Raw genomic sequence first — 143,484 nt, 5'->3', positions numbered from 1 at the left:
TCATCGAGATCTCATTGTTACTCCAGCACGACTCCCCTGTTATTTTTCACGGAGTCGATACAAATCAAACCACATCCATTGGGAGCGGATACTCTATAATACTTTTTTGAGTCATGCTGGGGTGACATTAGGATTTACTACGGTTCTTACATTTTGAACTTGGGGTTTGCGCATAATCATCGATGTATTTTCTCAAGATACGAGTAAAAAGCGTCTACATTTATATGTGCACCTCCACATAAAAAATGTGAGAATTGCAGTTAATCCAATGTCACCCCAGCATTAGTATACTCTTTTTTGTGTAGTTAATCACTACGGTTGATATATTGTCACGCCGACAAAAAACACTTAATTCACACTCCTTAAATTTAGGAATTCAGTGCCACTTCATTTTCAAAACTTTTCATCATTAGTTTTAGAAAAAAATGGGTTTTTTTTTTTTCTTTCCCCCCAAATATGATCTAAGTATCGAAAACTAGAGGATTTGGGTGTAATTTATTTTCAAGTGATCATCCACTAACAATCACATAAAAGAAGATCCTACGGTCCAAAAGTAGTCAAATCCTTTTTGTATCAGTACAAGACAATTATCTCTAAAGTCCACAGAATGGTCTCCTGATCCACTAAGTGGGACCCAAATGCACTCAATTAAGCCTCCAACTGGTTTATAGGTTAAACCTAAAACCGGATCCGGACCCGGACCCTGACCTCAAGTGCTCTCTCAACTCAAGTCTCACCGAATTTACAAACCAGAAGAGCAAAACCAGAGGCAAGTGGTGGTGGTGGTGGTTTTGTTCAAATCCAGGTGTGCCTTCTTATCCTACGCACCCCCCCATCTCTTTTCCTGCGCACCATCTTCTTGTTTTCGTTGTCTTCATGTTTATTTCTACTACTCCACATTCTTTGAGACTCAGAACAACAACATCTCATCATCCATTAATGAAACATCCCATCCGTAAACTACTTAACGAGTATGCATCGCGAAACACCATATCACCGTCTCCTCTACCATCAACCTGCTTAGAAAACCCATTACAAGCTTCGACACTCCCATGATCTTAACCATTCTTTTCATCGTCACAGCTCTCTTGTTCTTGGGTTTCTTCTCCGTTTTCATCGGCCGGTTCTCAGGTCAGAATTCCATCGAGAGCTCTCGCCGTCGGCGCCTGCAACGAAGTTCTCCGCCTAGGCCCCCACAACAGGTTCTAGAACCACAAACGACAACCGTTGGATCTCTTCCAGTATTCGCTTACGATGGGCTTAACGCGAAGAAGCACACAGATTGCCCTGTTTGTCTTGGAGAATTCCAAGAGAGGGAACTTGTTAAACTAATTCCTTATTGTGGGCATGTGTTCCATTCACAGTGTATCGACACGTGGCTTTCTTCTCACGTATCTTGTCCTCTGTGTCGCACGACTCAGTTCTTCCGTTCGCCTTCTACGAAGAAGAAGGACAATGCTTGTTTGAGTGTATTGGAGGTACTTGAGAGTGAATCTCGAGAGGTATAAACGGTTGGAATTGGAGACACGTCGCTGATCAGATGTAAGATGGACCAGTAGTGTAGCTGTTTGAGCTTATAAGGTGCTCAAGCTTGTAACTTTGTGGTCAGGGGTGGGGGTGGGGGTGGGGGTGGGGGAAGCACGTATGAGTTGATACGTGTACAACATGAAATGCATCGCTTCACGTGTGAACAAAACGTGTGAAATGTGAATGTAATTTGTAAGAATCGTATTGCTGGGTTAACATTCAAATCGACATCGTTTCACGCATTGGTTTGCAGATAACCATAAATGCTTCTCACTCAATCGTATCTCGATGAAAAACATCCATGGTTTTACATCCACGTCCTGTCTGGCTGACACTCAGCAGCACATGTTTTCCACATGGTGTCCGCTAGACATAAACTCCAATTTAATTAACAGTTACCCCCATGTTTTCCACGTTTATTCCCCCAATCCCCCCTAATTAATCAAACAAAGAGTTTCCCTTGTTTTTCACTTGAGCCGCCTCGCTGAAGTCTTATCTCCAAGAGTCGTGATACACTGCCTGATTTGGACACCGCACTGACGTGGCACACACATATGATATAATCAGACTAACCTTACTAACTTAGTGAGCATCTTGAGGTCGTTTTCGACGATGGATGAGGCTTAGTAAAGCCTTTTTCCTAGCTAAATTAGTTAGAAAAGTGGTGGTGTTGATTTTTTATTTTCTCGATCAAATATATCTTAATTGACTTTCCTTTAGTTAGTTCATGTTATCAAAGAGACAAAGGTGAAAGAAATCGAAATTCTATCTAAAGGCAAACCCAAAGTAAAGTAAGGATAAGAGGTTTTTGCAATAATCGCTTTTATTAAAACATGAACAATGGATCGAAATTACCTATTGGTATTCCTATTACACATTTACACGTGTGTTCCCGGGAGTAGTCACCGCTGCAACAATCCATAGACAAGAACAGGGGGAGAGAGAGAGAGACCTGGATAGAAAGAAGACAAGAACTGAAAGCAGCCCGAAGTATTTTCATTCTCTTTTTTTTATCCTCTTTATAGTATGGAATAAGCTCGGATCACCTCGATGATCGGTGCACGACACAATGGACACTTTCCTCCCCCTTGAACCAACTCATTTGCACATTTCGAACAAGTGCACATGTGCCCGCATCTGCAAATTATTAAGGGAAAAATGCTCAGTTTAAAAAACAAGAGAAACCACTAAATTTCCTCTTTAGGGTAAAACCAACTCCCCCCCGTTGGACGACTTTGGTCTTCCTCAAGAGACTAACAAAAATGATGGAACTGCCCTAATCTTCAACCTCCAGCTAAAGACCCATCTGATTCAACCTTTAGGGTTAAATAATTTACCTCATCTTCAACCATGGCTAGGTTAAAAACAATTACCTTAGAGGTTGAAGACAACAGGTTTCGGGCAAAAGAATCAAGGATTTTTAGCAAGAAGTTGAATACAAGGGCATTTCAGCCATTTGAGATAGTCTCTCAAGGAATACCCAAGTCAAGGGATCCCATCAGTTTAAACTCCCCAGGAGGGACATCTCTGATTTTCACCAAAACCTGGAGGGTACCTCAAAATTACCCCCATTCATACTGCACTTGGTCTACGGTCTACACAAGCCTTGATACAGACCAAGCCACAGAAATGTACAGAGGTTTACCTGTACAGCAGAGCATCAATATGACTATCGCAACAGACGAGGCAAGTCCCCTTCTTAACATGAGCCCACTTTGATCCATCCTCTGATGATTCAGCTCCCACCCCTGCAACACAAGCAACTTTAGAAGTAGTCCACTCTTGTGAAAGAATTAACACTAAAGTAGTAACCCAATCATAATTAGCTTTCCTTTCTTCACAAAAATCACTTGAGCCGATTATTAGTGCAAAATACATACCTTGTCCACCAACTGAGCGATTTAAAGCTGCAGAAACTTCCTGTCGAACTGAGCGCTGCAACTCCAGTTGCATATCCATGCAGGCTTCTAACATCCTCTGCATGTGACTCATCCCTTGTTGAAGCCTAGCCATGTCAGCCCTCAAATCATTTACCATCTCCCACTCCTGCTCCAAATCAACACCCACATTCACTCCAAAATGAAGAAAAGAAATGGTCGCGTGATGCAGAAATAGGTTTCCAAAATTGACAGGTTGGGTATTGATTTAAGAGAGATTGATAGAGTCGGAGGATCAAAATGTAGTGATTCACTGGACAGTTATAGATGTGAATGGGAATCCAAAACTGATTATGCAAATCAAGTATGGCATCACAGACATTTTTTTTTTCTATGAAAAACAAAATACCTAGTGTGACAAATTGCAAGGAACAGTATTAACTTTGTACAAGCCCTCCATTAAAAATTCTTTTGGATAGCGAAAATCCAAAAGAAAACAAGTTTGTTCAGAAATCATCGACTTCCAGGAAAAAAAATCAATTAAATAAGGTCAAATATTCTGAGCTAACTTGAATCATATGTCCATCAGTAAGCATGTTACAATCAATTGAACGGCCTGTATCAGCAAACCCGCCATCAATTAGATGTCCCGGATTACTAGCCCACATCCCCTATATGAGTAGAGATAGTTGCTCTAATTCATGATATAAGTTTTGTTATTTATGGCCCTAGCCTCAGGTTAATTCTGTGGAGGTATGCAAGATTTGGGTTCATCACAAAGTGCTGGGGGGCATTTTCGGTATTATAAAATATGCCAGGAAGCCCTAAGACACCATATATATGTTCTCTGAAAAATCCTAAATTGTATTGTATTTTTTGTGACTTCATCAATAAAAAAATTTCATCGCCACCCGTGGACATAGGCAATTTTGCCGAACCACATAAATCCAGTCTCTTGTGTGATATGTTCTTTATTTCTCTTTTGCATACTTCTTGGTGTGTTAATCATCTGGATCATAAGTTGTTTGCATGCTTCCACGTAACAAGATAAACATGGTTACACCCTAGATCTCTCCATAGAAAAAACGCATGAGTTATTCTTGTTCCGGAATCATATTTGGTGTATGCCTAAGATACATCTTAATAAATCATAAATACCACCTTAATTCATGTAATAGAAGTATTGGGAAAAAAAAGGTCAATCGTGCCTAACATTAGCATGCAACTCAGTAAGGAAAAATGAAAGATCTCACTTCAAGTCAAATATTTAAGTATGTATCACAAGAGTTTATAGATCCAAATATTATGGAGAGAGAGACAGAGAGAAGGACGAACAATTTCCGAACGGTGTATGCTGTGCCGAGGCCAATTGGCATGATGCAATTCCTGGTGCCAATTAGGTTGTGGAGGCACTGGTGGAGAAGGCATCGCAACTGGACGTCTGGCAACATTTTCAGGCTGATCATCTCTCTGTGGCTCCTGATCTTGCTGTGGTGAAGCGGGCATAGGCAAGTTTCTATACAAATCCCAGTCAGTGGGAGCACGACCTTGCCTTTCCACATATGACTGTATCAATTGATTTAGACTTTCACGAAACCCACTCTGAAGAAGATTAGAGACACTTCTTCTGCAATAAGATACAAATTTCAATTCAATATACTAACTGAGATAGTTCAATTAAGGAAACAGAAAGTAAATATTAGGGCTTAAAAGGGCCGCTTAGTAGATTTGATGAACAGGTTGCTCCCATAACCCGTAGTACAAAGTTTATAACAAGGGGAGCGTCCTTTCTGTAACTGTTTCACATACTTGAATAGAACACTTTTTCTGTGTGTGCCTTTATGTTTGTACCTGAGTTTCTCTTTTTTATAACAGTACACTATTTGTGTTGTGCTTCCTTCGATTTATTTAGACCGAATCTGAGTATATCCATGTCAAAATCAGATCCGGATCCGAACCAATTGAATTACTTGATTTGGGTCCAGGTCGGTTGGGTTGGATAATTTTTTACCGATCAACATTTTTGCTATATTTATTTTCCAATTGCTATACTATTCTATTTTACCATTATAATTCTTTTATTTCATAAGAATTCATGTTATATTAGAGTAGTATAAGAAAGATATTTTGAAAAACATTAAAAAATAAATAATAAAAATAAATAATAAAAAATAAAAAAAATTCAAAGTAATATATCATTCGGATCTAAGCATCCATATCATTCTATTTTACCATTATAATTCTTCTATTTCATAAGAATTCATATTATATTAAAGTAGTATAAGAAAGATATTTTGAAAAACATAAAAAAAAATTAATTTTCAAAGTAATATATCATTCGGATCTAGGCAGATATAGGGATGGACCCGTATCAGACCTGGATCCGACTTAGATCAAGTTACATCAACCCATTTTTTATTCGGATCTACTCCAAGGGTCCAAACCCGCTAAATTCGGATTTGGATCACTCGGATTTCAGATAAAATCCGACCCATTTTATTCCCTAGCAGTATAGAGTGAAAAGTAAAATAGTATACCTACTAAGAAGTTCTCTAAGTTCCATACTATATACATTATCATCATCTGGTGGATGGAATCTATTGACCCTTCTCATGGGAACAGTATGCTGAGTTCTTGGAGGACCAGAAGGCCTAGCATGCCAATTATTCACAGCCTCCTGAGAGCCATCTTCATGCCACTCATCTCGTGCTTCTTGAAGATGATTGTTTTCCTCACTTTCATTTCCCGGAATTTCCCGGGGCCAATCAGAAGCTGTATTGTCTTGCCAGTTTCCATCCATCTCTTCTCCATTGTTACTATCTTGCCATTCATTGAACTCCACTCCAGTAGAATGCCGCCAATCTCTTCTCTCATCTTCTGTAACTTGTCCCTCCCAATGTCCTCCTTCAGTACTAGATTCTGGCAAACTTAAACGTTCAACAGCTGTGCCGGTTTCCAAGCCCAATGTGTTCTCTGATAAGCGCTGAACGTCAATTTCTTCACCCCTAGGTTGAAATTGTACATGGTTTTCACTAGGGACCTCAGTTGGAGGGCTTGATTCAGTTTGTCCATTTCTAGAACTATTGATGTTATTGTTGGATAACGTTTCGGAATGGCTGCTAACTTGCCCACGAACAATATTTTCCAATCTAGAGCGAAATCCCTCCCTGATTGCAAAGAGTATTGTTATTGTGCCATTCACAAATCATGAGTACAACTCTGATCCAGAAATGAATGGAAAAGAGATATACCAACTACAAAAGAAGTACAGCACTTCCATGCAAAAAAAAAAAAAACAATCTGCCAAAATAGACAAATTTAATATTAAGAATGTTCAGAACATGATGGTTAGGTAAAGAAAAGACCAGTACAGCAGTAGCTATGGCAGGATTTCCATTAGTAAATATGTTTACTGATCAAAAAATAACAACATGTAACAAAAGAAAGTATGGTTGGATAAGCCAATCCTTACTCGATGAACAGTAGCAAAAACTACATTTAGGTGTATTAAGTAATTTTTCCCAAATTTAATGAACATAAATTTTGGTCTGCAGCAGGCCATCGAAAGTTAAAAAGCATTGCCAAGCAACCCACTATAGGAAAACAACCTTGAACTCCTTACATAATCAATGACATTTGGTCAACCTTTCTTGAGGAGGCATTGGGATACCTAGAGAGCTTTCAAATGAAAGGATATTCACTAGTCTAAAGGGGGAAAAAATAAACAAAATAATAAAAAGTCCAAAATAGTTGAAAGTCCTTATAAACTGTGGAAGGTTGATTTCAATGAGAAACCAAATGGGAAATTGAGAATTGGCACTAGGGGGCGCTATGGGCAGTAAAAACACATCCATCAGTAATTTTGCTCACAAATGTGATGATATAAGAAATGTCTCAATAGTGAAAGTTGAACTCTGCAAGTGGGCTGAAATGTCTCACTGTACTAAATGGTTCCATAAAATAATGAAGGATAAGTCTCAGTGATAAAGTAGGCATAGAACTTATAACGATAAAGGACCTTAGTATGTTAGGATTGTTATTTTTTTGTTGCAAATTGTTCTTTGAGTTTAAAGGTATATTTTTTTTTAAGATTTTGAGTTTAGGTGGAAGTCCTTGTGCTCTTCCCAGTTTTATTTTCTCTTTCACTCTCGCTGTAAGTTAGTCACCTCAACTACCTTTGTATGTTCTTCCCCTTTCTCCCGAATAAAATTATACTCATGAAAAAAAAGACCTTAGTGAAATTGTAGAAACATTTGCAAATGCACTCACATTTTCAGTGTCATCTCTGCAATAAATTGACTATAATTGATAAAGAAAGTAACACATAACGGTAATACTATATTCTTTAAAAAAGATGCCAAAGCCATAATACGTGGAAATGAACTTGGGATTCTTGCCTCAGATCGTCTTTTTTCCCTTGAACAGTACTCATGCATCATATTATTTCCATCGACTTCACTAGAGTAGAGCATCACATCCATTTCCTAAAAATAAAAGATTGATTATAACTACCATTTAGATTATAATTTAGCTGTCTCAAGTTCTTGACCCACTCCATTCAGTTTTCTACTGGAGATACATCAGACATAAGTAGAACAAATCAGACGTGGATCACACTGCTTTAATCAAAGTAGAATAAATGCAATAGAATGAGATCTTCCCTAGTTATCTCTAGACCATGTAGCTGCCACTTCATATTTTTTTTTCTGTCAGAACTATCATACAGTCCCTAGATTATACAAGTTGCTAAAATGAGAAAAGCTTGAACTAAATAATGAGAACAGAACAAAATGCAAGTGTGCGCAAACAGAGTAGATGTGGTACAAAAAAGAATACATACCTTAAACCAGATACAGTATGTCGTTGTCTTAACTGACCTAATTCTCTAGCCGCCATTGAAGGCGGTCTCTCATCTTCTGTAGATCTTTCATTTCGTAAGAATCTGCCTCTGAGTAATGACTGGAAAATGATACAGTATCAGATTACAAAGCAAAAAATCATGAATCCAAGTGAAAATTTTTGAATGCTACATAGGCAGATTCTATAATGGTTAGACACCAAAATATATAGGACATAACTAATCAAATATATTTTTTCCGTTAAGGTGCATAGAAATGTTTCCTTATTCCTTTCATATATTTCTTTCCTTGTGAATATTTATTAGTAAAACTTTTAGTTAAATAATACTAAATTTTATATTATAATAAAAGCATACAAACATACGGCATAAAGGCATCTGAAACGAACCTTGTTAAAAACTGAACTAGTCCCTATGCCAGACCTATGTAAATGGTTCTGATTCCGATGGTACTCTATTTTTCATATAATAACAATAAACACGACATTTAAGTTGTACAATAAAAACTTAAGTAAGAACCAGTTTCATTGGCAACAGACCTGAATGCGGTTGCGATGAGCAAAGTCAGAAACAGCCCGATGCTCCGACAAACCCTGCAGTTCGTTCTGTCTTTCCCCCTCAATTCTCACAAGCAAATCAAGAAGAGCCTGTCTGCCTCGTAACCTCCGAATATCCCTCTGAATATGCTCCGGTTGACCTTCCTCGTGGTCAACAACCAACTCATCACGCCCATGATCGATCTGAGCATCGGGTCCCACAGCTTGCTCTTCCCTTCTTCCACCACGTGTCCCCCTCTGCTGACTCGTCATTTGGACCCATTCCCTCACTAGTCTTACTCTCTCACGTTCAGTTTCACCGAGCCATTCCGCCCTCGGACGGTTCCTCTGAGAAATACTAGATGTTTGGTCACTTATACCACTATCCATCCATCCCCGAACAATTTGTCTCACTCTCTCCCTTTCAACTTCTCCAATGTCAGGAGACTGTTCTCGGCTATGGTCTCCGCGGTACTCATTCTCACTCTCACTCAAATCCTCCGAACTACCAATTTGTTCATCGTTCCCCCGACTCCCAGACATGTTAATGCTCGAGATGTCGGTGTTTGACTCGTTACTCCTTCGTTGTCTAGCCCTTTCTCTTGCATGGTTGATAACATGTTCGTCCTCCAATTCCCGCCACATTTGCAGGAGAGAAGATGCTTGGGTGCTTGGCCTGTCAACGCCTCCTTGTCTTCTCGAAGTCGGAGACTGAGATTCTCTTAAGAAAGAAGAATCAAGCATAGACACTGTATGCAAACCGGCGAGTGCCATCAGTTCAGTCTCTCGATTTCGTCTCTCAATTGTGGTGATCATCTGCTCGGCCTGCCGAGCTGCCCACCTACTCAAAATACGAGAGTGGCGTCTCTGTGCAGCGGACGACTCTGCCAAGTCATCTCCTTCAAGATCAGACCGTCGCCTCCTGCGCACAAGTTGATCAGTTTCATCATCTTCTTCATCTTGATCTCGAATGGAGCTACATGAGGTCAATGAGATACAATCATCCAAATGACCTCGCATCATCAACTCCTCCAGTCCCCGCTGGAACTCGGCTCTAACATCACTGCTCTCTTGTTTTTGTTGAATTGGTCGGAAATCGGTCATGTTATCCAATCCCTACTCACCAACACCTCATGAATCAATCGGTCTCAAAGGCAAACCCAAACCCAACATTTAACATATAATCCACCATTTTTTACGCCCAAAAAGGATCAATTCGTTCATCACGATGCCAATTGCCAACCATAAACCTAACCAATTTGTTGAACAAATCGAATGGAATCCTAAATCCGCATTGAAAAAATTAGTCTAAAAGATTGGTTTTTAAACAGAGCGACATCGAAAAAAAAATCGCATTTTGTAAAAATAAAAATAAAATTAATTTTGATTGTTTGACCGACAAATCTAGATAGAGAGAAAGAGAGAGAGAGAGATCGAACTCTAACAATCCTTTTCACTCAAATCGAGATTAAAAACCAGAACAAATCGAATTGAAACTTTGATTTCTATAAACAACAACATCAATGGAAGCGAAATCGAACATACCTCTGAAATTTTGTTCTTCCTTCGTAATTCGAAATTGAAGAAATAAAACCCTAAATTTACAATAGGAGAGAGAGAGAGTGAGAGAGAGAGGAAATACGGAGTTTTTTTTGCTTTGAGATAGAGTGATAAAGACAGACGCTTTGCGCATATAAACAGGCGCGAGCGAATGCGCAACACGTCCACGTCAAGTATTCTGTAAGAAATCATTATCACACATTTAGACAAACATAAGTATAATTAATCATTCTAATTATTGATTATGGTTTAGCAGTCAAAAGTTTAATTGATAATTTTAATTACTTGTTATGGTTTTTAGGTGTCTTTAATATATCCCTGGAGATATTGATGGATTTTGTGATACTTATGTATTTAAAATTATAATAAAATGGATATTTTAAAAATACCCCTTTTTTAAATTGGTGATACTAGGTTTATCCCTCGCAAAATGCAAGTTTATGCTTACCCACCCCTTGACCATAAGTCAACGTTTCTTTTTCTCAATGATTTAACAATGAAATTTTGATTTTTTTTTTTTAATTTAAGTATTTCAGAGCATTTTGAAAATACAAATCATCAAGAAAATGCAATGTTGACTTATGATCATGGGATAAATAAAATCTTGCATTTTGCAAGGAGGTAAATCTAATATCACCAATTTAATAAGAGTGTTTCTAAAATACCTTAAAATATTCCTTGACCTCAATCCTTTTCTAAGAAATAAATTATTAACTTTAAATAACCTCGTACCCTCTTCGTCAATGTCTAACATAAAAAAGACTCAAGGCTGGAGTGACCTCCGTGGGAACACCTTGACGTGGTGGCACACACATGACCATAGATGAGTTTTACTCTTATCTTGGAGAAAACGTATCTACAGACATGACCGTCACCAAGTCAAAATGTCCCCTATGTATCCCCCATTGAGATCACTTCAGTATTAATCTATAAATAATAAAAAAAATCTTAATTTTTCTTCTCAAAAATTATCTTTAAATTTTTTTTATTTTTCTGTAAAAAAATGTAATACTTTTCATTATTCTCAAAAATCCTAAATAATCGGTAAGATTCGACAAGGGTAGAATTTAAAGAAAGCAATTTCATTATTTTTCACTTTTAACATAAAACATTCCCCTCCGTGTTTTTGTGGGTATTTGAGATACCTTTGTGTTTTCAAACTAATAACATCCCCCTTTGACCCCATTATTAACCAAAATGCCCTTGTAAAAATCAAAAGACCTTTGATTTTTCTTCTATTATTGGACATCTTCATACTTTAATCTTCTTCAATTTATCTGGTAAAGTATTTTTAATTTGTTGAACCTCGCATTAATTCCTTATAAAAATCTCTTAATTTTTCATCCAACATTTCTTTGTACTCTACTTCAAAAAAGAAAAAAATATTTTCACTCTAGTTTGAAGTTTTCAACTTTCCTCAAATTCAAAATCCAATTCAAATTATTTTTCTTTGGAGGAAAAATAGATTCCAACCCCACCTCCAAAGAAAATGACTTTCCCACCTCCCAATGCCATTTTTAAAACCAAAACACAAAAAGCCAAAAGAAGATGAGAATCATAAAAGAGAAATTTGATGATTTGAAAATCATAATTTTAACACTCAAAAACTCAAATAGAATTTTTATCCTAACTTGGCACACTTTTTGAGTGATTCAAGAAGTTAATTCGATTGAATTTTTGGCGGAAGTCACCTTGAAATCCAATTGAGTATACTTGTTCGAGTTTTAAGTTGACTCAACAAACTTTAAAACCATGCAACTCTCTTTTTGATATTTAACCACCGCAATCAAATGGTAGGAAATCAATTATCGTGATGTTCATTTTCCTAGACCAGTTTAAGGAATCCAATATTTATTTTTTTTTTTCCCCTCGATCAAACATATCCTAAAAGATTGAACCGTATGAGGCCTAGAGATGACCACACGAACTTCGGTGGTAATTGTTTTGAGTTTTGCCTAATCAAACTCAAAAGTAATCGTGAATCTTGAGTAGAATCCAACATAGATAATGAACGAAAGGATTGGTCCCAACAATATAACCTCTTCGATGCTTAAACACGAAAGTAGTTGTAAGAGATCTTAGTGGTGGGAATCAATGCGTACCTTGTTTATATAGAGCTTCTCTTCCACATGTGATCGTCGATTTTCCCTTTCTCTCATGATCACCTTGATTAGTTTGTTGCCACATGGTGATTCTCAAACTCTTATCTTTTTTAAATCGGAATTGTCGATCAACATGAATCATTCTTATTGGTTGATATTTTCTTGTACGTCAAAGAGGACAATAAAAATAAAATAGAGACTGTAAGTTAAATCTCTATGTTAAAGAGAATTGAAAAATTATTTACCCAAGAGATTGAAGATGATTAGTTTAAAAAATATCAAAAATTTTAATTATGATTTTCAAATGAGTGTATTTAAGTTATTTTTCATTAATCCATAAGAGAAGACTGTGGCCAACGGGGGCCATCAGATTGAAACGGGGGTCAGAATATCTCAAGTATTCATTAAAAGTATCGTTACTTATATTACTAGTCGAATTTCACTTAGAGTCGTGCATACTCAATTGACGTGGCATGTAAATGGAATCATAGATCTTTTTCCTCGTGAAAAAAGATCTATGATCCCGAGCACATGCCATGTCAATTGAGTATGTTTGATTTTTTTTTTTTTTTTGCTTAGTTTATCTGTACGAGAGATTTATCGGGCAGACCTATCTATTACAAAAAGTTCCTTGCTTTATCAACTTTGTCACTCAACAAATTTACTTTATAAATCAGGCTAGCATGTCTAACTTGGTAAGATTTAAAACATTACTAAGTGTTGTTGGGCCATATGAATTATCAAATTGGCAATCCACGATTAGAGACTTCTAGATTTCATAGAAAAACTCATATTTAAATTTAAAAACTTAAAAAAGAAATTCTTTTTAAGCTTGATTAAATGTGTTGAAAATTGATAATTATTGAACTCCTAAATTTTAAATTAAAATTCAACGGTGAAAACAAGTTTTTTTTTTTTTTTTTAATTCTTAAAATATTATCATTTATGAATGTGTGACTGCGTGGCATCAGATCATGTTTTTTGACGACACAAATTGATGTGATTAGGATTCATTCTAGGTATATCAAGCAACAAATTAAAAGTATCAATTTGAATTTGGGTGATTTAGACATACCCCTGTGTTTTATTGAATATTAGAGATATCCCCCTATATTTTGAAATTGATGACATGCATTCGTTAACTTCATTCTTCTGAATAGACTAAGGAAAAAAGACTCAAATGCCCTCATCTTTAATCTCTAGTTAAAATTAAGATTTTTTTTTTTCAAAAACCAATCATCTTCAAGCCCTTTCACCCTCCAAGATAACTTTAATCTATTCAACCTTATTTTCATCTATCATTTTCTATCTTCCTTTTGTAAAACATCCTAGATTTTTTTCTTCAAAATTTTATCATCTTATACTTCCTAAGAAATTGTATCTTATTTGGAGATTTGAATGTAGATACAATCTTAAAATAGATGATGACAGTCAAATTTTGCATCCAAAGTGGTCGAAGACGACAAATTTGGAGAAGAAAAATCTGGATTTTTAATTTGAGATTAAAGATGAGGGCATTTGAGTATTTTTCCCTTACTCTATTTAGAAGACTGAGGTCAAGAGATAATGTCATCAGTTTCAAAATATAGGGGTATCTCTAATATTCAGTAAAATATAAGGGTATCTCTAAATCACCTTTTGAATTTTATGACGCTGGTACTTGATTCCTACTCCAAGATTTGCTGAGTAACAAACTTTGTAAAATAAGATTCTTTGGAATTGTCAGAACTATCAAGGAGTTTTTTTAAAATAAAAATGCAACAGTTTGGTCTGCCAAGTAAATCTCTCTATGGTTGTTTTATTTCTTTAATTTTTGTCTTATTTACAGAAAGACCAGTGATGTAATAGGCCGTTTCTTTTGAGAAATAGATGGAGGCCTTAGTGGCAAAAATCCAAATTCAAATCTAGCTAGACAATCTTACGTACAGCTAACCAATAAAAATAAGACACGACGCTGCTTATCAGTTGACTTCGTAACCCATTCCAATGCAAGTCTGGCGAGGAAGAAAATATGGACCTAACCACACTTATCCTAAACCTAAGTATTATTAAAGTTTAATGATGGAGTGACCTCAGTTAGACACACAGGAGACATCTTGACATGGTGGTGCGCTTATACCCTCAGATGTGTTTTCTCCGAAACATGAATAAAATGTATCTACAGACATTCGCGTGCCACCACGTCAAGGTGTCTCCCCGTTAAGGTCACTTCAGCACAACTCATTATTAAAAATGAAATAACTTTCTTTGAACCCTACTTTTCAATTTCATGAAAAAATTTCTCACTCCACAAAATTATTTTTTTACATTTGAATTTCAATATTATTATTCTTATTTTATAACTCAGTTGAATAAAAAGAAAAAATATCATATCTATATTAACAACAAAACCATTAAAATATTGAAGATTAATTGATTAAGATATCCATTACATTTGATGATATTCACGATCGTCAAAACTTTATTTGAAAGATAATTACAATGCCCGATTAGATACAAGAAATATCTATTACAGAAATTATTGTGATTCCCATTGATTTGTACAGCTCGCGATTCACAACTGCATTTCCCTATAAAAAGTGTATCCTGAGGGAACCATGTATCCCAAGACATACAGATCTAAGATTCTCGAACTTGTCATGTCAAGAGAGTCGATTGAGTATGCCACGAGGGTAGTTAGATTATCACGACTCCACTTTTTATGTCCAACCATATACTTATCATTTGGTATTTTTGTCTACAAGAAGAGTGAACCTACCTCCATTGCACATGAGAGTATTTTCATTTTTGAAATATTAGTTTTAATAATATTAAGTGTTGTCAAATTTCTCTAGAACCCATGGAAGACGTCGAATGTCAATTGCTTTCTTTATGGTTGAGTGAGCGTTTGAATTTAATCATATTTTCAAATTATAAATCTCAATTCATTGGTCAATATTTTTGAAAGAATAATGCTAAGGTGACCTCAAGATTGAACCTCACATCGGACTCCTTGACGTAAAAGTGTATAGGAACCATAGATGTTTTTCAGCAAGATTCGAAGGAAAAAATATCTATGATTCCTATACACTTTCACGTCAAGATGTGCGACATGAGATATAATCCTGAGGTCACTCCGACTCTTTTTGAAATCCTGGATGAGTCAATGTGATGGATGATTCATATCGTGCCTCTGAGACAAGAAAAGTTTGCTCGAGTCATCTTAGTGTCGGCCGAATTTTTAAACCTTGGAATCAATAGGGTCCAATTCTCACACAAAACTAAGGACCACTTCTTGTTGGGACAAATCAAGGGAAGCAGCAACTTGCAAGCTTTTGTCTTGCTCCAACTCTATCTTAAAGTGTGTTGAGTTGGCTCTTTCAGTCCTCTAGGATAGGAGAATGAATTATAAGGTGGCAATCAGCTGGTCAGGGACTTGTCCAGCCAACTTTTCTTGATTGCCACATGTACTATAAATGAATATCTTCGTCGAGGGTGACGATCTAATCACTACTTTTTTCATGGGTAATTTAAGGGCCGTTCTATTTGCACACACCTTTTGGCTAATTGCATACACTTCATTCTATACATTCCAATCGAAAATGTGCTCGAGTTAGGTGCAATTAGTCATCTCAATCTGTGCAAATAGAGTGATCCGTAATTTAAACATAGGGATATTTACGAAAAAATGTTCAACTTTTGACCAATTTACGATTCCAACTCACTGTTCATTTTAATTATTAAAACGTGAACGACAACGAATTCAGAGATTTCTAAAATGACTATTTTGCAAGTTTAAACCTGCGAAATTGTCACGTTTAAATGTCGATTTCGTCAGCATTCTGAACTTTTTTTAAACAAAAACATGATCATTCACATTTTGGTATTTTAAATGAATAGTTAGCCAAAATCATAAATAACTTATATTTATTTATTTATTTAGAGATCCTCAATTTTATTTTTCCTTTCAAAACTCTAGATTTAAAAAAAAAAAAAAAAAAACAATTGTCTTCAACTCTAAATTTATTTGGTGAAATCATATAGGATAAAGTTTTTTTTTTACTTATTTTGTTCTCATTTATATAAAGAATAAAAAGGAAAGATCTATCCTCAGATTGGAAAAAGCAAAATGCTAAAGGAACTTCCTACAATACTGCATTCAATATTGCACTGATGTGGAGGTGTGCATAGAATTATAAATGCTTTTCCTCGAGATACAAGTGAAAATCATATATGGTTCTGTGCATACCATGACGTTAGCTCAGTGTCGAACACAATGTCTTGCGAAGTCACTCTAGCATCATTCATCGAAAGATGGTCATAGAAAACAAATTCTGTTACGTGTAAAAAGAGAGTTAATCTCTACCTTTGAAAGTGTGGGTAAGCATGAGATAATCATCTGGAGGTGTAAAATAATTTTCTTAGGCATTGTGTGGGAAACTATTTTCATGTTCAAGAAAGAAAATCACTTTGAGAGAGAAAATGATTGTCCCTGAAAAATACTTAATAATTGCATTTTTCAAGGAAAGTCATTTTCCGTCCATTTTTCACGAGCACTTATAAAATTAAGCTATATCTCTTAGGGGTCATAACAATAGCTCATCGAATGATCGATGAAGTAACTATTTATTATTTTTATCAAAATATGAAATTAATCTTTAAGCCTTGACGCTTGACTCTTGAATTCTAAATGTTATCTTTATTCTTTTAAAACTAATGGCATATTCGGTCAAACCACTCTTCACAATCAAAAGGGACCAAAGTTCAATTAAAACAGATATAAATATAGAAAGATCTAACATGTAATAAAAGAAAGATATTGGTTGAGTCACAGGTCGGTATTCTCCCTCCAATAATCGTTCTTTTTAGTTAGAGAGCATATCCGGTACTTACAGGAGTTGGATTGTTGGCCTCCTCCAGTGTGATGTGACACATTCTTTTGGTACCTAAGCAACTAACCCTAACAGGATATAATATTGTAAATTTATATATATTTTAGATGAGTCATGATTTTCTACTCCCCCCTTTCACATATTCCCCCTCTATTCTCATGGCGTGGCATGTGATAGGAACGTGGGATGTGCGTCCTGAGGAAAGAAGATCTACGATTCTGTTACATGTCACGTCGGGACTGTAGAGGGAGAGTATGTCAGAGAGGTAAGAGCTAGAAAATCATTAATCATTTTAGATATGAGTCGTGATAATCTGACTCTCCCTTTTGGCAAACTCGTTTGTGACTTGGCATGTATATAGAATCATAGATTTTTTTCTTGAGATACACAAGTGCACATCCCCATAAATATGTGCAATTGTGTGTCCCGTGATAAAAATCTATAATTCTATGCACAGGCCACGTCATAAGTATAGAGGGAGAGTCAGAAAATCATTATTTTCTCTCTCTCTCTCTCTCTCAATATATATAATTTTATCAAATTGAATTGAGTCTAAATTAGGATCAATCCAAAAAATTGTATCCGAAACGACTAATATCATATTGAACCGGGACCAGAACTAAAAATGACCGATCCCATCACCACTCATGGGCTCGGCCACGGTGAGCATAGGGGCTAGGATTGGGATTATATGTTCTTCAATATTTTAGGTAAGTACATCAAAGTTTTTATTTTAAACTAAGTTTATTAAAGAAAATATAGGAAAAGGTGGAGGAAGTTGTCAGCAATGTGGAGGAGTGGAGGTGATGATAGTCGCATATCCCATGGAAGATGCTATTTTGCAACTCCTTTTTCACTCTTTCAAACTTTTTCTTTAACTTAAGGCAATCACTCACTCTCCCTTATATAAACACACACATACAACCGTATAACCTCTAAACCAAACTCGTTCATTCCCTTCCCATTGTGTGATGAGGCCTCGCGCTGCGTGACCAATGGCCTCCTCGACAATGTGTCACGGTCAGTTTAATGTGCTCGAGACACTAGTAGAACGTTTTCAAGTGATGGAGAGAGTCACGTATATGTGTCTAATGGTTGATGGTGTTGGTTTCATGGTTTTATATGCTGTTTCCATGTCTCTTGTTTTGGGAGATTTTGAAGGAATTGGGTTCATGAGAAATGGATTGTTATCTTGAGTGGGTTTTTTCATTCAGGGCAACTAAAAAACTTTGGCATTTATGTTTCCTCGCGATCTCTCGTTTCCATTGTGATCGATGATTCGAGAAAACTTCTAAGAATTCTATTTACGAAAAAAAAAAGGAGATCTATCCTATATCCGAAGGCACCAATTTAACACCATGGGAAGATTGGTCTAATTTTCTATAAGCTGACGCATATCTACTATTTGAAGGACTTGGATTTCGTATGTTCTTGTTTAGTTTTCTTCTTTTTAGTATTTATAGAACAGTCAAGCTTGGTTGGAATTAAGAATATTAGTTTGTAAATTTCTTTCCTCTTCCTTTACATATCGCATTGAATGTGTTTAAGACTTGGCGCGGCGGATATTAATCTGTATGGAACAATTAATCTTGGTTGGGGGCCAATACATACATAGTTACACACAATATATTAGTTTGTATGATTGCACATAAAAAATGGGCAGAAATGATTTTCCTTGGAAAATATGATTTTTAGATGTTCGATCATTTATTTTACATAGTATTCTATTTTTTAAAAAAGTGGATGTTTGTCCATTTATTTCCCCATTCCATACTCTGAGGAAATGATTTTCCCATCTCCTAATTTTTTCAGCATACCATGGGGAGGGAAAACTGGTTACAATTTACAACCAATTAACTATAACCGATTTTCCCTCCACATGTCTCTAAGAAACCTTAGTAAGTGTAGAAGTTTGATTATGTTAGTAGGCTAACCCGATATCCCCACGCCCAAATAGGACTGGCAATGGGTCGGGTGTGTGGATCAGATGAAGCTTATATCCAAATCTATATCCGATTTGTTACCCACTTTTGCGAAGGATATCCATATCCAGTTATTTATCCAAATTTCAAAGTGAATATATTTGTCTATGATGATGGAAGAATCTTAATTTTGGGTTTCATATATATATTAAACTTGGATTAACAGGTATTTGGATTGGATAGGATGCATATCTATATCTGATCAAAAATTCGAATAAAATAATTACGGATAATTTTACCATTTTTCTTAGTTGGAAAAAAATTGTACCAATACCCAAACCCAAATAACTTGGTTGGACGATCGAGCAAATAGATATTATCCAACCCCAAAAACTAAAAACCATAGTTTTTAAACTCAAAAACTTGACCCGGGTGTTCGTTTCATCAAGTCAACTCAAGTCGAAACTTGTGAATTAGATGGGTCGAATGAAATTATATTAAATTTTAATATTTAAAATATTTTTTACTACTTTATTTGTTTCTCGTTCTCTCCGTGATATTATATTGGTGAATAACTTGGTTGAGCCTAAGCTGAATTGATTCATTTTCAAGTTGATTCGGCCAAAATGACAAAGCTGGTTCAATGATTTGCCAAGTTGGTTCGTCAAGTTTTAGGGCCAAGTTAATTACCTCGAAATCCAATCTAATCGAGTTCACTCAAAGAATTTTAGAACTATGCTAAGAATCAACTCCCTTTTTGATGAAGTTAATTTTTCCACAAAATTCTCTTCTCATGGCCATTTTTCCAAAAGGAATTCATATCTCATACAATCATAGTAATGTTGAGCATTTTATTCTATTTGAATGCTTGACTTGGAATCTATAATAAGCATTCTTTATTATTCACACCCATGATCCAAGTGGTAAGTTTGGATATTGTGGATGTCATATAACATCAAAGGTACAAATCTCGATGCGGATACTACCTATTGAAAAATCTAAGAGAATCAAACTTGCACTTATCTCGAGATATAAATCGAATGCATCTACAGTACTAATACGTATGACATTGTTAGAATCAGATCTTATCCAATTACAGAAAGAATCCCAATATGAAAGAATTTTTCTCCTACGAAGTAATTAAGTTATTTAGAAAATATTAATTGGGTAGTTGAAATTCATAAATGAATAATTTTTTTATGATTAAATGTTTCGGGGGGATGATACATTGTAAAAGGGGTAGAAATAAAGAATGCTTAGGTGCTATGATGTAACATGAAAGTTTGTGTAATAATAGTTGTTTTTTTTTTTTTTTTTTTCATTATGGCATGTAGTCATTGGTTTCCCAATAAACCTTGCAAAAGTATCTCGTGTCCACTCTTTTGTCTGATTTTTCATATTTATGTTATTGATTGGTAGGGGAATCTAGAGTATTTTTTCGATAGATACGATAAATTTTGTGACAAAAAAAAAGTAAGTTCGATCATAATTTGTGATTGTCTAAGGATTCAAGAAAACTTTAAAAATAAATATATATTTAAAAAGTATCATGCTAGAGAGACCTCAAGCTGGAATCTCATATCGCACTTCTTGACATGTAAGTGAATGTGAACCATAGATGCTTTTTCACTCATATCTCAATGAGAAGCATCTATGATACCCATACAATTTCAAGTCAAGAAATATGATATGAGGTTCTAGCCTGAGGTCACTTCAGCATTATTCATTTAAAACATGTAGTATATGAGATGTCACATAACACTGTGGGGATGTAGAGGGCAACACATCGGCCCAAATTTCATAAGGTTATGAAAAGGGTAATCGTGTAATATATATATATATATATATATTTTGAGGATTTCCTTCTTCTCTTTTTTTTTTTTCTTTTTTTGGAGGGGGAGAAGGTGTTATATTTTTGGGAGAAAAATTCATAATGTGTCACGATGAGAAAAATATAAGCAAAATTAATTCTTTTAAATTTTGGAGTTCAATGGCCATCCATTTTCAAAGCATTTGATGAGGCAAAAAAAATTATGCTTTTTATTTCTTAATATGATCTAGGCTATGAATCATGTAGAATTACCCTTAAGGGGTTGACTTAGTGGTAAAACTAGTGTCAGGGTTTGTTCATTCTGATCGTGTCTTCGAAATTTGTGGCTTATTGACTTATCCTGTTGCATGATGGGAAACATTGATGAGTTCAGAGTGTGAGGTCCTGAGACTACTCCCAATCTCAAGAGGGGTGTGGGATATGTAAAGTTCTTTTTTTTTTTTAAACACACACACACACACATCGTCCCAACCCTTGAAGCACAAAATCAAATGGTTGAGATTTACGAGTATCTTGATAACACAAATCTCAGAAAGACTTATCTTGAGGATAAATTTCAATCATTGGATTTTGCATTTAAAGAGTTGGGATCAAGTGTTTTTTCGTGAGTCATTTTTAGGAGTCAATGGCTCCAAACCCAAAATAAAAGAGTTGGGATTTTTAAAAATAAAATAATAATAATAAATAAAATTTCAAGGACATCATGCTCTTTCAATCATTCAAGAAAATCCCCACGGAGAGACATGAAAAAAGTGCTACAAAGGATTTGCTTCCCTTGATGAGATGGTTAGGATGCTTTTTCTACTTTTGTGGGGGTACTTAAGTAAATTTTTAATGTACCCTCACGTAGTCACATTTTGGAAGATTCCAAGAAAGAATGTGTCCTCTCTTTAGTTACTTTGTTTCAAGTACATTTGGCTTTTCTTTATATTTATTCCAACAGTTTATGTGATTGACTCTCAAGTCCCATTGGACCAGTGATCTAATAAAGAAATATTTTTGTCTCTAAAAAGTATGAGGCACTATGACCAACTTATTGCTGAGATGGGAATATAATTCCTAGGGATTCCCAAGGAAAACTGATCCTAAAGCGGAGAAGTCGAGAAGAAGTAGTTTCCACACGAAAATTTGGATTTCAAAAATGCCCCACTTTAACATTTAATCTTAACTTAATCAGGGTCATTTTGATCAAAATAAAGAAAATTACAATCTCACGGTCTTAAAGTCATTTTGAAAATTACAAAAAATCATTTTTACTATATAATCTTCATAACTTACAAAATAAACACTTCAGATACATGTGCGTTTGCAAATTCCACCTTCTAGTCAACAAATAATGTGATTAACTCCCAAGTCCCAATTGACCAGTGACCCAATAAATAAATAATTTTTAAAATTTTAGTTTCCAAAGAGTGTGTGACACTATGTCCAACTTACGACTGAGATGGAAATAGAATTCTAGGATTTCCAAGGCAAATTGATCCCATAAAATATTTCTATATTTTTATCAGAGTAAATGAGACATTTGATGCTAGTTTAGCAATCCCTCGATTCGTATTGGGTATTTGGGTTTTATATATATATATATATAAATAAAATAAATAAATAATGTCGTATCAAATGGATTCCTCACGCTTCGTGTACTTCATTCCGATTTTCAAGTACATTTGGATTTGCATGCAAAAAAGTGCATCTGAATTTTTTTTTTGAAAAAAAAAATATACATTTCGATCTCTCATTACATTATTGTTGAAAGAATTAATGTGAGTAATTGCAAGTGAATTTGTGTTCTCTTCGCTCTTCATATAATTTCCCAACCATTTGGCCTCAAATGAAGTGATGTGCAATGACCAACTTACGATAAAGATGGGAAGAGAATTCATGTGGATACCAAAGGGAAACTAATGCTAACCAAATAACTACTTCAAAAGATTGATTTATTGGAAATAGAAAGAACTATGAATTTAAGATGGTCTCGAGGCTTAGTTGGGGTATAACACACTTGAGAGTAGAAAAAAACATGCACCTAACACTCACCCTCACTCATAAGAATAGAAAGAATCGAACCTGTGACCTATACGAGCCCAACGCTTTGATACCATGTTAACCAACCAACTGATCCAAAAGACCGATTTGTTGGAGAGGGGGAGAACCATGAATATAAGAGGCTTACAGGGCTTAACTGGGATATGATATACTCGAGAGTAGAGGAAAATATACACTCGACAACTAACCCTAGGAAAATCTATGTTTAATTTTGAATTCCTAAGGGTACTTACAAATGCATGGAAAATAGTTTTAGAAACTATTTTCCTTTAAAAATCCAAATTTCAAGTGCATGATTGTGTATGTTACCTTGGGAGGGAGAATGATTTCTCATCTCGTAATGTTATTCTCACGCATTTTCCCCACCCCATGTCCCCACTGCAAAACTGAAAATCAATAACTTTTTGACATTTTCTTCAATGCAATTAAACAATACCGTTTTTTCCAAGGTCATTTTTAAGGAATTTATATTTATTTGAAAATGAATTTTCTATCATCATATATGACCTCTTTAAATTGTTACCTTATTTTCAAAAAATATAATAGACAAAATAAAGATAAATATAAGTTTATTGATAGATCTTGGATAATTATTACAAGAACTCATTTGCGATTTAAATAGAAAATAAATATCAAATCTTAACTAAAGATAAACTCTATCTTACACAAATCTGATTCATGTCTTCAAGATTATAATTTTATTTAACGAGATCTAATCTTAATTAAAGATAAATTCTATTATGCACAAATCTGATCCATATCTTCAAGATTATTTAATGAGATTTAATCATAAGTTGGATAAACTCTATCATGCACAAATTTAATTCATATCTTCTAGATTACAATCTATTTAATGAGATCTAATCCTAAGTTAGTTAAACTCTATTTAATAAGATCTAATCCTAAGCTTCTTCTGATTATTTGATCTAATCCTAATCTTCCTAAGATGATTTGGTGTATCACAATATACCTTATTACACTACTTCCTATTTAATACTCTAACTAAATACACATTTCCTAAATATATCAATGGGTAGGGTTTTGAGCTTGCCCTGCCTAACCTATTATGGATTTGAGTTTGGAATGTGTCATGCAAATGAAATATTCGATAAAGAACAACTGAAACATCATTTAAATTGGGTGTTGTAAGAGGCTTGGACACCTCAATTAAAAAAAAAAAGGCGGGGGGGGGGGGAATTCGATCATGTTTAGATGGATTTTGTTACGCTCGTAACTTCAAAGTCAAATATAACAAAATAAAAAGATTTATCAGATTTGAATTGATAAGTTATGCCTAACTATGACTTGATTCTACTACATAGACTTATATAAAAAAAGATTGAATTTTTGGCATAGTAATTTATTTTCAATTAGTCTTGTTTTAAAAACGGATTTATCCTTGGGGCACTTGCCCACAAGAATTTTCAAAGTCAATAAGATTTATGAGATATGATGATAGATAATAATGACATATTTTTTCTCACAAAAAAATTTCCATTCTCAGTTACCCCCACAAACTTTTTTTTTTTCCTACGTGAACAAAATTCTAGCTTTGCCTCAGTCTCGATTCATGTTTAGGGTCCGACAATAATTGTGAGTTGAGTTTGACCTTTTCCAATCGACCTGATCTTTAGCTAGACAACGAATATTAGGCTAGGGTTTTAAGGCCCAATTGGACTAACTATTAGATGGGCAAGGACTTGGTTAGGATTTTTGGTCCAATTAACATTGGGCCGTTTGCAGCTCAACCCAAACCCGACCTGCCCAGCGTCCTCGTTTAGTTCCACGCGGCGTCATGTCTTAGTTTCCCGCCTTCTTCAATTATCTAATAATAAGTAAACTTAAACTATAGTAGAAGTCGAAAATTCGAAGGCATATATAAGGTCATCGAGATTTACTATTATACCTTACTATCCATTGGCCAATACGTGGCCAATACTCGATCATGCCTATAACAAGCATCCACGTCATCTTAACACGAATCCCGATATTTGTTCTTCCCGCTCATTGGTTCTCTCTCTCTCCTCTCATAATTGCGAAAGCGGTTTCACTCTTAATATCATTAAGGGACAACAATACCCTTAAAACTGATCCCAATCACAAGAAATTCTGTCCTTATTTTGAAGGGTATTTTAGGAATCCTGAAAATTAGATGGCATTCGTTCCAGAGGTTATGAGTTAAAATTTACGTTTTTCTGGCATTCGCTTCTCTCGTTTCTGTCGCTCGCCTTCAAGGAAACTGTGGGCACCTCTACGAGTTCATCCTTCTTGTTCGGGAGATCGTAAAAAACCCTAATTTCCCTCTCCATCAGGTCTGTTGCGGAAGATATCTAATCATTCGTCTCGATTGAATCTTTAGATCGAGTACTCGAAGTAGCAGATGATCCTTTTTTGATGTTTCCGAATTCGTTTCGAGTTTCCAATCTGTAAAATTAGGGGTTTTTTTTTCTTGTTTTCCAGGGATTTATGGACTCAAAGACTTCGATTCTCGTATTCTGATGCTTTGGTTCTAAGTTCTAACAGATCTATTGGGCGAATTGTGGTTGATGGCGAAAGGAGCCGATTCCGAGGAGTTCGAGTTGTTATCGGGGCCTCGATCCGGTCTGAAACGTGAGTTTGCTTTCGCTTTGGAGGCTCAATCCCAGGTTTCTGGTTCGCTTGGTCGGACTCGAGGAAGACAGTCTCAGAAAAGTCCGTCTAGTAATGGAATTTCAGAGGGTTCGAGCATTAAGAGGTTTAAGAGTTCTGATACTGAGGAGAAATCGAAGAATGATCTTGAGAAACATTCTACTAAGGAAGAACCCCAGAATGATTCAGTGAAATCGCCAAGAAAGGATGAATCGAAGAACGACCAAGTGAAAACTAGGAGTGATGAAAAGCCCGAGAGCGGTTCGTTGAAATCTCCAAGTGTGGAGGCGCAGAAGATCGATCAAGCAGTACCAACTGATGGGGATTCTGATAATGGTTTGTTAAAATTTCCATGCAAGGGCGAGCTCCAGAGTAATTTGGTAAAATACCAAAACGAAGAGGAATCCGAGAAAGATTTGGCAAAATTGATGGCAAAGGAGGAACCTTTGAGGCGGTTTACTCGCCCAGCTTTGGAAAGAAAGGCAGAACCTTTGGCGATGGAACAAATTGCTCATCAAGGTGAGGAGAAGCCTGAGAAAAATGGGTCGAAATCTCTGAGAGAAGATGGAACTAGCGCAGATACCCCAATTGTGATTGATGACAAAAGCGAAGTCCTAAATGCTTCGACAGAGAAACCTCCTAGGCGGTTTACTCGATCAGCTTTGAAACAGAAAGCTAAGGCAGATTCCTCTGTGATTGAAGACAAGAGCAAGGTACATGTTTCTTCACCAGAGAAACCCTTGATTCCGCTTGGTCAATCAAAATTGAAACTTATGGTAGAGCCTGTGGCGCTTGATGCCAATAGAGGGGTTTGTTCAAATTTGGAACTTAGGACCGAATCCTTAGTGATAGATGGCAATCGTGAGGTACAAAATGGTCCTATCGAGCAGCCCAAAAATAACAAGGCTGAATTTTGCGAAAAAGAGGGAGCTGGCTTGGAAACCTCAATTCTGATTTGTGACAATGGTGAGTTTGGGAATGGGTTGAAGGAGAAACCTCAGAGACGGTTTACTCGTTCGGCTTTGAAACACAAGGAAGAGTTGATGGTGATAGATGACAATAATGAGGTACAAAATGCTTTACTAGAGAAATCCCCAAGACGGTTTACTCGATCAACTTTGGAATCCAAGGTAGAGCCTTTGGAACCAAAGGCAGAATCATTGGTGATGGATATCGATTGTGAGGGAAATAATGCTTTATCAGAGAAACCCTTGAGGCGGTTTACTCGTTCAGCTTTGAAACGTAAAGCAGAGCGAATGGAGGTCTTAGTGCCGGACACACCGAACGAAGAAACTGAGAAAGGTGATAGGAGTATAAATGATATGGTAAGTCCTTTGGGAACACCTCAAAAGAAGAATCTCGAAATGAAAATGTCGAAAAAGATTACCTTAACCAAGTTTCCCTCCAAAGTCAAGGAGCTTCTTGAGACTGGCTTGCTCGAAGGATTGTCCGTTAAGTATGTCTTTCAGGGAAAAAAGGTAGAATTTTAGATCCGCCCTTGTTCTCTTGAGGTTTGTAGAGACGAGATTTTATTTCTGATTGAGATGGGTTTGCATTTTTGGTTAGAATGGAGAACTTCGAGGAACGATAAAAGACCATGGGATTATGTGTTTTTGTACTGATTGCAAAGGGTGCAATGTGAGTATTGTTATATTATGATGCAGCTTTTATTGTGGTGTGCTAATGTCACTGGAAAATAAAAGGCCCGACCACTTTTGACAATGCAGGTCATTACATCTATGCAGTTTGAGCGGCATGCAGGTAGCACAAATAAACATCCGGCCTATTATATTTACTTGGAGAATGGATACAGTCTAGCCCAAGTGTTGAAGGCATGCAAACGTGCTCCTTTGGACATGCTTGAAGCAACAATTCAAAATGCAATTGGTCCTTCACCTATAGAAATTGGTTCTGCCTGTTTGAATTGCAAATGTGAGCTCTACACTTTTAATTGTACATTTGTTGAAGTGTTAGTTGTTTTTCTTGTTATTGTTATGTTATGAGTTTTTAATGATCTATAGGTCCACTTCCTGAATCGTGCACAAGGAGGAGCATTCGAATGTGCAATTCATGCCGGAAATTGAAGAAATCCCTTGAAAGTCCAGTTCATTCAGCTGGTACTGATGCTAGGTATGCTCTAATTCAAGTTTTATCTTCTGAAACTGAGGTGCTTCCTTTGTTTATGCTCTGGAGATTGAGTTTTGTTTGGGCTGCTATAGTTGTGATCCTCCTCATTTCTACAAAGATTAAATTGTATGATAGGTATACATCTTGGCTATTTTTGGAATATTTTTGTTTGCTTTGACTAGAAAAAACATTTGTACTAAATCATGCCATATACTATTTACTTGCATGCATTTATCAGTTAAGGACTAGATAAACTCATTTATCATGAATTGACGAGACAGCAAGAGAGAAAAAAAAAAAAAACAGGCCTGTTTGGGTTTGCTGTGGGCTTCTGCTTTCAAGAATCACAGAAGTAGAAGCGCTGGAAGCAGAAATTATAGAAGCTTGGTTGCAAAAATTACGTTTGATAAGAGAGGCGCTTTTTGGGAAATAACTTCTTTGGTCATATTGGTGATTATATTAGAAGTTTTATTCTTTAAATTGATTTCTTGGAAGCATTGTGGGAGGTATTCTATTCATCACCTTGAAAGTAAGGGAATTTGGGGGAGAAACATTGAATGGATAGCTCTCCCGGCCATAGGGTCGGCAGGTGGGATTCTTATGATGTGTAACAAAGACTGGATCCAAGTCACTGACAACCTAGTAGGGGCCTTCTCAATTTCTATTTTATGCAGGAAAAGAGACGAGGAGTTTCAATGGGTGTTCTCAGGGATTTATGGGCCAACCATCAATAGGGAAAGATTGCAATTATGGGAGGAGTTGGAAGATGTTGCAGGTTACTGGGAGAAACCTTGGATCTTGGGTGGGGATTTTAATGTTATTAGATTTACCCATGAGAAGAGTAGGCATTCTAAGATATCTAAGAGCATGAGAAATTTCAATGAATTCATAGGTAGACATTGTCTTATGGACTTCCCTCTCCTAGGTAGACGATTCACGTGGTCCAACAATCAAAGTAATCCGAGGATGTCCAGATTGGACAAGTTTCTGATTGATAATGAGTGGGAGGAAGAGTTCCAAAATGTGATTCAATCAGCATGCCCTAGTCCGATTTCAGATCATACCCCCATCTTGGTGGAAGCAGGACACCCTAGACATTACCCTCTTCCATTCAGGTTTGAGTACATGTGGCTAGTCCAACCCAACTTCCTAGATCTTGTCAGAAAGTGGTGGGATGAGTGCCCTTTTATAGGTAATCCGGGATGTGTGTTTAAGAAGAAGCTTAAATTTTTGAAAGAAAAGTTGAAGGTGTGGAATAAAGAGGTTTTGGGGAGAATCGATGTGAATAAGAAGGAGATATTGATGGACATTGAATCACTGGATAAAAGGGAGGAAGAAAGAAATTTGTCTATGGATGAAAGAAGTAAAAGAATGGAGTTGAAATCGGAATTCCAAAGAGTAGCGCTCATGGAGGAGATTAGCTGGAGACAAAAATCGAGGATCAAATGGTTGAAAGAAGGGGACATTAACACAAATTTTTTTTACAAGATGGCAAATTTCCATAGAAGAAGTAATCAATTGGACGAACTCTATATCAAAGACACCATGGCGGTAGGAGAGGAGGAAGTCAGGAAAGGAGTGGTGGAATTTTATAAGGATCTGTATAAGGAAAAGGAACCCTTAGGACCGCGACCGGATAACCTAGAGTTCAAGTCTTTGAACCCAAAGGAGAGGGTGTGGTTGGAAAGACAGATAAGGGAGGAGGAAGTTAAATCAGTTATTTTTTCGATGAGTGGGGATGAGGCGCCAGGGCCGGATGATTTTACTATGGAATTCTTCAAACATTGTTGGGAGATAGTGTCGAGAGATTTCATGAAAATTATCAAAGAGTTGCAAGATAAGAAGTGTCTGGATTATAGTCTTAACAGCACATTTGTGGCCTTGATCCATAAGAAAAATGGGGCGGATAAGCTAGGAGATTTCAGACCCATTAGCCTGGTGAGCTCGGTGTATAAAATTATATCCAAAGTGCTGGCTTCGAGGTTGAAAAAAGTTCTCCCTAGTCTTATTGATGACGAGCAAAGTGCGTTCATTAGGGGAAGACAAATCCTTGATGGTGTGTTGATAGCAAATGAATGCCTTGACTCCAGGATTAAGGACAAAAAGAAAGGGATGATAGGAAAAATAGATTTACAAAAGGCGTACGATCATGTGAGTTGGGATTTTTTAAAATATATGATGGGGAGGATGGGTTTTGGTACTAGGTGGATTGGTTGGATTATGAAGTGTGTTACAACGGTTTCTTACTCGATTCTTGTCAATGGGAGCTCGACAGGTTTTTTTAGGGGTTCGAGAGGGTTGAGACAAGGGGATCCTCTATCCCCCTTTTTGTTTCTTATTATAGCAGAAGCTCTGGGCAGATTGTTTAGTAGAGCGGTCGAGTTAGGTAAGCTCTCGGGGTTTAGGGTGAAAGAAGGACCTTTAATCTCTCATCTTTAGTTTGCGGATGACACATTAGTTTTTCTGGAGCATTCGAGGACCAAGTGAGGGTTCTTCGTATTTTATTGTGCTGCTTTGAGGTTATGTCGGATTTACATATTAACTTGCAAAAAAACAAACTTTTCGGAGTTGGAGAGGTGGATGATATTCAGGTGATGGCCGCAATTTTGGGGTGTGGGCACGATACCTTACCCACGTCATATTTGGGTTTACCGTTGGGAGCGCCCTACAACAACACCAATATTTGGGACGGTGTGATTGAGAGATTGGAAAAAAGGTTGAGCACATGGAAGTCCATGTATCTGTCAAAGGGAGGGAAAGTAACTTTGATTAAAAGCGCACTGTCGAGTATCCCGGTTTACTTTCTCTCGTTGTTCACGCTTCCGAGGTCCATAGAAACTAGATTGGAAAGGCTAATGAGGAACTTTTTGTGGAACGATAAGAGTGGTAAGAGGAAGTACCACCTGGTCAAGTGGAAGGTGCTTTGTATGCCCATGAAGAATGGGGGGTTGGGAATTAGGGGGCTTAGATTAACAAACAGAGCGCTTTTAGGAAAATGGCTTTGGAGATTCGGGGAGGAGAGGGGGACTTTGGAGAAAGGCCATTAAGGTTAAGTACGGGGAGAGGAAGTTAGGGTGGTATAGTGGCGAGGCGAAAGGCTTTTATGGGTGTAGTATTTGGAAAGGGGTTCTTAAGTTAAGCGAGGACTTTGAGAGTGGAATTAGGTTCAAAGCGGGGATGGGGGATAAAATCAGATTCTGGGAGGATTGTTGGTGTGGCACATCTTCTCTGGCAACTCAATTCCCGTCATTGTACGCCTGTTCTATCAAGAAGAAATGTTCTATCCAACATTGTTTGATACGCAATGATTCTAGTCCCACGTGGGATTTGGGGTTCAGGAGAAATTTTAATGATTGGGAGCTAAACGATTTGATATCTTTCCTTGGTCTTCTGCATTCAGTTCATCTCAACCAGGGCGAACATGATAGGTGGGAATGGAAGAGGGCAAAGGATTCGAGATTCTCTGTCAGATCCTTCTATGAGAGCCTCAACCCAAGTGTGGAGCGATCTCTCTTGAGGTCCATCATTTGGTGTAAGCCTATTCCCTCTAGAATCTCTTTTTTTATTTGGTTGGCCTCCCCTGGTAGGATACTCACGATGGATAATTTGATTGTTCGGGGTTAGATCACCCCTAATTATTGTCCACTTTGTTTGAGGGACGAGGAATCTGTGGATCATATTTTAATTCATTGCTCATTCTTTTACAATATTTGGTCATATTTTCTTGGTCTGTTTCGCGTTTATTGGGTCCTTCCTTGTCACGCCCCGAAATCCCAACACGAATCCCTATGATTCATCGGTTAGAATCTCGAGGTGTGAGGTAATCAATCACACAATCTGACAGAACATTCATAAATAATAATACTTATGAAAAGAAAATATACGCAGCGGAATAAACATTTAACTAACATCTATACGAGAGTCTAGAGTAAGCAGAAGAAATCGACAAACACTGATATAAGTCAAGATCTTTAATCTCATAATTCATCAGATTACAAAAATTTCTAAACTAACATGTTTCTTATCTACAACCAAAAACCGCTAGGATTCTCTACTAGTCCTCAAAGACATGGCGGCGGCAAGACATCAATCTGATCCTCCTCAAGGACCTCCTCAAAAGACTCCTCAAAGAACGGTTCTTCAAAAGTTGAATAATCTGAAAGGGGAAGGATAGGGTGAGTAACAGGGGAATGTTACTCAGCAGGATGAACGCCGTTCTAACAACGAGTCATACATGCACGAGTAATCAGTTGAACAGTTAAATAATGTAAGTTTTTCATAATGTAACATACGATAAATGTCTAAGCATATTCAATAAACAGTTAAATAATTTCAACCTATCATTTCTATCCTTTAAAGTAACCTATGCATCATTCAAATAAAAACATCTATCAAACATCACAAAATAAGAAAAGATACATAATAAGAACACGGCGGTGTAATCGATAAGAGAGCAGAGGAACACGCCGATATAACCGCCTCGGCTATGGCAATACGATATTCCAAACTTAACCTCCGATGTGGAATCCCATCGTTATAATCTGATTTTGTGGCCGGTCTAGCATATCACGGTTGGATGACCATTTATCCGGCTCAGACTGGCTGTTGACCAAGAACCCAATACTGAGTTCAACTAACGGTGAGGTCGACCGTTTGACGACTACAGACTAATAGTGATCACTAACTAGCCCAGGAGACCCCTCGCGTCGAAGCCTATCTAGAGGCAATGCATGTGAACCCCGCCTAGCTCTACACTATACAGAGACCGCCTTTACACACAACGTTCCCCAGAAAATAAGTAGGAGAAATTTCCGGATTTCATAAGCTGTAATATGCTCTAAGGTATCCCATACTACCGAAGAACATATGACATCTAGTGTTATCCTAGATTGACTCGCCGCTTCCGGATACAGAGCAACGCGTCACTCTTTATGGGTTTTCTGCAAACCTTTACTGGTAAACAAAATATTTTATTTTGTATATAATATATCATTTCTTTTAATCGAAAATACAAACAAAATCTGGTAGTGCCCTCCAGTGACAGTTATCTGTCATATCCATCCATCAACCATCTCATCCCTCTATCTATCTATCACGTTTTACGTGGCATGGCCACTACGTAGAACTGGAGGCACTGTCCCATCAATCAGTCGAGAACTTACGTTCTCTCTATCCATCCATCAATTAAATCGATCAATCTATCATCTAATTTCCTACATATCTATTAAAGTAATTTTACTTTTAAAGTAATTCGAAATGCATAAAGCATCAACCAATTCCATTCGATGGTTTTGGTTGAGTCGAGAGACTCGAAAACAAAGATAAAACCATAAGACATAAAAGCTGAAAATCTATGCAAATTTAACTAAGTGTTGAAAAATAATTTTTCAAAGTCGAAATTGAAAACAAACTATTTATTTATTTATTAAAGAACTTAAAGTAATACTTAATTGTTTTTAATGAAATAAATGTAGGAAATGGGTATACATACTATATGGAAGCAACACAAAACAAATTAGAACCAAACTCAACATTCAGATACTTTTCCGAATTGCTGATTTTTCGTCGAAACTCGACCAAAATCGATCCAAATATCATATTAACTATAAAATGATTATATTACATCAAATGAACTAAAACCAATCATAAATAAGCATGCAAACATGATTCAAATCGTTCAAATATGTATAAACTTAATGAAACGATCGATTTATCAACAATCATATGGATTTTCTATGAAATTATTGCATAACTAGAAGGTAGAAGGGAAGGCAACCTACTTCAAGCTATTTTCAACGGTTGAACGGACTTTAAAATCGCCTCCGGCCAATCTCCAAAATTTTCTTCCGGCGAAAATCGGATTTTTTTGCGTCCACGCGTAACCCTCGGCGAGAGGAACAACTTTCCTTCTTGCACCTAAGCTCGGATCGTTCTCGTTTGGCGTAGATCTGAGTTTCAAATATTGAAGGAAAATGGTTGAGATTTGTTTAGAGAGGAGAATAAGAAAAATCTGATTTTTCTAATAGAATTTAGATATTTATATCACTTAAGTTGGGACATACTTGTCATTTTGGGAATTGTTTTTCCTGAATGCCGAATTGGACAAACTTATACTCTATTTTGGGTGATTTTTCGACACGAATCTAATGGAATGATCGGTTTCCTCAAATTACGTCTCTAAGGTGTCGTTTACCTATTGGGAAAATATCTAATGCGAAACTCGAGGATTTGATAACTTTTAAATCAATGCACGGATCTAAAATTCTTTCCTCGAGATACATTTTAGGATTTCAGGTCATTACATTCCTTATAAATTTTCATCCCTGTTAGTTGAATGGACTAATAATGACTTCCATTCCAGAAAAAGACTCCTGTGGGCTATGCTTCCCTCGGCTATTGCTTGGGGGGTTTGGAACGAGAGAAACAACAGGGTGTTCAATAGCAAGATTAGAAGCTCGCATACAGGTTTTTTGGAGATCTTGGACTCTCTGTATCTTTGGTCAAAACAGTACAAAGATTTAGTGGGATTTTCCTTTGATGATTTTGTTTTTAGATGGAACGATCTATGTAATCATTGATGCTTTATTTTCCTTCTTGTTCTTTGTGAGGCTTTCTCAGCCTCCTTGTATTTGGTTTTTCCTTTATCAATATATTATACTTTTCAAAAAAAAAAAAGTTTTGTTAGATTCTCACAAATGTTGGAATAATCCGAGTTGCTACTTGCTATTTTGCCATAATCAACTTCCTGCAGAAGCTGGAAGTGCTTCTCAAGTGTTTACCAAACAATAATTTGGACACGAAAAGTACTTCTGAGATTTAAAGCACTTCCAAAACGGAAACGGATATGACCTTAGCAATCAGTGTGTGGTGTGGGAAAGGGAGTGAGAGTGGGAACGTCATATTGCAAGGTTCAAAAATATTTTGGGATGGGAAGCATAACTCACCTATATTTTTATTTATCCCATGCCCCATAGCTTCGTTGCATTTCTTCTTGCCATTTCTATGGATTAACTAGCATCTCTAGCGTTGCTACTCCACTCACAACCTCCAATTACCTATAAACAAGTAATTCTTGGTCAGTATCATTAAATATTATTAATCTATATGTAATGTGTTATTAAACATCATACTGTATCAGATCACTTCATCAATTATTATCCTTAATTTGTGGGTCAATCAAATCCAGGAGTCCCAATTCGAATAGGGTAAAAAATAAGTCTAAACGGGGGTATAAGGGTGATGTGGTGTGCTGTCAGGTTTATATATGTTTATACACACACACACACACACACACACTAGAGTTTTCCCGTGCCTATGGCACGAGCATCCTATTTGGGTCAAAGAGGAGAGGAGGAAAAGCAATATAAAAAGTTGTAGGGGGTGGGTAGAAGTGAAAAGACAATAAAGTTGGGGGTATTCTTGGGAAGAGAGAAGACGAAGGAGGAAGGACAACCGTCCTCGATATACATTGTTTATGGGGTAAAATCTTGATAGTGGGTTCTAGAGAGAGATAGAGAGTTGTATGGTTCGAAGGATCACCTATCTATATGGACTGAATGTCCATGTGGCACTTAAAAACATGATCAAGTGCTACATGAATGTAGAGAATATAATATTGTGATCTCAAAAAATAGAAAGACATTTTTTCACCGTTGGAGATGAATTTCAAATTTGGGAGCTCAATTTGTATACTTTAACTTGGTTGTAAAACTCATTTTTATACGTGTCATTATTGTAAAATATTTAGAACACATTTCATTATTTGTTTTTTATTTTTGTCATTTAATAATTATTTAATAATTTTGTTGTGGTTTGATTTAGTTAGGCGTGTGCTTTGCCTTGTGCCTCGGACACCAAGAGGCCGTTGCGTCTTTCACCCCTAACTACAATTATGCAAGAATTGATTCTCTTGGTCTGAGTTTGTTTGAAATCCGATTTTCAATCTAAGATAAAGCATCTATTCTTATCCTATTTATAAAATCAGATTGACAAAAGATAGGTGAAATTGTAATGATTTGGTTTTTTAAAATTATATAGGCAAACAAATTAGTGAATAATTGCATAATAGTGCTTTTAGCACCATATAGGTAGAAATATTACCAAAATTGTTGGCTTGAATTTATTGAACTATGGTTAGTCTTACTTTTCACTTACTCCCCTTTTGTAAACCTGGAAACTTGGGGAACTTGAATTGAATAATTTGGAGGTGTCCATATGACGGTATGAACCGTATGATAATAATGGACTAACTAGTACTTTCTTGTATTTTTTCCAAATAAGATTAAAAAATGGCTTTTTAATATAACAATTCTCAATTAATAAAGTTTCATTCTTTTTCATAAAAGAAATGACTCACGTCTTTTAATAATTTTGGCCTATATTCTAATATCTTGGTTTTTTTTTTATAACTTTTTTCCTGGAGTTTCTTAGTTTATAAAGTGCTTATTTTATATAATAGTTCTCAATTAACAGGGTTTCCTAGTCAATAAAATACTTTTTATTTTTCAAAATTGGATAAAGATATGTAATATTTTTTAAAAATCTGTTATATATATTTTTGATCAGTAAAAGAAAATTTGTATTAATGAGAAAAAACGGGAAACAAAGAAAGGGAGGCCAAGGTGGCCACCCAACAACAAGGATACAACAACCCTAGCAAAGGGTGAAGAAAGAAAATAAAAGCAATACTAAGTAGCTCATGATAAGTCCCATCTAAAAATGAAATCCTCGAAGAATGAACCCTTGAACTCCTCAAAAGCTTTACTCCATGAGAAAATCAGCCCCAAAATTTTCAAAAGGACTGTATGCAGGTTACGCCCTCTTCCTTCAAAGACCCTACTATTTCGCTCCTTCCAAATGCCCCAACAAACTGACAAAAGGAGTCAAAGATCACAGGATTTTAAATTTGGAAGAGCCACCAATTAGGACCGAATTTCGAAAAAGAGAAGAGATTGAAAACGGAAAAAAATTCAAGACAACTTGAATAACGTTAGAAAATAGGCCCAAATCTTTCAGACAAAAGAGCAATGGATAAGAAGGTGGTTTAACCAATTCCTTACTGATTTGCACACATGACGTTGTCCAAAGTGAGAATTTTCTTAAGAGCTGTTGACCAAATGAGGAAGAAATTTTGGAAGGAACCTTAGGACCCCTGATGGCTTTGGCAGGAAAAGAGTGTTCGGAGGTGGAGAAAGAGTAGAGGATGATATAATAATAACGACTAAAATGGTCTCTTTTTTGAAGAAGGAATAAAAAAGGGACCCTTTTATTTTTACATAATACAATATTCTAAATATTCAAATTCTTAGTTGATAAAATTGATTTTATATAATAATTCTTAATTAACAGAATTACAGAATTTCTATATTTAGAAAATTTTATAATAATGTATTAAAAATATTTCTTTTATAATGAAAGATGATTTAATAATATTCTAAAAACAATTTTTTTTATTTTTTTCCCAAAAAGGATTTGGAAAAGGACTATTTTCTTTCTTTCTTAGATAGCATATATGTAAGGTAGCATTCGACAGCCAACGTTTGGAGCCAAAATTTGTCCTACATGGGTTAAAAGTTTCGGATCGGGCTGACTTTTTGTGAGGATGATCTCTATGGTGAGAGATCATCCTCACAAAAAATCATCCGAATATGAAACTTCTAACACCATCAAAAGTGGTTTGCAAATTAACGGTAAAAAAATCGACGTTCCACAATTTTAAATCACTTTTGATGGAGTTAGAAGTTTCAGATTGGGTTGATTTTTTGTGAGGATGATCTTCCCACCATAGAGATCATTCTCACAAAAATTCAGCCCAAATCCGAAACTTCTAACCCTCATAGGGCAAACGCGTTGGCTCATGTTGGCTGCCGAACGGGATATATATATATATATATATATATATTTTGAGAGTTTTTAGTTATTAAATACTTTGTTGATATAATAATTCTTAATAAATATATCTCCTATCAATAGAATAAAGTTTTAATTTCTTGAAGGATAAGAGAGATTTTTGTTTTAATAAAACACTTCTCTATTAACATCAAAGGGTTGGCTTAATGGCAATTTCGGACCGATAAGCGGTTAATGCCCGTAGGTCGTGGGTTCGATACCCAATATGAGCATTAATTCCTCAGGGGCCACTTGTGAGGGTGCACCCTCACTTACTTGGTGCGTGTGATGAGCGGGCATTGCACGTACTCTGGGACTAGTCCTTGGACAAGACCATGGTCTATGGACTGGGCAAAGCCCAGATACGAGCTCAGCCCGCTGTCTATAGTTATACTTGGTTATTAAAAAAAGCACTTCTCTATTTTTTGGTATTTTTATTAATATATAGATTCTTGGTTAATAAATACTTGTATAATATAACCATTCTCAATTAATAGATATTTTTGTCATTAAATTACCTTATTTTTTTCAAAGTGAGAAAGTTGCGTCTTTTCATAAATTATTTTCTTATTTTTTGGAAAAAAAATATTATATTAATGTATTTAGAATATGAAGATCACATGGGTAGTGATAGTTGCTTAGCCACAAAACCTACGTCTTCGTTTCCCCTTCACGTTGAATGTGCTTTGCCACCTCCCCCATGGTGGTTTACACGTGGATCGACTAATTGTGCACCATCTACACCAATTATCTCATATATATTTTGATACCTTGGGTATCTAAGCCTATTAGAGCACCTGACTAATCCCACAGAGCACCCTTATTTCATATAATACATATTCAACAAGATAAATAATATTGATTTTCTTGGTAGAGAGAATGTAGTTTTTCATTCATTTATTTATTATAATACTGTTACCCCTAAGGGCCTAACATAATTATCCTCGCCTTTTCTTTGTTGAAGTTCCACTATTTAGCCTTTTATGTGTCCCTTCCTTTTGTGTCATGCCGAAGGAAAAGAGGTCCATCGAATTTGAAACACCACTACTATGTAAACCATGACATGCAGTGTTTGAATGAAAACGACCTTAGATATTTAAATGGTTATTGATTATCTTATAGAATGCATTATTCAGTTAGAATGTTTTTTGGAGTCTGATTTGTTGGCGATATCATAAAAAGCATTCGGAATCCTCAAGGAGTGGCGCCTAGTGCAATTTTTTAATTAGATTATTGGAGTTGCACATAAGAAATTTCTTGACACATCATTTTGAGGTTTAAATTCTCTTATTGTTCCGTTTCAATTTTATCAAAAACCTAACGGAACAAAACAGAACCAAAACATTCTCTTTAAATCATTAAATTTTAGATTTTACTCATAAATAAATATGAGGAACAGTATTTAAGTGTTTACAATGAAAGTTAGAATTAAAAATCACATTTTTCACATTGATACACATAAAAAAGGCTTCAAAACATTCCAAAACCAGCATACGAACATTGAAAGATTGCATAGTTAATGATGTAAACGTCTTTTATTTAATTAAATGAATCTTAGAAGTTGTAAAGTTAGTTTAATGCTTAATTTAGTACCAAAACATTGTATCTTGTTAACCAAAAGGTCGACCTGTTAGGAAAGGGGTGCGCAATGAATATAAGAGGGTCACAGGATAAACAGGGGTATGATAATATGTAACACTCGGGAGCAGGAGAATCCCGCACTCAACACTCCCCCTCACCCTAGGGGTGGAAAGAATCGATCCCATGACTTATACGAACCTCCCCCTCTCATACCATGTAAACCAACCATCTGTCTCGAAAGGTCGACTTGTTAGGAAAGGGACGCACATGGAATATAAGAGGGTCACAGGATAAACTGGGGTACGATAATATACTTAATACCCAGGAGCTGGCGATTTTTTGAAAAACAAATTCTTGAATGCCTACCTGGAACATGTCATGATGCAAGAATGAATTGGTGAGGACTAACAGGTGATTGGAACATCACCCTTTCCTAATGCTTTTCTTGCATATATTTTCTTCCATAATGACATGGTTTCTGACATGCTCATCTAGGATTTCACTCTGGGAAGCTAAAGGGGTCTTCTCTTTGGAAAATGTAGTAATAGTTTGACCATAATATGTTTGATTTGTTGCTAAATAGAAACAAATTTGCAGTAGAGCTTTAATACTCCCAAAGATCTTAATGTAATTCTGAATCTTGGTTGGCTTTAGTTGAATGGTTATTGTAGTTATCCATGTCCTTCTGTGTGTTGCACACTTCCTACCGAATACAACTAATTTTCTCTAATAGAAAAGATAATGTTAAGTTAGGTCTTAAACAAATTGATAAACATGTTCTTACTTCTGGTATGCTCAATTCATCATTAATACCTGATATGCTTATATGCATGGGTTACTTCAGGTTGTCAAAGCCAACTTTAACTCCAAAGTCCTTGAAAAGTGCTCCAAAGTCTATTTCACCACAAAATAAGCATAGTCAAGGAAGGCTGACAAGAAAGTTGGTATTCTTTCTTTGTTTAAATTTATTTACTGATGCAATCCATTTACTGTGTATATGGTCCTCCTTAGGCTCACACAGGAATAATTTCTGCTAAATCATTAGGCAACATAATACCGAACCTAAATTCATATAGTATTTGATATAATTAAAATACTGTTGTCCTATTACTTATGACTTGGTAATTTCAACAGTGAGACTCAAGTAAGAGTCTCTTCTGTCATATAATGCGAAAAGGTTAGGTCTTTACAAACTGAAATACTATTTATAACTTCTGATCTGCTCAATTGCTTTTTTGATGCCTGATATACCTCTATGCATGGGTTGCTTCAGGTTGTCAAAGACAATTTTGACTCCAAAGTCCTTGGACTGTGCTTCAAAGTGTATCTTACCACGAAATAACAGTCAAGGAAAGCTGACAAGAAAGTTGATTTTCCTTGTTTACTGAAATAATCCAATTTGTTGAATATGGTCCTTATGCTCACACAGGAATAATTTCTGCTAAATCATTAACAACATGACGCCAAATCTAAATTCATCTAGATATAATTAAAATACTGTTGTCCTATTACTTTTGACTTGGTAATTTCAACAGTGAGACCCAATTTAGAGTCTCCTGTTGTATAATGCCTAAATTTAGGTCTTTACAAAATTGATATACAATTTCTAACTTGTGATATGCTTAATTGCTTCATACATGCCTGATATACTTCCATGTATGGGTTACTTCAGGTTGTCGAAGCCAATTTTGACTCAAAAATCATTGGATGGTGCTTCAAAGAGTGTCTCGCCACAAAATAAGAGTAGTCGAGGAAAGCTGACAAGAAAGTTGGTGTTCTTTCTTTGTTTGAATTTATTTACTGAAATAATCCATTTGTGGCATATAGTCGTCCTTACGCTCACATAGGAATAGTTTCTGCTAAATCATTAAGCAACATGTTAGCAAACCTAAATTCATATATAGATGTATTCAAGCATAGTATTAAATTTCGACATATTTCCACGAAATATACTGAAATATTTCTATTTCCACAAGGTCTGACACGAAATTTAGATATAGAAATCCAAGATTTCGGTAGAAATATTTTGACAAATAGTAAACTTCGATCGAAATCGTTCATGTTCTAATTAGTTAGATATATTAGTAACTTATTCGTACATATTAAAAAAAACGTATGATAATTTATATTTTTTTATAGATTGTAATAATATGATAAATTAGTACATAATACTTTATTTGTTTAAGAAGGTGATTTACATTAAATTATTTTTAGTTATGAGATAATATTATTCTCATTTCCCTTAAGCACATAGTTGTTTAGGTGTCGGGCTCTTAGATACTCATGCCAATGTGCAATGAAATTTTACTAATCTTCATTTCTATAATTCATATGGCTGTTTATTATATTTTTTTTGATAGTTAGTGAAAACTTCCTTAACATTTCTATTATTTCACAATATTTCCATCATTTCCTTGAAAATTGTATTGATTTCCACATTGGTCGAAATATTTCCATTTCAAGATGACTGAAATAGACATTGAAATCGAAATTTAATACCTTATTCAAGTACTATTGTCTTATTACTTTTGACTTAGTAATTTCAACAGTGAGACTCATGTTAGAGTCTCTTCTGTCACATAATGCCTGTCTGAGCTATGTCTTTACTAATTTATACACTTTCTAACTTCTAATATACCCAATTCCTTCATTAATGCCTGATATTCTTCTATGCATGGTTACTCCAGGTCGTCAAAGCCAGTTTTGACTCCAGACTCCTTGAACATTTCCTCTAAGTTTCTCTCTCCACAAAATAAGAGTAGTCAAGGAAAGCTGACAAAAAAGTTGGTGTTCTTCTTCATCCTTATTTTCTTTTTGGAAGTTATTTACTGAAATAATTCAGTTGCTGCATATGGTCCTCTCAGCTTCTTTTTTTTGGACAAGTTAATTACTCTTATTAGTTTTCGTGTCTCTTTTCATTAGGGATTTGCGATTGCATAAGTTGGTTTTTGAGAAAGACAGCCTACCAGACGGAACTGAACTAGCATACTATGCTCGTGGACAGGTTGTTGCAATCTTGATGATGCAGGATAATCTCCTTTTTTTTTCATTGGTTTTTTTTTTTTTTTTTTCCAAATTTCTTTTTGTAGTAATTACCTTTTATTGAACAGAAATTGCTGGAAGGTTATAAAAAGGGATCTGGAATATTCTGCCGTTGCTGCAAAACTGAGGTACTTTGTTTTCTTCCCAAACTACTGATGTTCTGAACATTCTACTAAACATACTCATTTTCTTTATATTTAACAATCAGATCAGCCCTTCACTGTTTGAAGCTCATGCTGGTTGGGCTTCACGCCGTAAACCGTGAGTTACTTTTTGACAATTCAGCATTCACTCCTTAATTACAAACTTTTTATTTTATTATATTTTGACGTGTTTTTGTGTTTTCCAGCTACCTACACATTTACACATCGAATGGAGTATCTCTTCATGAATTGGCAGTATCTCTATCTAAAGGGCGGAGATTTTCTGTAAATGACAATGATGACCTCTGCGGCATCTGTGCAGACTTTGGGGATCTTTTGCTCTGTGATGGATGTCCTAGAGCCTTCCACAAAGGTGAGTTTAACTGCTAAATTTTTGGAAAAACACAAATTTTGGTAGATCCAGTGTCATACCCACTTTTTATTAGTGAGAGAATTATTGGAAAAGAGATTAAGTGAATAAATTTTTTGTATCTACCCTTGTCTCTTTGTTCACTGCTCCATCTAAGAAGTCTGAGCAGTTTTCTTATGGTCCTTCAGCATCTATTGGGTGATGCCTTGTAGTATCCTCAAGCTTTTGGTTCGGTGGACTCCAACTCATTCACCGGAGTGATTCTTGCTTATGGAAGTTGACCTCATTATGCATCTGCTAGTGCCTTTGGAAAGAGTATAATCCCCTCTTTTTCCATGATTGACATTCAAGTTTAGAAGTTCTTATTGATGATCTAGGGTTAATTTATGGCATTGGAGATCCGTTGATCGAGTTATGAGGGGTATTTTCTTTAAGGGCTTGGTCTTCAAGTGGAGAGAGATTGTATCCACTGTGCTTCAGATTTGTTTGTGTTCTTTTTTACCCTCTCTTTGTTAGATTGTCTCTCACTATTCTTTTGTTAAGTTACTCTTCTTTTAATAAAATTGATTTCATCGATAATAAAAAGTTCTAGGTAATTGTAGTTTGTGAATTTGTTATTCACACCTGTCCTTTCCTTTCTGGCCACCTCTTTTCTTTGAATTTTCCTTGTTTTGATGCTTTTGAAGTATTGCAGCCTAGATTTCTGTTCAAAAATCTTGGCTTGCATACCTCCAAACTGGGATGGGACAAGTAATTGTGGCCTAAAAGAACTAGCTAACTGTGATTTTGTAATTTTTTATTTGCACCTCTGCAGAACTTACTAGTCCATGCGTATGGGCTTTTCTATGTTATCTATTCCTACGATTACTCCTCTATTTGGTTATCGGTTTTGTTTTTGGTTTCTTTGCGACCCCCATTTTCTTTTTTGTCATTTCCCTGCCAATTTAACCAAATCTATTTTCAACAATTCCTTTATAATTGGGTTGCTTCTTCAACCTAACCTGCTCTATTCCTTTCCTTCTCAGTTATATTTTCCCACATGAAATCACAATTCATTCTATTTGTTTCATTAAATGACATTTTAGATAAACATTTTTTGCTTCTCCAAGTTGTTCATTTGTAACATCTCTGAATGATAATATTTGTTGCTACCTTGTCCTGATTGATTGTATGATGGTCGGTTTGTTGTATTAGTTTTGATGTACATTCTCGCTTACCTATTGCAGATTGTGTGGGTCAATCAAGCATCCCGCGTGGCGATTGGTACTGTCCATATTGCCAAAATATGTTTGAAAGAGAGAAATTTTTGGCCCATAATGCCAATGCAAAAGCAGCAGGGAGGGTTTCAGGAGTTGATCCTATGGAAGAGATATCCAAACGATGTATTCGAATAGTTAAAACATCTGAGACTGAAATTGGCGGATGCACATTATGCAGGTGGGCGACAATAAGCTTATTATTGCGCACATATTTAGTTCTTATTCTTTCAAAATATTTAGTTCAAAGAGTAGTTGCTTTTTTTAGTTTTCATTTTGTGTGTTTTTTTAATACTTATATATATATATATATATATATTATCATCACATAAGCCACTATTCTATTTATGATTTTGTTTTTGGCATTACTTTGGGTGACCCCCCCTCCCCCTGTTGCCTGATTCCCATCCCTTGTCTTTTGTTTTGGCTTTTTTTGTTCAAACTTGGGCTTAAACTTCTTATTTAGTTATTTATTTAAATTTTGTTGACATGTAGATGTCCTAGTTTTAGCAAATCAGGATTTGGTGCGCGCACGGTTATACTTTGTGATCAGGTATTCTTTCTTTTTTATTTTTTTATTTAGCCTTTTCTGTGGTGTCTGTTCTACTCTCTTCATGTAATAATTTGTGGTGCATGATATTACTGTGGTTCAAATATGTGATAATGTATGAATGTGAAATTGCTCATACTTTTCGTCTAATTGGTATTGGTTTTTTCTCAGTGTGAGAAGGAATATCATGTTGGCTGTCTGAAGGATCACAAAATGAGTGACCTGAAGGTGTGCACTAAGTAATCTGTTAGCTTATTTGCATTCACGTTTTTCTTTTTATTTATGTTTTATTTGGTTCTCTGGTATATCTGCAACTATGTTTCTGGGCTTAAAATGTGGAATACTACCTGCATAACAGGAATTGCCGAAAGGGAAGTGGTTTTGTAGCACCGATTGCAGTAGGATTCATTCTGTTTTGCAAAAGTTGATTGTTCGTGGGTCAGAGAAGCTTCCAGATTCTCTTACAAATGTTATAAAAAAGAAGCTTCAGGAAAAATGTGCAAATAGCAATGCAGATTTTGATATAAGATGGAGACTTCTCAGTGGGAAGACTACTTCTCCGGAGAGTAGATCATTGCTTTCCAAGGCTGTTGCTATTTTCCATGTAAGTACTTCTATACTTCGGTCATCAGCAGTTGGGTCTGGGTCACTTTAATTATACCCTTAGAAACAAGCAAGTTTTTTGCACACTTCCCTTGAAAAGTATAAATAAATTGCATCCTAAAGTGATCTATTCAACAATAACAAGTTATCCCAAAGATTTCGGGTGGCCAAACGAATCCTGTCCTGCATCAGTACCTCCATTCCTTTCTGTCCAAATACAAGTCTTATGTTATTTAGAGAGTTCATATCTGCTTTCACTGTTTCCATTCAAGTTTTTTTGGGTTTTCCTCTCTCTTTTAAGACTTTTAACTTGAATATTTCTTCAAAAGGGCTGTAATTGGCCTTCATTGAACATGTCCAGACTGCCTCAGCTGACTTTTTCTTACTTTATCACCTATTGGAGTTACTCCTACATTTTCCTGACTCAACATCCTCATCTTTCCTATGCATAATTTATCACAAAGATGAGTAATTGCTTTCATGACCAAAATTGCTTTCATCTTGGCATCTGTGTTTCATGCAAGTGCTAGCTTGGTTGAATGCTTTTAGACCTTTTTGGGTTATTATCATTTCTATTTTTTTAATATGTTTTACTTTCCTTAGTTGCAGTATTTTTTTATTTTTTAGGATTGGCCTTTATTGCACTTGTTGATTATATTTCTTCCACATCTTTGTACCTCAGGACCGTTTTGATCCAATAGTTGATTCAATAACAGGCCGTGACCTTATCCCATCGATGGTTTATGGGTGAGCAGAGATCTTTCTTCTGTATCATTTCCGGTTAATTTGTTGATTGCTTTCTTTTTGCTCATTTTTGTGTAGTGTTCTCCATGATTAACTTGTTTCTTCTATGTAATATGTTTTGCAGAAGGAATATAAGGGACCAAGAATTTGGAGGGATGCATTGTGCAGTGTTGACAGTAGAGTAAGTATAATTTTTTCAAGCGTGATTTATACTCAATTTCACTGTAATGTTTCTTATCATGGGATCTCATCAATTATGCAGCTCATCTGTTGTGTCTGCTGGAATTCTTCGAATTTTTGGGAAGGAAGCTGCAGAGCTTCCTTTAGTAGCAACGAGCAGTGATTACCAAGGACAGGTGAGATTACTATGCTGGGTTGATACACCATTTCATTTACTTGGTTTTTATTCATTTTGTCCGGTGCACCCTTCATCCTCGTTAGCTCCATATCCTCTATATTAATGAGAACCATATTTTAATTATTTAAATAAAGAGAACATGAAAAAGGAGTCCTGAGTCCTCGTAGGAAGTCTCTTGGTTGAATTGTGCTCATCGAGTGAGAGAGTTGGCAGACAGTTGGATCACTTTGTCCATGTTACTGAACTTCTCATCACATGATGGTGTCCTCATCCACGTTAGCTCGATATCCTCTTTATTAATGAGAGCCAAGTTATAATTATTTAAATAGAAAGAAGATTAAAAGGAGTCCCCATCTTGAGATCACTTCATCACTTCGTTTTTTCTAGTTAAGTCATTGCATGCTTCAAAGCCTGCAGTGACAGTCTAGAAAAATATGTTTCGTTTTTATCACTCTTATAGTTATTTTTCCACTATGGTTGCTTGTATTCTTCTACATTTTTCATTATAATTTGTGTCTTATATTGCAAGTTTCTAGGTTTTGAGACCACATATTAATCTGAAGTATGTACCTAAGACCAACTTGTCTTGCTAAATTTTAATCTGAAGTATGTATCTGAAGTATTTCCTTTTTACAGGGCTGTTTTCAGGCATTGTTCTCTTGCATCGAGAGATTGTTGGGATTCTTGACTGTGAAGAACTTTGTCCTCCCTGCAGCTGATGAAGCTAAAGCTATATGGACAGAAAAATTTGGTTTCAAGAAGATGAGCGATGACCAGGTGAGAATTTGATTGTGCACGATCGCATGTTTCTATATGTTAGTTGGACAAAACATTTAATTTGCACAATTTGTTGCAGCTGAGCATGTACAGAAAGGACTGCCAGATGACCATCTTTCAAGGGACGTCTATGCTCGAGAAGCCCGTCCCCAAGTGTCGGATCATTAATAAACAAGTCAAGGAAAGTTGACATGTTTTTCTGGAATGCAATTGAGAAAGCCATTTTTGCCGTGAAATGTACAGGGAATGATCTTTATTTTGGTGTACTCTCTCTCTCCTCCTCACACCTTGAAGAAGCTGTGATGTTTTTTTAGGATCAGAATTTAAGAACAAAGAGAATCAAGTCTTTTATGGCATGGGAGGCCCGAGATTTTAAAATTCTCATTATCCCATTAGTGTAGGGAGTCCTTTTGTCAGTTTTTCGTTTTTTTTTATAAATTTACCGACCTTTAGCATATTTAACTTCAGATATTAAGTTGTTTCTCAGTTCTTATTTAAAGCAATTTCCATCTCTTAGGTGGAAACTGCTATGAACTCTGCAGATTTTTACATGTTCATATTAATTTTTATTTTCGTATGTTCTGTGCTGGTCAGTCTCTACAGGCTGTTCATCAGTTGTGACGGTATACTTATGGGTTGGATCTGTTATCCAAATGGTTCCAGCTAAAGAAAGTTCAAGCTGTAAATTCTTTAAATTTGTAAACCATTTAACCTAATTTAGTTCCCATGTTTTTTTTTTCCTTTTTTCATATTTTTCTTTAGTTAACAGGGATCCCTGTCGATGATGATGATTAAATGTTCTTAAGAATCTGTATTGCGGGTCCTCTGTACCAACCGGGTTATCGAGTAACCTCCACAGCCCATAAATCCCATTTAGTTGACACACCCTACCCTAAGAAAAGTCAAGAAAAACCAGATAAAACTCAAACACCACACCTCACCATTATCACAGCTTTCATCATGACCAAAATCTTCTCTATTTGTTGCTTAAACATCAATCTCCACTATTGACTCTCTCCACCGCCCTCACACTTTTTTAAACAGAAGTTTCAATCATTTACTGGGCATCACACACATGTGCACCACACATTTCTTACATCTCAAGCCAATGCACCACCTCTCTCCTCACACATAAAGCAATACAAACCCACCCCAGACTAGATCACACCAACACAACTTACACAAAATAACCTCAACATGGACAACAACCTCAGCACCTCAACCAAAAGTAGCAATACCAACATCTGCTTTTGGCTTTCAGCCATTCTCATTGCTCTACTTTCCATTCTCGTTGCTCTTACTAAAATTCCTTCTTCCTCTACAACTACTGCTATTAATCTTCAAGTAGGTATAGATGAATTTTTTTTTCCTCTCCTAAGTCTCATCATGCCAAGAGCATCGAGAGGTCATCACCATCATCATCATCATAGGAGGAGGCGTAAGATTACATGTGACACAGCAAAGTGGACATCTAGGATTATCGCTGACTACAATGTGTCGCTTGTCTTGACGGTTGATTTGAAGGACGGATGTGCAAATTTCAGTAGTGTGCAGAAAGCAGTGGATGTTGTTCCTGATTGTAGTCCGACACGAACTCTTATCTTGATCAATTCTGGTGTTTACAGGTCATTAAATTTGAACCTTGTTATGTTCTTTATCATTTTTGAAGATATTCGTCTCTTATTGGGATTCGTCTAAAGGAACCATTAGTATGGTGAAGCAAGTGAGATCATAGAGAAATAGATTAGTAAATCAGATAAAGAGACCGTTGCCACTGACAATTGAAGCTCATTTGGGTCATGAATTGATCTTGAACCTAATCAGCGTATCGATGTGAAAATGCATTTTAAATTATGATAGGAAGTAAGATCACATATGATGATAAACAGTTAGTAAATTAAATATGATTGCAGGGAGAAGGTATTTGTTCACGTTAACAAGACAAATTTGATAATCCAAGGTCAAGGTTATCTCAACACATTCATAGCTTGGAATGACACTGCAAACTCCACAGGTGGTACTGTTTATAGCCCTTCAGTTGCAATCTTTGCACCTAACTTCATAGCTTACAACATTAGCTTTCAGGTATTTGTTGATTAATTACATGGTTTCTAAGGCATATTAATTGAATTTGTTTTGTGAATCTTAACTAATTTGGGTTTTCGAATATTTGGTGTGGTGGATTTCGTTCTTGATATTGGAAAAAAGAATACAGCTCCCCCTCCATCTCCTGGTGACGTTGGGGCTCAAGCGGTGGCACTAAGGATTGCGGGTGACCAGGCAGCATTTTATGGTTGCGGGTTCTATGGTGCTCAAGATACGCTTCATGACGATCGAGGGAAGCATTATTTCAAACAATGTTTCATACAAGGATCCATCGATTTCATCTTTGGGAGTGCTAGATCTCTCTACGAGGTATTCATAACGGGAGATCCTCCCAAATCATACATGCCTGATAGAAAGCCCACATTTTGGTTGTTCATCAAACATCTAATGAAGGGAAAACATCCAAGCTTCTATCATCGACTCTGGATTCATCTCTTACAATAAACATAAATCACATATTTTTACGACGTCCATCACCTAAATTAGTGATTACATCCTCATGTGCCCCTTCGAGTTAATCCACTAGTAATGTTTGTCTTTATATTGTACAAACATTAGCCCCCCATTAGACCAAAATCCTTCAAAAACCATCTTTTATACTGAGCTCTATAAAGTTGGTTTGACGTCACCTCCATGTAATATTCTTGGATGCTTAATCCACACATCTTCGAGGTGTCATGTGTACTAATACGTATGAAGCATAATTTAGAAAGATTCTATTTTCACACCAACTTTTGCTAATGCTACCCCAATTCATATATAACCAAAGAATTGGCACACATCTCATCTTGGGGTGGCGTGAACAAAAGTTGGTGTGGAAATAGAAGCTCTCATAATTTATTGCACTGACAACTAACTATGATAAAGATAGCCCATTTAGCAAACACTCATGCATGCATGCATGTTACACCATAATCAGTTAAGCAAGGTTTAGATTGATTACTCTACTATGGGCAGGAGTGCACGATTAATTCGATAGCAAAACAAGTTTCAATGGGGATTACTGGTGCGATCACAGCTCATGGAAGGAATTCGATGAATGAGAAAACTGGTTTTTCATTTGTGAATTGTGTTATTGGAGGATCAGGAAAGGTGTGGCTTGGAAGAGCTTGGGGTGCTTATGCTTCCGTCGTCTTTGCTAAAACGTCGATGTCCGAAATTATAGCTTTGGATGGATGGAATGATTGGAATGATCCCTCTAGAGATCAGTCTGTGGTTGATCCTAAATGCTATCTACCCTTTCTTTTCTAGAGATTTTATTACCACACCAATTTTTTATAACACACAAAACATGGGCTCGGGTGCCGACAATCCTTTTATTTTTTAATGATCACACTCACTTTCCATTTCTTCTTTCTTTAGAGTAGATCTTATTTTGGATTTTTACTTGGGAGAGATAAAGCTATTTGAGCTTCTAAAGTGGCTTTTTTTTTAGGGCCCATACAATTATAATAGAGAGCTTCTATTAACACACCAACTTTTACTTAGAACACACCAATATATAAGTAAACATATACTTAATTTCAAGAGATTTTTCCCAAAACGTGCCAACTTATGTCCGAATTTCGGTTTCAGTACACTGTTCATTTTAATTCCAAAACATGACTTTCAAGTGAAGTCGTCACTTTTATAATCAATGAATTCGTAGATATTAAAAATGATGAACTCACAAGTTTGTAGGTTATAAAAATGATGAATGCATGTTTTGGGAATTAAAATGAACAGTGTACCGAATTTAGAATTTCATCATATTTAACGCACGAAATGGAGATTCACCCTAATTTCAAAAGGATTGGTGTGTAGTAAGTGAAGTTTGGTGTGGTAATATAATTTATCGTATAATGTTCTTCTACTTCTTTTTTTCCCTCCTGTTTTAGAGCCTTTTTCTTTGTGCCTAAATCCTTATGTGGTGTGCCATATATAATTCATTAATTGGCGTGTTATAAAAAGGTTGGGGTGTGGCAATATAAGATTTCATTATTTAGTTATTTTTTTATGATCAAATTATTTTAAGATTTGTAATTGTTTTTTTGTTTTAATGTTTTACAGGACTGTATTCTTCGGGGAATACAAGTGTGTAGGGCCAGGGGCGAATTATACGTTTCGAGCCTCTTATAGTAAACAATTAAGTCAATCTGAAGTGACCCCATTCTTGGATGTTTCTTACATAGAAGGAGACCAGTGGTTACTTCTTCCGTCCGATCCTTCGGATCACCATCGACGCAGAGAATTCACTCAGACATACTGATTAAATGTAGCAATTTCAAGCAATTTTAAGCCCAAATGATACAATATGGTGTATTATTTGGGTATATATAGAGAGAGAGCATTGCAAGAGGAGTACAAAAGAAGCTAATTAGATCAAGTTTTTGATGACTAGAGATGCAATAATAAACTAGAAGGGATAGCTCCACCTTGATTTAATTTTTTTGTTGAGGCCACTAGTTGTGCTTTAGATATTGAGTTTATAGTCTATTTCTATTTATTTTTTTCTTAAAAGGTTTGTGGGGCCTTTATATCATATTTGAGTGACCATTATTACATCTAATAATAAGAAGTTTCTTAAAGGTTTGTGGGCACTTTTATATCATATTTGAGAGGCCATTATTAAATCAAATAATAACATCTCTCTCTCTAATGATAAAATGATGCACTGACACAGATGCGGTTTGTATGCGATTGATGTGGCAAGTGCACAGAATCATAGATCTTTTCTTTGTGTATCCCGAAGAAAAAGATCTATGATTTTATGCACTTACCACAGTAACCTTGTATAAATCATGTCCGTGATAGTGCATCATTTTATCACAACTCTTAAATTAAAGTACTTTTATGAGATTAATTCTATAAGAATTGCAATTGACTCTTTGTTGATGGTGTTTTGAAAGTGCTCTTTGGGGTCTATACATGATTTCATAATCCATGGAATGTTTGGTGAGATTAATTAACTTAAAATATTACTTATGGCGACGAGGATGTGTGAAGAGTGTGTGCAAGACAAAGCAACAAATATAAGGACTTACATGGTGCTACTCCCTGCACCTGCGCAACTCAACGTAGACTCAACAAAATACAAGACATTTACACAACAAAGTAAAACGGGATGAGAAAGATTACACTAGAAACAATCAAGGGCATGTCCGTCATTAATGAAAAATATTTTTGTTTCAGAATCTTGTAACTTTTTTTTTTGTCAAACTTTTTGTAAAAGATAAGAAGCCAAAAGCAGTTTTGGATAGTAACCTTTTTTTGGGGCATTTTTTGGATAATAACTTCTGTAAGAATATAAAAGTCGAGAGCCCATCAAACATGCTTTAGACTTTGAAAAGTACATCTCCAAAATATAAATCCCAAGAACACTTGAGATTTTATCTACATCATCGATCAACTTTTTTTTTAATTTAAACTTTAAGCATCATCTGCAAATCTTCCCATTGATGTCATGCAACATACTTAAATCATTTTTGTATTTGTTTTGTATTTTCATATTAGTTGTATTATGCTTTATTTCTTTCTTCTCTTGTTTTTACCCTAAATAGCAAGATAAAACAACTTTTGTCTTCTATGAGTTTTTTCAATCCTCTTTGATAGTACAGTACTACAATCTAAGGGATTGTTCTGAAAAATTATATTAAAAGATTTCTCTGTACCATCTTAATTGATGAGAGAAAGGTAATTATTGTTAATCAAAATCTACACTAAACTAAATTTTAAATTACAAAACTACTTTTGCATAAATCAATTAATGCATTCAAAATAATTTCTTTTCATTGATATATAAGAGATGACCGTACTCAAGGGGCACATCATTAATTTTAAAATGTAGGAGTGCCTAAGATATTCTCAAATAAACACTTTTATTTAAAACTCAAAATTTGTTGAAAGGGTAATTATGGCATTTTCACTTTAAAACATCTTTTTAGATTATTATTTAATAAAATGAGTATTATAAAGTCCATATTTTTTTAGAAGGGACTTTAGCAAAAGGTATATTCTAGATTCCTGATAAATTTGTTGGTCAAATTCAAAATCAATTGATAATGAGTGGAGAGGCTCAAGAGCTTAGAAGGAGAGAGACAAAGCAGTTTGTGTCCGATATGGGACTAGACTCAACACACCCCCGTATGTGTGGGCCGGACTGGGCCAAAGCACGTGGAGATGTGAATTGAGTGACGTGGAGGAAAGAAATGCCCGCTTTGATACTATGATAAACTTGGGGGTCCAACTTAAAATCAATTAGCAATGAGTGGAGAAACCCTGGATCTTATAAGGAGAGAGACAACGCAATTTGTGTCCAATGTGGGACTAGACTCAACACCAGTATTAATATTTGCTCCTTAAATAACAATTAGATTCGCCACCTTATCCTACAATGGACCGAACCAAATTATTTATACTACCCCCAAGGGGTTGGCTCAACGTTAAAACTAGCAATACGGGTTGTTCCATGTGGTCATGTGTTTAAAATTTGGGTGGTTTACTAATTTGTTCTTTTTTTTAAAATCACCATTGTGCCTGTATCTGGGCTTTTCCCTGTCTATAGACCATGGTCTTGCCCAAGGACTAGTCCCGGGGCATGTGCAATGCCTGCACATCACACGCACCAAGTAAGGTAAGTGAGGTGCGCCTTGCGGGTGGCCGGTGAGGAATTTGTTCTTTGCACATTGGAAAACTTATGTGGTGTTGGAGCGTGTGATAGTAAGGATTAGTCCCATCCCAAAGAGAAAATATGACTTATAGTCTCAACCCATGGTTAAGGCTCACCCATCAAACAGGCAGAAAAAGCTGAAAGCATAGATTTCGTAGAGATCACACCACTTTTTAAGGTTTAGAAAACATTTGTCTAGGCATACATTTTTCTTGGAAATCCCAAGCATCTCAACCTTCTGTTTGATGGAGAGCTTCAACTGTGGGTTGAGAGTTGGGACTAGTGTTTTCAAGAAAAAGAAACAAATTATTTAATACTATCTAGCTAATGGGCCCATATTAGCTTGGGCTTGGATTGAGTTTTTTTTCTTCTTCTTCAGTAGTTATTGTTTTAGGCCTTTAATGAAGAAAATAATATAAATTATCATAGAGATTATCCTCACTAAAAATTAGCTATTCCGAAACTTCTAACTCATATAAGGCAAACGTATTAGTTCCATGTTGTCTTCCCAACATTGTATGTTGAATGAGATAGATATAGGGAAGTGTTCAGAGGCATTAAGGAGAACCAAATATTGTGCCAAACATATTTCAAAACAGAGGTTAGAAGTTTCAAAATGAGCTGATTTTTTGTGAGGATGATCTCTTCACACCAAAAATCAACTGCTTAGTCCGAAACTTCTAACCCTAATTTATTAGTTGAAGTATTGTGGTCCGTCCAATTTTTATAAATCACTTTTAATGGGGGTTAGAAGTTTCAAAATGGTCTGATTTTTGGTGATGATGATCTCTACGAAACTTCTAACCTATACATTGAAAAAATGTTTGACTCTCTTTAGGGCCTCTGAACGCTACTCATATATATATATTGAAAGAACAAAAAATGGTAGAGGTAGACCCAAACCAACTACAACCTCAGGTACATTGTACAACATCGATCGTGATAGAAAATGGGAGCAAGCTAATTCACAATATTACAATCCACCTCAATACACCCACCACAACCCATCTCTCTCCTAGGAATATGGTTATAAATCTATTGATCCTTTGATTATCACCCCAATCTGATGTAATGGTTAGGATAATCGGCTTGTTTTGATTCTATAGACCACATGCAAAACAAGAATTGGTCCACATCTTGATCTTGGTGTGTTTTGTGATATGGTAGTTCTCGTGCTATCTTTATGAGGCTAGCCCTGAATCATTCATGGGATAGATCGATACAGTGTGGACCCATTGATGGGTCCACCCACCCTTTTGGCGACCTACACGATAAAAATCAGCCCGATTGAAGATCTTAAGTAGAGTGGAGTGACTACTTGTATACCTCATACAATCGATAGTCTCTCGTCACTTAAAAGTAACCTTTGCACTTCCTTGGTGTGATTGCATTAATAAAGAAAAAAATAGTCTTTTTTGTTTTATTTTGTTGAATTGAGGTGTCTAGACCTCTTACTTAGAGCACCTAATCAATCCTTGGGGCATGTGCAGTCCCCTACCCCCCACATGCAAGGGATTTGAATTCAAGATCTCTGTCTTTTGTTTAGAATTTAGAGCGAGGATTTGTGATCTACAAATAACTCATTATGTGAAAAAGGCCCATATTTGACGGTCTTAGCCCGTCAAATTTTGAGAAATTTGACGGACCCTCCCGTCAAATATGCCCGTCAAATATTCTCTTGTAGAATTTTTTTTTGACGGTCCTGGACTATCAAATTATTGGAGAATGGACTTCAAAAAAAACAAAAAAAAATCCATAGAGTATGACCGTCAAATTTGGAGGTTTAACAAACAATAGCACGGTCCTCTAATTCACCAATCACAATGAACGAAATAATATATAAAAAAATCAGAAAAAGAAAAATCATAAAACAAGCTCCAAATTAAATTAAATAATCCAAAATTAATATACATGTAAACCTCTTTGTTAAGATCGAAAATTCTGTCGAAGCTACAAATAACTGACAATAATTAAACTAACAAATAACTTTACAGCAGAAACCACCCTAATATAAGAACCTTGAAGCGCATCAACTTTGCATGGTAACTTCTGTATGTGCGCATTCCCAGTACCGAGTTGATAGTTTGCACCACTTCCCCAATTGAAGACCTCCGAAGAAACTGAAAACATAAGTGATCACTCATGATATCAACTAACCCATCTATGGAAGCCACAATAACAAAATGAACCTCAGAAGTTACACATATAGTCACATTGTGATAACAAACTTAAATTACGCTCATTTCCAACAACCTGCAACACAGGCCCGCAGAGGAGATCAACAGGGGTTCGATTTTTGGAGTCCTCCAATGCAAGTGAAGCACCAGATTGAAGAAGAATGCTCGCCACAGCTAGATGTCCAAAATGAAGAGCTCTATGTAGACTAGTCCATCCTGATTCTCCATCCTAAAGGAGAAAAGCTAAAGGGTCATGCACTCAGAGAATTAACCCAATTTCAAAACTACAAAAGATGGACCCGGAGAAGAATAATTTTTTTGAAACTGTCAACGATTTATCCAAATCCAATTGAACTAAACACTGCTGAACAATTGCAATATCCAAACTTGGTTACTGTGAGTGATATTGTTATAAGCTACAAAAGAAGAGTTTTTATTATGTCCAAGCTACAACTCATTTGACAAATAAGCACAGTTTGACAGTAATAAACTAAATTTCAGGGCAATTCTAGCAAGGGAAGTGGGTCCAGACATGACTTAGTGGGTAAATATGTAATTTAATTATTAAATTGGCTGGAATGAACTAAGAGTGAGGGGATCAAAGGTCTAGATTCTCCTGGACTATCTTTTCTCTTCTACTTCTCCTTCCCTTATATTATTCTATCAAACATCCTATCTCCTCACAAATTTTAAGTTCATCTACTTCTAGACTAAGATGGGTAGAAAAGTATTTGATGACACATATATTAGCAATTTCACTCACCATGGTAGACAAAGAATAAAATATAAAAAAAATTGAAAAAGCACCTAATCAGAAGATCATATGCTTACATGAAGCCAGTAAAACATTGTCTTCAGCAAATCCCTCTCCACCACTAGGCCCATCAAGGAGATCACCTCGCTTGTTTTCAAGACTGCTTGAATATCTGTTTTGCAATCCACAAAAATATGAACTAAAATCTAGTGAAAGACTTAAAGAGAAGTTATGAGAAGTCAGTGATCCTCCATGACTGATCTAATAGGAAACTTATCAGAGAAAACCAGATATGATAAAGTACTCATTTGTAAGTTGATGATTAGACTGATTCAAGCCATCGCAAGTTTCTTTCCGCAACAAAGAAAGGTGGCCCTTGCCACTTGCCATCATACTATGTTAGTCGTTACAGCCATTTTCCAGTCTCTATGTATTTTCTAACAAAAAGGCCTTTAAATTTTGAAAGAACAAACCAATAATGAGAGATCTAGGTAATAGAGTAAATAACAAGCACAGATTTTACTTTACCCAGGCCGAAAAATTGGTTTCCTAATTATCAACGAGGTTCATCAACCCAACAGAAAGATGTGATGGCTTGAGCATATAAGTTAGTAAATGTTGTGCACAAGAAACAAAACAATAACAACCAATTTAAACTTAAAACAGGAGACCTGAGGAAAATTCAAAAACATTCCAATGTATGGAGTCATGGAAAACAAGTGACACACTTAGAGGCTAGGAAGAATCATCTGGTGTCGTTTTCCCTGAAAATCTCATAGGGTGCTACAGACTGATTCACAAGGCTGATTTTTAGTGAGAATATTCTCCTCACTAAGAAGGTCACTTCCATCACAAATATCAGCTCATTCTTAAACTTATCAACCTCATCAATTGTGAACTTAAAGTAGATTAGGATTTCAATAGTCCAGATTCTTTTAAATTATATGTTTGATATGTTACAATGAGCTATTTTAAAAAATTGAAGGTGAAATAGGCAGTCACAAGGTTAGAAGTGTTGGGTTTTTTTTTTTCGAGAGGATGGTTTCCTCTCCAAAAATCAACAAACAGAACTCCTAGTCCTATGAGAAATGAACTCAAGGTTAAGGGTGAAATGTGCAATACAAAATGTTCAATTTGTGCTGATATATATGTTGTGATATATATATATATATATATATATATATAATATATATATATATATTATATATATATATATATATATATATATATGGGTCCCTTTCAGCAACAAACATTTTGACAAACATTTTGGCAAAACATTTTTCAAAACATGAGTTAGAGGTTTTGGAATGAGCTGATTGTTGGTGAGGATGATCTCTACGGTGAGGAGATCATCCTCACCAAAAATCAGCTCATTCCAAAACTTCTAGCCCCATGTTTACAGGTTGAAAAATCGTGGACCGTCCATTTTTTATAAACCATTTTTGATCGGTTAGAAGTTTTGGAATGGGCTGATTTTTGGTGATGATGATCTCCTCACCGTAGAGATCATTCTCACCAAAAATCAGCCCATTCCAAAACCTGCAACCCATATTTTGAAAAATGTTTTGCCAAAATGTTTGTCAAAATGTTTGTTGCTGAACATTTCCCTATATATATATATATATATATATATATATATATATATATAGAAAACAAATAGAATAAAGAGGCAGAGAAAGATACCCCTTTGACATTGTTGATGTCAAAATGTCTATCCAAGGGGAGCTGTTTGATCTTGTTAGGAAAATTTCTCTCAAAGCTTGCGACAACTTTCCAACCACTACCCTGAAAAGAACAACTTATCCAAGTGATCACGGTAAAAATAGAATTTTCAATTTGTAACGATAAGCATAAAACAAGTACAAATTGTAACTATAAGCATACATCACCTTTGTATACAACAAGTACATGAGTAGCTGGATGATCATCCATAACTCTCTATCTATAAAATTCATAGTAAAGAATGACCTGAGAAGCATAGAAAGAACATGTTAGTGAAGACTCTGTACTTCCCTTTTTTCCCTTAGATTATTGGACTTTGACCTCACCTCACAATCCATCACCCATCTTTTCAAACTTATCATACTCTTTTTTTTACTTAATCCAAGACACCCCTTGCTTACACACTTGCTTTCTTTCTCTTTCTTTCAATGTTATGTTTTAATCCAATTCCAAACCCAATACCCTTCTATGTTTGGCTCAATATAACTATCAGTTGAAAAAAGTGTGAAAGATTTAAAGTGAAGCTTAACCATAATAACTGAACTACTAGTATGACTAAATTGAATTTTTTTCAAGAACAAATGCTGGTTTCCTATGACTAATCCACTTGTAAAGGAAATATATAAGAGATCAGGGACTGCAGAATCCCACATCACAAAGTCCATTGAGACAATTTGTATCAAATGGGAGACACAAAAAAGGACAAGAGAGAGAGAGAGGCAAGTTACCTTAGCTCCAGGCAGAATATACATAGTTCTTCCTAGTAGAAGGCAATTACATACAAAAAACATAGTGAACTGAATTTTGAAAACTACATCAACATCATCCATACTCTATACAAATATTGGGTGAACAATGGCATTTGCTTATTTGGGAATTAATCTCATATCAACCACCACCCATTTGCTTGCTTTATGTGTTAAGTCAAAATACAAAGCAATTCAAGTTTGCACTGCAATGAAGGCCACAAGTCTCCTAAACTCAAATAGAGAAAAAGAAAAAAAATTCAAGAAACAAAAAGTGATCAATTGGATTTTTTTTTCCGGTCAAGAGGATCAGATCTTAATCTCCTAACAAACCAAGAGCTTTCACTCAAAATAACCAAACTTACAATATCAATTAACAAGGATAATTACATTCTTATTTGAAAATTGATTTCATTTAATCCATACCTTCAATTATAAAATCAATATGTGTGTGTGTGTACGTGTGTCCATTAAAGAAGACTAACAAGGGAATAAAAAATTATATATTTTTATCCCCAACAGTTCTTTTTATTATCTTTTATCCATGAAATCAGGCAGATTATACACTTTGATGAAACCTATAGCAAAAGTCCAATCTACAATCTACATGGCTATGATTTCTCAAGAATCTGACCATCTAATTCAACATTTGGAAACCAATTTCACAGAAACAAAGAATAGAACCAAACCAATTGCTTTAGAAGATCAACAAACACCTGAAAACACTAAAAGATGGTCATTGTAAAACAAAAATAAACCAAAAACCCAACTTTCCACTTCATATACCTTCAAAACCTCAACAAAACAGAATAATCTCACAATTTCATATCCAAACTCTCATAATCCTCATAGAATCAACCATTAAAACCATCAAAATAAAACAAAATGAATCACTAAAATAATCGAAGATAGATTTAATCGTAAGACGCACTAGTAAAGCAACAAATCATCATCGAATTTACAGTCGATCATACCTAGAAAAGTGAGAATACCTTAGCAGAAACTCAGCTTCCAATCTAAGACAACGGATTGTGACAAAATCGAAACCTTAGAGAGTTCAATCCGACTGCGTGAGAGAAAGCGAAACCCTAGAGACTTCAAATCCGATTGCGATTACGTCAGAAAGATATGGAAGTGAGAGAGATCTATCGAGGGAGATAGATCGAAAGAGAGATCGATCGAGGGAGAAACTATGAGAGAGAGAGAGAGAGATGGAGAGGTTGATCGATCAAGAAAGCGACTGTGAGAAAGAGATGAAGAGGTCGATCCATCGAGATAGAGAGATATAAAGAGCAAGGTCGATCGATCGAGAGAAACTGTGAGACAAAGATAGAAAGAGACTGAGAGAGAGACAGAGAGAGAGTGTGAGATGAGATCGAGAGAGAGTGAGAGTGAGAGTGAGATGAGATCGAGAGAGTGAGAGAGAGAGAGAGAGACTGTGAGAGAGACAGAGACAGAGACAGAGAAAGAGATGAGATCGAGAGACAGACAATGAGAGAGTGAGATCGAACGAGAATGGGAAACGTGGTCCGAGGGCCGCGGAATTTTGGTATTAAAATTTGACGGGCCAGGCCCATCGATTTTTTTCGTTAAAATTTCGGATTTTCACGTAGTGACTTTTAGTGTCTATGTAGTATTTTTATATATATATAAGTTTAAATACATTGGACTTTTATTAGAGTTTAAATACATTGGATTGCGTGTTACTCATAAAATGGTTTCGTAGCCCTAGGTGTTTTAAGCTTCAACAAAAACATGCCATGTAAACACTGTAGTTAGGAACGGAACACTGTTCTCGATCTTGATCTCAACAATAACAACAACAACAACAAAAAACATAAAAAAGTGGTATTTAACTAATAAATATTTAAAAATTGGTAAAATAAAAGTTATAAAAAAAAAAAAAGGGTTTGGGGTGCATGGAAGGGGTGACTTATGATCTACAAATAATTGCTCTCTACTTAAAGCAATCAAGAAAAAAGAAACTCGAAATCGAGAGGAACAAAATCTTATGTTCGAGCTCAATTTAGATCGTAATATTTCAATTTTGGATTTGTCATAATCAAATTATAGAAACTATTTTCCTTCCGATTGTGTTTTGGCTAAGTTGATCCTAAAAACTTGTTCTAGAATTTAAGATCAGAATCTTCTTCCTTGAATATTTCTACCCTTGTGGTATGAAATGTAAGATATATATGCCTAAATAATGTCACTTAAGGGCAAATTCGTAATTTTGGCAGATACTATGCCGTTTTAGTAAAACACACTTCGCAAAGCATGCATGTATTCGTAAAATTTAAAATCTAAGATAATATATTTTTGCTAGTGCGGGCACAATAAATGGAGAGTTCAAGTCGCCGCTTATTTAGCTATAGAAAAAAATATTTGGTAGTTCTAGTAGTAACTTACATAAGTAGGTGACTGATCCATATGACTCAATTTGTAAATAATTTCTTGGATGAATTACTAGTTCGACTAAAACATGAATAATTACATTTTCGTTAAAAGAAAATCCAAAATTATAATGAATTCGACGATTTTAAAGTGACTATTTCCTATTAATCACTTTAAACTTGTGAAATTGTCACCTTAAAATCTCTGAATTTGTGATCATTTGTGTTTTGGTAAATAAAATGAACAATGAGTCAGGATCGTAATTCATCGTAAGTTGACTTTTTCGTAAATACCCCTAATTTCTATATATATATATATATATATATATATATATATATATATATATATATATATATATATATATCATAGGGTGTCCCAAGACCCTTCTCGCATGGGACTAATTTTACAACGGCACGACCTGACCCCATGAAAATTTTATATCGTACAACAAAATATGTCGGCGGATCACCCAATATAAAAATCAGAGAGAACAAACCCATCGATAGTTTTATTGTAGAATCAAAAACCTTTGGGAATGTGAATTAGATTGTTAATCGGAACATTTTCATTAGTGGACCATACCCTAATTTCATTAGTGTGCCAACTTGAATAAAGAGGTACGTCCTAGGAAAGATACGATAGTGCATGAAGCACCCATACATAGGCTTTATATATTGTGGTGCATCTATTTATATTGTTGACTTTCTTTCCTAAAATAACCCCAATTTTAAATATAAAAACCTTCTCCCCATCTCTCTCTCTTATGGGTATATTAGAGAAAAAAAAGAAATGCAAATCAAAGCAAGCTTAACCATGGCAAGAGGATCACTTATCAAGATTCTTGTTCTTCTTGCAATGCTTTTCTCAGGTTAATTATATCTTCTACTCAATTTTTTTTTTATTTAAATAAATTCTTTTAAAATAAAGATTTTGTACTCTCCGTTGTTAGTTGCAATCTTACACCCTAGTCTTTTTTTTTTTTTTTACATCATTTTTCACCTATTTCAGGCCCACTGAATGTTTGGCTCGGTTAGTAACAATCAGACTTGATCACTAATAATGAATTTTTATAAACTGTTGACAAATACAATTTCTTTTATAATATATTGTTTTGTGAGATAATTGTTTTTTTTTTTTTTAATCGTGATAATATGACTTGTCAAGTGGCATACTCAAATGACTCCACGACGTGACAAGTTCAAATACCGTAAAACTGAACACCTCGTGATACACAATTGCACTTCCCCATAAAAAAATGTATCCCAATGCATACAGTTCTACAGTTCCCGATGGATCGGATATATATTTTTTTTATATCACAAAGCAATATTAAGTTTCAAATCTCAATTGGATTGGATTCAGACCATATCAAATCCAATTTAATATACAACATAGAGAATTACATATCTCCATAATAAACAAAGTATCTCGAGGAGTGTTATTCGTCCTCCTGTGTCTTCGATCTTCTTCCTCTCCCCCAAGAATTTCGATTTTATTGCTTTTCTCTTCTACCTATTTTCTAAAGCATCCCTACAATTTTCTTTATTACATTTCCTATTTTACAACTCCAAATATATTATCTTTCCTCTTTTACCCCTAAACCTCAAAAAGGATTCCCCTTCCATAGAAGGGTAGGTAGAATATAATCACATTTTAATGGATTGGATCTTTACTGGATCGGTACATTAGGTAAGATCCGATCCATTGACAGCATTCAATAACTTATGATCCTGTATTTTTCAGGTGTGTATTGTGGAACCATATTCAACTATGAGAACCGTTGCCCTTATTCAGTGTGGTTAGCCGCCAGTCCAGATATAGGTGAAGCCATGTGGGAGTACCCATCCGACACACTCACCATCTTTATAACCCCAGACCAATGGACCGGATCTATTTGGCTCCGAACCGGTTGTGTAACTGATGATTCGTTACACGTGTCATGTGCAACAGGAGACTGTGGGACCACTGATATCAACTGTAATGGTGGACCACCCACGGCTTTCCCGGTCACCCTTCTCAATTTCAATATCGAGAATTCTGTTGTTAGATATGAACTCAGCTTGATCCACGGTTACAATCTACCGGTTCGGGTGGCCCCAATTGGTGCGACATTCTCTTGCCCGATTGTTGAATGTGTTACTGATTTGACACGTGTGTGTCCAACTGAGCTGTTGTACAAGAACTCTAATGGGACGGTTGTAGGATGTCAAAGCCCATGTGATGCATTGAAAGATCCTAAGTATTGTTGTACCGGGGCATACGGTAGGCGGGAGGCTTGTCAACCTAATCAGTACTCGCAGATATTTAAAAAGGCTTGTCCTCTTGCGCATACATATCCAATGGACAGTTATCCTCCATTGTATCAATGCAATGCTGCTAAGAGCTACAACATAACCTTTTGTCCTTAGTAGACTTGTATCCCTGTAATAATCAAATAAATAAATGTTGGTGATGAGTTATATGGTGGTGGTTCATTTTAGAAATAAATGATAAGGATATGTTGCTTTTGATCAATGAAGAAGATTATTCATGAAGAGCAGATTCTAATATTTAGGGAAAGATTTCCCATTTTTTAAGAGGAATAATTAGAGAACGATTAACTCTCGAAGAGCCAAAACGAGGTTTGAAAATGGTAGCTGACACCCCTAATAAAAATATTGGGTCACTGTGGTGTGGATAAAGGTTTTTAGGTTCATTTAGTTTGGAATTTTATCTGGCCTGTATTAGTTTGTGTGGTAACCATTTTTGTCCCTACCTAAGATTGTGACATGTACCCCCACATATGACATTATCCTCACATAAAAAGACAATTCATATGTTATAGCAATTCATATCTAAATTATATCACATAGAAACTGAAACCCAAACTTATATATGATCCTTACCTCATTTTTAATTTGATCCCTAAGTTGTATTTGACTTAAATCCGAGCTCGTATCTGATCTAATTTCTTACTCATTTTTTATATGATTTGTAGCTTGTATCTGATCGAATCCCAAGTCCATATCTAACTTGATCCCTAGCACATATCTATATTCAATCATATCCTTTCAAATTGATAGGACATCACATGTCATCATTTATTTACTTTGCATTAATGGTATGAAACACTTATACATCAGACTTAAATGCTTGCTTACAAGTGATGGACATATATTAAAAGCATTCAAATGCATCTTAATTACCTAATTCATCGTACAACTAGATAAACAATGTGATGACACCTATATCTAAGACTTGCTTATAAATATATCCTTTAGAAATTAAAGAATGGATTGATAAAGTTCTAATGTTAATATTTTTGAGTACTATCCATCTTCTTCTTCATTCATTTTTTTTTTTTCTATCTAAGTACTAACTTGACATTCGAAACATCCTTGACAGGCTATCATCCTTCCATTTTTTCTTACTTTCTATCAACTAGGAAGTGGAAAAAGAACAAAGATCAACCATCATCAAATGAATAAAAGATATCGCTAAATCAAGATTAAGCCCACTATCAAAAGAGGTTAACCAAATGAGCACGAAAAATGAGGACAATCTTTAGATCAAGAGCAAACATACAATCTGAATACAATTTTCATCTTGAGGAATGAAAGCCCAAAAAAGCTTATATAGTTTGGATTTGGGCTTATAGTGATTTATATTTTCTGCATAAAGAGTTTTAGAGCTTTGAAGGGGAAAAAAACCCTAAATGGTCATATGTGTTACACATCCTAAGGGATGTTTATATCTTGAAGTATGTGAGAAGGATCCATTAAAGAATAAAATGCATTGCATTAAGATGCATGAGATACACTGTATCATTGTTAGTGTATCTCATCACAAATGGAAGGTTGTGATGTAGGGTATTCTAGAATATGTATTGATATTTAAAATATATCAATTAGGATAGTCTAGAATATTTATATTAGGTAGTTTTCATATATAAAGATTGATGTAATACCTGTAAATACCTTATTGGGGCTTTTGTAATATTCATCCAAGAATTCTCAATAAATCAGATTTCTACATAGTTTCAGATACTAAGCTCTGTTGAGAGTTTGATCTTGGTGTGTCTTTCTTCGGCAATGGTGCCACCTACATTGTTGCGCCATTGTCGGACTTAGATTTGCTATTATTTTAGATTTTTTATTTTTCAATAAAAATCACAACTCCTATATCTCTACAAATCTTTCAATTTCACACATCTATGTTACACGATCTCATTTTTTTTCTATCTAACCTCTCTCGAATAAGAGTTCTTTTAATTAAATCGCACAATCCTACTTTTTCATATTTCTAGGAGAGATCATGACAGATCTAGTCTAATAAGCCACCAACTCCAACAGACTCAAAAATAGCAGGATGCAACAATAATGTACTTAATAGATAGACGGTGATCACCAGCAAGCACAATTGACACTTCGACAATCAATGAATATATCTATTAATGAAATCAAAGAATTATTCAACAAAACCAATTGCATATTCCTTTTTCAAAGGACCATGCAATTGCAGAATAATGTTAGAGAATAAGATGCATTGTATAAAGATGCATGAGATACATTGTACCATTGTTGGTGCATCTCATTACAAATGAAAGGTTGTGATGGAGGGTATTCTAAAATATATATTGATATTTAGAACATATCAATAAGGATATTCTAGAATATTTATATTAGGTAGTTTTCATATATCTTGGTTGATATAATGTCTATAAATACTCTATTAAAGTATGTCTATATATCTTGAAGTATGTGAGAAGGATCTATTAAAGAATAAAATGCATTGCATTAAGATGCATGAGATACATTGTATCATTGTTAGTGTATCTCATCACAAATGGAAGGTTGTGATGTAGGGTATTCTAGAATATGTATTGATATTTAAAATATATCAATTAGGATAGTCTAGAATATTTATATTAGTAGTTTTCATATATAAATGTTGATGTAATACCTGTAAATACCTTATCGGGGCTTTTGTAATATTCATCCAAGAATTCTCAATAAATCAGATTTCTACATGGTTTCAGATACTAAGCTCTGTTGAGAGTTTGATCTTGGTGTGTCTTTCTTCGGCAATGGTGCCACCTACATTGTTGCGCCATTGTCAGACCTAGATATCTTTTATTTTCTTCTTTGCTATTATTTTAGATTTTTTATTTTTTCAATAAAAATCACAACTCCTTCTATATCTCTACAAATCTTTCAATTTCACACATCTATGTTACACGATCTCATTTTTTTCTATCGAACCTCTCTCGAATAAGAGTTCTTTCAATTAAATCGCACAATCCTACTTTTTCATATTTCTAGGAGAGATCATGACAGATCTAGTCTAATAAGCCACCAGCTCCGACAGACTCAAAAATAGCAGGATGCAACAATAATATACTTAATAGACAGACGGTGATCACCAGCAAGCACAATTGACACTTCGACAATCAATGAAATCAAACAATTATTCAACAAAACCAATTGCATATTCCTTTTTCAAAAGACCATGCAATTGCGGGATAATGTTAGAGAATAAGATGCATGAGATACATTGTACCATTGTTGGTGTATCTCATTACAAATGTAAGGTTGTGATGGAGGGTATTCTAAAATATATATTGATATTTAGAACATATCAATAAGGATATTCTAGAATATTTATATTAGGTAGTTTTCATATATCTTGGTTGATATAATGTCTATAAATACTCTATTGGAACTTTTGTAATATTCATCAATAAATCAAATTTCTACAAAATCTACCTTGGAGATCCTAAAATGTAGACTCAAATGATTTTAACCATCTGATGTTGGATTCGTGTTTTGATATTTCTCGAGCTATCTTATAACGGTAGCCCTAAATCACTCTTGGCAAAACATTTCAGAATATGAGTTGAAAAAAGAAGTGTTGTTGGAAAGTTATCCAAATTCTTGCAGTACAAAATCTAAACTAATGAAGATTATATCTTTTGCTCATGAGGCACAATAAATGGAGAATCCGATCGAGGTTTGATCAGCTACGGAAGAAATCATTTGGTAGTTCAAGTATAACTTACATGTATTGGTAACTGGTCCATAATGCACAATCGGTAATAAATCTTAAATCTTACGAAAACTATGATAGTGCATGGAGTAACCATACATACCCTTTATGTATTGGTGTCCATCTATTTTTACTGTTGACTTTCTTTCCTAAAATAACCCTAATTTTATATATAAAAAGGTTCTCCCCCTCCTTCATTCTCATGGGTATATTAGAGAAAGAAAATAGATTTGTAAAGAAAAGCAAACTAAGCCTAGCCATGGCAAGAGGATCACTTATCAACCTTGTTCTTCTTCTTCTAGCAATGCTTATATCAGGTTAATTATATCTTCTTCTCAATTTTTTTTAATTTTTTTTCGCTCTTTTACGAGCAGTAGTATTTTTGTAAAAAAAAACTGATTTTGTACTTCCGATCATTAGTTGCAATCTTAAACCTAGTTTTCTTTTTTTACTTCACTTGTCACATCTTTCAGGCCCACTTGAATGTTTGGCTTGGTTTTCAGAATCATTAATAAAGAGGTTTGGGTTAAAACATTGTCCTTATAGTCAAATATTTCTATAAGAACAATGCTGCAGTGAGCTCAAGATAGCGCCTCATATCGCACATCTTGACATGAAATATATTTTTTAGTTAGAAAAAAAAAAACTCTACTTATTTTTGCTTTTTAAAAAAATGACTTTAATTCCACGCCTTATGAAATGGGTTTGAATCCCACTTAAGAGACACTCTTAAGGATTTATTCCAAAAATTACCTAGTATATATAGAGGGAGAGGACTACATATGACATGCCTTGAGGATTAATTTGGTGGTCTAACTAAGAGTCCAAGATACAAATAGCTGGGATCCGAAAAAATGCAATGTACCTGTTGTGTGCCAAGAGGTACGACATGAGATTCATAGAGAATTGCGTACATTTACTAGAAAGGTTATGAATAACCTTTGAGGTATCACTTAAATCTAATACTGAACCTTCTAGCACACAACAGGTACCCCTATGAAATATTGATCCTTATCTAACAAACTTTTTGTTTTAGGATAGATTTTAAATTCTTTTTAATCTAACAATGTAACTCGGATGTTGCACCAACATAACCATCACCAACTACACTAAAAAAAAAAAAAACAAACAAACAAACAAACGATAAAATCCACACTTTCTAATCATTCAAGAAATCCCAAAGCACGAAGGTGAGGTCGTGACCATGGTCAATTTATGACCAATATTCTCATCAATAAGACATGGATGGCTAGTATGAACCTTGCCTATGCAACATAGTAGGCCACAACACCTTATGACTATCTAAAATGCCAAAAAGTGATGGATGTTGGTTCCAAGGTTCAAGGGCTTCAGTTGTGTGACCATCGATTTAAGCAAAATCACTTAATGCACAAAGATTATAAATGTAATGAATAGGTCAAGGTCTGAAATGGAACAAATTTTTCTATTAAAATCACAAATTCATCTGCCTTTCCTTCAAAACAAATTCATATAAAATTATATACATAGGGTGACATTCAAAGGTCCTAAAGAAAGCCAAACATTTTTCAATATACAAATTAGAGATTTCAAAATAGGCTGATTTTTTATGAAGATTATCTCTACAATGACGACGAGATCATCCTCACAAAAAATCAGCTCATTCCAAAATTTCTAACCCCATCAAAATTAATTTACAAAATCAAATGGTCCACATTTCTTCAACTTGTAAATTGGATTTTGAAATTTCAGAATAAACTGAGTTTTTGTGAGAATGATCTCTTCACCGTAGAGATCATCTTCACACAAAATCAGCTCATTAACCCTTATTTTGAAAAATGTTTGATTCATTTTAAGAGAGTTAATATAGTCTCTACAAAAGGTTAATAGTCAAAAGTCATCATTTTCATTTCTTTTTTCCTCTCCAAATTGAAAGAAACGTTAAAGAGTGGCAAACCACAAACCCTAAGTCGAACCGAGTGAAATAGGTTCAAAATTAAAGTGAAATAAGACGATAGATTCATTACTACGCATTAAAAACTTTACAATCAGATTAAAAAAAAAGAAACCCTAACCCTAACCCTAACCCTAGACCTAACCACATACGAATCGATTTCACCGCCACCAATTCATCCCCGAAAACCCTAAATACAAAACGCCCAAATTACAAACAAGATCGAATAATAAAAGACAAGCCCTAAATTTCAATTTTTTTCTTTCCAGATTCAAGAACTTGTAAACTTGGTAACAGCCTTGGTTCCTTCAGACACGGCATGCTTCGCAAGCTCTCCAGGTAACACGAGACGAACAGCAGTCTGGATCTCCCGAGACGTGATGGTTGGCTTCTTGTTGTACCTAGCAAGCTTCGAAGCCTCTTGTGCAAGTTTCTCGAAGATGTCGTTGATGAAGCTATTCATGATCCCCATGGCTTTGCTGGAGATCCCGATGTCGGGATGAACCTGTTTCAAGACCTTAAAGATGTAGATCTTGTATGTCTCAACATTCTTCTTCGATCTCTTCTTCTTCTTGTCAGATGTTGCTTCTTTGGGGAGTTTCTTCTCGGCTTTAGGTTTCTTCTCTCCGACTGGAGCTTTCTCGGCTTTCTTCTCTTCTGCTGGTTTCTTCTCTGCGGGTTTCTTCTCAGCCTTTGGCGCCATTAGAGAGACCTTGAAATATAGAACAAAAGGAGAAGAAAATACAGAGATGAAACTTGAAAGAAAGAAAAATTTGTGAGTTAGAGATAAGAGAGAGACGTATTTATTGAGATTGGGAAGTGAGATTTGATTCGTCAGTTTAGTTTGACACGGATCGATGTGAATGAACCGTTGATTTTCGGAAAAAGAGATTGAACGGTGTAGATGAGTTTAGGTTAGCGGGATTTAAGAGAGAGAGTGAACGCTTTATATGTAAGTATTTTAAAATCGAATCTCGTCCTTTTTCTTTACTTTATTTATATATTTAATTTTATTTATTTATTTATTTTCCATTTTTCGCGCGTAAGTTTACGTATGCCCCACCTGACTAGCACGTGATGTAATTATTGAGCGACAGCGGAACGATAACTTTGATGTCCCCAGACAAAAAATTGTGTCGCTCCATTAAATGCCACGTGTCACAATTTATTTATTTTTTAACCTAATTTTGGTTCTTGCCCATATGAGTGTCAATGGGTTGATTACTAAGGAATTTAAAATCATAATCATTGGTTTTGATTATAAAATAAATGAAATACAAATCGAAACCGTATAAAAAATATGAGTACCCATTGATTTCGAGCCTCAAGAATCAAATGAGAAAAGAAGTATTTCAAATCATTATAATAAAAAAATTTCTTCAAAAAATTAACATATTATCAACAAAATTATTAATTTAGTTATAATTTGTTATACTAAATATATAAATTAATGATTTTTTTTTAAATAAAAAAAATTTATCTTTACTAAAAGTAAGAAATTTTTAGAAGAGCGACTCATTTTAAACTCCGTATATGACATACATTTATTTTAAAATAAAAATTATCTAAAATCATTTATAGTATAAAAAGAAATGATAAAATAAATCGGTTTCAGGTGCATGCGGATATCCATTAGATATAATCTAACGGTTTCGATTTTGGTTAAACAGGTACTCATCAACACCCTTACTTGTCAAGCTTTGATAAATAAAATAATAAATAAATAATTAATGTTAAAACAAAAATCAGAATGAGGGAGCTTCTATTGCCACACCCACTATCTGTAATGCCACTCAAAGATGCGTGCTAAATCTTTGGTATTTGCATATCCTAAAAGAATTTTAAAGATTACATAGTAAAAAGGATGTTTTTATAATTTTGTAAATTAGCCAATGTTTATAGATTTACTTGCTTTTTTTACCAAAATTACCCAGATTATATTAAATTTAAATATAAAAATTGGGGGCATTTACTACCGCTCAAATTTTTGCTCCGCTTTCTCTCCTTCTAATAGTAAAGATAATTTAATTATATGTTCATGCGTCATATATCGATAGCTTGGCTTCCTTATGCTCTATTATCATAACTTGTATCATAGTATAGGGTTGGGATCCGTCGACAACTCCTTAAAAATACTTGTGATCCCAACCCTTTAAACACAAAAAATCCAATGATGAGATTTATGAGTATCTTGATAACACAAATCTTGAAGATAATTATCCTAAAGATAAATCTCAATTAAGGATTTTGTATTTAAGGGGTTGGGATCTTGACTAATATCATGACTGTTAGTTATTCACCACCACCAATTAGTTATAACAAAATAATTCTTGATCAATATGAATATTTTTTATAGTAATTAAATATTTAATATAACAATTAGAATTTCTTTGAAGGTTTCTGATTAATTTTTGAGTCCTAATAGTCTTACTAAGTAAGGATTTCTCCTTTATTAGTGCTCAGCCTTAGGCATTTAAAAGCATGATTCAATGCTTCAGGGTTGTAGAGGACAAAATTCTATGAACTTCGGAAAAAAAAAATTCAAAAATAATTAATTTTCATTATTGAATTTTAATTTTAAATTTGGGAGTTTGGTGGGATTTCAACAGCCATCTATTTTCAAAACATTCGATCAAAATCAAAAGAATTTGCATTTTTATTTTATTTTAAAGATATGAATTTTTGATAAAATTTAGAGGGCCATGGTGTTGGTTTGCTAATGTGGTAATCCATTTGGGCTAGGGATGCCACCTCGGCAAGTTGGAGGGTCAACCCAAGTTGTAAAACCCTCGACCCAAAACCCAAGCTCCACCTGAGATTGAGCTTTTAAATAGAAATCTAACAAATCAAGAACACTCTGCAACTCAGAGAAGTAAAGAAGATCAACAGAATCCTTCTTCCCATCAATTACATCTTTATACGACGCCATCAATTTGACCCATTTCTCCCTACATTATTTTCCATCCCTCCTTATCCCACGCGAAACCAAACCCTCGGCAAGCTCATCCCAAACAAACCCTCTTCGACTCGTATTCGAAAACCTTTGCTTCATCTCTCCCCTCAATTGTATCAATTTGAAAACCTCCCCTCTCTTCCAATTCTTACCCCTCTTCTTCTTCTTCTTCACTCGTTCCTGATCCCAATCAAACTTCTCAACCACCATTTCTCTTTCATTTCTTCCACGGAGAAGAGTTTTGGTAAGGAGGAGCATTGCATTGTCAATAATTCTTTGGTGTGCCATCTCCTCGGCACGCCATTTTTCTTCCTTATCAGCACGGATCCTTTCTCGTTGTCTTTCCTTCTACTCTAGGGTTTCGAGGAGATTTATAAAGAATCTGTGTTTTTGAGTTACAATTGTTTCAAGTAATTGTTTCATAGAAGATATGTCGATATTGGTTAGCTTCTTTTCTTTCGTCCCTCCATTATAGTTCTTAAGGAAAGATGAAGAACAAGAACCTTCTTCCAGTTCTTCTTCTTCTGTTCATTGTTTCCGTTTTCACTGATCTCATATTCGAATTCTTCTTCGTCTTGTTGTTGTTGTTGTTGTTGTTGTTCGAATAGATAAATTTTATGAGGGTGAGTGTATGAAGGATTGAAGTCTGGATTTGGGCGTTTGCAGTGTTGGGGTGTGAAGTTAGGGTTTAGGATTTGGTCGAGAGAATGAGGGTTTGGAGAAGGAACCCTAACCATAGAAAGAGGAGGAGATGATGGGGTTGGGGTTGGTGTTAGTGTGGATTCATTGTAAATGAGATTGGGATTGTTTTCGTTTCCAGAAATGAGTTGAAGTTCTGAGTATGGGAAGATTGGGTTTTCAAGTCGAGATGTACGAAATGGATGCATCTCTCTTTTGATGTTGGTGGAAGAGCAGAGATTGAGAGATGAAGTGGAGGAAAGAGTGGACTGTAGAGAGTGACTTTTTGTTTCTTCTTCTACATCTTTTTTTTCATCTTTTAGAGAGAAGAGAATGTCAAATCAATTAACTCGATGCCTCATATACAGAGTTGGCATACATAGTCTCAACGAAATAAATCAATTGACTCACTTTGCAATTATTTATATTTACATGAAAGTGGATAGGAATCATAAATGCTTTTTTTTTTCCATTTCTGAACAAGACGTCTCAAACAGTCAAATGTATCGGAAAACTCGTGCGAGACGACTAGGTATCTGGCACGGACGAGACAAGACACGAAACAGAGGTTTAAGACCATGGTGCCAACAAGGCTTATTATTGTATCTAAGAAAAAAAAGATAGTGCTGCCCAAGGATACCAGCCATTAGACAACCATTGGGATTTGTGTGGCGTAAACCACATAATCTCCCAGGCACAAAAAAATTCCATGCAAAGTGCAAAACATCGTGCAACAAACAAATTTGAAAAATGGAATGATAACGATTCAAAATTATATGCTACAATGCCATTCCACGAGTCACTTGTTTCCCTCCACAACCTGCAAGGACCAGTCATCATAGTTGATAAGTTGCAGTAAAATCCCAATGGATGCCTCAACGGTGCCCGTTCCCAAGCAGAACACATTCAGAGCCAACGTCAATGTGCCATATGCACCACTTTTGTTGCTTAAATCAGATATATAACTTCGGTACAATTTGTAAGTCCTAACCATCACTAATTCTCTACTTTTCAACTAAAGATATAATAACAAAATCATCTGCAATACAATCAACAGAAACAAAACTTTGTAGGGAAATTGATAAAATGCTTACTAAGGCATTGGTGGCCTAGGGAAGTGCTGTCCCATGTTTGGAGGTGGCGGACCAGGACGAGGAGGCCCTTGGCCTTGCATCTGTTGTTGCCCTGGGAAACCTTGTGGAGGCATCATTGGTGGTGGCCGACCAATTTGAGTGCCAGGAGTGAAGTTTGCCATTGTTCCACTCCCAACTGGGGGTGGTGGTGGGACTGGGAGACTTCCACCAGGAGGCATGGGCCGAGGTCCATTCGCTGACAATGGGGGAGGGGGCGGCGGTGCAGAACCGGGTACTGTTGGTGGGGGACCTCTGGGAGGATTTGGCATAGGAGCACCAGGAGGAAGTCCTTGTGGTGGTGGAGGTGGCGGTGGCAGTCCTTGAGGTGGTGGTGGCAACGGCCTCGAGGGAACACCGGGAGGTGCCGTTCCATTTGCAACAGGTACGGGTTTATTCGACTCCGGTGGTTTGACTTTGAAGTATAACTGCAGCTGTACACATTTGGCACAAGCATCAGCATTATAATTATAAAATTTAAATTAAAAAAAACTGCTATTTGCACCTCAACTTTTACTTATTAACCCCAATTAAAAATAAGGAAAATAAGTGAATGGTTGAGAATAAGTAAAAGTTGGGATGCCAATAGAAGCTCTACCGTTTTGTTTTTGCTAGATTTCTATTTTTTTTGGTTTGGGATTTTATATGGCTTAATCATCATCGTAAACTACTAAAATTGTTTGAACTTGTTATAATGTTGAGATATAATTTTGAGCCAAACTTCTGTAATGTTTGAAAAGTGATTTAATCTTTAATTGGGGTTCAATAAAAAAAATTAAGAAATTGGGGTATATATTAGTACCAGTTGGGGTGCCAATAGCAGCTCTAAAAAAAGAGTGGGACAAATACAAAAAAGGAAACTACAGCCACAGACCGTAAACATTTTCGAGTCTGGATCCCAATGTGAAAAGAATTTGGGTGTTGATTTGTCGATCTCTGTGCTGGGAACCTGAAAAAAAAAACGGGTAAACGTAAACCAAAAGCAAATCAAAACAGAAAGTAAATGAAAATGCATTGTGGTACCATGAACATACCTTGAAAGCAATTATCTCATAGGGTTCAGCTGCAAAGAGAAGATACTGATACCTTTTATCGCAGGATTGAACCCTCTGAAAAAAAATTACCAAGTTAAGTGAACAAAATCAAAATCGATGCCTAAGTCAGGGAGGGAGTTTGAGAAAAATTTACAGTAGAACCAATAGACTTCTGTGAATATAGCATACCTGCTCATACGAAGACATAAACCTGTGTCTTGGCTTCGCAAGGTCTTCGATTTCAGGATATTCAATCTGCGAAAATTCCAAGGAGACCAGAACGAGGCCCAGTCAGTTTCTTACACAATATCAGGTAAATAACATAACTAAAGAGTTAAGGAGCTAAACAATTTTAGATGTGAAGTACATTGATTAAGGAAACGAAATACAAATAAACATAAATAACATAGTGCATTAAGTACAATTTAATTGAGAAAAATAAGTAGGCAAGTACCTGGAAGAGAAGAGACCGCTGCTTTGTCTCTGGATCAAATTGCTTTGTTACCCGGTATCCGGGCCTTCCAATCTTGACTGCAAGCACAAGAGAACTAAATTCAAAATTCACAAATTATGAATATTTCATGCCAGCCTACTGAGGTTAAGAATAGACGATCACTCTGGGGTACAGAACTACTGCTAGAGTAACAATTACATTACACCACCCTTGTTACAAAATTGCAAGTTAATAGGTGATACCAGGCTTGATAACATTGAAAATAGAAATGTAAGTAAGATCCTCATACACTAATACTCCCTCTCATAATGATGTATGACTTCATTGAATTCAAAAGCTTTCCATGGAAAGGTTATGTATGAACATGTGCCATAGTTTTGTTTCAATAGATCACTCAAAGTTCTTCAATCCGATTTATCCAACTTGAGTGGGGAAAATCATGCTAATATTGAGAAATCTCATACAATCACAAGTGAAGGGATTCAGTTGATATATCTTTCCCATCAATGACCAGGAGGGAAAATAACTAACCGATTGGGGACTCTGACATGTAAGAGCTTACGAATAGTGGATGAAATGGAAAGAAGGAAAATTAGCATTATTTATTTGCAAGAGCTAAAGCTAAGAAAATTGATGTCTGTAAGATCTGGTAGACACAAAATGTTAGAAATAGATATTGTATATATAGTTAAAAAAGTAGATGGAGATCTAAAGAATAAATGATAAGAGAATATGTGGTTGACTATTAGCCACTTTCTTTTTTCCTTGGAGCCATTGGCCAATTTCCTTTAAAAGGCCTTCCTATCAGACAATTGTTTGAGGCTAATATCTCTTGTGACCGATCGGCCGGCGGATGCAATTCCTCTAATCAACTTGCCATGTCTAATGTTGTTCCCACTCCATCCGCTAGATATTTCCATCCCTTCCTCGTTTTGATCCAGTTTGACGATATGAATATTCAGTTGCTTTTATCCTCTGGAATCTTGACATTAGAGATGTGGTGGTGATGCTACTCTATACTAGGCAAGAATGGCTACTGCCTTATACCAATTTTTTTGTTGCCCTAAATTATTAAAAATAGAATTCTTTTTTATCCAAGAATTCTGACTTTTGACCAATCCCTCGCTTTTTTTTTTCCTTTCTTTCTTTATTTTCATTTTCAAGGATGTTATTAATATTGAATTCTATAATTATATTATTATAATGTGAATGTATCTCACAACCCGAAGGGATTCAAGGGAGGGTTCATTCATCTTTTGATCCAAAATACCAAATAAGTTCAAGAGATGAAAAAATGAAGGATAGCTACCAAAAAGACAAATCCAATCCATACTGATGTAGCAGATAATACAACATTTTTATTACCAATAATCTAGATTGATTCATATATTGTGTGTTCTATGATAATCTACATACAACCATTGCCACAAAATTGGGCAATTTTCTCCAAAAGCTAGGAACAATTCGCTGCATAGGGTACATAACGTTTAAACAGCGACTCACCAATCAATGACTAATTAGGGTAGAAAATGGATCAGACCTGGGCAAGATATGAATATATCTATATTCAAATTCAGATTTTTTTATCTGGATCTGAATCCGAATCCAACTTGGAACCGACTAGATAAAACCATATTCAAACCATTTTGGTTTCACTTAAACTAAATCCAACCCGATCTGAATTGCTTGATTTGGGTCGTTTTAGATTGTGTAATTCTGGAGTATTTAACATTTTTTCTGCTTTACTTCTTTGTTAATTGATAAACTATTCTATTTTACCATTATAACCCTCTCATTTTATAAGAATTCATATTGTAGTAAAGTAGTAGAAAAAGATATTTTGAAAAACCCTACAAATGTAATTTTTACAAGCAATATATCATTCAAATCCAGGCGGATATAAAAATGGATCCATATCCGACCTAGATCTGACTCGATTCAAGGGACATCTAGCCATATTTGACCCATTTTTTTTTATTCAGATTAAAGGGTCCAAACCCGCTAAATTCAATTTTTGAATCACTCAGATTTCGGGTCAAGTCCGACCCATTTTATACCTTACATTTAATAGGCAATTTTCTAAGGGTTTTTTTTTTCCTTCTTCTTTTCTACTTGATCAAGAATTCTAGGTTTGTTATTCTTTCTTGGGACCATGATTTTTCCTAAAAAAACATCATATTTAACCTTGATGTTTCTTCTTCCAAAATCTTACTAAAAATTGTTTTATTATTTACTTCCAATATAAGAATATTGATTTTTTCCGGAAGACACATTGTCTTCAACCATTGGACTTCGGAGTAAAATTTTATAATCCTCGAATTTATTCTGAAACTTTCCCAAATCTATCCAAATTAAATCAAATGACCCCCACCGATAAATTGTCGAATCTAAACTTGGTTAATATGTAGGAAAGATGTCTACAATTTAGCGCGAATTTTGGAAGGGAATGCTAAAGACTTCGATCATGTTAGAGCATTAAAGGAAAAGCTGAAAGAGTTATAATAAGAGATTAAGGAAAGGGGGAGAGGTTATTTTCAAAAATTACTAAAAGGGCACTAAAGAGACTTAGGAATAGGAAGGTATGGGATATCTGAGAGCACATATCCATTCGTACAATTATGACTTTAGAAGTGAAAAAAAATAAAACTAATAAAGAAGAAAATAGGATACGATCTAAGAACAAAATCATTTTCCAATGGAAGTATGGAAATACAGGTGAAATTGTAGATTTTCCTCGCTAATAAAGTTGTTCAATAATATTTCAAAGATTAAAATAATGCCAAATAAATGGAAGAAAAGCATCGTAGTACCGATATAAAAATAAAAGAGAAATATGGAAGTGTACAACTATCGATGCATCAAACTTATGAGCCACACTATGAAACTATGAGAAAGATTGATTAAACAAAGGTCAAGACAAAACAAATGTCATAGAACCAATTTGATTTTTATGCCAGATGCATCAACCATTGTGGCAATTTTCTGTACTTATACAAATGATGCATAATGAAAGAGAAAAAAAAAAAAAAGAAGGAGAATCTTCATATGGTTTTTATCAACGTAGAGAAAGCATACAACAAAGTACCTAGATAATTAACTTGGTAAGTAAGTGGAAAAAATAAAGGAATCCCAAACTGATATATTAACATAATCAAGGACATGTAAGATAGGACTATGACTAGTATGAAAGCAAATTGAGGTGAAAAATGAGTTACCGATTATAATTAATTTATATCAAATATCGACCTTAAGTCCGTACATATTTACTTTATTTATAGATGAACTAATTACTCATATTTAAGCGCATGTAGTTGGTTGGTGTATGTTTTTGTAGATGATGCAGTACTAATTGATGAAACTATAGAGGAAATCAACACAAAACTATAACCATAGTGTGAAAGTTTGAATCTAGGGGCTTTAAAATAAGTAGAACCATGACTGAGTGCGTGGAATGTAAAATTAGTACTGAAACCTCAGAATAAGAATGTCCGACACAAATTGGTGATCTAGAAATACCCCAAAGTGATAACTTCCATTATCTTGGGTCTGTTTACACATAAGGATTGGGAGGCTTAGGGAAATGTTACCCCATAGGATCAATGTCGAATAGTTAAAGTGGAGGTATGCTTCTCGAGTGCTATGTGATTAATGTATACCAATCAAATTAAAAGAAAATTTTTATAGGAAGAAATTACAACCAGTTATGCTTTATGGAGTTAAATGTTGGGCAATCAAGAAGCATCATGTAAATAAATTGATTGAAGCAGAGATGAAGACATTGAGATAGATGAGTAGAAAGACAAGGAAAGATGAAATAAAAATGAACTTGTTGAAGAAAACATGGGAATAGCTCCAATAGGTAATAAGCAACTAAAAAAAAAGAAGATAGATAGTTTGAGCATGCTCAACGAAGGCCGATTATAGCCTCAGTAAAAAGAACTATTCAAGTTGAAGGTTCTAAAAGAGCAATAAGAAGGCCCAAACAAAAGTGAATTGAGATGGTGAAACAAATATGAACACAATTTCAATAACAAAAGACATGGTTGTGAGCAGAGTGAAATGGAAAAACAAGATTCGTTTAGTTGAACCCAAGGATTTGATGATGCCCACAATGAATATAACAATCCAATTTGAGCTGAATTCTATTTCTTTTAGAATCCTATTTCTTACCACTTTACGATCCTATTCAATTTCGACGGCATTGGATAAGTAAACCTAAAAAGCTAATACAAAATTTACCATGGATGTTTGAAAAAACACAAGCCTATAAAATCCTCATTGATTATACCATAGCTTTCCAATTGAGATTTGTATCACCTTTTAGAATCTTTTGTAGTCGATCCTTGTAGACGGACAAACTAAGGAATTTTCCAATAGATTATTATCTTCTTCCCACGTTCTTTAGCCAATAATACCCATAGCTGTGATTAATCTTTTAACAAAGAGAAATTATATTGCCACACCAACATTTGCTAATCCCAACCCAATACATATAGAAATCACCAAAGAGTTAGCATGCATCTTGGGGTGGCGTTAGCAAAATTTGGGGTGGCACAGTAGCTCTCTTTACAAACCTTAATTTTACCCCAATTTTTGTGCAATTTTTTTATTTATACCCAATCAAGAACAAGTGAATACAATACGAAAAAACAAGAAATTATGTTTAAAAAAAATGAAAAATCAGATTTCTATGTTTTATTAATGGATTAAGAGAAGGAGAGACCTGTCTTGCGGAGGGAGACCTTTCGCTTGTGGGGTTGGGGTTGGGCTGGAGCTTCTTTGGCCTCACGTGCAGCTCTCTTAGCCAAGTTGGTTTGATGGCGCTTCCCTTGTGTGTGAGCCAAGTAATTCCCCTCATTGTTGTGTAGAGTCAAACAAAGCTTACACTCGTAACTAAAAAAAACCCAGAAAAACAACAACAATAAGAACAATTTTGTTCTATAAATTAGGGATTAAAATAGATAGAAAGAAAATTTAAAGTTTTTTTTTTTCATTTTTGTGTTGGAATCTGAACCTTCCGAGATGATTACGCATGAAATAGGGATCTTTAGCGAGATCGATGGTTTCTAGGGCTAGCCTTCTGAGTCTCTCTCTTCTATCGATAGCTTCGTTCTGTGCAGAGGCCGCGCCTCCGCCCCCAGGCTTCGCACCCCAGTCTCGATCCATTCTCCTCTCTCTTCTGCGCCTCTCAGTACTCTCTCTCTCTCTCTCTGGAGTGGAAGAACGAAGAAGAGGCCCCAAATTCACACTTCAGAGTTGATCTTGGTTTTATTTAAAAACTCAGCATCGTTCCGGGTTGACTCGTTTGAGTCATCGAGTCTTAGCGAGACGAATCATTTAACATGATTTTCAAAAAGAGATTCTACTAGCATACGAACTGTTACTTATAACACACCAATCCTTTCAAACATATGGATAGATCGGGGTTCAAACTCATTAGTATAGCTCATTTGGTAACTATAATTCACAATTAAGTCTACAAGTAACAATTAGAAATATTAGAAAAAAGATATTTTTGAAATCTGAAATCTAGAATCTGAAATCTTATTCTGGAAAAGTTGTTTGTTTATCATTTTTAAAAGTTTATGGTCACAAATTGAATTTTAAAATGTAATGGCCATGTTGACAATAATACCATTTTGTAATTCTAATAAATTGTTAACCAAAAAAATAACATATTATGCATAATGAAATCATCCACACATTTAATTTCGATTTCTAACACATCAAACACCTCAAAAGCATTATTTTCAAATTGAATTCATACTTGAGAAATTATATTCCAACAAGGTAATACTCAAACAATAAATAATCATTTATTTTCTAGTTGAAAAATATAAGGTTTTAGGATTCGTATAAAAATATAGGATTTTCGAACACGAAATGAGAGAAAGATGAGAGATTTGATAACATAGTTGTAGAGGAAGAAGAGGTGGAAAAGAAATGAGAAGTAGAAAAGTAAAAAAATAAGGGTTTTAAGGTTTGTATAAATAAATGATATATGATAGAAATTTGGATTTTGAGGAGGATAGTTTAGGAATTTTAAAAAAAAAAATCAGATTTCAGAAGTTTCGTCCAACATCCCTCCATTACTGGTTAAAAACTTCTGAATTTTGATTCTGAAGTCTGAAATCTAAATCAAAATAAACGGAAATAAAGCTTATAAAGTCTGAATTTTAAAGGTGGATCACCTCTATTCAGACTTCAGAAGTGTTAACAAACACACACTAATATATTTATGAAAAAAGATAAATTTCCAAGGTTGATCCGATTTGTTGAAACTTGACAATGGACGACTACTGAGCCCAATAAAATTCAATAGTGAAAAATAACTTTTTGTTTTGTGTGTTTAAATTTCATATAATTTCGTCCTCTACAACCCCATTGCATCTGATCATGTTTTTGAATGTCACAATGTGATCAGATCAAAAAGGACATGAGAAAATAACTTTCTCTCGTATTGCTTATATCATTCGTGCCACATGTCAAAAAGTTATTGGGCTGTGAGCAAAAAATCACTCATTGGAGCTTACAAGTCACAACCGCTTCTTTTTCATTAAAGTATTTTGTATCGATTAAGACATATCCTTCTACATTTTTGGTAAGTATTTGAGATATTTGCTTGTGTCTTCTAGCAAATGCCATGCTTAGGGTTGGCAATGATCCAATTTTTATCTGACATCCAATTTATTCCGATCCAAAAATATAAGATTTAGATCTAACATTTGGATTTTTTTTATCGTATTCAAATGGAAAATTGTAGATTCGACAATTTTCGAACCAATTTCAAATTTTTGGATTACCCCCAACTCAATCCATAAAAATCCAATCTGAATAGAATTTTACATTTTGTTGTTGTTGAAAAAATTGTTATTTATATTGAATAATAACTTTTATCTTTCCAGTTCCTAGTTTTCAACTTCTCGTAAGGATTTCTATTTTGCATTCTCCGTTGTTTCTTCCAAGCAACATGATTGCATGATCCAGTAACGATCAACACCACCACCATCGGAAGACCAAACGTTGATCAACAACCATATAAGTCTCTATCTCTTCATTAGGGCTCTTAGATCAAGGAAAATTAAGAAGAAGAACTTATTGAGAGGAAGAAGACACAAATTTATTATTCTTGTTTTCTTCGTAATAAGATCAATCTACCTGTATATAGATGATTACTTGCCAACTTTGGCTATAACTATAAAATAAAATAATCCTAATTTAACTCTAAGACCTAATTAGACTCATACTAAACACCTAATATATTTAAAATAGAACCTTTCTAAAATAATACTAAATCGAATTAGACAACTAATATGATTAGGAACCTATGTGAGTCGTGATAATATGATACTCCTCTCTAACATACGCCCCCATCACATAACCGTAGATCATTTGCTTTGGGATACACAAGAAAAAGATTTTTTGCATATCCCAAGGCATATGATCAACGATTCTGTGATGGGGCCGTATGTTAGAGAGGGGTACCATTTTATCATTATACCAAATAAGATAGAAAACTAAAGTTAGGGTCCTAACACCCCTTCCCCCTATGAAGTGATTTGTCCTCGAATTGAAATTTTTTTATAGCAACATTGTCCTTAAGTGTATTTGCACGATTTTCAATGGAAGAAATATTAGCTTCTAAAAAGAGTAGTTGGGGTTTCTTACAATGATGGTCAGGTTTCAATTGCTCATCGTTATAGAAAAAAAAAATCATTGGCTCATTACTCCGCTTATTTAGTCGAGGAAAGTTGTTAAATAAGAAGAATCCATGAAGATCCGACCAAGTAATGATATTGTAAGCTCAAGAAGTGTTGGTTCTGTAGGAGTAGGAAGAAGAGTTGGGCGATTGGAGTTCATTTGAAAGGCTGGTTTTATCATCATCATAGCTACAATTTCGTCTTGTAATTCATCATGCAAACCTTGATTTGAATGATGTATCTCTGGATGTGGCCTAAGTGTTATTGATGCCAATTGCTCAAAATGTTCCCATATTGGATTCAATATGCTCGGCAACTAATTCAAGATTGGTTCAATGTAATAGAAATTTCTTCAACTCGTTGGGTGAAAGATATAATTTAAATTTCTAACTCCTTAAATATCATAGTGAAGGCCAAGAAAGATGCTCTGATACCAGATACTCAAGGTTCTTCGATCAAGGAGAGAAAGAGGTGAGATTTTATAGGGTTTTGAGAGTTGTATTGTAGGGATGACATGAGTCCTTTGCGAGCACGGACTTGTGCTGTTGTATGGACTTTGTTTGGGCTCTTTAAGTGATGTTGGGCTTGGGTTTGAAATTTGTTAAGGGATGAAAAGTAGAATTGGATTTGTGATTCAGTGGGTTTAGGGATTTGGTGGGCTTTAGGAGACTTGTGAAGGATTTGAAATTGGTTAAAGGATGGAAAGTAGATTTAGATTCGTTATTTAGTGGGTTTAGGGATTTGGTGAGCTGTAAGAGACTCGGGTTGAAATTAGAAATAGGATAATAAAAAAAATGGACTTGAAGAATCTATGATGGGCCCTTAGATCAATTGGGGGCCCAGGGATCTTTTTTTGGGAAAAAGGTGATTTTTGATAGCTGAGGCCCTTAAGCCTTTTTTTATTTAAAAATGCAATTTTGGGTCTCTTTGCATTAGGGCCGTTCAAATTTGGGTGCCTACAGTAAAAATATTTATCTAAATCAAATTTGAATCGATTTTGGATTGACTGATCATGTAATTGGATCGAATTTGGTTAAACAATTCATTGATCCGATTGGATCGGATACAGATCATATAATTAAACATTTTGGATTTGATCGATTTAGTATTGATCCATAACCAATCCATAGACATGGCTCCTTGGTCTAGTTCCGTAGTTATGAACTAATGAAAAATGCCCAAATTCCCTTCAGCCAAAAATCCTCATGGGTGTTTTTGATTTAATTTGTAAGGTATTTATTTTCTAGAAAAATTCAAATTTCAAAAAAAAAAAAAAAAATGTCATGTAAAAACCGATATAATGGAAAAGTGAAATTCATCGTTTGATTGCAATTTTCCAGTAGGGGTGTACAAAATACTTGTTACCCACCCAAAACCCAATTCAAACTGTGCCTAAAACCAACCCGAACTCGGCTTAGTTCGGTTTGGTTACGATCTCTATGACCTAGAACCGGTCCAAATCTGTAACCAACCCATAAAATATTCGATACATATACCTCATACTCGTAAAATATTTGGATTTTTAAGTTTAAAATATTTAGAAATGTTTTATATAATTTGCATATACTCTTATTTATTTATTTACATAATGTTGTAAGATTTATATATTTATAAATTTGAACTATAAATTAGATTTGAACTTTAAACTTTAAAATTAAATTAATCTATAAAATTTAATAAATGCCCGAATTTGTATTCAACTCGAACCTGTACCTGTAAAATACTTGAAAATCTGGGTTTGGATAGGGTACAGGTATACCCTTTTCATCATTATCGTACTAAAAAATTAATGGGTCAATTCCAATTTCATTTATATCCGATCCATACTCAAAAAAATTGGGTCGGATACGGTTATGGATACCCGAATGTACACCCTTATTTGCTAGTAGGAAAATGTACAAAACAAAGGAGGGGAGGGTAATGGAAAAACACTTGGGAGCAGTTTAGTGGTTTACTAAGGCCCTGTGTGGATACACCTCTTGGCGAAAGAGCAAAAGCTCAATCTCTCCCTGCAAGAGGAAAAAATCTCTCTGTGGAATAGCAGGTTTTTAGAATTTCTCAAAAAAGAGTAAAAACCCTCTCCCCACAAGACCAAAAACCTATTCAAATGTTTGCTAGCTCTCCGCAGGAGCAAAAGTCGTTAAGAAGTTATATTCAAATGAATAGTAATTTTTTATTAAATTACGATCCAAACTTTATGAGTTATGTAGAAAGAAATCCCTATATAGCCGTGGAGCTAAGATTTTCTTGTAATAGGGGCAAATTATGGTTAGTTGTATAGTTGAAGAACTCGAAAATGAATGATTTAAGGAGAAATTCAAAGATTTTTCGTTAGAAGTTAAAAGAAAAAGATATTTAAGCATTTAAATTAGTTTATAAGAAGGCTCGGTCAAGAGGTAATGTCATAAAAAAATAATATTAAAGGAGGGTTTGCAAAAATTAGAGGGAGGTGAGGGTGTGGAGGAGAATAGGGAGAAAGATGAGGGAGTGAAGACAAATGAGACATGTAATTAGTAGAAAAAATAGGGGTGTCTGTGGGGCAATTGCCCCCACCAGTTCTTATCGCTATTTATATATATATTTCAGGGTCCAGTAGGCCCCACTCTCCATTAAGTAATCCCAAAGAAATATTCGCTGATGTTGTTCGTGGGAGGGGAATAGAATCGATGAAGCCACGAAGGAAAGAATACGTTTGTTTCAGTTGTCTTGTCTCATCTCATCTCATCTCATCTCACAGATAGATGCCGACTTCTTTCCTCTTTTTTTTTTCTTTTCTTTTTGGTTTCTCTTCTCCACCTCTCGCAACAACCCCACCACCACTACTACAAATCCCAAATGCAATCCCGTTTTGTTCTCTATTTATTCTCTCTCTCTCTCTCTCTCTCTCTCTCTCTCTTTCTCTCCTCTCTCTACTTTATATTATACACTTTCTTCTTTGTTTCTAACACAAAAGATCTTGGATCAGAGAGAGAGAGAGAGATCTTAGTTTCGAAATCGATTGATGGGTTCGACTTCTGGACATGGTGGAAATTACGATTATTCGTTCAAGATCTTGTTAATTGGAGACTCTGGTGTTGGTAAAAGTAGTCTCCTTGTCAGTTTCATCTCCAATTCTGTAGAAAATCTCTCACCTACAATCGGTACTTTTTCGTTTTTTTTTTTAACTGGAAGTTTCTAATATTTGTTTCTGCAATTCTGATTCATGTCTAATTTCAATCTTTTGGTAAAGTGTTTGTTCTGATCATGTTTAGTTTCGAATCTTGATTGTACTTAGCCACCATTTTTTCTCTTAATTTCAGAAATTTTGATTCTGTTTCATTTGTCTATTAGTATATTAATCTCGGCAAGGGACAGTTTTGATTAGTTCTGTTTCGGATTTTGTTAATAGTTTCTACTTTCGGATTCATGGAAGCTTTTATATGATTCTAGATGATGGAACATCCGTAGGGGCTTTCCACTTAGTGGTGATTAATTCTGATTTGATGTTCGAGAAGTTTAAGAGGATTCACCAAACATTGCTAGGGGCTGAAGAAGCATTTTTGGATGCATCGATGGCGTTCCCATTTAATGCTAGAAACAATTTTTTATTATTTTTTTTGCTTACTATTGCATACATGTGTAAGAGTGGAGAACTTATTTGAGGTTTTGTTAGGTACGTGGCTTTTGTGTGGTCAGTAGCCACAAAATGAAAACTTTATCGGCAATCTCAAGATTTAGGTGTGTCATCACATTGCATGATGGGATTTTTATGTTGATTTTCCAGAGGCACGTGTATTGAGTCCTTCGGTGGATTCATTGCAACATAAGAAATGACAAGAGCTTGGTTTATTGATTTCATTATGGTTGTGTTTCAATTCAAAGATTGCATTTTCTGTTCATTTTTTTAAGCAAAGGTTGTCAAGTTCTTCTCAGTTCATATATAGTGGGAAAATTCGTTTACCTCCTTATTTTGATAATTATAAAAATTTATTGATAAAGAAGACAACAGGAGACCGAGGTGGCCTTGAAACCAAGAAACCCAACAAGAAAAAAAAACACACACACACAAAGGCAACGGCTACAACCTACTCTGCTCAAGGTCGATTACAAATTGCATAAAGAGTCCTACTTGAACACAAAATCCTCAAAAAAGACTTGTTCAAAATCTTTACATAATTTGCTCCAGTAATAGAGAAGGCCCAAAATCTCTAAAATCACATCTTGAGGAGAGTTATTCTTTCCTTGAAACACCTTTTTGTTCCTCTCTTTCCAAATCCTAAACAAACTCCCTTTTCTTCCATGTCATTTACCTCCTGATGCCGGTAATATATTCCCTCTTAGTTTGCATCTGATATCTCAATGGGTTTGTCTGTTTGGTCATTACACTCTTGATCATGGTCATTCTAATGGTTCATTTGCACTAATTCTGTGATGTTAATTGCAGAGTTAATCCGGGCAATGTTTGTAAGTCTATGTTAGTGGTTGCTTTGTTGGTCATTACTAGAGTCTGGTGTTGCCCATGCATAGGAGACTAGGTATTTGCTCTGTGCTACACCACCACCTAATATTGCTGTCGAGGGGTACTTTTTCAACGCCATTTGCTGGCCAACTTGCCAATGTGTTTCACAAAACAAAGATTAACGTCAATCATTTCTGAGATCGTCGTTCACCTCTCAGTAGTTTGGGTGCTGGGATCATTCACACGATCAAGCACATAATTGCCAATGTAGTTGAATTTTGGTTTTAGTGTTGATGAGATGTGTTGCAGAAAGCTTTATTTAGGTCTTAGCGATGCAATTCTTACATGGACTGAACCATTGGAATGATTATGTATGAAAGATTATAAGTATACATATTAGGTTGGCCTCTTGAGGATGCTTTCATTAAGTTTTTGACTGCTTATTAATCCAAGCAGGTATTTTCATTTAACAGGCATCATTTTTTCTTATCTGATCATATATCATGCTTTTGTTCGTCTTTTAATGTCCAGGTGTGGATTTTAAGATCAAGCTGCTCACAGTTGGTGACAGGAAATTGAAGCTTACAATTTGGGACACTGGTAATTGATGACAATGGTCCACTTTTTTTTTCCTTCCAATTTTAAGTTCTTGCTTGTGACAGTGAAATAATATTCTGAAAGCTTTTCAATTCGCATAATTTCATGGATGGGGACTTATGTATTTAACTGACAGGAATGAAAGGAAAAGGTTTCACTTGTGAAATGGGGGACTATCACAAAAGGAAAAAAAAAATTGCGTTGGAAGAGATTCAGCTATTAAAAGTCACTTGTACTTCAAGTTTGAGCGATATGAAATAGCCTATTAAAGTAAATTCACAAAAGGGCTTCTTTGGTCCTGATCAATACCATACAAATGGAGCAGTAGAAAATACTTGAAATTACTAAATAGTAATGGAAACATAAAAAAAACCTGTATTTTTCTTTTTTATACATAATTTGATAATTGCTTTTGATGTTTTATGAAAGTTTTGCAGCCAAGCCTACTTCTTAATGAGTTTAACTATTTTGATCCTTTTGTCGTCGTCGTCATCATCATCATCTCATAGAAGCCTTATCTAAAAATTTGGGGTCGGCTGAAAGAATAATTTTCCTCCATTCAATTCTTTCAGTTTTTTCAATTCTGTCAGAGCTATGGAGGCATAATATTCTTTCAGTCGACTCCAAATAGTTGGAATAAGGCATTATTAATGATGATATCTTCTGGTGGAAACCTTGTCCATTTTATTATTATTGTTATTGTGTTTTATCCGTTGCTTTAGATTAAGCCAAATGATTTTTTTTTAATAAATCCAAATCAATATTTTAAGCCACGCCCTTTCTTTCCTCTTTTTCTGTTCTAGTTGTGAACTTGCGATTATTCTGAAGTATTAGAATATCGGAAAATCAATGCTGTATTGACGTATTTCACTAGTCTGCTGTTCTTCTTTCATTTTCTCAATCTTGCTCATAATCTTTTGCTGCTGAAGTCTTTGATGAGGTAATTTGTTATCATGTTTCTATTGCAGCTGGACAGGAAAGGTTCAGAACACTAACAAGCTCTTATTATAGAGGTGCACAAGGGATCATTCTTGGTATGCTGCTTCAAATGTAGAATGCTGTCCATTCATTTGCAGTCATGTATAGGAAGATCATATTATATATCTTTTTTTCGTTTGCTTAGCATACTGTTTTTATTGGTTGTATCATCATGCATTTAATCTTCTATCAACGCTTGTCAGTAACAAATCAAGCACTGATTCTTTTATTCACTTGGGACTAATGACACCACAGATTTACTAATGTAAAAGTTGTGTACTTGTATACATTGAGACATCTTACATTGAGCAAGTTCATTCATCAACACATATTGAAGTTCTTTGTGAATAATTAGATTGTTTGAGTTGTTCAAGATATTGACTTTGATGAATTGCTACTCATTGGAATCAGCATTTTGCAATTATTATTCTAGTTCTGAATGCATCCTTGCATTGTTGTGGGTACTTCTGATGAATTATATGTTCTATTGATGTGTGATAATTGGATGTGAAAGGGCCTATAAAAAAATTAAAAAAATAATTGCATGTGAAAGGTGTTCCTTTGGGTTACTCCAAAGGACTTTAAAGGGAGTTGCGACGGTTTTTGACAAATTGGATGATGGTAGCTTGGTCCTCGCCTCTCATATTTTGATTTTGTTTGGTGCACTCCAAAAATTTGATGGTTGCTTGTTTAGCAACTGGGGCCCATTGATGATTGGGGGAGTGTTTTTGGGGTAAAGTAGGGGGGATAATTCAAAGTGCATTTGAGCCTCATAGGGGAGTGTGATTTTAACAAAAGTATAATCTCTCCTTCAAGCCCTTGGTTTTCTATGACCTTAAACTTGGGGCTTCTTGTTGTGGTCTTAGAGGGTAAGGCTATCAGTTGGGCTTCTTGAAAGAAGTGGGGTATATGGAGACCTTTTCTTGTTAATAAAGAAATCTTGAATTTGGCATATTTAATGAACATTTCTCTTGCTTAGCCCATAGTGGATGTCCTATAGTTAAGGAGAAGTGCCTTGTGGTGTTTTCTATTGTGGTTTAGAGTTTCCAGTGTAATCCTTATTTATTCCTTTGTATTTTGTGTCCCCTCTTATCTCTTTTCATCTTTTACTTTTAATACGTTTTGTTTGTTACCACTAAAGAAATGGTGCTCAGGTATGGATGCATACATGGGGACAAGTAAGCATTTCTTGATACTTAGATTGATCTAGTCCTACCTTGTAACTCTCAAGGTTGAACTTCTTAAAAATAGGGAAATATTTTTTGCATCTTATGTTCAACCTTAGATCTCACTCTGATGAACCTATGATATGTCTTTAAATATAGAGGAGAATTATAGACTATTTTGTTTGACATGGCACTAGAATATTCCAATCCCATGTATGATAAACATGCACATTTTTGAGAAACAATTAACATCTCTCCTTATTGGATATTGCAAAAGTAAAATAAAAAATAAAAAATCAATGTTGTTCTTTATGTCATGCTTCCTGAAGCCATGATTGCTGGACTCGTATAAAAGCATTGTATTTCTGGACATGGTTTTTGCCATTTTTATGGATGATTAGAAATTTAACTAATTCAATATTTACTTCTCATTTTAGTTTACGACGTGACACGGCGAGAAACCTTTACAAACTTGTCAGATGTATGGGCAAAGGAAGTAGAGCTCTACTCCAATAATCAGGATTGTATGAAGATGCTTGTTGGGAATAAAGTTGACAGGGTAAGTTACTAGACTTTCTCTAATATTTTGTCCACGCTTTTTTTTTTTTTTCTTATTTCTAATATGTGGTAAGTGAAATGGTTTCGGGAATTCTTATAACATCATATGAAGACTGTATTTCGTTCTTTAATCACTTCACTCTAAACAAGGTTTGAAATTTGAAGAGATACCCTTCTAATTCTAAAATTCTTAAACCTTTTGACTTTTTATTAATTATTGTCATTATTTGCATGATGTTAAATCTCTTTCAATAGGAACCTTGGAAAAATTGAACACTTCAAGGTGATAATTTTATTTTATTTTAATTTTTTGTTTTTTCTTTCTAACAATGGAATGCAAATTATTCACAGTAAAAGTTTATTATTTATGAATTTAACTACGTTTAGGGGGAAAAAAGATGTAGTCTTCATGTTATTAAATCATGATATTTTCAGGATAGTGAAAGGGCTGTAACAAGAGAGGAAGGAATTGCTCTTGCAAAGGAATTTGGATGCTTATTTCAAGAATGTAGTGCAAAAACTCGAGAGAATGTGCAAGAGTGCTTTGAAGAACTTGCTTTAAAGGTATACTCTCTATGAAGGCATGCATTCTTTTCAACTGTTATATAGAACCTCTGGAATAGTTTAGTAGTTTGTCAGATTTTAGTGCCATCCCAGTAATCGTTTATGTTTGTGCCTTGTGTTGTGGGGTGCCTTTCTTACTCAATTTCATGACTAATTGCCCTAGGAGAAATCTTCGAATTTTTTCCTCATGTTATGAATGAAGGAGCTGCTCATATTCAAGAGAACGTACCTTAGTGTGTGTTATTCGCTGATGATTTAGTATTAGTTGATGGGATTAGAGTGGGAGTCAACACAAAACTAGGATTATGGAAATAGGTGTTGGGGTCTAAGGGTGTTAGAATCCAAGACTATGTGGATTGTAAATTTAGTATCACCCATGAAGGGGAATGTCAAGCAAAAAATTAATGGTCTGGAAGTATCTTGAAGTGATCTTATACGTATGGATGGAGTTGTTGAGGAAGATGTTACCCATAGAGGAAGAGCTGGATGGTTAAAATGGAGGTATTCTTTTGAAGTGTCATGTGAACGATGTTTATCAATCAAATTAAAAAAAATCTTTATTTATTTATTTTTTATTTTTAAGATGACAACATGGCCAGTCATTTTTTATGGAGCGAATGATGGACCGTCAAGAAACCTTTTTTTTTCATGTTAATGGATTGATCATAGCAAAGATGAGTTGAAAGTTTGGAAAAGATTAAATTAGAAATGAATGTATTGGAGAAAATGTATGAGTGGCTTCAATAGACGATATACTAAGAGTTGAGATGGTTTGGGGGTGTTCAACAAAGGCCGATTACAGCTTCAGCTAGAAGGAATATACAAGTTGAAGGTGTGAGGGAGACCCAAAAGAACATAGATTGAGATGGTGAAAACGAATATGAACATACTTTCATGATGAAAGATATGGCTCAGGATATAATTAAATTCAGGAAAAAGAATCATTTAGCATAGCCCAAAATTTTGGGATGATATACATAATTAATATCCCTTCTTCATTTATTAAAAAAGTTTAATGCTACACATGTTTAATATCCCTAATTTATTTATTACAATTTTTTTACAATATAAAGTAGCATAATTGCATTGTTTTCTTTTAAACTTGTGAAGTTTCACATAATTGTGGCAACTTTTGATAAACATTTTAATGAGATCTGTATGTCAAAATTCTGTAGATATGCCATTGAACTAGCGTTTTACACACTGTTGAAGATTTGAACTATTTGTATGTCATCCTTGTAGTGCAATAGGAATATCTAAGGTAACTAAGGCCTACATGACCTGCTTTTGCTAGTAAGCAGAAGCAGTGGACTGGTCAGAGGTCTCGCTGCTTGGACAACAGGACTCATGTCCATGCCACTGTTTGCGGCATTGGTTGCTGACCTTGCATTGGGGTTCATAACTGGTCATGCAGTGACACTAGAAAAGAGGCATTTTTGCTTGCAATCACATGCTTAAAGCTTGATGACCTGGCAGGATCCCAGGATCCGTGAAAAGCGGGGCCACGCGTGGCATTTACAGGGTTTTCAAGTTGGTTTATGTCTGTTGAAGGGAGTCCACGAGAATTGCTGTTTCACACGTCGCCTATCTCTCACCTTTTTGGCTATGTTCGTATGGGCATCTAGTAAAGAATTCCTCCCCAACCTCCAACCTAACCCACCTAAACCTCCTAATAATGCTTATGATTCATTATGTAGACTTCATGAATAGGATATCGATTCAATAAGGATTTGATGGTGCCAGCTAGCTCAGCTTAGTTGGCAAAGTCTATGCGTGTTGATACCATGGACTTGGATTCAAAACTGACCATCATCCGAGTTACTAAAAATAGGCTTACCTATCAAAAAAGTCTCAAAATTTTCCTTGTTGGCCTAGCATGTCTACAGCCCCTTATTCAGCTTATGGTTTCAAAAGTGCACATATTAGCATAGTAGCCCTAAGTCATTCTTAGGGTTTGACAGATCTACTGAACCTCATCCTATTACATTATTTTGTTCTAGAATTTCATGAGCTCTACTCTCTCTATATTCATCGAGGCATTCTTTTTCTTTATTAATTGGAGTGAAGGAAGAACACGAAAATAAAAGCTCCATTGTAATTTTTTCTTCAACAGTTCATCTTGTTTATGAATCTTGTGTACTTCTTTGGCTTATTCTACAGATACTGGAGGTTCCTAGTCTCTTGGAAGAAGGATCTACAGCAGGGAAGAGGAACATTTTGAAACCGAAACAAGAATATCAGTCACCTCCGACTGGTGGTTGCTGTGCTTAATAATTCTTTAACACAGTGGCCTCAATTACAAAAAATATGACTTACAAACTGAACCAAAGATCTCAAGCAGTGCTGGTAGCCTCTGCGGCCAATCAGATCTTTTCTTAAAGGCTCGATTGAATTATGTAACTGGTGATCTCTTTTATTATAAAAATTATTTCTGATTTGTAATCTGCTTCCCTGTTGATGGTAGTGTTAGTTCTCGACATTTGGGTTAATATGGGGATCACAATCACATGCAGTAGTGGAAAAACTAGATTGTGTGTTCACAATGGTTCTGTAAACTAAATGGTATGTAATTTATGTGTTCTAACATAAGATTTCATCTCTATCTCTTTTACATACTTGCATTAATGGTAACCAAGTTACGATTCAGAATTATGTGGCTGGCAGCTTGGTTAATTCGGAAAATTTTGGAAAAAAAAAATTCAAGAAAATTTGGAGATTATACAAATGATGTTTCTGGGCATCTTTCTTCTCCAAAATTAATCATTTTCAACCCCCTTAGAAACCTTATCTTTGTTCTTAAGATGAGATAAGTAGGTAGAAGAAGCTAAAAATGTTGAGGTTGAAGGTTAAAACTCTTAACTCTAGAGGTAGTACAATCATGGTTTTAAAACTCATTTTGACATCTCATCTCATCTATGACCAAGACCGAGTTGTCTTGGACAAGTTTTCTGATACGTGCGAGTTGTCTTGTTTAACCATGAGATAATTGAACCATGGTTTTAAATCTCATACAATACATTTGACTTGTCAATCCGTCTTGTTGGTGGACGATACCAGGACGTATCAGACGAGTTGTCTCAGTCTCAGACAAGATTTAAAACCATTGTTCATTTATCTCATAGGTTCATTTTTTTTTTCCGAAGAAGAATATAGGTTGAAGATGATGATATGGCCAATTAATTTGTTGATTCACCGATTTAACAAATTGGTGTCTTATTTGGTGAATTTTTCCAAATTTTGTAAAAATTCAGGGAATTATGTGATAGTGGACTGGTATTATACTGGGTTGACTAAGCCCAAACCTGTTTGGGGGTGATTTTCAGGTGTTATAAAAAAAAAAAAAATCTACTTTAAACTTATTTCGATTTTATAACAGTTTTTAATCTCAATAGGTCAGATTTGGGCTTGGTTTGGGGTGATTTTCAGGATTTATAAAAAAGATCTAATTCAAACAAAATTCAAAGTTGTTTTATAATAGTTTTAATCAAAATAGGAATTTGATCCTTATCATAATAGAAAATTTGTTCGAGTTGAGGGTAAAATCATAATTTTCTAATATCCCTTAAATATTTTATGTTATAAGTTCATAAATCTAATTATAAATAATTTACATATATACAATATAGTAAGGCTGCGTTGGATATTGTTAGGCCCTAATAGATTTGGAAAATTTTGAGCTCAAGCTTATCTTTGTGGGCTCAAATTTAAGGTCCTACCTCTTATATCCCAAATCTAACTTTTGCCTAAACTCTTTAAACCCTAGATAAATTCAACATGAATCATAAGAAAGTTTACATATTTGCCATTGGGCGTGTTATATGCACCCGCTTTTTTACTCATTCACCCACTTAAACACTATTTTCTAGTAAATAGAAAAATTACTTGTCACACTACTTAAAAAAATATTAATTTTTTGTTCAATAAGAAGCTACTTAAAATTTATATTGCGACTCGGTAGGATCCTACTGAATCCACTTGAAAGGATTCAGAAGGAACTTATCGATTATAGAAATCTATTGAATCCTTGTAGATAAATTTTCTATTGAATCTATGTTAGCGAATTTGATTTTGACCTACTGAATGAAGTTTTGTTTGAAATTTTTTTCTCACTATTGTGATTTTCTAACAATTATAAGACTAGGAGTTGAGGTTTTCCACAATTATTACTAATCTATTTTGCAAGTTCTAAGGTGCTGTTTGTTAAACTGAAAAAAATAAGTGTTGAATAACATTAAATACTTAAAACTTATAAGCACTGAATTTAAATACTGAAAAAATTATTTGTTTAGATGCAGAATCATGTTTGTTTCACATTGCTGAAATTGATAAATTATCTTTTTAACCTTTATAATCATATTATATATTGTTTGCATGTTTCAAATGCCTATTTCTTATTAACTACAATAAAATATATTATTTCTTATAAAATTAAAATACAATTCATTTTTAAATAACAAGTAATACTCAAAATTTCAATTTCTAAATAATAATTTTTATTTTTAAAAGTTCACAAATTTCAAACTAAAAATAATAATGTCATACAAATCACCACAATTTGAAATCAATATTGAAAGAACTTAATTTGGGATGAATAATTTTCGATGGAAATAAAGAATGTGTAATTATAAAAGCACCCTACAAATTAATAAGGGCAACTCACACTATAGCCAAATTTTTTTTTTGTCTTATATGGGTTAAATTTTTTGGAATGAACCAATTTTTGATGAGGATGATCTATATAGTCTAGAGATCATAGTCACCAAAAATCAACCCATTCCGAAATTTCTAACCACGTCAAAACTAGTTTCCAAAAAAAAAAAAAATGATGATTTACCATTCTTGAACTTGTAAACTTTTAACTCATATAAGACAAAACAATTTGGCCATGGTGTGGGTTTATTAATTTGTGGGGTACTTATATATTTATCTATGGGATATAAAAGGTAATATTTTTTAAGTATAAGGGTATATTTGTCCATACCCAAAAAAAATAAAGGGTGTACTTGTCCGTGCCGAAAAAAACGAAATACTTACCGTTTCAAAACTTTTTTTCAACATTAAAATAATACTGAATTTTTTTTCACTTATTTTCAGCAATAAGCACTGAAAATATGGAATAAACAAATACGTTATTTTAACAAAAAGTACTAATTTTTTTTTATCAATAATAAGTAGTGCAAACAAACACCACTTAAGACTATTCCTTCTTGTACCATGAAATCCTAATTGAAACTTATATAGGTTTGATAGGGGATGGTGGGTGAAAACACCCACTTTTAGGTGAAAGGAGTAAAGTGGGTGAGACGAGAGCAATTAGGTGGGTACATCTAGTGTGCTAGTTTGACACTAACAAATGAAATTCCAAACTACCACGTGTCCTTCAAGAAATAAAATTGTGAGTTAGATATTTGTAAAATAAAACTGGCAAGGATTGATTAAGTGTCTTGAATTTTACTTTTTGGAGGACAGTTTTTTGTCCGTTTAAAGTTTTGTTAAATTAGAATGAAAACTTGGCTTAGAAGTCACATGGAAGTTTAATGTCCCTTTAATAGATTAATACCCTCAAAATTTAACAGTAAATTTAGACTCATTTAATTTCTAGGCTGTTTGATCGAATTATCATTAAAATCCATGATTACCATTTAATTCATCGGCTCTCAAGCTACCAAAACTTCGAAACCCTAACTATGGATCGAATATGGGACCACGACAGTATTTTAAATTGGGTAGCTCGTGAGGTCTATAAATTTCGATGAACTACATCTCATTTGCACTATAAATTTATTTATTGTATTTAAGGCTTAAAAAGGGTTGGGTTCAAGTCGAAAATGAATATATTCATATTTATATCTGAAATTTTTGTCGGGATTCCAGACCAGTTTCTAAATCTGACTCGGATCTTACTAGTTAAAATTATATCCGAGCCATTTTGCTTTCATTAAATTTATATTCGGATTTGATCTGACCTATTTATTTGATTTGGATCGATTATTTTCGAACCGTAAAATCTCTAAAGGTAATATGATGTGGCTGTAATTTAGGACTTCTCCTTTTATGGAGAGACTCTTTGGTCACTGTACTAACACTTGTTAGTTAAAGAAAGGTACCTTAAAAAATATACATTACAAAATAATATATCATTCAGATTTAGGTGGATATTGGTAGGGTTCTGTATCTGACTCGGGTCAATGGACATCAATCCATATCCGACCTATTTTTTTATTTGGATATACTTGAAGGAATTAAACACGCCAAATTCAGATTTAGAATACTTGGATTTCAAATAAAATCCAACCAATTTTAAATCTTAAATGTATTTTTAATAAACAAAAGCTCAATGTCTAATATTTCATGGAATACATTTTGAGGCCTATAACCCTATAAGATGATCTTTTTATGAACCCATCCCTTAACAGTCAACTTGATGACTTTCAATTATTAGATATGGATTTGTTTTTTGGTTGTTGAATCTTAATCAGATTTGATCATTTTTGAAAGATTTAGGTTGGCCGGCCCTATTTCACTATAAGTTCCATTAATCTTGGCAAAAGAAGTGTGATTTATTAGGAGCGCAAATTACTTGGGTCAAAGACAACTCTTCTTTACTAGTTGAAGAGGCATCCGACTTTTTAAATCTACACTTGTTGAAGGTGAAGTAAGAACAATTCCTTAAATCCAAAATAATGGGTTTCCTTTCTTACTATTAAAATAAAATATATTAATTTATAAACTTTAAAAATAAATTATACGATTTCTTTATTATTCTCGACAAAAATATTAAATATTGTGGACTCGGCTCGTTGGTTCCATCAAGTTTTGGGGCGTGACTTGAGATAAATTTGAGTTGAGTCAATTAGGATGAATTTGAACTTATTCAACTTGTATAAAGGACGACAACAATAACGATAGCAAAGCCTTATAAACAAATCTTATTCCTCCATTCCACATTGTGCTATTAGTGTGAGAGTTTATATTTATTTCCATGTGTATTCCGAAGCAATGGATCTATAATTCTGTGAAAGGAACATACAAAAAAGGAGTGTAAGATTATCATGATTTTCAATTATAATCTCTTCACTCATTCAACCTAATTTTTTTAATTACAAGTTTTAAAATTGACAAAAGCAACAAATTCATGTCTTATATTTGGATAGTTTTTCTCATGGGCAGCGTTGGCATCAAATTCATGTTCTGCCTATTGAGTAGGCAGAGAAGTGATGACTAAACAAAGTAGTCATAGTTTTTTAAAGAAAAATATTAAAGTAACATTGAAATTAACATCGTTTCACACATTGTTGACATTGATGTGTGTATAGAACCATAGATACTTTTCATTGAGATATGAGCGAGAAATATTTATAATTTTATACACACTAATGTGTGAAAAGATGTGAATTTCAAGTTATTCCAGCATGACTCAAATTTTAAATATCCTATATATAAAATTAGAGTCGTGCTGGAGTGATCTCAAGGTACTTAAATTTTAAATATCTTTCATATAAATAAGAGTCGTGCTGGAGTGACCTCAAGAATGGACTTCATATCGCACATCTCGACATGAAAAATGTGTAAGAACCTTAGATGTTTTTTGAGTCGTATCTCGATGAAAGCATCTATGGTTTCTACACACTTTCAAGAGGATATGAGGTAGAATCTTGAGGTCACCTCATCATTATTCATAAAATAACAAAGTACACATGTATCCACGTGGGAGGGGCAGTTACCTATTCAACTTCCTATCCGTTTATTCTTTTGTCATTTAAAGAAAAAGAAGAGAGTGAGACAGAGCTTTAGCTTTCTTGTAACGAAACGATGGAACCTAATCCACGACTTCTGGTGGTCGAAAACCCAACCCAACCCAACCCAACTCTCTCTCTCTCTCTCTCTCTCTCACACACACACACACACACACACACACACACACACCACATTTGAAAAGAAACAAATAAAGAAAAGATGCTCTCATCACTCATTCACTTTTCGTGAACAATAGGCCACCATATGAAAAAAACACCAACCACTTACCCAAACAATTCAACTTCATGATCAATGAATCAATCAAGATTTAATAAAAGCCAATAAAAAAAAATCCATAATTCTATATATATTTAACTATTATTAATAATAATAATTCTCAAATAATTCACATTTATCTCTTCCTTCACTTAGTAATGGCAATCCACCAAAGCCGAAGCGGAGAAGACTAGAGATCGTTGTTTCGAAACAAACGAGAATTTTGGTTCTTGATCATCTTCGGGTGCTGGAAGGTTAAGATCTAAAGATAAAACATTTCTTTGTTTCTTGATCTGATCTTGAGATTCGGAGTTCGCAGTTGGGGTCTTGTGTCGCCTCATATGACCACCTAAAGCTTGCCCCGATGAGAATTCAGAACCACATATAGAACACTCATGGATCTTGGACTTGTTATTATTGTTACTATAGAGATTTCGGTTCCCCATCTCGAGATTAAGAGATGGGAATTGGATATCATCTTCGAATAAAATCAACGCCTTCTTCTGATCGGTTATGGATTTGGGTTTCTTGTGACTTGCTCGGTGTCCTCCAAGTGCTTGGAACGAAGGGAAACATCGATTACATGTCTTGCACTCGTAGACATAGAATTCGGATTTACCCATAGTTGATTTCTCTTCAGTTCGCTTCCAATCGTCTCGGTTGTGGCCTTGAGCTAAGAGAATTAGGCAATTGGCCATGTCTTCTTCTTCTTCGGTACTCTCGGAAAATTCGGCCGAGATGGTTGGAGATGGAGAGATATGATCATCTCCACTTGAACCACCACCACCACCACTATTACCATAACCATCACCACGGCTTCCGCCTTCTTCGGTTGATGAGCTAGTAGTACTCATGGGAACAACAAGGGGTGATGATGGCCTTTGTCGCTTGGTGCGCTTGCCCTTAATGACGTGCGAGTAGTCGTTCGATCCAACGACTTCTTCTGATGCATCCATGATCACAAACACAGTCCACAAAAGCTCAAGAAAGAGAGAGAGAGAGAGAGAGGAGAGAGAGAGAGAGATGAGAGGAAGAGAGGTGGGGAGAGTAAGGGATATTATTTATAGTGAATGTTAAGAGTTAGGAGTTAGGGAGTAGTCAAGGACTCTAAAGCCGCCCCCGTGAATAGTAACCGTAAATTAGTCCACCAAACTTCCTCTTGCGTTTCCAACCTGGGAAGTTATTATGTAGTTTTTTTTTTAAGAACAACTGAAAATAGGGGAAAAAATTGGGTGACTTACATTTTACATATACCCTATGGGGTTCTGTGAATGAGTCGTGATAATATGACTATCTCACATGGCATACTCAATCGACTATTTGACATGACAAGTTCAGAAACCGTAGATCTGGGCATACATGATCCCCTCGAGATACACTTTTTTTAATGAGAAAGTGCAATAGTGTATCTCGAGGAGCACAAATCTATGGTTCCTAAACTTGTCACGTTAGGTTGTTGATTGAGTATGCCACGTGGGGTAGTCAGATTATCACGACTCTGTGAATACTTGACATACCCCCTTGTTTTCAAAATGTTGTGATGAATGCACATGGTTGGGTACACGGCTGATGTGGCAAGGGCATAGAATAATAGATTGTTTCATTGGGATACACAAGAAAAAGATGTGGGGTTCTGTGCCCATGTTATGTTAGCCGCTTACCCAATCGCCCACTTAGACTGTGTGCATTCATCATTATTCTTTCAAAACCTATTCCTTTGAGCTCAATCTTTTCTCACAAATTATTTGATATCGCATAAATACCCTCACCTTCAATTTCTAGCCAAAAACTCTTTATTTTTCTTTCTCAAAAGTTTGTAGGGTGAAATTTTTTTCCACGCTTCAACCACAAGATCCCATCTATTTAAACCTTTGTACTTGTAGAGTATGATAAGATTTTTTGGGATGTCAATGATTGTAGAGGGGTTCTCTAATCAATCGTCATATGATATGTATCACCTCAAGATCCAAGTCAAATCTAAATTGGTAAGTGTGGAGGATAAAATCGTGATATTCTCGAATGAAGTCACGTTTGTCTTGGGCCAAGTACGACATACCAAGTGTATTGAGGATTCTTTCTCCGAGTCCACCCTCAATTGAATGAAAGATGGATCTCTCTTTACCATATTAACTCAGAATCTCAATATCGCCCTAGATCAATAGATAAGTTCGAATCCTGATAATAAGTGAAGTAATATCACTTGATCTCATTCCCCAATTTGGTCTTATCCATTATGACAAATTATTGATTTGCAGTTATCCTTGTCTCCATGGATTATTTCCACGAATCTTGTGTTAGATTGAAATATGATATCACAGATTCCCAAATCGACCAATCACACAAACCCATGTGTATTCAGGGCATCTCCAAATTATAAAACTACCCTCATTAGGCTTATGTGATTAGTCACTTTGGATTCTATGAAATCCCAGATTTATTTTTCTTTGAGTAAAAAATTTCCCTTAGGTGGTGTATAGAGTTAAACAACTAATCAAAGTTGTTAACATCTAGTTTCTTTTCTTAGACATAGCCAACGCAGTCACCAAACGCAGTCACCAAACAAAGCCACCAACTAAGATAGGTTGCATGGTAAAAGTATGCTTCCCTATTTTTAACTCATCTTTACTTAAAATAGATAGAAAATGGAGAGAGTATGAGAGTATTCGGTTGGCTTTCAAGCAAACCCTTGGGGCTTGCTTTTCCTCAACGATTCTCTCTTTTGAGAGGTTTGGAGTGCAAGCCTGGACGCACGGAATTTCCGCTGCTTCATTCATATTTTTTTTTGTGTGAAAATTACTTAATGACTGTGGGCTGAGGGACTTTTTTCTATATGATCCCTAACTTTTGGATGGTCTCTTAATAGTCTAACTGAACAGTCCTTATCCTCATCTCACATATATAATGTCTTTGAAATACTCAAAGTACCCTTTTATCATCTTTTTCACACAATTAGATTTTCGGATGGTGATTGTGATCATTTCCATCAATCTTTGATTATGAATGATGAATGGGGAATGACGTTCTCTTACTTTTGAACATTTAGACACATTGTTTGACTTTATTTCGATGTTTCATTTAAGAAACATGAAGAATGAAGTTGAGATTCGATTTATTTATTTATGATTAAGCTGTAATTTTTTATTTGCAACTATGATTTTAGCATTTTGAGTGTTTTGAGGAGATTTACCTAATATCAAATTCAAAAAAAAGAAAAAAAGAAATCCAAAAATCTGATTCACATTTATAACATCAAGTTCATCACTTAGTGCTGAGTTCATCACTTTTTATTGTCTAATTCACCATTTAATTACTATGGAGTTTGACGATTTTTTCTTATGAAAATATTGTCAAATCGTCAAATTCGACAATAAGTAAATGTTGAACTACGCAATAAAAAGTGGTGAACTTGACACTAAGTGGTGAGTTTGACACTAAGTAATTAAATATTGAACTAGATAATAAAAAGTTGTGAACTTAACACTAAATGGTGAGTTCAATAATAAAAAGTGGTGAACTCAATGCTGTAATGTAAATCAGATTTTTTTTTTTTTTTTTTCGTTTTTCAACTTTGATACTTTGTAAATCTCCTTAAAATACTCAAAATGCATAAATTATAGTTGCAAATCAAAAGTTACAACGTAATCATATTTTTTTTAGAATCTAAATTTCATTCTTCATTTTGCTTAATGAAACATTGAAATAAATAAAAAAATGTGTTTAAATGTTCAAAAGAAAGAAAATATTATTCTCAATTTGTTGATCTAATCAAAGATCATTAGAAATAATTGCAATCACCGTTGGAAAACCTAACTATGTGAAGGAGATGAGAGAAAAGGATAGTTTGGATATTTCAATGACATTAGACACTTGAGATGAGGTTTAGGACTGTTAAGAAAAGAAAAGTTTACTAAATAGATTATTAAGAGACCGTCCAAAACTTAGAGACTTTTAAAAAAAAGTCCTTCTATCAAGGTCCTTTTAAGTAATTTTTCCCTTTTTTTCCTTCTTTATTTGCTTATAATTCAATTAGTTAACTAAACATATGTATATATATATACACACGAGAAAAAAAACATTAAAGAAATCTTTATGATATATCAAGTCTAGATTGTAAACATTCGGGTGGAGGATTGAAACTCTCCTCCCACACCTCAATACATGCTATGTAAGCTACAATCCGAGAATTTTCATAATTTTCTTGGATACTAGCTTATGTGGAATTTATTGAGGTGTGAGAGGATAGTTTCAATCATCCACCCTGAGTGTATAAGATTTGGATGCTAACATATATTGGGAGTAATATTTTATTGAAATTATAGATCCATGCAAGTTTTTAAAATAGGGCATATATTGTTATTGTTTGTCTTGCCTGATAGTATTGGCCAGGAAGGAATATTATTCATCATTTAACGCAGTAGAGACCCTAGTCAAGTTGGTATTATGTAAAACCCTAGTTAAGTTTTCCATGGGATATATATACCTATTTTCGATGAAAGAATGTAATCTGTAATTACAAATCTTATTTTCATAATATAATCGGTGTGATCTATGGACGTACCTCAATCTTTAGGGAACAACGTAAAATTTGTTTGTTTATGTGTGATTGCATTTTTTTCTTCTTTTTCTTGTTCTTCGCTATTTTTTTAAAATATATCTATTTTGATATTTATTTCTTTTTTACCAAAATGGATATATGTTGTATGATAATTTTACCCTTAATTTAAATCTTATTATATGAACTTCAAAACAAGGGTATAAATATAAATTCAGTCAAATGACTATTTAGGTAATATATCCACTTGGGTTCTTATGGCATTTCAGATTCATACTTACCCTTTTTGTTCTTTTCTTACATATTACCAAAATGCCATATGTCATACTTTTCAGACTCCACTGGCTTTATAAATGTTTAGAGCCCATCTCTTGGTATCTCAGAAAGTGTTTCAAGACAAAAAAAAAAAAAAAAAAAAAAAAATCGTATATATATATATATATATATACATAAGGTTTAAAAATGTGGGTCCTTAGAATTTTCCAAAGAAAAGTTTAAAAATTGAGGCCAAAACTGATTTTTGGATTCCCAATCCGGTCCTTAGTTTGTGTGGCTACTCAGTTTGCCTTGTTCTAAAGTACAGATTTATGTAAGGTTGCAATCTGATTGAATGGTCTTTTTGTGCATCACGTGTTGCATACAACTATCGATTTATTGGCCCATTAAATGGTGAATTTCCTCACCTAAAATCTACTTAATTAGTTAATATAACCATGGGATTGGGTCATTTTATATGCTTTTTAAAATCCACCCAAGGATTTGTTCTTAAATCCAATGATGAGAAAATGCTCAAATCCGATGAGTATAAGTCGTTAATCAAAATGATTTTGAATTGTGATAATATGACACCCCCATCACAGAACCGTAGATCAATTGCCTCGGGATACATAAGAAAATATTTATGATTATGAATATCCCAAGGCAACTAATCTACGATCTACGCTTCTGTGATGGGGGTGTGTGTCAAAGGGGGCGTCAAAAAATTATTACACAATGATTTTTGGTATTTATATCCATAAAGAGACAAATCAAAATCAGATTGAGACTTAATTCTAGATAGTCTAGAATCATAGTCAAAGCATTATCTCAAAATTTTGGTATCAGTTGAATGAACTATATTCCTCCACTTAATTCTATCTAATGCATGGTTTCAAAACTCATTTTGACTTCTCGTCCATGGACGAGATCAAGTTGTCTTGGAATAGACAGATCACTTGGCTCGGTTTACAATGATTTATTTACATATATTTAAATTAAAATAATTATAATTTTTTTTAATATAATAAGGTAGATTAGAAGATGTTCAGTCATAAAATCATGTTTTATTTATATAATAAATATTTAAATTCTAAAAAACCTAATTATTTTAATCAAAATCTAAAATATACCGGTTGACTTGGCTGAGTTTTACCATTTGTGGCTGAGATTTTCAAAATCTCGTCCGAGTCATCTCGGTCTTGGACAAGATTTAAAACAATCATCTAAAGTTATCTTCTGATGATTCAAATATTTTTATTTAACTGTCACGATTCACATCAATCCAAGGCCTTACTGGATAAAAATAATGGTGCAACAAGTTCAAATTTAGACTGTTAGTCTTCAAGATCTACTTAGAGTGAATCCCAAGGAAAAATCGGATTGGTACCAATATAATTTGGTACCAACTGAGCTATGGATCTAAGCCCTATCTTAATTAAACATAGGTCATTTATCTAATTCACACACATAATTACATTGGTCCCTATTGGACTGGTAGAGGGTTCACCCAAAATCGATTCCATAAAATATAAAATCAGATTCTTATCTAAATGGGTCCTCATTGAACCCAAATCTTTGATAAACCTGAACCGTAGTTATTGGATTAAAATGGATTGGATGGAAGGTCTGGTCTAATCCATTAATAGCCATAGAGTTGTCATGATATGATTTGTTTTGACAGTAAAAACTTGAAATATTTGTGATTGATTAAAATGGGTTGGTGAATCATAAAGTTAAATGTGGATGTGAGAGAGAGAGAGTATAAATAGGGCTGGCAATGGGTTGGGTGTGGGTCGGATGAAACTATTTCCATATTCTTATCCAACTCTATATCTGATTATCCATATCCGATTTTTTGCTCAGTTATCCTAAGGATATTCATATTTGACTATTTATCCACTTTTTTAAAGGATATTTGAATCCGACTTATGCTCAAAATTTCAAATTGATATCCAAGTCGGATATATATATATATCTTATTATAAAGATAATGGAAAAACCTTAATTTTGAGTTATACATATATTTTATTTTGAATTTACCGTATTGAATTAGGATAAATGGATATTCGGGTTGAATATAATGCATATCTATATCTAACCCTAAAAATATTCAGAAAAAAAATAATTGCAGATAAATTTATCCAAATTCTTAATCGGATAAAAAATTTGTATCTATACCCGAATAACTTGAGTAGGATGAATCGGGTAAATGGATATTATCCAACCCATTACCAACCCAAAGTATAAGGTGGCAGGTCAATGAATGAGTGAAGTGGGTTAAGGAAGGAAGATTCTTGGCGTAACGAATTATTTAGGTGGGTGGTTGTGTGTAGCACGTAATGGAACGCCAGCAGTAGCAGTAGGTGATGGAGGAAAGTAAAGCATCCATATGGTTTGGTGGACACAAGAAGTTTGATTAGTTCTCCCTCTCTTCTTAATTACTCTTTCTCCATCTTTTCTCTATCCAATAAGAATAATAATAATACGTCATCATCATCTCTCTTTCATATTAAACTTCCTCTTAACCAATAATATATCATCTCTCTCTTCATATAATATAAAGTCTTAAAAGACTTTATATTGTATATTATATAGTAGATCTTAGTAACTGGTATTGAACGATCAGTAGTTATATGAGGTATTGAGAGAAAGTATGCCTCACCTAAATATTATATTAAACTTATAATACTAGCTTCATTTGACATGTCACCCATATGAGTGATTTGGTAACTTCTGAGCCACTCATGGAACTTTTTTCCTTGCAACTAAGCACTCCTTAAAATAACATGCATCCACTCCACAAAGAAGAATATCTTTTATATATATATATATATATATATATTCTGACGGCCCCCTCTGATACATTGCCCCTAACATATGCCAGAATCATACTCTTTTTCGCTGGATACACGCACATATTCATGGGGATATACAATTGTGTATCCTGAGGGTAAAGAATCTATGGTTCTAACCCATGCTATGTCAGGGGAGTGTGTCAGAGGGGGCATCAGAAAATTATGCTCTTTTTCATATGTAAGTTTGTCAATTAATTAGGTTGACCCAATGATCCAATTTGATATGATAGAATCGAACCCGGATTAGGTCTTTTTTTGTTTGATGATCATGTATCTGGTTATTAGGAGCTTAGTGATTAGAGAGTAAAGTAGGTACAAGTGTGAAAGATGGAATGTAAGCAGGGATGGAGCCAGAGTTTTGCTCATGTGGGGGTAACCAAGAGTAGAAAGAAATTTGTAGGGACAACTAAGAGTGAAAAAAAAAAAGTTGTAGGGGCAACTAAGAGTGGAATTTTTTATTTTTATTTTTATGGGGGCAATAGTGGCTGATTTTTTATCTGCCGCTAAAATCTGTCATAATAGCTTGCTAATCCATAGACCTTAAAAATTCTTGTGGGGGCAAATGCCCTGTAAATCCGCCGCCTGAATGTAAGAGCACTATATTCAAAAATATTTCATCAAAGTGTGAAACGACTTTAAATCGCCATATATTAATTTACAATGTGTATCTTACATCCACTTTGCAAGAGGTTTGTGATCCTATTGAAATATTAACTTTATCACTATATGCATCCCTTTATTTTACATAAATGCTTTGTCAGCATATTACCTCATACTAAAACAATAAAATCTTTTCTTTATTTATAACTTAGATATGATATATATATCTCTAAGTTTTGAGGCAGGAGAGGCAGTAGAGCTATCTGGATTGATACCTGATTTGGATTGAGGCCCCTGAAATGTATTCTACCGAATCAATGAAATTTAGGGATTTATTGGATTGGAAAGGAATTCATGAAGAGAAAGAGTCAGTCAAATCTATCAAAAATCCTAACCCCTAATTCTCGACGAATAGCGGATAGAACTACAGAGTAGATGAAGAGAAAAGAAATGGACTTTCTTGAATTGGAGAGTTGGTTTGAGTTTGCATGTGCCTTTCCTCTCCTTATTAGGAGAGCTTAGTTACATCAACCCTTTGAAACCTTGAATTAATACCCCCGTCCAAACCACTTTCATGAATGATAATTCCTGACAGGATAACATCTGCTCAATATACATCGACCCTCATATTACATTGACTTTGCCTCTCATGAATTCCTAATATATATATTGGTGTAGGACTTCCGAACCGTAGGCCAGACTAGCAAGGGGGAGGCAACTGGCCTCTTGGAGCACCAATATCTATAAGGTAAATATATTCCAAGCAAGTGAAATCAAAAGTAATTTGTGGGATTGAGAACATAAAAAACAAACATCAAGCATATGCCTAGGAACAAGTTCTTGAATTAGAATATACTAGGTGAGGGACATATGCTATGGCACAAGGCTTTTCGTCGCACATTTTGTTCTCGTGAATTTTTTTTTCAAAATTTTATTTTATTTTATATAATATATTGACATGCATTAATATATCTATTCAAGAGTAATTTTGTTATTTAAAAACAAAAAAATTATTTAATATGATTAAGTGTCACCAGTTCTCCACCATGTGAAAATTGAAAATTTTGACAAGAAAATTCGACGGGCCAAAGCCAACAAATTTTAGAAATTATATTTCGATGGCTCATAGCCGTTGAAATTTTTATGTTCCCCAATTCGACAGCTTAGAACTATCAAATTTCTCCCATCCTCCATTAATTTGACGTTTTCGATTTGTCGAAAAAAAAAATTGACAATGAAAAATTCGGCGCCTTAGTCTATTGAATTTTGTGAAATTCAACGGTCTTGAGTTGTCAAATATAGGTTTTTTTTCACGTTGTGCTCACCCTTCTCTCATGCTATGATGTTGTACAAATATAAAACATCATAAAGGGTTCATGTTACCTAATTATGTTAATTTGGATAAAGTGTAGACGACGATGATGACCCATTATCTAATTGGATCTCCACCAATAGATGAACCAACCAACTCAATCTCAATCGATCTTATTGTCCATTGCATACACACCACATGTATTGTTTGTACTATTTAAAGACCATTAACCTCATACCATAATTTTATCTTCTTTTTTTTTTTTTTAATCCAATAGTGAGAATCCAGAACAAAACCTATAGTAAATGCTCTCTAAGTCTATAAAAAAATTTAAAGTAAAGAAGGGGAGTAAGTAGATGTTAATGGGTTGTGACTACTAAAGGCCAAAGGAGAGGTATATATAGAAACCAATCTAACCATTCCTTCTGTCATGGAGTGTGACTCGAACAATACTAACAAAGCCTAGAAAAAGTCTAACAAAACACAAGCTAATTTGTGATAGTTAATAAGAAGAGTAACGACGTCTTATCTTCTAGTGTTTTTTTTTTTTTTTTTCTTCACTTTGTTGAGGTGAGTGAGGAGATACTAGTGGTAGTGGTGGTATGGACTATGGGTAGTAAGTGGTAGTAGTAGTGATGTTTATGAGTACCACTTTATATGGGTAAGATCAACAAGAGACAAAGTGGGTGGTAGCAAACCTCCTTTTAATGACAAGGACTTTATGCCTACTCCACATCCAAAAATTAGGTTTTACATCATAGGTTTAGAGCTCACCGAGTCCACTCGAAACTTGGCTAAGTTGACTCAACTAGATTTCGAGGTGGTTCGGTTACGAAACTTGATGGAACCAAGTTGATAAGTATACTTCTTTGTAAATCATCAAATCAACTTGGCCTAAGTCAGCTAAAAAATGCACCGAGTCAGGTAAAAATCTAGATATAGTTATTTGACAATGTATAGTATTTTTGTGGAGAAGAAAAATAAATAAAATTCCTTGTTTTAAAATATTTCTAAATATTACATATTTTTATTTGATTCATCTTGACTTGACTCGATGGGCATTCAATCTGAGTTGAGTTTTTAAAATATAGTTAACACCACTCGTTAGCTTCATGAAGTAACATTCCTCTTAATGAAATTACACTCTAAATTCTCTCTTGGAAAATAAAACTTGTCAAGTTGACTTGAAACTCAGCTGAGAAATCTCGATTGGGTTAGATTTTAAGATGACCCTGACCCCTAAACTTGATGGAATCAGTTTCACATAACAACTCGCTAAATAATTGAGTCAACTCGAAAATGCACCAAGTCTGGTAACAAAACTCAACTGAGTTGTGTGCCTATATTTAATATATTTTTTTGGGAGAAAAAGTTAAATATTATCATTTATTTTGAAGTACTAAAAGTTAGTTATAAATTTAATACACCTTCATTTATTTCATTCTATTATATAATATATTTTATTTAACTCAATCCTAAGGGGTTGTCCCAGTAGCAAGCCGAGCCTTGATAAGCTCATCAGGAAGGATATGTCAAGTGTTTGAAATCCCACGAAGCAATGAATTCCTTAAGGCCACCCTCCAGGGTTCAGTTGACCCTTGACTCAACCAGTTGCACGTAAGAGTTTCCAAGGGGGTGGTGCGTGTGATTATTGGATTAGTCTCATCCGAAAGGTGGGGATAGGGATGCCGATGATAAGCAAAACATAAATAAATTATTAAGTCATCCTAATTGACTCGTGAGTCATCAAATTGACTTGACTTTGAGGACATTCCACCGACTTGAATTGTCAAGTTTCATGCTAATGGGTATAGGTGTGAACAATTGAAGGCGTGACAGGTGAGGTATGTTGTTAGTCATTTGTGTGTATTTATGAGGAAAATTGCATTGGAGACCACCGAATGGCCACGTATATTGTGTTTATTAGCACAGTTGACTCAGCAGAAAAAAAATTAGGAAATTGATTTGGGCTGGCAATACATGACAAGTTGCGTTGATGGCTCTAAAAGGCATTTTTTTCCCTTCTAAATGTCATTTTTAGGGTTTATAGCTTAGAAAATTGAAAAAGAAAAAAAGAAAAGAAAAGAAAAGGAAAGTAGTTGAAATCTTTTCCTATAAATAACCAACACGTTATTGAGGTGGGAAAGCATGATGAGACTGAAAGAAAATAACGTGTATCTTACGGATGTTGAACATATACAAAGTTCTAGAGAAGCGCATGGTTTGATGAGTGCAAGTTTGGAGAGCTCCTGAGTCGCGACGTTCCTATTGGTCCACGTGTGTATTGAAGGATATCTCAATGAGGATATTTTTATAAATTTAAGATGTTTTTCAATACATGTGGACCAATAGAAATGTAGGGTCTAAAATCGAACTTCGATTTAAAACTTGAACCAATCCAAGTCTACTCAGATGATGTTTTCAAGTGTAAATAACACCTTATTAAGGTGTCCAAAAGACGATTCTCTGGATTTTTAAGACTTTAAATGTTAGTGAGTCTTAATTATAAAAAAAATCTATATATATATAATATATATATATATATATATATATTATATATATATATATATAGGGTAACGATCAAGGGCAAACTTTTTAGCAAACTTTTTGGCAAAACATTTTTCAAAACATAGGTTAGAGGTTTTGGAATGGGCTGATTTTTGGTGAGGATGATCTCTACGGTGAGGAGATCATCCTCACCAAAAATCAGCCCATTCCAAAACTTCTAACCCCATCAAAAACAGTTTACAAAAAATGGACGGTCCACGATTTTTTAGCTTGTAAACATGGGTTAGAAGTTTTGGAATGGGCTGATTTTTAGTGAGGATGATCTCCTCACCGTAGAGATCATCCTCACCAAAAATCAGCCCATTCCAAAACCTCTAACTCATGTTTTGAAAAATGTTTTGCCAAAAAGTTAGCCAAAAAGTTGGCCATTGAACGCCCCCCATTGGCACCTCTAACAATTTAAAATTTGTTTTAAGTACTCCATGCCAAAGGGATTCCTTGCACACCCCTCATCCTCCAACGATTTCGACGACTCTATAAAATCCGATGGTGGTCAAAGAGAGAATAGAAAAAAGATATTAGAGGAGGAGGAGAAGAATAAAAATAGAAATCGGAGAAGAAGAAAGAGAGAAGAAAAAAAAAAGAAAGAGAGAAAAAAGAAGAGAGATCGGAGAATGACTGTGCATGAGATTCAGTGGAGAAGACGCAGAGGTGTTGGATATATATATATATATATATATGGGAAATGTTCAGCACCCTAAGTTTTACCACACACTTTAACAAACGTTTTTTGTCCTACATAGGTTAGAAATTTTGGAATGGGCTGATTTTTGGTGAGGATGATCTCTATGATTAGAAGATCATCCTCCCCAAAAATCAGCCCATTCCGAAATGTTTAGCCCCATGTTTACAAGTTGAAAATTTGTGGACCGTCCATTTTTTGTAAATCATTTTTGATGGGGTTAGAAGTTTTGGAATGAGCTGATTTTTGGTGAGGATGATCTCCTCAGCATAGAGATCATCCTCACCAAAAACCAGCTCATTTCGAAACTTCTAACCCATGTAGGACAAAACGCGTTTGTTAAAGTGTGTGGTAAAACTTAGGGTGCCGAACGGGACCCTATATATATATATATATAGGGAGCGGTTCGACAGCCCTAAAGTTTGCCAAGTTTGGTGCCAAACATTTTTTGTAAATCACTTTTGATTGGGTTAGAAGCTTTGGAATGAGCTGATTTTTTGTGAGGATGATCTCCATAGAGATCATCCTCACAAAAAATCAGCTCATTCCAAAGCTTCTAACCCATATTTTGAAAAATGTTTGGCACTAAACTTGGCAAACTTTAGGGCTGCCGAACTGTCCCATATATATATATGGGGGCGTTCAAGGGCCAACTTTTTGGCAAAACATGGGTTAGAGGTTTTGGAATGGGCTGATTTTTGGTAAGGATGATCTCTACGGTGAGGAGATTATCATCACCAAAAATCAGCCCATTCCAAAACCTCTAACCCATGTTTTGAAAAATGTTTTGCCAAAAAGTTTACTAAAAAGTTGGCCCTTGAACGCCACCCTATATATATATATATATGGGTAGCGTTATTTGGCCAACAATTTGGCAAAACATTTTGGCAAACACATTTTTCAAAACATGGGTTAGAGGTCTTGGACTGGGCTGATTTTTGGTGAGGATGATCTCTATGGTGAGGATATCATCATCACCAAAAATCAGCCCATTCCAAAACTTCTAACCCCATCAAAAATGATTTACAAAAAATGGACGGTTCACGATTTTTCAACTTGTAAACTGGGGCTAGAAGTTTTGGAATGAGCTGATTTTTGGTGAGGATGATCTCCTCACCGTAGAGATCATCCTCACCAAAAATCAGCCCATTCCAAGACCTCTAACCCATGTTTTGAAAAAGTGTTTGCCAAAATTTTGCCAAACTGTTGGCCAAATAACGGGACCTTTTATATATATATATAGGGTCGGGTTCCTGCAACACACATTGCAATACACATATAGACAACGTGTTTGTCTTATATGGGCAAAAATGTTTGGAATGGGCTGATTTTTTGTGAGGATGATCTCTGTGATGAGGGGATCATCCTGGCAAAAAATCATCCCATTCCAAAACTTGTAACCCCATCAAAATTGATTTACAAAAATTGGACGGTCTATAATTTTTCAATAAAAATTGGACGGTCTAGAAGTTTCATAATGAGCTGATTTTTGGCAAAGATGATCTCCTCACCACAGAGATCATCCTCACAAAAAATCAGCCCATTCCAAACATTTTTTCCCATATAAGACAAAACACGTTGTCTATATGTGTGTTGAAATGGTTGTCGTTTGAACCTGACCTATATATATATGGGGAAATGTTCAGCACCCTAAGTTTTACCACACACTTTAACAAACGTTTTTTTGTCCTACATGGGTTAGAAGTTTTGGAATGGGCTGATTTTTGGTGAGAATGATCTCTATGATTAGAAGATCATCCTCCCCAAAAATCAGCCCATTCCGAAATGTTTAGCCCCATGTTTACAAGTTGAAAAATTGTGGACCGTCCATTTTTTGTAAATCATTTTTGATGGGGTTAGAAGTTTTGGAATGAGCTGATTTTTGGTGAGGATGATCTCCTCACCATAGAGATCATCCTCACCAAAAATCAGCCCATTCCGAAACTTCTAACCCATGTAGGACAAAACGCATTTGTTAAAGTGTGTGGTAAAACTTAGGGTGCCGAACGGGACCATATATATATATGGTCCCGTTCGGCACCCTAAGTTTTACCACACACTTTAACAAATGCGTTTTGTCCTACATGGGTTAGAAGTTTCGGAATGGGCTGATTTTTGGTGAGGATGATCTCTATGGTGAGGAGATCATCCTCACCAAAAATCAGCTCATTCCAAAACTTCTAACCCCATCAAAGATGGTTTACAAAAAATGGACGGTCCACGATTTTTCAACGTGTAAACATGGGGCTAAACATTTCGGAATGGGCTGATTTTTGGGGAGGATGATCTTCTAATCATAGAGATCATCCTCACCAAAAATCAGCCTATTCCAAAACTTTTAACCCATGTAGGACAAAAAACGTTTGTTAAAGTGTGTGGTAAAACTTAGGGTGCTGAACATTTCCCATATAGGGTCCCGTTCAGCACCCTAAGTTTTACCACACACTTTAGCAAACGTGTTTTGTCTTAGATGGGTTAGAAGTTTTGGAATGGGCTGATTTTTGGTGAGGATGATCTCTGTGATGAGGAGATCATCCTCACCAAAAATCAGCACATTCCAAAATTTCTAACCCCATAAAAAATGGTTTACAAAAAATGGATGGTCCACGAGTTTTCAACTTGTAAACATAGGGTTAGAAATTTCGGAATAAGTTGATTTTTGTTGAGGAGGATCTTCTAAGTTTTACCACTTATATGGGGAAATGTTCAGCACCCTAAGTTTTACCACACATTTTAACAAATATTTTTTGTCCTACATGGGTTATAAGTTTTGGATTGGGCTGATTTTTGGTGAGGATGATCTCTATGATTAGAAGATCATCCTCCCCAAAAATCAGCCCATTCCAAAATGTTTAGCCCCATGTTTACATGTTGAAAAATTGTGGACCGTCCATTTTTTGTAAATCATTTATGATGGGGTTAGAAGTTTTGGAATGAGCTGATTTTTGGTGAGGATGATCTCCTCACCATAGAGATCATCCTCACCAAAAATCAGCTCATTCCAAAACTTCTAACCCATGTAAGACAAAACACGTTTGTTAAAGTGTGTGGTAAAACTTAGGGTGCTGAACGGGACCTATATATATATATATATATATGGGTAGCGTTCAAGGGCAAACTTTTTAGCAAACTTTTTGGCAAAACATTTTTCAAAACATGGGTTAGAGGTTTTGGAATGGGCTGATTTTTGGTGAGGATGATCTCTACGGTGAGTAGATTATCCTCACCAAAAATCAGCCCATTCCAAAACTTCTAAACCATGTTTACCAGCTGAAAAATCGTGGACCGTCCATTTTTTGTAAACTGTTTTTGATGGGGTTAGAAGTTTTGGAATGGGCTGATTTTTGGTGATGATGATCTCCTCACCGTAGAGATCATCCTTGCCAAAAATCAGCCCATTCCAAAACCTCTAACTCATGTTTTGAAAAATGTTTTGCCAAAAAGTTTGCTAAAAAGTTGGCCATTGAACGCCCCCTATATATATGAGAAATGTTCAACACCCTAAGCTTTACCCTACATTTTAACAAACGTGTTTTGTCCTGCATGGGTTAGAAGTTTTGGAATGGGCTGATTTTTGGTGAGGACGATCTCTATGATTAGAAGATCATTCTCACAAAAAATTAGCCAATTCCGAAATTTTTAGCCCCATGTTTACAAGTTGAAAAATCGTGGACCGTCCATTTTTTGTAAACCATTTTTTATGGGGTTAGAAGTTTTGGAATGGGCTGATTTTTGGTGAGGATGATCTCTATGATTAGAAGATCATTCTCACCAAAAATTAGCCCATTCCGAAATTTTTAGCCCCATGTTTACAAGTTGAAAAATCGTGGACCATCCATTTTTTGTAAACCATTTTTTATGGGGTTAGAAGTTTTGGAATGGGCTGATTTTTGGTGAGGATGATCTCCTCACCATAGAGATCAACCTCACCAAAAATCAGCCCATTCCAAAACTTCTAACCCATGTAGGACAAAACACATTTGTTAGAGTGTAGGGTAAAGCTTAGGATGAGGAACGGGACCCATATATATATATGCTGAGGTTACACAGGGTATTTATTGCGATTCTCACAATTTTGACGTGAGATGTGCATATAACCATAGATGTGTTTCCTCGCAATACAAGTAAAAATCATCTACGATTATGTACGCATCTCCACGTCCGATTTGTGAGAATCACAGTTAATCCTGTGTCACCCCAGCATAACTCATATATATTTTAATTGATGTTGAAAGTGGTTTGAATGGTATTTACCAACCTAGTTAAATTGGATTGGTTGAGTCAAAATGGATTAAGTGGGTACCAATGTTAAAGGTGGCAGATTTTTATCGTGTGCCAAGATCGATCGAAATCATTTTTATTATTGCCACACCAACTTTTACTAACGCAGCACCAACTATAATCAATTCTTGGTGATTTACATAGGAATTGGCATGGCATTAGTAAAAGTTGATGGGGGCAATAGCAACTCTATTAAATTATAAACCCATGAAGATGGAGATCAGTAATAAGAAGGATGAACAACGTATTTTGCGGGAGAGAAGAAAAGAATTGTCAACCCTAAGAAAGTCAAGTGGAATTAGGTCGGCTATGATAGTCAAACGAGCTATTAAGATAAGATATATAACACTCGATCAATTGTGAACGAAGGAGGAAAATTTTAGGAAAGTCGGCTATATAAGAGTCAAAAGAGGCATTAAGATTAGATGATGAAGTCACTCTCTGGTCCACATTGTAAACTAAGGATTGATGATTGATGAGTCGACTAGCACTCATTTCCTTGTTAATTTCTCACAATTTTGCTTCTTGTGGGGGCTAGTTAACAGTCCATTTAAGGTTTAAAATGAATCAGGTTTAAGTTGGATATGTGCATATCCATATCCGATTCGGATCCAAATCCAACTTGGATCTTATTACCTAAAATCATATCCGAACCATATTATTTTCATTAGACTGGATTCCAACCGAATTTTTTGATTCGTGTCAATAGGGTTGGATAATTTTGGATCGTTCAACCTTTTATTTTTTGCTATATTTCTTTTATAATTTCTATATTATTATATGTTACTATTATAATTCATTTATTTTATAAGAATTCATGTTCCATTGAAATAGTAAATAAAATATATTTTCAAAAACATCAAGTTTTTAAAGTAATACATTTGGATCTAGGGCAGATAGAGGGACATATCTGTATCCAACTAGGGACAAGGGACATCAACCCATATTTTTATTCGGATCTACTCCTATAATCCAAACCCACTAAATTTGTATCACTTGGATAAAATCCGACCCATTTTATGCCCTAGATCCATCACCTGTTTTTGATACCATCTGTTTGATACAACAATAGGTCCCACCACCAAATTCCATGATTATCTTGGGATCAAGAGCATTCAAAAGGGCAGTGATATTTTTCGTCGAAGGTCATCCCAATGCCATAGAACCATCTTTTTTCAAAAGATTAATGATAGACTGACGCTTTCTGATGTGGCAGATCTTTTATCCTTGTGTATCTTGAAGAAAATAATCTATGGTTTTATGCATTGTCACGTCAGGGAGCATACAAAGAGCGCACAACTCTTTTAAAAAAATCAGATAAATAAATATAGTCATGGTCTAATGTTAATGCATTCAAGAGTCATAGTCAGGTCTTCAACATTCACAAAGCGAACATACTAATTCTTAACTTTATTGGGACGAGAGTATTTAAATCCACGATCGATGTCCATGCAAATTCCAACTACACACTTTTTTTTCCTGAATTTGGAAAGAACATCGAGCTCTCTATCTATATAATCAAATTGCAAAACAAAGCATGTAGTTACCATCTTTTAGAGTGAAGAGCTTAAACTGGAGTCAAGCCAACCACACCTGCATATCCACACGACGACCCATGATGAGAACACAACAAAGTCGAAGAATTCGGAAGGGGACGGGACGGGCGAGGATAGCTTGAGAACCCAAAAACCAAATATTCTCAAAGGTAAACTGACATCATAATTAATTGAAGAATAATGCTTAAGATTGTATTTCATATCGCACCTCCTGACGTGAAGTGTGTAGGAATCATAGATGTTTTCATCGAGATACAAGTCAAAAAGCATCTAAGGTTCCTACACACTTTTAGGTCAGGATGTGTGATATGAAGTACAATCTTGAGGTCACTCCAGCACGACTTTTAACTAAATAAAGAATAAAACTAAACCATATGTACAACAAGCTTTGTTAAGAGCTCACATTATATATTCATGACTAGCTGCCTCACAAAACAAACACACACACATATCCACATATTGATGCACACTTTCCCCATGAGAGACTTCTGCATTGCTACAAACTATGTAACAAGGACACGACAGTTTAGGATTTAAGCCATGTTGGTACACATCAACACATAGAACACGGAAAGCAGTGTTACCCTTTACTTTAATGTTCTATAAAAAATTCCTCGCGAAAGAGAGTTAGTATAATCCATCTTTCATAATCTAATTTATTTATTTGGTTAACACAATCATGATTTGATATTAGAAATCTTCTTTTCTAAAAGTAGGTTGATGTGATCATGGGCATCGTCACCATTATGAGTAGTTGTTGCCAAGTTGGGCATCATCACCATTACTGCTCCAAGCCTACAACTTGAGGGGCAGTGTTGAAGATATGAAATGTGGATTGCATACTTGGTTGCTCCTCTGTATTAAAAAGCGTAGTTCTATACAATAATATATCCAATTCAATTAAAGTATTTTCTTACAACAAGTGAATTATAATCTTTCTCAGTAAGGACAAGCTTATATATAAGCAATAAAACACATAATCCTTAAAATTTCTCACTTTTCTCTCCCATCCACCATAGATCTCTACCCTTTACACCTAAAATCTCTCACATATATTTTACTTGTATTAAGAGTATTATTATTTCCTTATAAGAGAGTTATATTGTTTGCTAAGAAAACATTTCCACGAGAAAATCACACCATAACTTTTCATATTGCTCTGACTCTGAGATTATCAACTGCATCAACATGGTAATTTACCCATTTTGAATATCTAAAGGAAGTCTCCTTGAATTAACAAATGTTTCCACTCTTCATTTATCCATTTGTTGTCCCTTGGAATTATCTCAGAAGTTGACAAAAGTTAAGAAATGCCCGAAGATCTAAAACCAATACCAAAATCAACTTCATGAATTGCACTAGCTACTCAAGCATTAGTAAAGCAAAATGGTACCTATTGACTAACAAAATAAAGATCATAAAAAATTAAAACAGTTATGAATCTATTGGCAAAGGGCTGCAATGCAAAACAAATATTCAAGAGTTGTTAAAGTATACCACAACACAAGTTTGACATCAATTAGATCTACTTCATAAGTTTTGTCCAATTGTTTGTGTAGACACCCCAATTTGTCTGGACCGAGCCTGAGAGCTATCGAAATCCAGTAAACTGAAGCCCGATTCAAAATTTTCAATTTAATCTAGTGGGGCCCACCACAATGGAGCCTAACTCTTCAAATAGTGTTTTAAAAGCTTAAAACAAAGCTAGGGCGATGGTCACCCATGGCCTAGGTTGATTTTCATTCGGGCCTTGGGTCACTTATGGCCCTAGGAAAGTTTGCACTAAGCCTTAAGTGAGTCATCGACTCATGCATTTTTACACGGAACTTCATTCACCCAAGGCCCATTCGATTAGGCAGTTTTGTTGGGGATCAGTGCACTTGAGTGCTCTAGATTTGCTTAGGAAAATTACCCCTTAATCCCTCTCTTAATTATTTTTTCCTCAATAAAGTCCAACTACTTGCCAATTTTACTCATGCATCAAATCTTCATTAATTTTGCAACCTTAGTCTGTTGGAAATTGTATTCTTTTTCTACTCTTGACTTTTAGTCACCCTTGGTCCTCACAAATAGATAATTACCCCCTTGCCCTCATTTTGTTGAGACACAATTAAGGTAGATTGACCTTTAAGCCCATCGTTTTGATCCTTAATTTAAGGCTTTATTTTCTAAATTCAATACAAATTGACCAAAAGTAAGGGACCTTGACTCCTTTGATTACCCACAAGAAATCTCTAGAACCTCTAAACCTTTTACTTTTCTACCCTCAAGTTTTTAGGAGCCTAGCTTACTGTAATTGTCCTAATTTTCTATCACAAATTACATGTCATTGCTACTAGGTTCTCTAGAGTTTGACTAAATTCAAGAGATTTGGACACTACTTACCCTCCCAATAGGATTCTCCAAAACCTTATGAACTATTACACCTCATTCTTTGATGATAATGATTGGTAAGACTTAAGAAGAGTGCAAAGACCGCCAATAATAAGTTGTTTGAGGGCATTTGAAGTCATTCATTGAGGTTTTATTGGGAATACTTTGAAGTTAAGGAAATTAGACACTTATATCCCTAAGGGTCTCTTTCGAGCCTAAAAAAGAGAGCCATCCCAGGCAAAAGAAAGGCAAGTTTGGGTCCCAAAATTATGTCAAAATCCTTTCTTAGAAACTTTCTAAAGAGACAAAATTTTGTCTAATTGTTCACTTATACACCGTAGAAGCCTATAATAAGGAGGAAAAAGGAAAGTTAAAGAAGACAAAGGTGGGGTGTAGGATCTATATTTATGTAATTTAACCCCTAAATTCCCCCTTCTATCTATGCTTTTCTTTACTTTCTTTACTTTAATGCACTTTTAATTCCTAACAATGTAAATGTAGTTATTTGCTTTTGTTTCCAAATGGCATATGGAAGAGAGAATAAGTCTTCACAATGTGAAGCAATCTCCATTTTTTAAGTCCATAATAAACTCTTCAAGAGTATTTAATTTCATATTAATTTATTTTAAATTCTTTCAATTCCAAGCACTTTAAATTCCCAGTTTAGTTTTTTTCTTGTAAATGGCTTAAAGAAGATAAGGTCTTCACTATGTGAAACAATCCCCCTTTTGTAAGTACATATTATAAGTTCTTTCATGGAGCATAGAATGCATAAACCTTAGCACACACCACCTTTCTTTTATTTTAAAAAATTGAGAGTCAAAAGTGTAGATATATATGTTAACACTCTAAGCCAACAAAAACAGTCTCTAGTGGACATAATTTCATGCATTAGGTGAAAATTCCTTCAAGGATATGTTTCATCCATGTCCTTAGAACCTAACCAACAAAAATATACTCCGAAGCAAGTAAATAAATAGATAGGAAGTGTTTGAGGTCCAGAAAGGTGAAATCTAAGTAGATTTACACAAAAACCTCAAGCCCACAAAAAATTCCAATAAGCATGTATTTTCATACATGGCTTGCTCATTGACTTCTTTGGCAAGTTTGGAGATTGAACTATACTTTGTTTAATTATTAAATACTCTAACATCTCCTCTAGCTTTAAAAAAATTAGTTTTCACTTCACTTTTGATCAATATTTGGTACTCACCTACTTGGTGGGTGAGATAAAGAGCCTAACACCTTCCTTGTCTCATAACCGAACCTCCTTACCCTCAACCCCTTAGGTTGAATCAGATTTGAGTCACTATAAACTCAAAAATCAGATTTTAAAAACTCATTTTATGGTGTCCATTCACACCTTAACTCTATAAATGACGGCGACTCCTAAACCCACGTAAATGAGGTCAAATCCATTAAACCTCTAATATCTACAATTTGAATATGGTTATTATCATTTGTAAATACATGAGGTTTTGACTTCATCTCCGTAGGTTTATGAGTCGCTACCATTCAAAGAGTTGAGGTGTGAATGGACACCATAAAAGATGCTTTTAAATTCATTTTTTCAAGCAAATAGTGACTTAAATCTGGTCTTCACCTAGAAGTAATGGGTAAGGAGGTTTAGTTGTGCAACAAGGAAGGTCATCTTGTCTCAACCACCAAGTTGGTACTTACCAAAGGATTGTCAAAAGTGAAGTAGAAAACTAATTTTGTAGTTTTTTTGAAGTTAGAAAAGGTAGTAAGCACTTAAAAATTACACGAAATATAATCAAACCTCTAAACTTGCAAATGAAATCAATGAACAAGCTATAGAAAAAATTTCATACTTGCTGAAATTTTTTGTAAACTTGAAGTTTTTGTATAAATCTAATTAGATTTCACCTTTTGGTTCTCAAGCATGAATTACATGAATATGTACTCCTTTACGAGTATTTTTGTTAGTGGAACTTTAAAGACATGTCCATCAATTGGATAAATCTTTATGGGAGTTTACACCTTATGCATGAAGATGTGTCATCTAGGGATTGTCGTTGTTGGTTTCGAGTTTTAAGGATAAATCTAGGTAGCTTTACACTATTGATTCATAACCATTTTGGAAAATAAAAGTAGTAGTGTGTGCTAATGTGTATGCATGACAATGTTCCATTGAAACTTATTCCTGAATTTAAAAAGGAGAGATTACTTCACGTGGTGAAGGTTTATTCTCTTCCTACTTATGCCATTAAAGAAAGAAACTAAACTTTAGAATTTAAATTGCTTGAAAACTAAAGGGAATAAAGACAACTTGTTATGAAATTAAATACTCTTAGAAAAGTTTATTATGAACTTAGAAAATGAAGATTACTCACATAGTGAAGACTTACTTTCTTTCACTTTATGCCATTGAAAATAAAACAACTACATCACATTGCAACAATTTAAATGTACATAAAAGTAAAGAAAGAAAAATAAAAAATAAAAGTGTCTTCCCCACTTTGGACTTCATTTCTTCTTCTTTCTCCTTTCTTTTGCTCTAAGCTTCTAGGATTAGTAAGAACTCAATTGGACAAAATTTTGTTCCTTAAGAAGACTTCAAGAAAGAATTTTGGGACTCTAATTTGCCTCCCCCTTTGTCTTGAATGAGTCCTCTATATATAGGCTATATGAAAATCTTTGGGATAGAAGAGTCCAATTTCCTTAACTCTAAAATATTCCAAAAAATACCTCAATGAATGATTTCAAATACCCTCCAACAACTTGTCCTTGATGGTCTTTGCAACTCTTTGAATTTTACTAATCATAATCATCAAAGGATAGAGGTGTCAAAGCATTCGCTAAACTCTTAACAACAATATGGTAGAAGTGTAAAAGACCTAGAGACTACTTCTTGTAGGTGGGCAAAATAATCAAAGACCTTTTATTCTAGTCAATTTACATGGAATTTAGTAGACTGGACCTTGCATTAAGGATGGGAATAATGGGCTTAAAAGTCAATCTCCCTAATTTACTCTCAACAAATTAGGAGTAGAAGAGTAATTGACTATTTGTAGGAACCAAAGGTTGACCAAGAATCAAGATTAGAAGACTTGAACAATTCCTAGAAAACCAAGGTCGCAAAATTAGAAAATGCTTAATGCATAGGGAAAATGAGAAACTTGGGAGATTTTCTTAAGGAATAAGCAATTAAGAAAGGGATTAAAGAAACAATTTCCTTACGTAAATCTTGAGCACTCAAGTGCACTGACAATTGTCTAAACAACTTAGCCATAGGTAAGTGAGGGCCAAGGCAAAATTGGCTTGTATATTAGCTGAGTGAAGGCCAAGGCAAAAGATAACCTGAACATTAAGTAGGTAAAAGCCAAAACAAAATTCCTCTAACATTAGGTGACTAATGGCCAAAGTAGGTATAAGCTTGACCGTTGGTTACTCAAAGCCAGGCTTAAATGAATTTTAAAAATCTTTTGATATACTTGCTTAAGCATGGAGTGAGTCCCACTTGATTGATTGAAATTCTCTTGTGTCCACCCTACTCACTAAATTTCGATTGAGCTCTCGGGCTCGACTTGGGAAAATTGGGGTGTCTCCATTATCAAAGCTGATGATGAAATGATTACAACAAAGCTTAATCATTGAAATTTCATATGTCGAATGTAAAAAATTTGCAACTCAAAGAACAAAAAAATTAAGCTTGAAAGGTAGTGTGAATAAGTAATGCGTACCACATGCCAATCTTCCTCCTGCATTGCCTGTGGTAAGACTAAGTTCATGTCCTCCTGCAGGTGGTAAAAATCAAAGTTAGATGATACTGGAAAACAAAGCAAAACAAGAGATAAAGAAAATATAGTTGATATATATAAATATCTACCAATTACATCTAAAGTATGATCAAATGACATGTATCTTAGTTGAAGCTAGTGAATATGAATCTTTACCCTTTCCAAGGTCATCCACAAGTTCATGAACCACTAGGGCTCTTCCAACTACCGCATTGGGACCACTCAAAGGTATCTACATATTTCAAGAAAAAGAAAATAAAGTTAACATTCAAAGATCCTACAAAGAATACCAAGAATGAAATCTTAAGCCAGACACAAGTTGTTATTGGACAACATTGATCTACTAGGTACAATATCATCATAAACTTGAGAAAAAAGAAATAACAATTGCACACAAAATGTACAAGAAATTTACATGGTACAACACTAAGGACCAAGTCCAAGGTGGTGGAAATCAAGATATTCTGTCGTATGAAAATTTAAAGAACCAGCCCTAAAACATGCTCAAATAGTCTCAAACCCCTATTTCACCATCCCTCCATCCTATAAAAGCAATTATTTCGAGGGGCATTGGGCCTCCTTCATTTTTATGGGGCTAAGTGCATACGTGGGATAGAATTTGAATCCATAAATAACATAAAAATAATAATAACAATAATAATCTATCTATATGATAAAACAAAAAGGTGGACCTGATTCTCTTTATCCTTCACATAAAGAGGGATGGGAGTTAATTTCCTCATGAATATTGAGGACAACTTTAACTTTTTTGTCTTCCTCTTCTCTTACTTTCCAAGAATACCCTCTAACTTTATTGCATTTCCTTTAGTACCATTTTTCCAATAATACCCCTCCAATTTCCTCTTCTCCCCCTTTTCCTATAATAACACTTCAACTTTATTATTTTTCCTCTTTTACCCCCTTAACCTCAAAGAGGACACCTACGCACCAGCAAACTACGGGCAAACTCTAGTATTGATAATAATAAAACAATAATAATGATACTAAATGATCAAAATATACTCAAAAACTGAATTCAAGATTCATGCAATACCTGTTTATCAACGATTGTTGCCTCGGCCACTCCTATATTATACCAAAACAATAACAAATTCAGCAAATTCACAAATGAAAATATCAGGAACAACTCCAATTAGGATTCAAAAAAGCAAATCACCATCGGCATTGGCAACTATGTTTCCCAGGTCACCCGCATGGCGGACTTCATCGTCAGGAGCACCGTGTGTCATCCCATTAGGATTAAAATGGGCCCCTAATACACAATACAACTAAATTACTAACCTACATTACTACATTCCAATCTTAAAAACAATTCTAAACAGATAATAACCCAAAATCGAAATCAACCTGTCGATATACACCCATTGGTAGTATCACCATACTCATGCTGAAAAACATAAATAAATTACAAAATTAGCTAAAAAATCCACTAAGGATTATTTTTTATCAGAAATTATAGAGAACTTACGAGATGGAAACCATGGGGTCCAGGAGTAAGCCCCGTAATTCGAACATTCACAGATGTAGGGCCTATTATCAGTGGAAATTGAAGTAAATTAAGCACACACACACACACAAAAAAAAAAAAAAACAAACCCATTGTAGAACAGAGGAGGAGGAGAATGGGTTTACAGACCATCATCTTCTTGAGTCAAGGTGACGACGCCTTCGACCTTGGAATTTCCCTTGAGGACTGCAACAGCTTTCTTTGTTGCGGAGAAGATGGTGAGAGATTTAGGGGAAATGGCGAGTTTTAAGGATTGGCGAGGGAATTTGAGGGAAGACCCATGGAAGGATGATTGGAGGGTAGGTTTAGGGTGAGGTAAGGAGGAAGTGAAGAAGGGTTGAGAAGCAGAGGCAAAGAGGACAGTTTGGGCTGCCATGGCTGCCAGTACTACAGCTTGCATTGTTATAGGGATTATGAGATGGAAATGGAGATTAGTAGATAAGGTGGTGGTGATGTGTGTGTGGTGACACACAGAGCAAATGAACCTTTAAGAACTCTCGAAGCTTCTCAATTTCTCTCTCTATAAAAATTGGTTTGTACTTTGTGGTCAACGGGTGGACTGATCGAAGAGGAGGGAGAAGCGACAGAGAGAGGGTAAAAAGGTCAAATAATTCTTTCAGAGAGCTTACATAGCCATACCAACTTTTACTAAGAGCACATCCCCAAGATGTGTGCTAATTTGGGGTGCACATTGGATCAGGCCTAACCGTGAACCGAACCGGAACAAGATATTTTGAATTGGTTTGAATCGATTTCCTAGCTCATCGGTCTGGATCTGATTTACTATGTTGAAAAACCAATTGATTCGGTTCGGTTCAGGAAATCCTAGAACCGTACTTTGAAAAGATCATTTATGTTATTAAGTAGATAATTAAGATTATAGAGATATTAACATAATATTAGCAATGTCATTTTATTTGTTGCGTCTTTTGACTGAAATCATTGATGATCGTGGGTTTTTTAACTGTAAGATTTGATAATTAATATCTTGATATCTATTTTAAGAGATCCGAGAACATAACCAAATCAAATCAAGATTGGTTTGGGTTGGTTCAGTTCTAAAGGGTAGTTAATTCGATTTTGAATATATAGAACTGATTAAGTTCAATTTGATTCTAATTTTGCCTTCAATCTGAACAAAATCGAATCGTGTGCACCCCTAGACTGTTAATTCTTGAGTGATTGAATCCAAATTGGGGTGTTCTTAACAAAAGTTGGTGTGGCAATAGAATCTTTCTTTATTTTAATGGTGATTTAAATTTTAGATATGCCCCTCCGTGTCTTGAGTGAATATTTGAGACACCCTTGTGTTTTCAAAATGATGATGTCTCTTGACCTCAGTCTCTTTCGAAAGACTTTCATACAATGACCTAAATGTCCTCATTTCAATCTTGAGTCCAAAACCCTTGATGATAATCTTCTCTCAAGCAAAGTCATCTTCAAGCGCTTCAAACTTTTGGGTAAATTATTTTAACCTATTTGACTGCGCCTTCAATCCATCAACTTCAACTTCATCCAATTCTAATTTGATCTCCAGCCAATTTTAGAAATCTTTTATTGTTCTATCCATAATCATTGTCTTTTACATTGCCAAGTCAATTTAATAGATTCTAATACTGGGTGGTTTGAATCTTGAACAAATTGAAACCCAAATTGATAGGATTAGGAATTGATGCACGCATATAGTGTCAAAGATATTAAATGTCTCTCAAAAATTTGTTTTCTTAACTTTTGCAATCTTTAATGTAATAGTCAAGTTACCCGAGCGAAACCACTAGTATATGAGCCAAAAATTTATATTAGTGAGAATTGACGTATATAATGGATTTTAATTCGATATCCAAACCAAATCAAGCCCCGACTTCAACCCTAGGTTGTGAGGGTGATACTTGTCGGGCAGCTGTTTGTTGGATTGAAACCAATCCTAATTTCTCACGTCTTTTCCCTCTCTTTCTCCATCTATGTTCTCTTGGGGAACTCGATAATAGTTAGAAAATGTGAATTAGGGAGGTTCATGGGACAATCATTATAAAAAAAAAAATGAATGGTGGATTGACTCTAGACCAAATCTTCATTTAAAAAAACAAAAGAACTTTCTTTTTTGTTTTTCCCCTCTTTTCTCTCTATTCTCTACCTTGATTTATAATTTTTTCATATTCATTGTAGTGGACAAATCTCGAGGGGATACACGACGGACCCTTTAGTGAAAACTTGGCCCTTGTCAATGCCATCTAATCGCACAACCCCTTGTGACACCCAATGTTGGGTACCCTATGATGACTTCCAACTCCAACTTCTATGAACACCAAACATTGTAGTTCATTTTAGGAGTTGCTACCATGGTTTTAAATCTCGCCTAAGATTGAGGCGACTCGTTTGGTACATCTCGGTATTGTCCACCAATGACATGGATAGACAAGTCAATGTATCGGGCGAGATTTAAAACTCATGTTCATTTTTCTCATTGTTGAATGAGATGTCTCAAATGCATCGGAAAAGTCATCCGAGACAACTAAGTCTCATGCATGGATGATACGAGATGTCAAAACGAGTTTTAAAGCCATGGTTGCTACTACCTTTCAATACTCCAACTCCACCAACTGTAGGTTCCAAACAAACCCTTAAGAAAACAGGGTCTAATTGCAACATGTGCTTGGGCTGTGATTGGGCTTTGTTTTATAGGCCTGGTTAGATTTTCCAATCTAATTTTAGGCCCACTACTTAAATGGATCAAATATGTGCTTAACAACCATCTCTGTGTCCTGGCCCAGAAGAAGTTGGGCCTCAAGAAGCCACAAGCCGAATGAGATTCATCATTTATGAGAATTTCTATTAACACCCCATCTTTTATTTATAACACCCCAATCTATATATAAAAACTGCTTAATTTCAACAGGATTGGCTAGTTATAAGTAAAATTTGGTGTGCCAATAGAATCTCTCTTATTTATGCAAACACATGTTTAAGATAAATCAATGATTTTATAAATAACTTTCTCAACATGAAGAGAACTTTATTGGAACCCAAACGTTTTATAGAACACACCAATTCCTAAAATTATATGAAACAATCTGACAACAGCCAATCTTCGATTTCTTACTCTTTCTCACTCTCACTCTCACAGTCTTAACCAATCAAGTAGCGATTCTCACCCGTAGAGAAACCCAAGTCAAATAGCTTCTTCAGAGAAGAAATGGAAAGCGACACGGTTCATCAAAAAAAAAAAAAATTGGTTATGCCATAGATACCATATTTAATTTCATTATCTGGTGTATATTATAAAAATATTGATATGGCAATGTAAGGTTTCTTTATTAAATCTCTTTTACCTTTTAGCAATTTAATAAAATTTGGTTGACTTAAGATAGAATTAATACAGGTTGGTCACCATCCTTATCATCACTTGGAACAATTTGGATTCATGAGGAGAACAAATGATATAAAATTAAATAAAACAATTACCAAAACCTTATAGATTGATAATTTATTACAACTATAATACTTATTTATGCCTCATAAAGTCTCATATTATTCCTTCATTTAAAAAGGCCTCAAACTTCAAGTTTAGCTACAATCAGTAGATCAACACCTATCATTTAGCAATAAATCGGAATAAAACATTGTTGGATTGGTTGAGTAGAGACATGAGAGATGAAAGTGAAGTTAGGAAGCTATAGTGTTTTAAACTCAAATCCTTGCTTTAGAAGAGCTCCACTCATCCATAATTTCAAGGTTGATAAGTTCACATCCTCCCCACATTCTTGAACCTGTTTATATTAAAACAATGTTAATTAATTTCAATAAAACATCAAATGAGGAAGAAGAAGAAGAAGAATCAATTAATTACACGGGCTTACGTCTATAGTAAATGTTAGTATGGATCTCTCTGAAATTGTGGTGAAGTTCGAGCTTTTAATGTCGAAGGACGATAAGGAATCAAGGGCCTTGTAAAGAGCTACTGCCACCCCTTCTCCATTTTTGCAAACCAATCTCACATAGAACTCTCTTTCCTCCACTTGAAACACATCCATCTATAAAACAAGGCAATTTTATGCACCTTAATATATAGATATAAAAAAGGTGGTACTCAGTAATTCTGTAAGTATTTGATATCTCTATATACCTGAATTATTTTCATGCCAATTTGGTACTTATTGTTTGCAATATGAGTGTTCTTCGGATTTTCGAAGGAACATTGAAACCTTCCTGATACGCCTTTTTGCGATGATTCAAGTCCTGCTATTTCAGATTTTAGCTTCTTAGCTTGCATTTGCAACTCTTGCAAGTATGACACAGCATCTCCTATGATTGACGCCTTATCCATCTGTATATCGGAAAGAAAAATAGATTAAAAATTATTGCTAGGAAATAAGGAATAGGGTAGATTTTTAATAGATTACAAAGGGATAGCTTGGTGGTGGTAAATAATTTTGGTAACATTTAAAAAAAAGAACTTATATTGTCATTCCAACTTTTCTTATAACACACTAATTCATGAAATCATGTCCAACCAGGGGCAGAGCCAGGATTTTGCCCACATTTTTTGTGTGCTTATCGAGGGTATCCCCACCCTTTGGGTGAGACTAATCTCATGGGCGCACCCCCCCCCCAAAAGTCCTACGTGCAATTGGTTGAGTTAGGTCAACAGACCCTGGAGGGTGGTCCCAAGGAATTCATTGCTTTGTGGGATTTCGAACACTTGAGCTACCCTTTTTGAGGAGCTTATCAGGGCTCGGTTTGCCACTAGGCCAATCCCTTGGGGTTAAGATTTTGCCCACATGAGGGCAACTAAGAGGGAAATTATTTTGTAGGGGAAACTAAGAGTGATTTTTTTTAGCAGATTGTTTTACAAGCTACTGTTATCTATTGTAATAGCTAAATAAATCCTTAATTCGAAAATCTTATTAGGGCAAGTGCCCTCACTGAAAATCTGCCTGGAACACACCAAATATGCTTTGTGTATTTATATATATATAATGATTTTCTGCACTCCAGTCAACAATTTTTTTTGATAAAGAAAAGTTTTGTGGCAATATAAACTCTCTTTTGTTAATGATCCTGACCTCAATCATACTAGAACCACTCCACTTCAAGTTGTTATACACCAATTTTGTGAAATAAAACATGTTATATGACACACATTGATATATTAATTCAACTATAAGTGGCCTTTTCACGGATCAACAATGTGTATATTAGAGGTACTTAGAGCAAAAGGTTGGACGAACATACCTTTGTTATGTTAGGAACCAAGGAGCGCAACGAGTAGAGCTTCTCCTTCATTCGACCTCTCCTCCTTCGCTCCGAGATCAATGTTCTTGAACGACGCATCCCTGTCCCTTTTGTTGGTGTAGTTGTTGTAGTCCCCGAGGAGTCGTCCCCCTCATTTTCTTCATCACCACCTCTCTCAATTTCTCCCCCAAATGGTGGTAAAGGATTAAGACTCAAGTTAGGATTAGAATTACTTGCGGAGTTGATTTCGAACATGCTTTGTGGGGTGGAGCAAAACTGGTTTTCGACCATTCCGGCACTAAACATAAGCGCACCATCAAAATTTTGACTATATTTGTCAATTGGATCAGCATTTTCTCCTCGAATTAGATCGATGAATTGTTCGAAGCTGTCATCGTTCATAAAATCATGAAATCCGAAGTCGATAAAGTCTGCTTGAGATGTTTGGAATGCTTGACCTTGCATTGTTCCGGGTGTAAACGACACACGAGGATGACCAGAATTTAGGGGATTACATTCTATTAATATAGGGTGAATAAGGTTGTCCTAACCTGGTGTGAACGGAATCAAATTGGGGTATCTGATGTTGATTTGTTTATATTTTAAACATATATTATTAAATTGTAAACCAAGAATTTTACATTATTTTTTGTTCTATAAACTGGTAATCCAAGGTGGATACCTAATTAACAGTGTTGCCACAATTAGTAAAGAAGATTGTTAACGAAGAGATAAGAGAGCAGTACTGCTCTAGATGCTTTTGGTAATTATTTGCAAATTTTTGCCAAATTACCATGTATTTGAGCAGTTGGTAGTCTTATTAAAAGGGCATATTTTATGGGTATGATTTCCATTATCACTAGACCTACCACTTTTTATCAATCCATAAGGTTATATTACCATTCAAAATTTCCAACTCCAAATATTTCCGATAACTAAGATCGGAATAACAACAAATCTTTATCCCAATAATTTACGGTTGGCTAAACGAATTATATTCCTTCATTAACCTCGAGGGATTGACTCAATGGCAATTTCACACGGATAAGTAGTTTATGCCCGTAGGTCATGAGTTCGATACCCAGTATGAGCATTAATTTCTTAAGGGCTACCCGGAGGACATACCCTCACTTACTTGGTGCATGTGATGTGCGGGCATGCCTCGAGACTAGTCTTTGGATAAAATCAAGGTCTATGGACCGGGCAAAGAATATATACGAACGAGGTCCGCAGTCTATAGAGATACCCGATCATAAAAAAAAAAAAAAATTATGTTCCTTTATTCTACTTTGTCTAAAGTCAAGTTATTTGTTATTAAAAGTGAATTATTATTACTTTCAATATTTCCATTCATGTTCTTTTAGATTTTTTTTTTGTTATAATTTGGACTATAATCTATCATTGTCGAACATGCTAAAATCATCTCAACCAATTTTTTCTTAGTCTATCTCCTATTAGAGTTATTCCTACCTTTTTTTTCGAATGTGTTGATTTCTATTTTTAGTCTTTAATCTCAGTCATTCATCTCAACCCACATTCCTATTACACTTTTCCATGTAATTTTTACAAAAACTGAGATGGTACCTCAAAATTACTCTAATAACCATAGTAACAAAATTCTCTCCTACATTTTTCAAAAATATACACAAAAAATTAGTTGATGATTCATCAATTTATAACGGAATATGGTAAAATTAATTCTTACAGTTCACCCTCAAAATTATAATTTCTTCAACAGTCAAATCTCAAGATCAAGATAGGGATTCTAGAGAGGTTGATGATGATGGATTTAGGTATAATAATAATAAAGAAATCATTTGTATATTTTCACAAGATTTTGTCTATTTTTTATGGAATTTATTTGAATTAACAAAATCAAACCCTTGCTGAATAATTACCAAATCCCAACTTAGTTACTACGCTAATAACCACCTCTTTCAATTACCTTCCTTAGTGTGGAAGAAAGTTCCTTCTCATCATAGTTGTATCATGATTGGTAGTGAAGTCCTATTCAATCACTCTAATGTTTTATTTTTTATTTTTTGAGTCCGACTAGCCTTACTATGATAGTGCGGAAAAAGGGCCTTACTAAGTCTCATCCACCATAAAAAGACCTTACAATGCGCAAAATAAGTCCTCAAGGTTCATATAAAATCTCGAGGTCTTTTTTACGATGGATAAAACTTATATAGTAATGCCTTTTTCCTCCCTATCATAGTAAGGAAAGGGTTTCTCTTTTATATATATTTTCTCTTTATTCCAACTATTTGAAGCGTATCCCATTGAAAAGTGGGAAAAAAAAAAGTGTTTTGGGAGTAAGCAACTGGTGCAATTGGTATTATAAATATGTATGCTAGGCAGCGATAAGATAAATATAAAGACAAATGTACTTATCTAGGATTGGCTACCAAGTGGCAAGATCTTCACCTGAACTTGAGTCTTCCACTCGATATTTGGGTTTTTCTTTGAAGAAGATCTTTGCTGCTTCTCCCACCTCGATTGATGGAGTTTCGTTTATGATCACGGGTCATGTTATGCAGTCGAAGTGACTCTTTAACTTACCCTTTACCCTCAAAATTTTATTTTTTACAACATTCAAATCCCAAGGACAAGATAGGGATTTTAGGGATGTCGAAGATGACAGATTTGGGTAAGAAACCCATAAACATCATTTGTATATTTTCCAAAAATTTCTTAAATTTTTTTTCTGAAACTTTCTTGAATTTATCTGAATTAACAAAATCAAACCCAGGGGCGGCACTAGGATTTTCTTGTAGTGGGGGCAACCTTGGTTCGTTATATAGTTGAAGAACTTGAAGATGAATTTTTTAAGGAAGAAATTCAGAGGTTTTTTATTATTAGAAGTTGAAGAAAATGATATTTAGGTCATTTCCAATTAGTATATGAGAATGTTTGGTTAATAGGCAATGTAATCAACAAAAAATTGAGGGAGAGGGAGGGGAAGGAGGGGGGACAAATGGGGCATGTAATTAGTTGAAAATATAAGGGTGTCTCAAAGTTCTATGGGGGCAACTGTCGCCACTAGCTCCTTACTAGCTTTGCCCCTGATCAAACCCCTACAGAATGATTATAATTGTATCATGATATATTATCTCGAGGTTTTTTTTACGGTGGATAAAACTTATATTGTAATGCCTTTTTCCTCCCTATCATAGTAAGGAAAGGGTTTCTCTTTTATATATATTTTCTCTTTATTCCAACTATTTGAAGCGTATCCCATTGAAAAGTGGGAAAAAAAAAAGTGTTTTGGGAGTAAGCAACTGGTGCAATTGGTATTATAAATATGTATGCTAGGCAGCGATAAGATAAATATAAAGACAAATGTACTTATCTAGGATTGGCTACCAAGTGGCAAGATCTTCACCTGAACTTGAGTCTTCCACTCGATATTTGGGTTTTTCTTTGAAGAAGATCTTTGCTGCTTCTCCCACCTCGATTGATGGAGTTTCGTTTATGATCACGGGTCATGTTATGCAGTCGAAGTGACTCTTTAACTTTACCCTTTACCCTCAAAATTTTATTTTTTACAACATTCAAATCCCAAGGACAAGATAGGGATTTTAGGGATGTCGAAGATGACAGATTTGGGTAAGAAACCCATAAACATCATTTGTATATTTTCCAAAAATTTCTTAAATTTTTTTTCTGAAACTTTCTTGAATTTATCTGAATTAACAAAATCAAACCCAGGGGCGGCACTAGGATTTTCTTGTAGTGGGGGCAACCTTGGTTCGTTATATAGTTGAAGAACTTGAAGATGAATTTTTTAAGGAAGAAATTCAGAGGTTTTTTATTATTAGAAGTTGAAGAAAATGATATTTAGGTCATTTCCAATTAGTATATGAGAATGTTTGGTTAATAGGCAATGTAATCAACAAAAAAATTGAGGGAGAGGGAGGGGAAGGAGGGGGGACAAATGGGGCATGTAATTAGTTGAAAATATAAGGGTGTCTCAAAGTTCTATGGGGGCAACTGTCGCCACTAGCTCCTTACTAGCTTTGCCCCTGATCAAACCCCTACAGAATGATTATAATTGTATCATGATATATTATCTCGAGGTTTTTTTTACGGTGGATAAAACTTATATTGTAATGCCTTTTTCCTCCCTATCATAGTAAGGAAAGGGTTTCTCTTTTATATATATATATATATATATATTCTCTTTATTCCAACTATTTGAAACTCCCATTGAAAAATTGAAAACAAAAGTGTTTTGGGAGTAAGCAACTGGTGCAGCTAGTATTATTAATATGTATGCTAGGCAACGATAAGATAAATATGAAGACAAATGTGCTTATCTAGGACTGGCTCCCAAGTGACAAGATCTTCACCTGAACTTGAGTCTTTCACTTAACATTTGGGTTTTTCTTTGGAGATGACCTTTGCTGCTTCTCCCACCTCGATTGATGGAGCTCCGTTATGATTATGGGTCATGCTATGCAGTTGAAGTGACTCTTTAACTTTTACCCTTTACCCTCAAAATTTTATATTTTACGACATTCAAATCTCAAGAACAAGATAGGGATTTTAGCGATGTCGAAGATGACAGATTTGGGTAAGAAACCCATAAACATCATTTGTATATTTTCCAAAAATTTCTTAAATTTTTTTTTTCTGAAACCTTCTTGAATTTATCGGAATTAACAAAATCAAACCCAGGAGCAGAGCTCGGATTTTCTTGTAGTGAGGGCAAACTATGGTTAGTTGTATAGTTGAAGAACTTGAAGATGAATGATTTTAGGGAGAAATTCAAAGGTTTTTGGTTAGAAGTTGAAGAAAAAGATATTTAGGTCATTTTCAATTAGTATATGAGAAGGCCGGTCAAGAGGTAATGTCATCAACAAAAAAATTGAAGGAGAGAGGAGAGAGGAGAGGGGAGGGCGGGGGCGGGGGGGGGGGGGGTTTAAATTGGAGGGATGTAGGGAGAGAGGTGAGGGAGTAAGGACAAATGGGGGATGTAATTAGTTGAAAGTATAGGGAGGTCTCAAAGTTTTGTGAAGGCAATTGCCGCCACCACCTCCTTACTAGCTCCGCCCCTAATTAAACCCCTCCAAAATGATTATAATTGTATCATGATTTACAGTAAAGTCATTTTCACTCGTTCAAATGTTTTTTTTTTTTTTTTAAATTTAGTCCAACTGTTTGGAACGTATCCCATTGAAAAAGTGAAAAAAAAAAAAAAGAATGTGCTAAGGGAGTAAGCAACTGGTGCAGCTCGCTAATATTGTTAATGATAATATATATGTCACGTAAGGATAAGAGTAAGATGAGATTAAGACATGTAGCTATTAACTAATATATTTCATCGATGAACGTGCATTACACAGGCGAAGCGAGGCCCGCTGTTTGATGAGAGAAGGCCTACACGAGCTGCAATTCAAAGCTCTATTATTATATAATCCAACCACTTGGAACATGTGTGTTGTCCTCCTCCACCCCACAAGACTCGTATGGAGTAGACCATAATTTGAGGCATTGCCATCTATGTGAACTAGGAACATAGACAAGCAGATTTTTGGACGCAACAATTTTATGTTATTTTTAATTCATAACCCAATTTATTTTGAGGCCTTAAAGTTGATCTAGGTACATCAGCCTATGCGTCATGGTAGGGCTTTGCAAGTGCATAATTACACTCAGTGATATGGACCAATAGTTAAACTTCCACGTGTCCACTATTGCATGGGTTAATTATGCCAAAACCTTCTACGTGTCAACTCATTTGAGTAGGAGACTCTACTTGATTGATAGGACAGATGGCATGTAAGGAGTCACTATGTGAAAATTGAAATCAAATTTTGACGGTCTAGGACCATTGAATTTTTATGTTCATCAGATTAGACGGCTAAGAGCCGTTGAATTTTTCCCATCATTCTTTAATTTGACGGTTTTGACATCTCGAAAGAAAATGATTTTACAATGAAAAATTCTATGCCTTGGTCCGTCGAATTTTATGGAATTCAACAACCTTGGACCGTTGAATATGGACATTTTTTTCATGTTGTGAGTACATCAAAGGAACACTGTGTTCGGCCAAGTGATAATAATCATATCTTAACTTGCAAATTAAATTAATCTATTTACAAGTTTAAACAAACTTCTAAGCAATAATACATGAAATTTAATGATAGCATCACATATTTCAAATTTAAGAAAGACACAATTAATTGACGTATATAAAAAAAAGAATATCTCACCAAGAAATTTAAGAGAGTGGACATGGGTAAAGCAAACTATGTCATTGGCATAGAAATCTTCAAAGATAGATCTCAAGGATGGTTAGGATTGTTTCTGAAATATTTTATCGACTGAGTCTTAGAGAGATTTAGTATGTTTATCTACTCAGTCAATGATGCATCCATTGTGAAAAGAAACAAATTTAATCATAATGTCGAAGAAATGACTCAAAAGGATAAAAAATGAAAAATATTTCATATACATCAGAGTATATAGTCTAATATATACTTAAACATGTATCAAAATAGATATCAATTTTGCAGTAGGAATGTTGAGAAGATATCAGAGTAACCTAAGCATAAGTCATTAGAAAGTTGAAAAGAAAGTCATGATAAGATATCTTCAAGGAACAAAAAAATCATATGCTCATGCACAGGACATCAAATCATCTAGAGGTGATTGAATATTTCAACTCAAATGCTCTGATAGTAGCAAATCTACATCATGAAATAATCAATTATTACTTCATTCACAATGAAAGTCGAGTTCATGGCATGTTTTGCGGTCACAAGTCATGCTTTATGGTTGTGAAATTTTATTTTATGACTTAGTATTGTCAACTCTATTGTCAAGACATTGAAGATATATTGTAATAATAATACAACAATTTTCTTTTCTAAGAATGATAAACAATATTTAAATGGTGCGAAACACATGGAAGTGAAATACTTGGTGGTTAGAGAAAGATTCTAGAAACAACTAGTGTTAATTGAAAATATTAATGCTGCATTAATGATTACTAATCCATTGACAAAAATATATCACCAAATGCTCATACATACATGCTATTAGGATGGGTCTTTCTATCTACTCATGATTGTAATGAATGCACATTTATTTTAGTATTTATTGTAATAGACATTAGTCATTCGCAAAGTAAAAATTGTTTCTGCTTCACTTGTTTTCAATGAAAATTCATGCATATATATATGGGAAATGTTTAGCACCAAACATTTTGGCAAAACATTTTTCAAAACATGGGTGAGAAGTTTTGGAATGGGCTGATTTTTGGTAAGGATGATCTCTACGGTGTAGAGATCATCATCACCAAAAATCAGCCCATTCCAAAACTTCTAACCCCATCAAAAATGGTTTACAAAAAATGGATGGTCCACGATTTTTCAACTTGTAAACATGGGGCTAGAAGTTTTGGAATGGGCTGGTTTTTGGTGAGGATGATCTCTAAATTTTTGGCGAGGATGATCTCCTCACCGTAGAGATCATCCTCACCAAAAACCAACTCATTTCAAAACTTCTCACCCATGTTTTGAAAAAGGTTTTGCCAAAATGTTTGATGCTGAACATTTCCATATATATATATATATATATATATATATTATATATATATATATATATATATATATCTTGACGACAAAATTTACAGGAGCCATGCATTATGTTTTGGCTAGGCAACATCCTAATTATATTATTCCCAATTAATGATTATATTGGGGAGAATTACCAATGATATAGTGCATGAAAGGAAGTATGACATTAACATATAATTGCCATGACTTACATTGTTAACTTAATCAAAGTACAATATTATTATGTTTTTAACTCAATTAACGTTATTGACAAATTGTTCACACATGTCAAAGTTTTTAAAGGTGAAAACCAAAAAGAAAAATTTTAAATTAAACTTTTCAATCCAAAATTAGGCTAATCATCTTAATTGGCCAAGTGAGAGAATGTTGGACCTATAGTTTGTGAGGTACCAAATTAAGACTATGAGAACCCCACATTTTATAATGTTTTCCTATAACCGCTAAAAGTTTTCTAAAATCGTTGAATAGTTAATCGTTTATTAGTGTGAGATTGCGGATAATTGATTTGGCCACAGATGTTGTGGAAATTAAGGACTTAGCTACATTTTTTTTCATGATTGACAATTCCATGTTTCTTCTTGATTCTGTGAATTTTTGCTCATAGACTTTTTTCTTCACAGATTTCAGGGGTTCTTTCCAATATGTAACACATCAAACCTAATGAGGGTAGTTTTATAAATTGGGTATGACATTAATATACGCAGGCTCATGTGATTGGTCGATCCTGAATATATCCTGTGAGATCTGTGAGGAAAAGTCTGATCAATGTATTTTTCCTGATTTCCAACAAAAAAGGGATTAACAAGAGGAATGAATTCGTTCATTCTCAAATAATCCTACTCAAGTTCAGTTTGTGTATCCTCGTGAGTGTGCACGTGTGCGTCTCATGTGTGGATGATACACGTGATCCTTGTCACCATAGACCGGTCCTTTTGATTTTCTTCTCAGGTCATTATGATATTTATCATAATAAAACATTTAATTATAAATATAAATAAATAAAAAATTTGATACATATATATGCATAAAACTATCACTCAATACTATGGAAATGAACTGTCAATACTACAGAGCTCAAATAAAGAAAGCTCTGAAATTGAATGTGGTTTACCCCCTAGAAGAACTCTGTGTAATCAACTCGAAATCCAAGAAGTGAAACCAGTCTTCTTTGAAGTAATGCAACATTAATTTTTATTGATATTCCACCAAATAATCTCAATTTTGTAGGTCACTAAGGTTAAACCGAGTTGCCGTAGAGGTGAATCTTGCGATCATTGAGTGGTTGCAATGGTCTGGCATTCTTCTCTGCATACTGCAAGAAAGAAATCATCAATTTTAGACTCATTGCTTGCCAAAGAAACTCTAATGCATGGAGGATTCACAACCCTAAACGTTCTGCTTGATGTTAATGTGCAATGACATTTTTGTAAAGAAATTTTTTAGAACGTATTGGGCGAAATTATAGAATGTAACTTCTTTCTTAGAACTAGGGAACTGCTCTTTTTGCATCTATTTTTATTGCCTTTGTAGTTTTATAGGAGATTAGACCTACATAATGGCTGGCCCCAACTGAATTTTATAATAAAATCAGTCTAATTAAAGAATCATGGGTTTTTGTGAATTTTATAAAAATAAATTATATAAAAATGTATACATATTTTGACATGGATTAAAATGGGTAGGGTTTGGGTGGATCTGACTAAATCCATATCCAGGTCTAATTTTTTTTATCCAATCAGTTAAAATCATATCCGAACCATTTTACTTTTATTAAACCTGTATTCAAATCTGATTCAACCCGACATAATTATTTGATTTGAGTTGGTCAAGTCAAATAATTTCAAACCATTCAACATTTTGCTATATTTCTTTTCTAATTGCTATACTATTCTATTTTACCATTATATTTTCTTTTTATTAGAATTCATGTTATATTAAAGTAGTAGAAGAAAGATATCATGCAAAAACATAAAGGCATAATTTTCAAAACAAATATCATTCAAATCTTGATCTTGGAGGATATAGGGATGGATTCGTATCCGACCTAGATCCAACTTTGGTCAAGGGAAATCAACCCATATTCGACTCATTTTTTTTATTATTTAGATATATTCCAAGGAACCAAACCCGCTAAATTCGGATCAAACAAATTTTGGATAAAATCCCACTCATTTTTTACCCAATAAAATCAGTCCAACCAAATTGAACAAGTGTCCGACTGTGGTCAGACCAACTTGGCCCAATTTATGGTCTAATATCACTGGTTAGATTTTTTTTTAAACAGTTGTTCACAATCTTCAATCATCTGTGCGTTAGTGCATGATTGCAACTTACATCGTGAACTGCAGTCCTCATTAGCTTCACTTGATCTCTTGAAACAGTCCTCACCTGAAATCAATTAATTAAGATTAAGATGAGAACGTTATTAGAATTTAGAAGAAGTAAAAGAAAGAGATAATTTTAAGTGTGATTAGGTAAGGGAACTTATACCCTTCTATTGATGGTCCAAATGACACCTTCAGTACAAGGAGGAACAGTGAGGGAGCCCATATATCTGTAGTACCTCTTACCACCCATCTTTATGTGTCTTGGATTAACCACACCCACATTTACCTCTTCATGGCTATCAGCAATGGACCACATCTGCTCCTTGAACTGAGATTTCAATAAACACCCATGACAAAGATTAGGGAGATCTAGCCAGTTATATATCCATAAGCTTGGACAATATTTTGAAAATTCCGTGAGACAAATGAGACGACTCTGATGATATTTTGAAAATCTTTTCCGATTCAGTAAAACTTGTCAAAGTCAGCCAGGATTTTATATATTTTATTTGAAATAATTTTTTTTCTAATTTAAATATTTTTATCTAAATAAAATATGATTTTATGATTAAACATCTTCTAATCTACATTATTTCATAAGAAACCTATAATTATTTTAATATAAATAAATAATTGTAAACTGAGCTAAATGATTTATATTGTCCAAGACAAGTTGACTCATCCAAAACAACTCGGTCTCGTTCAGGAATGAGATTAGACATCAAACCGAGTTTTGAAACCCATGAGATATACTCAAGTACTTGACAAGATAACCCCAAGGGGTTGGCCTAGTGGTAAGGAGCCTTGATAAGTCCCTCTGAAAGGATAAGTCAAGTGTTCGAAGCCCCATGAAGTAATGAATTCCTTGGGGGCACCCTCAAGGTCCGATTGATCCTCAATTCAACCAGTTGCATGTAGGACTTTTTAAGGGGACGGAGCATGTGACTATGGGTTTAGTTTCACCCAAAGGGCGGAAATGCATAAGAAAAAAAAATGTACTTGACAAAGACTGCCCCACTTTGTGAAAACTGAAAATTTTGACAAGAAAATTCGACTGACCAAAAGCCTACAAATTTAAAAAGCGAATTTTGATGGCCTATGGCCGTTGAAATTTTTGATGATCCCCAATTTGACGTCTTAAAGCCATCAAATTTCTCCTATCCTCTATTAATTTAACAGTTTTAATCCGTCGAAAAAAAATTTTGACAATGAAAAATTAGACACCTTAGTCCGTCAAATTTTATGAAATTCAACGGCCTTGGACTGTCAAATATAAGCTTTTTTCACGTTTTGCCCATGGGTACGATATAGAAAGAAAGGGTTCATTTTTAATGATTGGTTAAAGTAGGAGTTATTACTTGATCCAGAAATGAGTCAGGTCCTCCGATCTTGTACATGATACCAACCACGGCAAGCCTGTTGGCCACACTTAAATTCGAACTAATGTGGACCAAATGGAGCTCCAAATCAAATCTGATAGAACGAATTATACATCAAAACCTATTTATGGAATAGTTTCATATTAAAGTTATTGAGAGAGAGAGAGAGAGACAGAGACAGAGAGAGAGAGGAAAAACACCTCTTGCCATTGATGGTGTGCTCAGAAGGTGAGTGCCAATGGCACTGTTGGAGATTGTAATCTGTACCGTTGATCCGAATTGATCCTGCACCACCTACCACCCATTGAAGCTGGATCCAAAACAACATAGAAAATGTTTGGTCACCAACTAATGTGACTATGTGGTCAACCACAACTCACTATATCAAGTAAATAAATATATTTTAGTCAACCAAACTAAAATATTCAAATTGGTTTGGGCTTTGGAGGTGAGAATCTTTCCTAAATGGGGAGAATGTAGAAACGTGGTTGGAGTTGTTCTAGCAAAATGACTAAAATACCCTTCTCTTAAACTTTTGCTAAAAGCCCTTGATTTATTTTTCCCCTCTCCAAAAATGCATCACCTTCGATTCAACCTCTTAACTTTTAGTATAAAATCTTTGATTTATTTGGAAATAACTGATTTTTTTTAATACTTTCTTGATTTCTTT

The 143,484-nt window shown here is 34.9% G+C and overlaps 11 protein-coding genes and 2 pseudogenes across 23 annotated transcripts in view; 5 read left to right on the top strand and 8 right to left on the bottom strand.

Annotated features, from left to right (window-relative positions):
- Window positions 1–528: 528 nt before the first annotated feature.
- Window positions 529–10,470, bottom strand: LOC147384848 (uncharacterized). Of its 4 annotated transcripts, none has more exons than XM_086425141.1 (8): window positions 10,344–10,470; window positions 8,802–10,081; window positions 8,245–8,363; window positions 5,942–6,571; window positions 4,740–5,031; window positions 3,408–3,573; window positions 3,173–3,275; window positions 529–2,664 (listed from the first exon to the last, which is right to left on the bottom strand). In XM_086425141.1, exons 2-8 carry the CDS (start codon window positions 9,900–9,902, stop codon window positions 2,547–2,549), a joined length of 2,529 nt encoding a protein of 842 aa, XP_086281267.1. In that variant the 5' UTR covers window positions 9,903–10,081; window positions 10,344–10,470; the 3' UTR covers window positions 529–2,546. The 4 variants fall into 4 exon arrangements, with proteins under 4 accessions (XP_086281267.1, XP_086281269.1, XP_086281268.1 ...); XM_086425143.1 differs by having other exon boundaries at window positions 8,802–9,914; window positions 10,344–10,459; XM_086425142.1 differs by having other exon boundaries at window positions 8,802–10,048; window positions 10,344–10,435.
- Window positions 1,053–1,508, top strand: LOC147384849 (RING-H2 finger protein ATL57-like). The gene has a single exon (XM_086424984.1). It carries the CDS (start codon window positions 1,053–1,055, stop codon window positions 1,506–1,508), a length of 456 nt encoding a protein of 151 aa, XP_086281110.1.
- Window positions 10,471–25,296: 14,826 nt separating the features above from the next.
- LOC147384847 (uncharacterized) lies at window positions 25,297–47,700 on the top strand. Of its 5 annotated transcripts, XM_086426295.1 has the most exons (21): window positions 25,297–25,442; window positions 25,591–27,236; window positions 27,325–27,396; window positions 27,486–27,690; window positions 27,780–27,888; window positions 40,199–40,294; window positions 41,027–41,122; window positions 42,042–42,137; window positions 42,277–42,358; window positions 42,465–42,524; window positions 42,605–42,657; window positions 42,746–42,912; window positions 44,136–44,346; window positions 44,661–44,718; window positions 44,887–44,943; window positions 45,074–45,319; window positions 46,001–46,065; window positions 46,187–46,243; window positions 46,325–46,418; window positions 47,057–47,197; window positions 47,277–47,700. In XM_086426295.1, the coding sequence occupies exons 2-21, from the start codon at window positions 25,677–25,679 to the stop codon at window positions 47,385–47,387; spliced, it is 3,636 nt and encodes a 1,211-aa protein (XP_086282421.1). In that variant the 5' UTR covers window positions 25,297–25,442; window positions 25,591–25,676; the 3' UTR covers window positions 47,388–47,700. The 5 variants fall into 5 exon arrangements, with proteins under 5 accessions (XP_086282421.1, XP_086282420.1, XP_086282423.1 ...); XM_086426294.1 differs by having other exon boundaries at window positions 25,329–27,236; XM_086426297.1 differs by lacking the exon at window positions 40,199–40,294 and having other exon boundaries at window positions 25,329–27,236.
- Window positions 47,701–47,854: 154 nt separating this feature from the next.
- On the top strand, window positions 47,855–51,879 carry LOC147384846 (putative pectinesterase 15). Of its 2 annotated transcripts, none has more exons than XM_086426301.1 (5): window positions 47,855–48,822; window positions 49,111–49,282; window positions 49,406–49,612; window positions 50,261–50,518; window positions 51,353–51,879. In XM_086426301.1, exons 1-5 carry the CDS (start codon window positions 48,395–48,397, stop codon window positions 51,419–51,421), a joined length of 1,134 nt encoding a protein of 377 aa, XP_086282427.1. In that variant the 5' UTR covers window positions 47,855–48,394; the 3' UTR covers window positions 51,422–51,879. The 2 variants fall into 2 exon arrangements, with proteins under 2 accessions (XP_086282427.1, XP_086282425.1); XM_086426299.1 differs by having other exon boundaries at window positions 50,261–50,511; window positions 51,353–51,877.
- A 3,935-nt stretch (window positions 51,880–55,814) lies between these two features.
- LOC147384845 (uncharacterized) lies at window positions 55,815–57,474 on the bottom strand. Of its 3 annotated transcripts, none has more exons than XM_086426004.1 (4): window positions 57,187–57,474; window positions 56,960–57,054; window positions 56,180–56,357; window positions 55,815–56,071 (listed from the first exon to the last, which is right to left on the bottom strand). In XM_086426004.1, the coding sequence occupies exons 1-4, from the start codon at window positions 57,188–57,190 to the stop codon at window positions 55,902–55,904; spliced, it is 447 nt and encodes a 148-aa protein (XP_086282130.1). In that variant the 5' UTR covers window positions 57,191–57,474; the 3' UTR covers window positions 55,815–55,901. The 3 variants fall into 3 exon arrangements, with proteins under 3 accessions (XP_086282130.1, XP_086282131.1, XP_086282132.1); XM_086426005.1 differs by having other exon boundaries at window positions 56,205–56,357; XM_086426006.1 differs by lacking the exon at window positions 56,180–56,357.
- Window positions 57,475–62,508: 5,034 nt separating this feature from the next.
- On the top strand, window positions 62,509–64,265 carry LOC147384844 (thaumatin-like protein 1). The gene is made up of 2 exons (XM_086424793.1): window positions 62,509–62,612; window positions 63,488–64,265. Exons 1-2 carry the CDS (start codon window positions 62,534–62,536, stop codon window positions 64,150–64,152), a joined length of 744 nt encoding a protein of 247 aa, XP_086280919.1. The 5' UTR covers window positions 62,509–62,533; the 3' UTR covers window positions 64,153–64,265.
- A 5,484-nt stretch (window positions 64,266–69,749) lies between these two features.
- Window positions 69,750–70,489, bottom strand: LOC147384843 (histone H2B.2-like). Its single transcript, XM_086426339.1, has one exon. It carries the CDS (start codon window positions 70,402–70,404, stop codon window positions 69,973–69,975), a length of 432 nt encoding a protein of 143 aa, XP_086282465.1. The 5' UTR covers window positions 70,405–70,489; the 3' UTR covers window positions 69,750–69,972.
- A 3,757-nt stretch (window positions 70,490–74,246) lies between these two features.
- LOC147384842 (hydroxyproline-rich glycoprotein family protein) lies at window positions 74,247–81,203 on the bottom strand. Its single transcript, XM_086425887.1, has 7 exons — window positions 80,965–81,203; window positions 80,674–80,843; window positions 75,951–76,027; window positions 75,686–75,751; window positions 75,497–75,571; window positions 75,337–75,411; window positions 74,247–74,896 (listed from the first exon to the last, which is right to left on the bottom strand). The coding sequence occupies exons 1-7, from the start codon at window positions 81,114–81,116 to the stop codon at window positions 74,426–74,428; spliced, it is 1,086 nt and encodes a 361-aa protein (XP_086282013.1). The 5' UTR covers window positions 81,117–81,203; the 3' UTR covers window positions 74,247–74,425.
- Window positions 81,204–86,301: 5,098 nt separating this feature from the next.
- RABC2A (RAB GTPase homolog C2A) lies at window positions 86,302–94,562 on the top strand. Its single transcript, XM_086425722.1, has 6 exons — window positions 86,302–86,790; window positions 88,620–88,688; window positions 89,654–89,719; window positions 91,267–91,388; window positions 91,823–91,951; window positions 94,112–94,562. Exons 1-6 carry the CDS (start codon window positions 86,652–86,654, stop codon window positions 94,220–94,222), a joined length of 636 nt encoding a protein of 211 aa, XP_086281848.1. The 5' UTR covers window positions 86,302–86,651; the 3' UTR covers window positions 94,223–94,562.
- A 5,468-nt stretch (window positions 94,563–100,030) lies between these two features.
- Window positions 100,031–100,986, bottom strand: LOC147384840 (zinc finger protein ZAT5 pseudogene; annotated as a pseudogene).
- Window positions 100,987–118,406: 17,420 nt separating this feature from the next.
- LOC147384839 (superoxide dismutase [Cu-Zn], chloroplastic-like) lies at window positions 118,407–126,863 on the bottom strand. Of its 2 annotated transcripts, none has more exons than XM_086425729.1 (8): window positions 126,420–126,861; window positions 126,252–126,313; window positions 126,131–126,170; window positions 125,940–126,035; window positions 125,817–125,848; window positions 124,919–124,994; window positions 124,706–124,759; window positions 118,407–118,665 (listed from the first exon to the last, which is right to left on the bottom strand). In XM_086425729.1, the coding sequence occupies exons 1-8, from the start codon at window positions 126,688–126,690 to the stop codon at window positions 118,640–118,642; spliced, it is 657 nt and encodes a 218-aa protein (XP_086281855.1). In that variant the 5' UTR covers window positions 126,691–126,861; the 3' UTR covers window positions 118,407–118,639. The 2 variants fall into 2 exon arrangements, with proteins under 2 accessions (XP_086281855.1, XP_086281854.1); XM_086425728.1 differs by lacking the exon at window positions 118,407–118,665 and adding an exon at window positions 118,702–119,950 and having other exon boundaries at window positions 126,420–126,863.
- Window positions 126,864–129,748: 2,885 nt separating this feature from the next.
- FRU (FER-like regulator of iron uptake) lies at window positions 129,749–132,263 on the bottom strand. The gene is made up of 4 exons (XM_086426155.1): window positions 131,523–132,263; window positions 130,414–130,614; window positions 130,148–130,321; window positions 129,749–130,057 (listed from the first exon to the last, which is right to left on the bottom strand). The coding sequence occupies exons 1-4, from the start codon at window positions 131,985–131,987 to the stop codon at window positions 129,962–129,964; spliced, it is 936 nt and encodes a 311-aa protein (XP_086282281.1). The 5' UTR covers window positions 131,988–132,263; the 3' UTR covers window positions 129,749–129,961.
- A 7,817-nt stretch (window positions 132,264–140,080) lies between these two features.
- Window positions 140,081–143,484, bottom strand: part of LOC147384837 (alpha carbonic anhydrase 7-like) — a 4,664-nt pseudogene continuing 1,260 nt past the window's right edge. The window contains exons 3-7 of the transcript XR_015173108.1: window positions 143,015–143,124; window positions 142,794–142,908; window positions 141,599–141,763; window positions 141,443–141,496; window positions 140,081–140,420 (exon numbers count right to left, since the gene is read on the bottom strand). The product of XR_015173108.1 is annotated as an alpha carbonic anhydrase 7-like (transcript). The remainder of the gene's footprint in view (window positions 140,421–141,442; window positions 141,497–141,598; window positions 141,764–142,793; window positions 142,909–143,014; window positions 143,125–143,484) is intronic.

Source organism: Akebia trifoliata, chromosome 15 (assembly GCF_017979445.1).
Source record: "Akebia trifoliata isolate Shusen 1 chromosome 15, ASM1797944v1, whole genome shotgun sequence".
Taxonomy (NCBI): Eukaryota; Viridiplantae; Streptophyta; class Magnoliopsida; order Ranunculales; family Lardizabalaceae; genus Akebia; species Akebia trifoliata.
The sequence above is the reverse complement of the archived record's forward strand: the minus strand, read 5'-3'. Positions and strand labels throughout refer to the sequence as shown.

Bases quoted from the DNA above. Each gene is read 5' to 3' on its own strand.
- LOC147384848 (XM_086425141.1), bottom strand. From the start codon at position 9,902: ATGACCGATTTCCGACCAATTCAACAAAAACAAGAGAGCAGTGATGTT. The intron at 3,574-4,739 runs GTTCGTCCTTCT...GATTTGGAGCAG, and splicing joins GCATACACCGTTCGGAAATT to GAGTGGGAGATGGTAAATGA. The intron at 2,665-3,172 runs GTAAACCTCTGT...AATAATTTGCAG, and splicing joins ATTGATGCTCTGCTGTACAG to ATGCGGGCACATGTGCACTT.
- LOC147384847 (XM_086426295.1), top strand. From the start codon at position 25,677: ATGGCGAAAGGAGCCGATTCCGAGGAGTTCGAGTTGTTATCGGGGCCT. The intron at 27,397-27,485 runs GTGAGTATTGTT...TTGACAATGCAG, and splicing joins CTGATTGCAAAGGGTGCAAT to GTCATTACATCTATGCAGTT. The intron at 27,889-40,198 runs GTATGCTCTAAT...GGGTTACTTCAG, and splicing joins TCAGCTGGTACTGATGCTAG to GTTGTCAAAGCCAACTTTAA.
- LOC147384839 (XM_086425728.1), bottom strand. From the start codon at position 126,690: ATGCAAGCTGTAGTACTGGCAGCCATGGCAGCCCAAACTGTCCTCTTT. The intron at 126,171-126,251 runs GTAAGTTCTCTA...TATGTTTTTCAG, and splicing joins GACCCCATGGTTTCCATCTC to CATGAGTATGGTGATACTAC. The intron at 124,995-125,816 runs GTATTGCATGAA...TGAAATATGTAG, and splicing joins CAACAATCGTTGATAAACAG to ATACCTTTGAGTGGTCCCAA.
- LOC147384845 (XM_086426004.1), bottom strand. The intron at 56,358-56,959 runs GTAAGCATATGA...TTTCTCCTTTAG, and splicing joins CAATGTTTTACTGGCTTCAT to GATGGAGAATCAGGATGGAC. The intron at 56,072-56,179 runs GTTTGTTATCAC...TTATGTTTTCAG, and splicing joins TGGAAATGAGCGTAATTTAA to TTTCTTCGGAGGTCTTCAAT.
- LOC147384849 (XM_086424984.1), top strand. From the start codon at position 1,053: ATGATCTTAACCATTCTTTTCATCGTCACAGCTCTCTTGTTCTTGGGT.
- FRU (XM_086426155.1), bottom strand. From the start codon at position 131,987: ATGCAAGGTCAAGCATTCCAAACATCTCAAGCAGACTTTATCGACTTC. The intron at 130,615-131,522 runs GTATGTTCGTCC...TCCGATATACAG, and splicing joins TGGTTCCTAACATAACAAAG to ATGGATAAGGCGTCAATCAT. The intron at 130,322-130,413 runs GTATATAGAGAT...CTTGTTTTATAG, and splicing joins TTGGCATGAAAATAATTCAG to ATGGATGTGTTTCAAGTGGA.
- LOC147384846 (XM_086426299.1), top strand. From the start codon at position 48,395: ATGGACAACAACCTCAGCACCTCAACCAAAAGTAGCAATACCAACATC. The intron at 48,823-49,110 runs GTCATTAAATTT...ATATGATTGCAG, and splicing joins ATCAATTCTGGTGTTTACAG to GGAGAAGGTATTTGTTCACG. The intron at 49,283-49,405 runs GTATTTGTTGAT...ATTGGAAAAAAG, and splicing joins CTTACAACATTAGCTTTCAG to AATACAGCTCCCCCTCCATC.
- RABC2A (XM_086425722.1), top strand. From the start codon at position 86,652: ATGGGTTCGACTTCTGGACATGGTGGAAATTACGATTATTCGTTCAAG. The intron at 88,689-89,653 runs GTAATTGATGAC...TTTCTATTGCAG, and splicing joins GCTTACAATTTGGGACACTG to CTGGACAGGAAAGGTTCAGA. The intron at 91,952-94,111 runs GTATACTCTCTA...CTTATTCTACAG, and splicing joins TTGAAGAACTTGCTTTAAAG to ATACTGGAGGTTCCTAGTCT.
- LOC147384842 (XM_086425887.1), bottom strand. From the start codon at position 81,116: ATGGATCGAGACTGGGGTGCGAAGCCTGGGGGCGGAGGCGCGGCCTCT. The intron at 75,752-75,950 runs GTACTTGCCTAC...GAATTTTCGCAG, and splicing joins AGCGGTCTCTTCTCTTCCAG to ATTGAATATCCTGAAATCGA. The intron at 75,572-75,685 runs GTATGCTATATT...ATTTTTTTTCAG, and splicing joins TTATGTCTTCGTATGAGCAG to AGGGTTCAATCCTGCGATAA.
- LOC147384844 (XM_086424793.1), top strand. From the start codon at position 62,534: ATGCAAATCAAAGCAAGCTTAACCATGGCAAGAGGATCACTTATCAAG. The intron at 62,613-63,487 runs GTTAATTATATC...TGTATTTTTCAG, and splicing joins TCTTGCAATGCTTTTCTCAG to GTGTGTATTGTGGAACCATA.
- LOC147384843 (XM_086426339.1), bottom strand. From the start codon at position 70,404: ATGGCGCCAAAGGCTGAGAAGAAACCCGCAGAGAAGAAACCAGCAGAA.